The 128,121-nt window shown below is 43.6% G+C and overlaps 4 protein-coding genes and 2 non-coding genes across 8 annotated transcripts; 2 read left to right on the plus strand and 4 right to left on the minus strand.

The window, feature by feature from the left end:
* Positions 1-32,605: 32,605 nt before the first annotated feature.
* Positions 32,606-82,895, plus strand: LOC143820172 (transmembrane channel-like protein 2). Its single transcript, XM_077302638.1, has 20 exons — positions 32,606-32,830; positions 33,814-33,902; positions 35,398-35,729; positions 39,370-39,519; positions 41,327-41,417; positions 43,333-43,414; positions 45,540-45,646; positions 49,705-49,803; positions 55,774-55,919; positions 57,311-57,458; positions 59,579-59,767; positions 60,665-60,844; positions 64,436-64,588; positions 67,348-67,476; positions 69,050-69,117; positions 72,154-72,393; positions 75,885-76,010; positions 76,306-76,384; positions 77,876-77,996; positions 79,647-82,895. Exons 1-20 carry the CDS (start codon positions 32,785-32,787, stop codon positions 79,832-79,834), a joined length of 2,763 nt encoding a protein of 920 aa, XP_077158753.1. The 5' UTR covers positions 32,606-32,784; the 3' UTR covers positions 79,835-82,895.
* Positions 82,896-83,059: 164 nt separating this feature from the next.
* On the minus strand, positions 83,060-89,723 carry RPSA (ribosomal protein SA). 2 transcript variants are annotated; one of them, XM_077304586.1, is made up of 8 exons: positions 89,572-89,723; positions 88,326-88,493; positions 86,169-86,287; positions 85,684-85,929; positions 85,032-85,160; positions 83,821-83,989; positions 83,432-83,473; positions 83,060-83,228 (listed from the first exon to the last, which is right to left on the minus strand). In XM_077304586.1, the coding sequence occupies exons 2-8, from the start codon at positions 88,456-88,458 to the stop codon at positions 83,137-83,139; spliced, it is 930 nt and encodes a 309-aa protein (XP_077160701.1). In that variant the 5' UTR covers positions 88,459-88,493; positions 89,572-89,723; the 3' UTR covers positions 83,060-83,136. The 2 variants fall into 2 exon arrangements, with proteins under 2 accessions (XP_077160701.1, XP_077160700.1); XM_077304585.1 differs by having other exon boundaries at positions 83,060-83,231.
* LOC143821190 (small nucleolar RNA SNORA62/SNORA6 family) lies at positions 85,409-85,568 on the minus strand. The gene has a single exon (XR_013225728.1). It is a non-coding gene; the product is annotated as a small nucleolar RNA SNORA62/SNORA6 family (small nucleolar RNA).
* LOC143821189 (small nucleolar RNA SNORA62/SNORA6 family) lies at positions 86,949-87,105 on the minus strand. Its single transcript, XR_013225727.1, has one exon. It is a non-coding gene; the product is annotated as a small nucleolar RNA SNORA62/SNORA6 family (small nucleolar RNA).
* Positions 89,724-91,993: 2,270 nt separating the features above from the next.
* Positions 91,994-101,552, minus strand: SLC25A38 (solute carrier family 25 member 38). 2 transcript variants are annotated; one of them, XM_077303293.1, is made up of 8 exons: positions 101,401-101,510; positions 100,242-100,387; positions 99,055-99,176; positions 98,796-98,880; positions 98,125-98,304; positions 97,843-98,011; positions 95,709-95,875; positions 91,994-94,473 (listed from the first exon to the last, which is right to left on the minus strand). In XM_077303293.1, the coding sequence occupies exons 3-8, from the start codon at positions 99,174-99,176 to the stop codon at positions 94,351-94,353; spliced, it is 846 nt and encodes a 281-aa protein (XP_077159408.1). In that variant the 5' UTR covers positions 100,242-100,387; positions 101,401-101,510; the 3' UTR covers positions 91,994-94,350. The 2 variants fall into 2 exon arrangements, with proteins under 2 accessions (XP_077159408.1, XP_077159407.1); XM_077303292.1 differs by lacking the exon at positions 100,242-100,387 and having other exon boundaries at positions 101,401-101,552.
* Positions 101,553-104,630: 3,078 nt separating this feature from the next.
* On the plus strand, positions 104,631-121,670 carry LOC143820774 (CX3C chemokine receptor 1-like). The gene is made up of 4 exons (XM_077304002.1): positions 104,631-104,747; positions 110,837-111,034; positions 116,819-116,932; positions 119,712-121,670. The coding sequence occupies exon 4, from the start codon at positions 119,720-119,722 to the stop codon at positions 120,773-120,775; it is 1,056 nt and encodes a 351-aa protein (XP_077160117.1). The 5' UTR covers positions 104,631-104,747; positions 110,837-111,034; positions 116,819-116,932; positions 119,712-119,719; the 3' UTR covers positions 120,776-121,670.
* Positions 121,671-128,121: the final 6,451 nt, after the last annotated feature.

A 128,121-nucleotide genomic window follows, 5' to 3' on the forward strand; every position in this document is an offset into this window, starting at 1 on the left:
AGTAGGCATAACTAAGAGATTCGTGACAGCATTGACGAGCAAGGCAAAACTGGATCTATCATTGCTGAGTAAATGGATTCCATGATAGGAAATTCTATGAATTTCAAGCAGACGAAGCGAGACTGGAAGACAAGCCCTGAGAATCACGCTTCATCCATCAAAACCTCAATTACATCGAGACATGCAACACGGGCTGGTTTTTTATGTACTGGCTGGAGTTTGCTGCGTGTCAGTTTTATGCCTTATGTGTCAAAGGGTTTGTTTGTTTGTTTTCCAGTAGGCTTGTCAGGTTTTATCACCGCTGGATGGAGCAAATATATATTTCCAAGGCTGTCGTACAGGAAGATATGTGCAACTGTAGCCCGTGGTAATGCCACAGACAGTTTTCCTTATAAAAACAGAAGGGATGAAATCTCCACGTGAGTGAAGAATGCCTTTTCTACTTACGTAAAAGAGGTTTGGAAATCGATCAATTGATTAGATTTATAGGAACGGCCTCTTGGTTCAGCAGTCTCAGGGCGGTGTACAACTGTGAAGAAGAAGAAGAAGAAGAAGAAGAAGAAGAAGAAGAAGAAGAAGAAGAAGAAGAAGAAGAAGAAGAAGAAGAAGAAGAAGAAGAAGAAGAAGAAGAGCTGGTTCTTATATGCCGCTTCTCTCTACCCGAAGGAGGCTCAAAGCAGTTTACAGTTGCCTTCCCTTTCCTCTCCCCACAACAGACACCCTGTGGGGTGGGTGAGGCTGAGAGAGCCCTGATATTCCTGCTCGGTCAGAACAACTTCATCAGTGCTGTGGCGAGTCCAAGGTCACCCAGCTGGCTGCATGTGGGGGAGTGCAGAATCAAAGCTGGCTCGCCAGATTAGAAGTCCGCACTCCTAACCACTACACCAAACTGACTCTTTAAAACCAGTGGTCCAATAAAACAATGAAAATAAATTTCTTAAATCTACCACAGAACACAGTCAGTATCTTTTCCATTCCCAAATTTGATTGAAACATTCATCTGTCTGGAGGGTTACAAGGGAGGGGAAGGGGCTCTTTGGTGTTCCTTATAGCCTTGGCCTCTACCAAATGCCCAGTGGAAGAGCTCCAGGCCCTGTGGAACTCAGTGAACTCTGACAGGGTTCGTGTCTCCTCTGGGTACTTGTTCCGCCAGGTAGGGGCCAGGACCAACAAGGATTAATGATTTTTCTAATGAGTTTGATCGCATGAATGCTGCAAAAGGCCTACACAAAGCAACCTAACCCACAAATTCACAACAGAAAACCCAAACTGCTGAGAAACTAGAAACAAATTTTAAAAACAACAAAACAGAGAGCATTTGTTCAGCCCAAGGAAAAACTGCTGCAGTGGCTGGAAAGAACAGAAGCAAATAAGATTTTGTATAGTGGATTTAATTCTATAGGAAGAACCTTTACCATACATGGTCATTACAAAAGTCCAGGATGTGACTTGGATGAGTGTTTTGATAAAACATGGCTAAAGGGTATCTTTCAGCCTGTGTAAATCAGCCAACTGTCCCATGCCTCACACACTAAAACCACAACAAAATGTGAGCCCGGTTGCACCTTTAAGACCAACGAAGATTTATTCAAGGTGTGAGCTGTCGTGGGCAGGCACACTTTCTCAGACATTAAAACCACAGCAGCCCAGCCGTATTTCTTACAGAAGCCATCTGTCCTCAGTGGCCTTATGAGTTTTTACAAGCAAAGCAGTTATTGGCTTCACTGAGTCAGAGTTAATGATCGGGACTGTTAAGCTCTTGGGAAGGCGATGGTGGAATGTTGTCTCTGGAAGCCTGTCAGACTTTTGGAAAGGAAGTTTCACCAATGCTGCACTTCTGTGAGTCAGAAGAGCTTGTCTTTAAAACTGTGCCAGAATGACAGGACCAAGCCCCTTGGCTGCCCTTTTCTGGCTGGGTTTGTAACACATCAGTCCCACCTGGTGTCTGTGACAGGCCGCTCTCTGAGTGACGGCTCTAGCCATTTGCCAAGTCTTGCTGAAGTCTTGCATCCATTCTAGCCTCTCAAGTAGGGAGCAGTCTGCTTTTTGCCTTGCCTCCCCCCCCCCCTTTTGTTTGTATAGATCCTTGTGTCTCTTTCATTATAACATCGGGTCTAGGGTTTTTTTTGGGGGGGGGCAGAATTTTTACTTTGCCTGCTTATTTTTACATTGTACCTTATTGGTTCAGGATTGGAATCCATGTGGCTTCAGGGTTCAAGTAAGTTTTGAGTGAAGTAGACTAAGGGATTGATTTTTTAATCCTCCAAAGTAGATGATTTTGGGTGCAGTTATCAGCAACCAAGCTGGAAAGATCTGGTCAGCCATGGAATTAAAAAAAAAAATTCTGTCTGCATTTCCCTACTTTTACAGGGACTGACAATAAAAACATTCTTTACTATTCACTGAAAACTTTGCAATTGCCATTCTTCATTGTTGTGGCCTGTTAGTTACCTTATCCACAAAGTAGAAGTGGCTTCCTTTGCAGTCTCCTCATCCCTTTCTGTTGGTCTGCCAATTTAAGGATGCCAGTCCCCATGTGGACTTTTCCCCTCTGGCCATAGCGGACTCGGACAAGTTAGGGAATTGGCCATATTCATTGCTCCTCTCCCCCGAGCGTGAATTCCCTTGCAGTTTCTGTGCCTGGGCACGGACAGAACCTGCACGTCTACTCACACCTTAAACCACGTCCTGTCTATCTCTCCCTCAGTCCTCCGCAAGTCTGCCTGTTAACACAGGTAGTGATGTCACTTCCAGTGACATGTCATTTCGAGGGACATGGCATAGAGGGCGTGGCCAGCTGACATCACTTCTGGGGTTCCACAAAGCCTGACAAATTATTTCAGGGGGTCCTTCACAGTCAAAAAGGTTGCAAAAGGCCATTTTAAGCTGCTAGAAGATTTTTATTGATACTTTTTAGTATTTTTTTAAATTATTGTTTTTATTTCGTAAGCTACCTTCGGCGGGTTCCCCCAGAAGAGGCATAACTTTATTCTAAAACTTTCCAATATAAATTCTTAATGAGGCCATGAATTTATATTTCTAAATCAATTTATACATTTGAAAATATTCCAGAAAATTCAGCTCACCCAAGCTGTTGGAACCAGCCGATTGTCAGGGACAAAATAAAGAGACAACTGGATCTGGGTATGTAAAGAGATGAACCAAGGCTCAATTGGCGGTCATTGTCTGGTTTCTCCATCACTGTGCTTGTAGGGCAAATGCGCATTTTTCCAAAACAAGGAGGTCTGCCAGTGCAGTTCAAAGTAGTGTCATACTCTTCTAAGTTCCTTGACATCAATGGATGTTGAAGAATGAACTCTACTTAGGATTGCACTGTAAGCCTTTTCGAACAAGCAAAGATGCACATTCTGAGTCTTGTGCTGGTTGCTATGGTAACTACCCTTTCAACTTCAATAGTGGAATCAATAATTGCCTAAAACCTGCTAAAGAGCTGTCTTAGGTTTGGGGATTTAATCTGCTTGAGCAACATGGCTTCATTTCAGATGTTCATAAGAGAAATAATGTACTATATAGGAGATCAGCAATACATTACTTGACAGCTTGTGCACATGAGTAACTTTCCCCTGTTTTAGAATGCAATCCAGTGGGGAGGATGGGCAATTGCACATTATATTTTGAAAATCAAACCCTTTAGTAAAAGGTGGAGATCTTTAGTCTGTGTTATACATTACTGAGATGTTGAGGAAATGACTAAAAACAACAGGGTATTTCTCTCTGGTTTTTCCCAAGGGCTTTCAAGATTACTACCTGTTTGATGCTTCAAAGTATCTATTTAGTTGGGCGAAAGTGCAATCTTTGTCACGGGAGCCTGTGTAAATGTCCAAATGCATGTGATTTTAATAGCTCCTTTCAGCTGCTCTTCAGCTCAGTTTTCAAGTGTGCAGGCCTGTAGCATCTGTTGCAATTCTATGGCTATTTCCCTGGAGTAAACTCCACTGCATAACATGGACTACTGAACAGACCTGCTTAGAATTGTTTCCTAAATGTCCGAGCATAGCAACAACACTCTTGCACATGCTTAAGTTCCAATGGGATTTAAGTGGAGGTACTTGTTGATTTAAGGTGATAGGTTTATAGGTTGCCTCCGTGTATGTTAACATAGCCAAGCAGAACAACATTTCATCTAAATTAACTGAACATTCTCACTATTTCCACATTGACAGGGCAATTCTAAGCAGAGTTATGCCCTTATAAATCCACTGGAGTCAGTGGTTTTGGCCTGGAATAACTCTGCACAGGATTGTATTGCTAACCCTGCATTCCAAATCTCAGCCAGTGCAAGCCAGACTACAAATAAAGTATGCATGTATGTGTATGTGTGTGTGTATGTAGTAAACCAGTCTGAGCCCTATGGGAGAAATATAATTGAAATAATAATAATAACATAATAGAAATATTATAATAATACACAATACTGTGTCCTCTAGGAACCATGCTTAAAATTGCCATGGCAGCTTGATTCTGCTGGGGACCACAGTATTTTTTTGGGGGGGGGGGTAATGAAGGACTTTTCTCATTCCCATGTGTCTCCCAAAATGACCTAAGGGGATCAGGCCTCATCTACCATGTAGCCCAATAATGCTGGTCCCCAACAGTAATTTTAATAGTAAAAAATAAAAGCTTTAAAAGAGTGCCGCATCCCTCTGGTGGACTTTGGGATACAGCATCATATAGTTTGTTCCACAGGACGTTTTTGAAAGGTCAGGGTTGTAAATATAAAACTCTACCAGCATATCTTCATCTGCTGGATTCCCATTTATCTAGGAAGGCCTTTCTACTTGTGAGAGTTAAATAACTCCTTTACTTCAAGTGTGCCTTGAGGAAGATTTCACCAAATATCTGCACCTGAAAGATACTGTCTACATGGACACACTATTACATGTTGTTTTGGAGTGCCCAGTTTTCTCTGCCCAGCGAGCTGCAATTCAGTTCTACTTATCAGGTCTAAATTCCAAAAATAGTTCCAAGCCCCTTATGCACTGGGAACTTCACTGCCCCAGCTCCCATGCAGGAGCACAAATTGGGGGCAGATGAGGCGCACCAGGCCAAATGCTCCCCGGGTGGGTGCAGGAAGAGGAGGGGCAACCTGCCACGACTAAAACTCCAGCATGTAGGCCAGCATGAAGCCTCCAGTGCATAAACAGTCATTATAAAGCCAATGCTATCAGAGAAGGTTCCTATTAAACTTGCTAAGGTTGCTCATACTCCTGGGAATATGCTCCAAATAAATAATCAGTTTGTTAATGTGGAAGCATAGCTTTGTATAATCTGTCCTTGGTATTTGTGCTCTGTAGACTGTGATTTACTATATCAATAAAAGTTTCTGAGTCTAGTGAGGTAAATTGAGTTCCATAGTGGGGAAGCAACAGCCAATGAGAACATCTCTGACCCCTCCCATGTTGCCTGAATCTGATGCTCAGAGACGGGCTCCTCCCTTGACACTCCCCATTTAAATGGGATTTATGTTTCTGAGAGAATTGTAACTTATATCCAGAGCTGTGAAATGTACCCATAAGAGAATGCAGTCATATTCATTCCTGTTCTTTTCTGGGTAAAATTCAAGGTTCTGTTCTGGGTATCATTAGAGGTACTCAGTTTATTTATTTGATTTATTTCCTGCCACTTCCGAAGCCGGCTTGTGGAGGGTTACAAGTCTCATAAAACCCCCACTAAAACCCCCACTAAAAGACATAAAACCCCAACATGGCGGAAAAATCTCCTCCTCCCCCCCCCAACCAGAGGAGTGAGGAGCGAGTTACAGGAATCTATTCTGGAGGTGACCGTCACATGGATCACTGTGGCCAAGTGTTCGGGGGACAGGTAGGGCACTAGTAGCCGAGCCTGGCAAAGGTGGAAAAATGCCTGGCTAGCTACTCTCTTGACCTGTGCCGCCATGCTTAGTGAGGCTAGAGTACTTAGATTCAGGTGGTTTTTGAATTCTGCTGGACTTTCTGACAAATCATGCTTGGCAGTCATATGTACTTTCTAATTTTCACAAAGAAAATAAGAAACCAAGAACTAAAAACCGAACGGTGATTTTTCAAAAAGGGACCTTGAGCTTTGTGATGGGTTAATAAACTTATGCTTGGGTTTAAAACAATATGTTTTTAAAAGGGGCTTTTTTGGCAAAAGACATCGTGATGACGACAGACTTCAGCCTCCTGAAACACTTGCCCCATCAGCTAATTTGAGCTGAATGGCAACATTTTGGAAGCCTTACATCTGAGAACCCAAGGGTGCTTCTTAATCACTCTTCTGCTCTCAAGCTGTGCAAATGACATGCAAAACAAACAACATCTGACCGCAGACTTTAATTTAGTTTTAACATTCTGTAGGTCGTGTAATTTTACACTGACTGGTAGTTTATGAAAATATATTCCCGTCAAATATCAAATGATTCTAGGCTTTTTGCACAGCTGTGCTGTCATAATTAGATTTATAACCCTTATTTATTAGTTGTCAAATGGAAAGTGACTCTGCATAGTTTTCATGTATAGTATACTCTGTATAGTTTTCATTACTATACATCTCCTTATGAACCCCATAATGGTTCTCAGGCTTAGCAATGTAACTTCTTTACATTACCCAATGATCCAGAAATAGTCCAAACCGCAGAATGTTCTTACAGGTACAGGATATGGGGACAGTCACAGAGAGCTCTCAATTTACCCATCCATAGGACAACATGAGAACATAAGAAGAGCCCTTGAAGGATCAGACCAGTGGCCCATCTAGTCCAGCATCCTTTCTCACACAGTGGCCAACCAGTTCCTCTGGAGGGCTAACAAGAGGATATAGAGGCCAAGAACGTCCTCTAATGTTGCCTCTTGGCACTAGGATGCAGAAGATGCCTCTGAATGTGGAGATTCCCTTCGGCCACTATGACTATTAGTCACTAATAGACCTATCTTCCATGAATCTATAATCCCCTTCTGAAGCTGCCTATTCTTGTGGCCATCACTACATCGTGATTAAAATTTCACATTTTAATCATTCTGTGATCCACCACCCATAGACAACTGCAGACCTCTGTGACTTAGTAGCAGTCTGTGTTGTTGTCCCTGTGCCCCCCCCCCGCAAAGGATCTGATCAGAATTGAGAAATGCCATTGCTTGAGAAAACTGCTCTGACCAAGCAGTGATATCAGGGCTCTCTCAGCCTCACTCACCTGTTGCTAAGCCCGAGAACCATTATGGGGTTCATAAAGAGATTTATAGTAATGAAAATTAGCTTTTTTGCTCAAGTTCCTCCTCCTCCTCCTCCTCCGATTCTATGATCTACATGAGCTGGGTGTATTGCTCTGTTAAAGTGTATGCTCTGTTAAAGCGAACATCAGGTCAGAAGAAGCATTGTCTGTGGGGTTTGATCTGTAATGGCTCCTCCACACATGTAAGTCATCAAGTGATGATCACGAATGTGCAAATTCACACCAGGACTCCATGGATAACAATTCTGAAGCAATACATGAATGGTGGTGGCTAAGGAAGTTAGTTGATCCAATCAGCCAGTGCTTCACAGCTGCACAAAATACGTTAAGTGATCTTGATTAAACTGTAGGGAAAAAAAATCATTTGGAGCAGAAAGAGCTCATGGTCCTCTACCATTCTTCTCCCTTCCCTCTTCTTTTAATTGGTCTTGCTCATTGGCTTGTAACCTCCTCCCTTGCCAATTTATTTATTCAGCTGCAGTTTCATAGAGACTTTATCTCTCCACTTCCAGATTGTTTATGTATTTTAAAACATTTATGGGCTATTCGACCATTGCTGCCACATTATGCCAGAAATCCAGCTTGATCCTCTTATAATAGCGATATTTTAGTTAAATTCTTGTTAAGGGATAAAGACCCAAACATCTCCCATATGGTAGCAGAATTCCTCTTCATCTCTACCGGAATAAGAGTAGCAAGAATGTCTGAAGGACATATTATTTGATTTGGATGTCTGTTTGTGTCCCTAAGAGTTAATGGTGTGAACAAGTTGATTTCTCATTCCTGTAACTAATACTCTAGTTCCTCCTATATATATCAGAGTATTATCAACTAGTAAATATTCTTTTTATGGCAAATAATATATCTATTTTCAATTCTTATCTGTTTTAATATTGTGTTAATATTCTAATACTTTTTGTAAGTAATATTGTATCCTATCATAATTATTAATTGTTATTATTAATGTTATGGCTTTTAGTTTTTGTATAAGCATTATCTACATGGGTCACAATGACTGAATAAATCAACTACAATCACGTTTATGGCCTGCCTACTGACCAGTATTTCATGGGATCGGATACAGCATATTTACAATACAATATAAAAAAACACGCACAGTTTAAAGTAAACCCAAGCACTGTTGATCGCAATCATCAGTCATTGTTTTATTGGGTTTTAGTTGCATATTATTTTGATGCCAGAGGCTATTAATACAAGCATTTATGTACATCAGAGGAAAATATAATATGCCCAGAACATGCATGGCCTCGCCCAGTAAAATCAAAAGGAGGGTTTGTCTAGTTCACTAAAGAATACCACAGCCACATCACAGCAGCCAAGCTACAGTTGAGATAAAACTTTATCTCCAGCAAGAGGACTTCGATGTGCAGAGGAAAAGGGAGATGGTACAGGCCACACAGAAAAGAAATGTTGTGATGTGTGTATATGCTGATAAGTGGTATCAACAGTCTTGTGACTGTGGCAGTATCAAAGATGCAACTGAACAAATGACAAGAAGGTTTTTTTTTATATACTCAAATGTTATCCATAAAGCCAATGTGACTGGATCTTTCATAGTGAGTTTATCTTTCCTAGTCAAAGATAATTTAACATAGCGTTGATAGACAAAGCAAGTGGTATTGATAGACAAAGCAAGTGGAAACAGGAAGGTAGACTTGTATTTTTAGGGCTTAGAACTTCAAAGGCTTATATTGTATTTTGCATCATTATATACACTGTTTTCCCCCTTCAGGGATCGCTGCCTTGTTGTGGCAAGGGGGCTTGCGTAGTTCAGTGAAGCTATGAGCTATACCGTGCAGGGCCACCCAAGACGGACAGGTCATAGCTGAGAGCTCTGACAAAAGGTGATCCACTGGAGAAGGAAATGGCAAACCACTCCAGTATCTTTGCCATGAAAACTCTATGGACAGTTCCAATAGGCATAACGATATGACGCTGGAAGATGAGCCCCTCAGGTCGGAAGGTGTCCAATATGCTACTGGGGATGAGCAGACGGCTAGTACGAGTAGCGCCAGAATGAATGAAGCGGCTGGGCCAAAGCCGAAAGGACGCTCAGTTGTGGAAGTAACTGGTGGCGAAAACACAGTCCGATGCTGTAAAGATTTTTATTCCATAGGAACCTGGAACGTCAGATCAATGAATCAAGGCAAGCTGGACGTGGTTAAACAAGAAATGAGAAGACTGAACATCGACATTTTAGGAATCAGTGAACTAAAATGGACAGGAATGGGTGAATTTAATTCAGATGACCATCAGGTATACTACTGTGGACAAGAATCTCACAGAAGAAATGGAGTAGCCTTCATAATCAATAAGAGAGTAGGAAAAGCAGTCTTGGGATACAATCCCCAAAATGACAGAATGATCTCAGTTCGAATCCAAGGCAAACCATTCAACATCACAGTGATCCAGGTCTACGCCCCAACCACTGCTGCTGAAGAGGATGAAGTTGATCAGTTCTATGAAGCCCTACAACACCTTCTAGAAGCAACGCCCAAAAATGATGTGCTTATCATCATGGGGGATTGGAATGCTAAAGTAGGAAGCCAAAAGATAACCGGGATAACAGGCAAGTTTGGCCTTGGAGTACAAAATGAAGCAGGACACAGGCTGGTAGAATTTTGTCAAGAGAATACAATGGTCATAGCAAACACTCTTTTCCAGCAACCCAAGAGACGACTCTACACATGGACATCACCAGACGGTCAACACAGAAATCAGATTGACTATGTGCTCTGCAGCCAAAGATGGAAAAGTTCTATCCAGTCAATAAAAACAAGACCAGGAGCTGATTGTGGTTCAGATCATGAGCTTCTTGTTGCAAAATTTAGGCTTAAATTGAAGAAAGTAGGGAAAAGCACTAGGCCACTCAGGTATGAACTAAATCATATCCCCGACGAATACACAGTGGAGGTGACAAATAGATTTAAGGAATTAGATCTGATAGACAGAGTGCCTGAAGAACTATGGACGGAGGTTCGCAACATTGTACAAGAGGTAGCAACTAAAACCATCCCAAAGAAAAAGAAATGCAAGAAATCAAAATGGCTGTCTGAGGAAGCTTTACAAATAGCTAAGGAGAGAAGGGAAGTGAAAGGCAAGGGAGAAAGAGAAAGATACACCCAATTGAATGCAGAATTCCAGAGAAAAGCTAGAAGAGATAAGAATGCCTTCTTAAATGAACAGTGCAAACAAATAGAAGAAAACAATAGAATGGGGAGGACCAGAGATCTTTTCAAGAAAATTGGAGATATGAAGAGAACGTTTCATGCAAAGATGGCTATGATAAGGGACCAAAATGGTAGGGACCTCACAGAAGCAGAAGAGATTAAACAAAGGTGGCAAAATTATACAGAAGAACTATACAAGAGCGAGCTTAACATCCCTGATGACCACAATGGGGTAGTTACTGACATGGAGCCAGACATCCTGGAATGTGAAGTCAAATGTGCCTTAGGAAGTCTGAGCAACAATAAAGCTAGTGGTAGTGACAGCATTCCAGTTGAACTATTCAAAATCTTAAAGGACGATGCAGTAAAAGTGCTACACTCAATATGCCAGCAAATTTGGAAAACTCAACAATGGCCACAGGATTGGAAAAGGTCAGTTTACATTCCAATCCCAAAGAAGGGCAATGCCAAAGAATGTTCAAACTACCGCACCATTGCACTAATTTCTCATGCTAGCAAAGTTATGCTCAAAATCCTACAAGCTAGGCTCCAGCAATATGTGGACCGAGAACTTCCAGAAGTACAGGCAGGATTTCGAAGAGGCAGAGGAACTAGAGATCAAATTGCCAACATACGCTGGATCATGGAGAAAGCTAGGGAGTACCAGAAGAACGTCTACTTCTGCTTCATTGACTATGCTAAAGCCTTTGATTGTGTGGAGCACAACAAATTGTGGCAAGTTCTTAAAGAGATGGGAATACCAGAGCATCTTATTTGTCTCTTGAGAAATTTATATGCAGGTCAAGAAGCAACAGTGAGAACTGAACATGGAATCACTGACTGGTTCAAAATTGAGAAAGGAGTTCGGCAAGGCTGTATACTGTCGCCTTGCCTATTTAACTTGTATGCAGAGCACATCATGAGAAATGCGGGATTAGAGGAGTCACAAATTGGGATCAAGATTGCAGGGAGAAATATCAACAACCTCAGATATGCAGATGATACCACTCTAATGGCAGAAAGTGAAGAGGAACTAAAGAGCCTGTTGATGCGGGTGAAGGAGGAGAGTGCCAAAGTTGGCTTGAAACTCAACATCAAGAAAACAAAGATCATGGCATCCGGCCCTCTCAATTCCTGGCAAATAGAAGGGGAAGAAATGGAGATAGTGACAGATTTTATTTTCCTGGGCTCCAAGATCACTGCAGATGGGGACTGCAGCAAAGAAATTAAAAGACGCTTGCTCCTGGGGAGGAAAGCTATGGCAAATCTAGACAGCATCCTAAAAAGCAGAGACATCACCCTGCCAACAAAAGTGCGTTTAGTCAAGGCTATGGTCTTCCCAGTTGCAATGTATGGCTGCGAAAGTTGGACCATAAGGAAGGCCGAGCGTCAAAGAATTGAGGCTTTTGAACTCTGGTGCTGGAGAAGACTCTTGCGAGTCCCTTGGACTGCAAGGCGAACAAACCGGTCAGTCCTAGAGGAGATCAGCCCTGACTGCTCTTTAGAAGGCCAGATCCTGAAGATGAAACTCAAATACTTTGGCCACCTCATGAGAAGGAAGGACTCCCTGGAGAAGAGCCTAATGCTGGGAGCGATTGAGGGCAAAAGAAGAAGGGGACGACAGAGAATGAGGTGGCTGGATGGAGTCACTGAAGCAGTAGGTGCAAACTTAAATGGACTCCGGGGAATGGTAGAGGACAGGAAGGCCTGGAGGATCATTGTCCATGGGGTCGCGATGGGTCGGACACGACTTCGCACATAACAACAACAAATACACTGTTTTATAGTCTGGAAATTATAGCAGAGTAACAGAAAGTAGTGGCATTTTTGCAAAAATGGAAATGTTGATGTTTATTTGCATACCTACAAGACACAGATACCTTTCTTGGGTGGGGAACTCTCACCAAGAGAAATTATGATCAATGCCATTATAATGCTCTCATTGAAAGCAGGATGAGACACAGGCCTAAGAAATAACTTTAACTGACCTTCTTCTGATCCTTCCAAATTTCAATTTAGTTTGTTATGTTGTTAATCAGGAAAATAATCTTATTTAACTTCCTGGTTAATCAAGAGAAACAGGTGAGGTTCTGAGGCTACATTTTCAGCACTGTGGAGAGCTCCCTGGGTACGTATCAACATGCTGAGGAGGTTTACACCTCAACTTGGCTTGCAGGTTTGGGAGCCGGCCCAGACTTCACATTCCGAGTCTGGTGTTCTGTCCACATCATGTCTTGTAGCAAATAGACCACAGCAGCAGGATGTATTTAGGCAGGCCTGTGTATATGCAAGTAATGGTTTACTTTAAAGAGTCAGCCTTGTTGGAATATGCAAGACCTGCAGTGTGCATGACTGAACATAATATGAGGAATTTCCTACAGGAGGCATCAGAGGAGATGTGTATTTAGCACAGTGAGATTAGGAACTTCTTAATATTTTTTTTCAAATAATCTCTTCCCGAGTCCTGATTGGCTCTTTTGGAGACTCTCTGCTCCTTTGAGAACACTTTCCCCTGCCTGCCTCCCAAACAGACTGAATTCCTTCAGAACAACAGCTGGTTTCTCTTCACAACAAAGATATGTCGCTCTTTGAGCTTTCTGGTGCTTTGCTCCTCTTTGGAAGTTTTAACTCTGCTTAGTGGGTAAGGTGCAGGAGCCCAGCACCCAATCAATGTGCTTTGTTGCATGACTCCATGCTACACAGTACAGATTGCAATATTTTAAATTAAAAAAAAAACATTTTTAAAGTATTTTAAAATACTTAGGATTATTTTTTTTTTCATATGAAGCTTACTCTGTCTGGGACCAGAAGATCATGCCATTGCACTGGAGATTTCGCAGTTCCTTATTTCCTCCCTTTAAAACCTGCTCCTGAAGACAGGGATCATCCGGAGCAATGCTCAACACAGCACAATGAGATGCAAGAAAAAAAGAGAGAGAGAGAGAAATTGGCAGCTCCTCTCCCATAGGTGGGAGAGTTTGTTTCTGAGCTTTGGATCCTGGTCCCCTCATGCAAAAATTTGACTTAAGACAATAACTGGAAGCGATGTTGGTAAAAGAAATTACCTTCTTACAACTTAAGGTAAACCATTCCTGGCTGCTCCTCTAAGTAAAGATGAACTGAGTGCTGATTTTTCAGAGACAACCCATTTCACTATAATCAGAATAGATGCACAATTAATGTAATCCCTTAGAACAGGGGTAGACAAACTGCGGCCCTCCAGATGTCCATGGACTACAATTCCCAGGAGCCCCTGCCAGCAAATGCTGGCAGGGGCTCCTGGGAATTGTAGTCCATGGACATCTGGAGGGCCGCAATTTGACTACCCCTGCCTTAGAAAGACCTTCATAAAGTCAAGCATGCAAGGCAAAATAAATAAATAAAAGGGGCCGGTTTATCTTCTCAAATCAGGACACAGCCTTCCCTTGGCTAGTGTCATGGAAACAAAGCTGCACAAGACTGGCATCTATTTGCTAGAACATTGTCATAAATTTGATACAGGAGCTTTTGTGTGGCTAATATAAATACGCTTGTCTGAGAATATGATGGCTGTATTGTTTACAGCGGAATAGCTGTAGAGGAGAGCTTTATTTTTAACTTTGCCAATGGATAAAAGCCAGATGCAATAAAAAAAAAAGCAAAGCTTCTGGAAGCACATACCAAGGCTATATCCGCTATGGAAAATCATTTATTTGGGGCACCCAGTAGGTTTGTACTCCATTCCCTTAGAGCAGGGGTGGTCAACCTGTGGTCCTCCAGATGTCCATGGACTACAATTCCCATGAGTCCCTGCCAGCATTTGCTGGCAGGAGCTCATGGGAATTGTAATCCATGCACATCTGGAGGACCACAGGTTGACCACCCCTGCCTCAGAGGGTGAACCAGATATACTTGTATTTTTTAAAGCTGTTTCACTATACTCAACTTTGATGCGTGAAGGGATGAGCTCCAGGTTGTTACAAGGCAATAAAATGCGGAGGGAGGTGAAAAGTAATCTGACCTCTATTGTGTAATATCATGAGCATTGTTACATGTTAGCCTTTCCCAAACAGTAACTAGAAACTTCCATCTTTAAAAAAAAGCCACCTCTAAGAATTCATTTGCTTGCAAAGTTATCCCCCCATTTCAATAAAGTCAGAGAGCCAGTAACAAAGCAATCATAACATTTAAAAAACACACACTCTTAATAATAATAATAATAATGCACTCAATCATCTGTATCATTTTCTCACAGCTAGTTTATGGCATTGGGAAGTCAATATTGCCACTCCCACCTGTTAACTGGTTAGGGAGAAATTGGCACACCCTTTTATGCCTTCCTGTACTTGGAGATCTTCTCCTGTCTCCCATATACTATTGTATCTCTCCTTCACTTTCTGTGCTGTCATCTTTTCTCTCCCTTCCCTCTTGTTTCCACACCTGTCCTTTCCACACTCTCAGTGCTCCAAATCTTTGTTGTTTATGGCAGCCACAGAGCTTACCCACTCCATTCTTTCCACACTCCAACTCTCAGTTCTACCGGTTTGTGCTTGCCAGAATTGTCCCTCTTTCTTTCTGGAGTTGGTTGGATCCATCCCACTAGGGATGGCACTTTCCACCAGCAGAAGGAGCATTCACCTGACTTCAGAGGAGCATCTTGCATCCCAGGAAGGCTCCTTCCGCCAAAGGAAAACACCTCCGCTACTGGAACTGATTCTCAGCACTCAACACGCACCCTCCAATCTTGCACTCCTGGCTACAAACTGCAGCACATCCTTGCTTGCCCTCTGACTTTGAATTGTCCAAAAATCAATCTCTTTGAAGTGTGGTTACTTTGGTCCAAGATGCATGCTCAATAGAGGGTAAACAATGGAAAATTGGGAAAGCTAAAAACAAACAAAGCTGCTAAGAAGTTTAAAAGCTGCAACTGTGACTGGTTATAGGGGAGTACATGCCACCATCATAAACTGGATGTGCTACCATCTAACAGCCATGACTCGGCAGTGTGGATGCATGCAAAGACTTCCCATTCCCATATGGGTTGCTTCCACATGGGGGTGACTTGCTCTCGTGGACCCTTTAATGCAATTGCCTTCACTGCAGCATGGAAGTGCCTTGCAGGGATTTTCCTTTTGCTTTCTCGTCAAATCCAATTACTATTACAGTAGGGTTCAAACACTATAGAGATATATCTGGAACAGGTGACATGGGGAGGGTCCATGGGGAAATGGTGCCCAAGGTGGTTCTAGATCAGGGGTAGTCAAACTGTGGCCCTCCAGATGTCCATGGACTACAATTCCCATGAGCCCCTACCAGTGATTGTATGAAAGCAGGTATTGGGGGAATTTGCAGTAGAACCAGGGAGAGGACAGAAGATGGAGAAAAGCATGACCACAGGTTGCTGACACCCAAAGTTTAAAAGCTGCTTTTGGGGGGCAAGAACCAAGCAATATCTCTGCATGGCAGCAGCCATGCTCTTGATGTTATATACTCTGATCGTGAAAAGCAGGAAGTGATCACTGTTTGTGACCTTCAGCCATGCGGTGAAAGATGCTCAGCATGGAAGACTAAATCAGCTCATACCATGACAATGCTAGGTAGGAATTCGGCTTCTAACTGAAGGTTATTACTGATGAGACTCATTCTACTCTCTGATCATTCAACATTTAAATTTCCTTAGTAGTATAGAGCTCCAGATGATCAAAGCTGCAATGCAGATATAGAAGAGCTGGTTCTTATATGCCGCATTTCTCTACCCAAAGGAATCTCATTTTGAAGTTAAGTCCTGTTGACCTCAAAGAGTCTTATGTCCAAGAAAATCTATGTAGCATTTTCAGTCTTGAAAAATGAAACTTTCATTGGATCAAAACTGTGAGAGTATTTGGTTGAACGGACCCAGTCTTTCAAGCTTATCTGTGTACTTTGACATTGGGGTGCTCACATCAAGGCATGCTTGGCTATATTTGCACCAATTAATTTCTGTCTCGGCTCTCAGACATCTCTATCTCACAAGAGATACATACCCCCTGCCCTGACTCCTGAGGATAATGGCAGGACACAGAGGCATCCAAAACATTCCTCTTTCACATCCAGAAAAATGAATGAGATGGATTGAAATTGAAAAAGAAAAGCCTACACAAAACAAATCCAGAATCACCTGTCACTTTATTTTTAATTCCATGCACACTTCTAACAAACAAAGAGTTTAGCACTGTGTTAATAAACTGTTTGTTTGTTAGAAGTGTGCATGAAACTAAGAAACAGGCCCAATGAAATGGCAGTCTTCTCAGGTTATTAATAAGTTTATATCAATTACTATTGAAGCTCCACATGGGAAACGTATCGATCCAATTGGACGATGCCTCTAGCACTCTGTGCGAAAGAGTGCCAGCTCATAACAGAGAGACAAGCCATCTCTATTTAAATCAGCGGAAGACTTTATTTACCATTTGACTTCGGTGGGACGTGGATCACTCATCGGAATGGCTCTGAATGGGAAATGATTACATGGAACGATTCCTAGTATTTGCTAAACTTCAGTTCCCAGCACAGCTGCTGCTTCTCCTCTTCAGAGGATGGTGGGGACTCTAAATTACTTCCTTCCCTTTCATCACAATCAGGCTGTTGTCCCCATGCATGGTAAATACAGAACAGGCATCTGGGCCGCCTCTTAGTGGAAAGGGATTGTGTTCGTAGACTGCAGCTGCCATATTAGGATCAAATGGTAGAAAACGCAGAGTAAGTCCTATTTCAGGAGATGCAGGGATTTGTGCGCTTTCAAGTCCCACCAAAGGTCTGAGGAAACAGTGTCTTAAGCCACTATTGCAGGGGTAGTCAAACTGCGGCCCTCCAGATGCCCATGGACTACAATTCCCAGGAGCCCCTGCCAGAGAATGCTGGCAGGGGCTCCTGGGAATTGTAGTCCATGGACATCTGGAGGGCCGCAGTTTGACTACCCCTGTACTACTGTCAGACATTAATAAAGACCTAATGAAAACTATTGCTAAATTTGCTTGGGTAGCTATCAAAATAAGGCAGAGCTGGACCAATCCTATTCTCTAATACTTTTACACTGGATCCATATTCAATTGTTCTTATTTCTTAGTTTTTATCCAGTCATGATTTATTTTATATCTGTAATCTTATGTTTTCTACTGGTTGGTCTATGGCCGTAAATAAAATTGATTGATTGACTGACAAGTCCCACCCAAAGCTGCATCAAGCAGTATGGCTATTTCCCACATTTCGGAATCCCTCTGAAATGTGGAGGGAGCCAGGTAGTGACTCAAAGATGCTTGGCAGACAAAATGTGGTAGAATATGCTGCACCATGTTAAAACAACTCCATTTCTATCTGCAAACAGAGGGTCCCAGTTTAGCAAGGGAGAAAAGGATGACCCCCATTATTTTTGTTTGTTTGTTTTTTGCTGCATTGGATTTTAACATGGCAAAGCTTTAAAAATGCACACCACCAGGGTTCTTTACTGGCACTCTAAACTTTAAAGTGTGGCAGTTCAGCATTCCATAGCATTTGGGGAAAAGCAAATGCATCACTCCATTGGTATCTGAACAGTCTTCCATCTCATTTGGACTTCTTATGTATCATATGGCATGTGCGCAATGTAGCCAGGAGACCTGAAGACTGGCTGGCTGCCAGGCAAGAGATGTTTGGAGGTGGGTTGCCATTGCCTGTTCCCACCTCATGACCCTGATATTTCAGGGAAATCGTCCTTGCAGGTGCTAGCCAGGGCTGACCCTGCTTGGCTTTTGAGATCTGAGATAATCAGGCTTTGCTGTGCCACTATTTTGTCAATACATTCATTAAGTCCATCAACTTTTTCATTTTCCTAGTGGGAAAACAGGGCAACAAAAATTACTTGCCCAGTGCTACCTAGAGAGGAAGTGGCTGAGTAGATTCCCACCATCTCTGGCTAAATTCTCTGCAACAAATCCAGATTAAAGGGAAATTACAATGACTCCCAACAAATTTTATGGTAATAAATAATTCTTGTCCAGAGGGGGTGCAAACATTCCCTGCTGCTATTTTTGGCATGCTCTCAGGTACTTGGTGGAAAGGAATGCTTACAGGCATTCAGAGCAAGAGCAACCCAGGCTGTGGTCTCTGGCCAACAACACAGTCTATGAAGTGTCAAAGATGCTCTGAGCTCACGGAGGCAAATCACCAGCCGCTTGGCTTTCTGCACTTCATTATTTGTAGGCAGGCAAGGTGCTGCCTCATTTTGTAACTGAAACACTCCAAAGGCACATCCTAGCACTGCTTGGCAGAGTACCAAATGTGATTGCTTTGTATGGTGATTGACTTGAATCTGATTGCTAACATGTCATTTTGGGTTTTGTCTGCAACAAGAAAGCATTCCCTCCCTCCCCCTCCCCCGCCACCCCAGTTCGCATCTCAGTATTTCATCTTTTAATTCAGTGTAACCCAATTTCCAGAAGCTCTGGATGGGTACAAAGAAGATGTGATTAGATTGCTAGCAACGGGATTAGTTTTTATTAATGTACTGGAGTCGGAGGCATAACGACAGTGGGGCACGTGTTCTGTGTGCCTCTCCAAACACCAAAACCATGAATAATGTTATCACCCAAAGCTAAGCAGCCCCTGGTCTTTCTTTTCTTTTCTTTTCTTTTCTTTTCTTTTCTTTTCTTTTCTTTTCTTTTCTTTTCATTGCACAGCACACAATGGTGGACAGCAAGGTCCTTCCTTGTTCAGGGATTCAGCTGGTGACTGGCAGCTCCCGATTGTTGGACTTTATATCATATCCCATTGATGGGAGTCAGAGTTAAGGACAGGTTTTGCGGCCTTAGATATGGGGATGGGGGGGGAGGAACAGCTTGCAGTCTGGAACTGGCTGGAAAAGGTCGCTGAGGAAGTTCTGGGCTTGCACAAGCAGCCTGCCAGGATAATGAAACACTGAACTGAGGGAGCTTCAGGATTATACAGCCCTCAAGCAGACGATTTCTGGCTGGCTTCCCATCCGCTTAACCTGGATGCTTGTAAACAGACTGCTGGAAAAGGCAGCATAGCTCTATCCCCAGCAGAAAACAAGATATGCTATTATGTCACAGTGCTTGCTATTAGATCATGCACCTCCTGATAGGGCATCTTATTGGACTATATTTATTTATTGATTGAAAACATTTTTATGCCGCCTTTCCACCCAATTAGGGTCCACAAGGTGGCGAGTGTTCCAACATTTATAAAATTAAAAAATACTATTAACATTTCGGATAAAAATATGTAAAGGATACTGGAAGAAGGGCCGACCACAACATTATCGAGGGTATGACAGATGAAACAAAAGGAAGGAGACCAATGAATTTTCCTAGGAAGGGATTTCCAAAGTTTTGGTTCCATGACCAACAAGGGCTTTGCTAGGGTCACTAGCTGTCTAGCCTCAGATGGCAGGGGTGACCAAAGCAGGGCCCCCAAAGATGACTGGAGTAAGCAGGGAGGTTCATATGAGAGAAGGTATGTTGGTCCCAGACCATACAGGACTTTAAAGAACAATACTGGAGCCTTGAGTTGAACCCAGAAGCAAACTGGAAGCCAGAGTAGATTGAATAAAAGTGGAGTGACATAGTTCCTACAGTCCATTCCAATCAACACTCTAGCTGCAGCGTTCTATATCCACTGTAGTTTTTGGACAATCTTCAAGGACAGCCAGACACAAATAATCCAATCTAGAAGTTAGCACAGAAGCAATATCTTTTCCACTCAGTGAGGCCACCACAGGCTCACAAAAAAGCTGCCGAAAGGCTACCTGTATATCCAATAGGCCCAGGTCCAGGTAGAGTGCAACTCTATCCAAAACAAGGGATAATCAATTTCCTGGGTCAGACCTTCCCCCTATCAGTAGCACCTCCAACTTATCAGGACTAAGATTCATCTGGTTAAATCTCATCCATTCCAAAACTGTCTTCAAGCACCATAATTTTCACAGTTTCCCTGGGATCTGCTGGTAGCACACAATAGAGCTGAGTGTCATTCACATATAGGTGGGCAACTCAGCACACTCTCCAGATGCACTGTCTTAGCTGCTCCATATAGATGTAGAAACACATGGGGGACAAGAAGGAACCTTGGGGGACACTGTGGGCCAAAGGACAAAGGGTAGACCCCCAGCACCATACTCTGAAATGTACCCTCAAGATAGGAGTGGAACCACTGCAAAATAGTGCCTACCTGTCCCAGTTCTGAAAGGTGATCCAGAAGGAGACCATGACTGTTAGTATCAAAAACTGCTGGGAAGTACAAAATTTTTTAACAGGGCCACACTCCTCCATCCCTCTCTCTACACCAAGGTGACCAACACTGTTTCAGTCCCATAACCAGGCATAATTAAACAATACAATTGATTCAGGAATCCCATTTTCAATTCCCCACCACCACCAGATTACTTTCCTCCTGCCCAGAACAAAGCATGTAACTACCACCATATGTAGGCCAATTATTACCTGAGATAGTCCTTCATGTGACAACATTCCATCCAGATTTCTCATCATCGTTTGTCAATGAACTCATGACTTTCACTTCCTGATTTCTGGTGAAGGTTTCTTTACTCATCAACCCTAAGTAAAGGAGTACAAGAAGCTTGACCACAATTCCAGATGCCACTTCACATGATTATGGACTGCTTTAGTACAAAGATTCCTGGTTAGTGATTTCTCTAAAGCTTGGCTGTAACACAGAATTCTTCCACTGGATAGCCATCTGGATTATGCCAAAAACCTAACATTAAGCTTTAGGTGAATCCTGAAGATGTTCTGTAGACACCATAAATTCTTTTTTTTAGACTAGTGTACCAATTACACTGATACTGTATTTTGTAAACATTTTGTGCTGTGTTTCATTCATTGCGGTATATCCTAATCATGTTTTATTGTAAATGGCTCCAAGTTTTTATGAAAATCGGTAGGACAAGAAGTCATGCAAATCACCATGCAAATAATCCAATGTCACACACACACACAAAAAGAACTTTCTACTCTGACCCCCCTGATCCCCCTCCCTTTCAGAACACATGTTGATTTTGATGCCCTGTTTCATGGTAATGGATCTCTAGAGTGGAAGAAGAATCTTAAATAATCACACACCCTTCCAATTCTACTGAAGTCAATGGGTTTAAAAGGGTGTGACTCTGCTTAGAATTGCACTATAAAGTGCATTCGTTTCCAGGTGACAGCCAAAAATTAATAACAGTATGCATATCACCACTGTGCTGAAGGCAATGAGAAAGATTTTCGTATTCAGTGACACTAATGTATATTCATATCCAGCTATTTCTCCCTTTCTGATGATCAAATGCAAAAAAAGAAAGAAAGAAATGTATCCTACCACTTTGAAAGCCTGAATCCCTCTATCCCTTTGCTAATTTCTTCTGTAATGCGGGGGGGGGGGGGGATGGATTTGCTGAGTAGCTTCTTGTCCACATAAGGCTCCCCTAAATCTGTGTTTTGGATTTTGAAATGCTTAAACAGAAGATGATAATACAGGGGCATTATTAACAGTACCAATCTATTCAGGTTTTTTAAAAGATGGAAGGAAAGATAACGAGTGGATTTGAAGATAATTCGGCTTCTGTCTAAGGAGAGACAGAAGAGGGTTTTTATAACCCAGGCACATCAACACCATCCCACAGGCTGTGGAAAACTCATACCTTTCATATCACAACATCTCCCAAAGCGATTTTGGTTCAAAATGAAAGGCCTTCTCAAAAAGCAGAAGTAGGCTTTACCTCGTAGAAAGTGTTTTCTCATTCTGCCACTTGATGTTTTTTTGATTCACTGATAAAAATAAAGCAATATAAAGCTCAATTAATGTGGTTTTCCAGTCAATAACACAGCCTTTTTTTTTTTTGCTGCTCAAACACTGTTCTTTTAAGATATGATGTTGCAAACTTATGCTGCTGATGGCTTTTGGTAGGGTGTGTGTGTGTGTTTATTTGTGTATATATGTATGTACGTACGTAGGTATGTATGTTTGTTTGTTTGTTTAGGTTGTTACGCACTGCTCTTGGCCAAAGGTCAGCTCATGGCAGCTTACAATTTAAACATCAGAAAAACATAGTTTACAAAAGTGGTCCCCAACCTTTTTATCACCGGGGACCAATGACAATTTTACTGAGGCCCCGGGGGGGGGCAGTCTTTTGCCGAGGGATGTCACCACCGCCTGAGCCCCTGCTCCACTTGCTTTCCCACTGGCGCCCCTGACTTCCTGCTGCCCACTGGGGGGCGCTGCCAGCAGCAGCTGTGCAGTGCCACGCTGAGGGGGAGCCCCAGCCATGGTGACCACTGGAGAGCACCAAAGGTGAGCTGGCGGCAGAGTGGCAGGGCAGCCCCTGAGGCAGCAGCCAGGGGGGAGGACGAGGAGGAACCGTGACCCGGTCCCGGCTGATCCCCAGACCGGGGGTTGGAGACCACTGGTTTACAATACTATAAAATGATAAAAGCCCATAATTAAAACAGAAAACAATATAAACCAGCAGCTGAGATTCATCCCTAACCATTCTCTTCCCCAACAGACAACTCTGACTTCATGAATGTCCTCATCTCCAGACCCCTTTTTTCGAATGGATTGGAAATGCAAGATGTCTAAGATGTCAAGACATCAAGGGCAGGGGAACCCAAAGATCTTCCTGCCCTAGCCTGTACATATATACCTTTGTGTGTGTATTATATTTATTTATTTGTTAGTTTGATTTATTACCCACCACTATCAAACAAGTTGTCTTGCGGCAGGTTACAACATAAAATAGATCCCCACAAGATAGAACATTAAAACCACAACATAATTTCATGGCAAGAATAAGTTAATATATAAGAAATCCAACATCATCCCTCTTCCCTCTCCCCCCCAGCACCTCGGGGAGGGGGGACTCCCAGGATGCTGATTAACACATTATAGTTGTTCCTAAGTATATTTTCAGATGTAGATGTAGAGGGGCCCCTAGATCTTCTGTGCCCTGGCCTCAACCAAAGACCTGTTGGAAGAGCTCCATCTTGCAGGCCCTTCAGAACCATGAAAGCTCATGCAGAGCCCTCAGATCTACTGGGAACACATTCCACCAGGCAGGGGCCAGAGCCTAAAAGGCCCTGGTCCTGGTTGAGGCCAGGTGAACTTCCCGGAGCCAGGAACCACCAACAAATTTCTGCCCGTAGAGTGCAAGGCCCTGTGGGGGGCATAAGGCAATAAGCAGTCCCTCAGATATGTGGGTCTCAAACCACGAAGGGCTTTAAAGGTTAATACAAGAACCCTAAACCTGAGCCGGGTTATATACATACATATATGTATGCCATGAAAACTCTAGAGGGCGTCACCCCAAGGGTCAGACATGACTCGGTGCTTGCACAGGGGATACACCTTTACCTTTACCTTTACCTTTACCTTTACCTTTATATATATATATATATATATATATATATATATATATATATATATATATATATATATATATATATATATATATATATATATATATATATATATATATATATATATATATATATATATATATATATATATATATATATACACATACATACACACACACACACACACACACACACACACTTGTGTGTACATGTGTCTATATACCCCATTCATTTTGAATATGTAATATGTAAATAAATTAAATAATATGTACTTTTATAGAAGAGATTAGCAATAAAAGCACTCTTTCATGCTGATATTTTAATATATGAACTCCATATTTCATAAAAGCAACACAGTACAAGAAAGAAAGTAGAATAAAAGCAATTTAGAGGAAAATACCCCGTATTGAGTCTGCCATGAAAACGCTAGAGTGCGTCACCCCAAGGGTCAGACATGACCCGGTGCTTGCACGGGGGATACCTTTACCTTTTTTATCTCCCATTTGTAAGTGCTCTGAATTACCTTCCTTGGTGGAACTCTGAGAAAACGTCGAAGTGTCTGGAAAACAGTTAATAAAATCAGAGTTTAGTTTGCTTACCAAGACTCACCCCATTTGCATGTTAATAGAATACCTATGTAGATCGTGTACCTCCCAATTCATGTGTATGATAATCAACTTGTATTTACAACAGGTGCACCCTGCATAGCTACATATCTGTCTCTAGGTGACTCATTAAAACTAAGTAAGAATTTGCCCGGGAAAGAGAACATCCTACTTCTTATTAATATATATGATTGATGGTTCCACACTATGATTCTTGGACAAATGTCAAAAAAATGTGTTCCATGCACAGCATGAAATCTCACTAATCACTATATCATGGCCAAGAGCACAGAACAAAAAATCCTTTAACTCCCAAACAATCTGTACGAGATATCACAAAAGAAAACATTGATGAGATTCTGATTCAATAGACTCTTCTTTTCAAAATTTCAGTGATGATTAAACATTACAATGGAGGTCAGAATAGATTAATGTTTGATGCCCGAGCACACAGAAAAATAGGAGTACAGCATTCTGCACGAATCCCCCCTTCCTGCTGTAGACCCTCCTTGTACCACTCCTGGGGGTTTCCTTCCCTGAAGGGCAGCATATCACAAAGATCAGCGAAATACAGTGAGGAGGGGGAGGCAGGAAAGTGCCATTCTTCAGGTAGAAAATTTAGCCTGGATCCAGCCGGAGATCACGGACACGACACTTGAAGATAGGCACTACACATATCAACTGAATTTCCCATGAAATTCTATCTGCCTGAGTCTGCAGTAGCTCCAAGATTCCCTGCCCTGCTAAATCCAAGATTTCCTGCCCTTGACATTTCTATTTATATCAAGAAGAAAAGTATGACAGCTGGCCTAATGCTTTCCCTCAAGCACTTCAGCTGGGAGAATAATCAAGCAGTTTCTTCCATAACAAAGTAACACGCTGGGGCAGAGAAGGCACCAAACACGACAAGCCAAGCAGCCTGTGTGGCACTGGCAGTGCCCTGGGGACCAGTCAGCATTGACCCAGTTGGCAGCAACAATGGCAGTTCACCCGCTGCCTCTTCCTGCAGCACCAGCTCCAGCAGGGGAGGAAGCAGAGGGTGAAGCCAAGAACTTCATGAGCACTGCCAGCTGGGTGGGGTCTGTGCTGAACAGGTCCTGCAATTCTGCTGGGGGACCAGTCCTCTCAGAGCTCTTTCAGCCCTACCCACCTCACAGGGTGTCCGTTGTGGGGAGAGGAAGGGAAGGCAATTGTAAGCCACTTTGAGACTCCTTCGGGTAGAGAAAAGTGACATATAAGAACCAACTCTTCTTCTTCAGTAATATCAGGGCTCTCTCAGCCTCACCCACCTCACAGGGTGTCTGTTGTGGGGAGAGGAAGGGAAGGCGATTGTAAGCCACTTTGAGACTCCTTCGGGTAGAGAAAAGTAACATATAAGAACAGACTCTTCTTCAGTAATATCAGGGCTCTCTCAGCCTCACCCACCTCATGGGGGTGTCTGTTGTGGGGAGAGGAAAGGGAAGGCGATTGTAAGCCACTTTGAGACTCCTTTGGGTAGTAGAAAGTGAGGTATAAGAACAAACTTTTCTTCCTCTTGTTCCTGGCCATCAGCAGCCCTCTAGAGCAGTCCACTGTGTCTCAGGACCCCCATGGAGCTCTTCTGAACAACATCCCCCACATGGCAATGAACTGTTTTTCAGGAAAGTGGGCAAGGCCAGTGGGATACAGACAGTGGGGTTCATGGTTAGCAGGGGATCCCTGTATAGCACAGAGAGAAATTCTAACCACCCAGTCTCTTGCAGTGCTCCAGTTCAGCCTGAAGGGGATTTTTCAAGAGGGAAACATTTCTGTTTTAACACCCACCTTGATGAAGGGTCCTGGAGAATGTGAAGGCTTGCACACACCTTTGAAGAAGAAGAGTTGGGTTTTACACTCTGCTTTTCTCTATCAGAAAGAGTCTCAAAGTGGCCTACAATTGCCTTCCCTTCCTCTCCCCACAACAGACACCTTGTGAGGTAGATGAGGCAGAGAGAGGGATGTGCACTTCAGCCACCGAAGTGGCCGTTCCAACCTTAAGCAGCCAGCACCACGATGCAGAGGCAGGGGCAGTGCCGGTGCTGGCACGGCAATCAGTGTATGCATGCAGGCACTGGCACCGCCCCCCCCCCCGCCGCCACAGCGCTGGCTGCTTTGGGCTGGAACATCTGCTTCAGCAGCCAAAGAGCACAACCCTCGCCCTGACAGGACTGCTCTGTGAGAACAGCACCATCAGGGCTGTGATGAGCCCAAGGTGGAGGAGCAGGGAATCAAACCTGGATCTCCAGATTAGAGGCTGCTGCTCTTAACCTCTCTACCAAGCTGCATTGTAAGTCTGACTTGCTCCAGATAGTCAAAGGCTGACAAAGAGGTAGTCTTGTGATGTAAAAGGCTGTCATCATAAATATATTAATTAACACAAATATCTTGCAGTGTATGAGCTTGGTGGGGTGGCACACGGGCAATGCCCAGCAGTCATGTGGGTCTTCCGTCATGTGGCAGTTTGAGAATGTGGCTCTCCACAAGCCCTGAAGTGGGTGCCCCTGCTCTAGGGCAACAGCCCACGGATAACAGCCACTCCTGATAACATATCCTGAACTTCACACTCTCTAGCACCATGCATCGTTATCCTCCTCCTGAATTTTTGGATCTAGCATTAGTTCTTCATGTTATTCAATCTACGTCATCTTAACAAATGCACCCTCCTAGCTGATCATTGGTTACCTTCCAGCCTCATAAGTTTTTTATCGAAAGCAACACTATGCATACACCAGGAGTTCTTATCTGAGGGACCAGGAGTGCTTTTTACGGGAGGATTGGAATCTCGTTAACATTGACAAATTTCTTCTAGACTTTGTTCTTGAAGGAACCGCCTGAAGGAGCAATTCCCTTCTCCTGTCCCTTTTGGGAGATTTGGAAACCATCATTTTCACAGCTACACAATCGAATTTTGGAAACATTGTATACACCAGACTCAGTCGGTTGGTCAGTCAGTCAGTCAGTCAGTAACCTTTTATTGGCATAAAATATGTATAAGACATATTAAAATAGGGTTTAAAATTTCAACAAACTAATAAAATAGGCCATGGGGTTACATAACCAAACCAATCTTAAAATGATTAAATAAACTATAAAAGATAAAATACAAGGTAGGCTCGGAGACTCGGAGTGATCCTTTCCGGGTTGCTCAACTCACCATGAAAATTCCCAGTGGGCTGCACTGCCCTGAATGACCACTAGTGGCTAGAAGCAAGCTTAGCTGAGCAGGCTGCAGGGACCACTCAATTCACCTCACACAGAGAGCAGTTTTAAGGTCCCAATCCATCCTGGACTACACAACATTATTGTAAGCCTGGTTATTGAAACAGAAAACCCACAGGAACAAAGGGCCAAGAACATCTACTGCTACATTTTTTTCCATCTTGTATCTAAGTATTAAGAAAATAAAATCAGACAATCATAGAGTTGGAAGGTTACCATGGGGGGCAACCCCTCTGCTCAATGCAGGATCAGTCTAAAGCAGGGGTAGTCAAACTGCGGCCCTCCAGATGTCCACGGACTACAATTCCCATGAGCCCCTGCCAGTGTTTGCTGGCAGGGGCTCATGGGAATTGTAGTCCGTGGACATCTGGAGGGCCGCAGTTTGACTACCCCTGGTCTAAAGCATCCTTGATAAGTATCTGTTCAGCTGCTGTTTGAAGATTGTATCTCTATAGTACCCAGGACTATGAACACAACAGAGAGAAACAGCTTTTCTTTGCCAGAAGAAAGGATGAAGGCGGATGGTCAGTCTCATAGTATTCTTGGCAAGCAGGATGTTCTGCTATGTGTCTTAACTCTCACAAGGGGGTGCTCTTATTTCGTTAGCATACTGTACTCTTCCCTAATCATTGCACACTTCGTTCTATTTATACTTACTGCGTGACACCATATTGGGCCACTGATTTAGATCATACTAATCAAAATGAAACACGGTATATATCGTAGACCTTTGGTCCATTTTGCCCAGGCCTGGCAGTCAATCCCCAAAGTCTTTCCCAAACCTGAGGTTTGAAATGCTTTAAGTCAAAATGCCAGTGGTTGACAGTGCAATCCTATGCAGAGTTATTCCCTCTAAGTCCATTGAAATAAAAAAGTTTAGACTTGAAGTCACTCTGCCAAGGACCACACCATAGATCTGAAGAAGAAAAAGAGTTGGTTCTTATATGCTGCTTTTCTCTACCAGGAAGAGTCTCAAAGTGGCTTGCAATCGCCTTCCCTTTTCTCTCCCCCCACCAGACCTCCTGTGAGGAAAGTGAGGCTGATAGAGAGCTCTGATATTACTGCTTGGTCAGAACAGATTTATCAGTGCTATGGCAAGCCCAAGGTCACCCAGTTGGCTGCATGTGGAGGAGGAGCATGGAATCAAACCTGGCTCACCAGATTAGAAGTCGGCATTCCTAATCACTACACCAAGCTGGTTTAGACTGAAGTCACTCTGCAAAGGTCTGTACTGTAGATCTGAAACTTTCTATGTGCCAAGCACATGCTTTCCCTCTGAACTACAGCTCCGTATATTGGTCTTGGAATCTTGTCTTATGGCAGGTTCTCAACCCGGAAGTGTTTTACTGATTGGGTGGGCGTTAATTTTTAATATATTCTTAATTTTTAAAAAAAGCATTATTGGGTGATATGACCCCTATGACCACATGGGTTTAGTTTTGTTCCATGACAAGACTGCACAGGACCTTCAAAGCTACTCTCAACTAACCATAAAGCAACCAATGAATCCCAATATCAAATGCAGCAATTACACAAGACCTGAGGCCAGAAGTGATTTGGCAGCACACATGCACAGAAGTAGGCATGTGCACCCTTGAAAAAATTTGGATTGTTTTGGGTTCAGAGGGACTCAATTTAGACCATTTAAAACCTGTCCAAAAGAGCTGTTTGGGAAATCCTTTCGGGACCATCAAGAAGCCCCAGGTTTTCTCAAAACCCTGGCTCGGAAAACCTGATCCACAACCAGGAAAGAACACAAATATAAAATAAAAGAACACCTTAACAGGCTTATCAAAAGGACTTGGTATTGGCATAAGTGTGCAGGAATCAAATCTTGGTTCTCGACAACTGCTAAGCAAGGACTACAAGGAGGAACTGAACGTTGAGTAAACGTAACCCAAGTATTAATTAGTTAAAGCTGTTCATTAACCAAAAACAAAGAAAGAAAGGCAACTCTCATCTGGTTAAATATTAAGGTGTCTGCTGCATGTGTTTCTAGGATTCGGTTACAGTTTCTGTAATCATACCGGTTGAGAAAAGAAGGTACAAAACTGGTCCAAAGGGCAACACACCAATTTATCGCGTGTCCAGCCATTTCTTTAAAAGCAATCTCAAGACAAGTTGCAAAGTGGTCTTCACCAAAACGAGGAGACTGGCTGTTTCCCAACCACTTCCTAAGCCAATCGAAACATCGCAACAAGACTCCAAGTCCTTCCTTCTCCCCAGGCTAGCCTGGCATTTACATAAGTAATTGTTTAGGTTCACAGTCGCCCATTATTAATTTATACCTTGCACAGAGCAAGCTCAGGAGGCAAAAAGCAATCTGTTAAGTTCCCGGCCCATAACTCTGAGGAAGGATGCAGGCACGCAAGACATTTTATCCTCCTAGGAAAACCTATCCCATATGTTCAGCAGAAAACAAAACAGCAGCCTGGGAATTAAAAGGCTCGACGCTTAACAAAGTAGGAGAGTGAATGATGAGTCCCATATCCAGGCCCTGAATCTGTAGAGCCAATGCTTGCTGCGAGATTTGCATGTGACCCAGAGTCTGATCTCAGAATTAATTTCTAGTGCTCTGCTTGGGATGGTCATTCCCCTAAGCATGCACAGAGTCCCTCCAGTTCCTCATTGTGTAATGATAGCCTGGTTGGACTTCAGGACAGAAACTAAAGCCTCCAAACCAACTGAATTCAGGCACTCACACTTTAATAATCCTCTGATGCTTTTCCGGTATCTTACACAGCCTTTGCACTACCAAGTTTAATGCACATACCTGCAGATTCTACCTACTACTTCATCCATTTATGGGAGCCCTTCTACGAACAGGATCTACCCTGCTAAGAAGATACTGATTAGTTGATATCTCAGATCAAGCTAAAAACCAAAAGGTTTATACTCATGCTGGTATTTCTCTGTTCATTCCCACAGTCCATCTCAAACCTATCTCTAACTGGGGTAGCAAAGTCAGTAAAGATGGACATCAGCACACCCTCCTTAAAAACTACACATGCCATTTCTTTGTGAAGCAAAATGCAGCAGAAAACCAACTTAATTCGTTACTCTGTGCCCATACTTTTTGAAAACTCCAAGCATAGCCTTGGGAGAACTTGGTAGGTTGGATTCAACCAGCTTTCTAACCAGCAAGAGGGACAGGGATGGGAGGGGTCGATAGAGTTCGGAGAGGAAGCCCAGAGCTCCATTACAATAGGGTGATGTCACTTCCAGTCCTTCACCAGAAGTGACTTTCTGCCATCAATACAATTCCAAGTTTTATGCCCATTTCCTGCACTCACACCCCCACCAAGCAGGGGTGGGCAGAGAAGATAGAGCTGTAGAGGTCTCTTACTATATTAGAAGATCTGATGTCCCTGCCTTTGATCATCCAAAAAGGCTATGATGAGAATCATAAGGCATGTATATACAAAAACTAGGTAGGATGAGCGTGAGATGTAGTAAGGAGGGGATTTGGGTGAGAAAAAAAGACTGAGAAAAAAAGCTGGCTCAATTCAACCCAGTATATTGCGTGAAGGGCTCTTAGGGAGAAACAGGAGGGAAAATGCTTTCTTTCAACTGTTTATTGAATTTTCATTGAGCAACATTTAACCTTCGACGTAGTTAAGATATTATTGACCAGCTGAATAGCCCCTGGTAGATAGTGCCCCCTTCTCCCTCCCTTTGCTTTCTCTTCTCTCTTGACCAACCAGAGCAGATTCTATTAAGCATTTGACATTTCCATCTATCTGGCTCTGGTCAGGATTCCCCTGGGACAAAAGCACACTTCAATAACATGAAACCACTTGTTGTGGGCTGCAGATACAGGATGTGTGACTGCTTTGCAGACTAAACCTGAACTTCATGGGCTGCCAAGCCTTCATTAGTGATCCTGCATCTACCCAAGTAGAAATGCAGACCTGAAAGACACCAAAGCTGAGTCTAACAGATAGGAAACATAAATCTTTTACAGCAAAAAGAAAAGAAAAGAAAAAAGGGGACTGAGAAAAAATTTCCCAAATGATTAGCACTTGCTCAGGATCCCTGGCCCCAAAGAAGGAAAACTGGCCTCAACCAGGGTCCAGGTCTTTTCGGCCCTGGCCCTGGCCTGGTGAAATGCTCTCCCTAATGAGATCCTGGCCCTCCAAGACCTTCAGCCGTTCTGCCAGGCCTGGAGTTCAGTCCAGGAAATTAACACCAAGGAAATGCTAGCCCCTCTCCTCGAGAAATCCCATCCATAAAACCTCAAGTCGCCCAACAGAAATTTAACACCCCTCTCTATAAGGTTTTTAGTAATATATTTTTCTCCTGTGGAACAGCAAGGTCCATATTATTAAGCAGGTTGCCAGATTTTGCGCTCATGTGCTTAGCATGCGGGAAAGATCACTCAAGCTCAATTAAAAGTGTTTTGGAGGAATTTTATTATGCAATTTTAGTGCACCTATTAATCATGCAGTTTTAAATATTTTAAATTTTTGGATCGGTTCCCAGTGTTTTTTACTATCTGTTTTATCTGGCTATAGTGCTGTATTAAATACATTTTATTTGATAGTAGTAGATTTGTTTTTGTAAATTAAATTCTTTTGTATATTTTTAATTGTTCCCTGCCCTGAGTCAGCTGCGAAGGGCAGGCTACAAAAATAAAGTTGCTGTTGTTATTATTATTCCCAGTTGGTTATATTATATTATGACGTGAAGCAGAGAGTGCGGCAATGTTGCCTGCCCTAGCTATATGTCCAAGCAGCCGTTAAGCAAGTGGCTGGATCTGTATTGGAAGGGACTTGCGTCTCCCTTGGTAGCTTATACTACCAAGCAATCTCCAACAGGCTTTCCTTCATGTTTAAATAATGGCATGCAACGCGATGCCACAGGTGCTTCCCGCACTGAAAAAAGATCAGAGTGAAAAGTGGCTGGATTGGATTAGTATTGTGAATCTCCTCTTAGCACCAAGCCCATCCAGCTGAAGGCTCTATGCAACACAAGACTAGTTGCTGCAGGTTTGTTGGTGGCTTGCTCTGTACATGCCAGAGGGTAGCCGAGGAAGAACACAAGAAAAGATGTGTGGACTGCACACAATTGGCAGACAATGTCCTGTCATTGCTGGATAAAGTCCTTGAGCAAGTGTACGGACTGCAAATAGAGAAGAGGAGAAAATAACCGTCATGAAGAAGAAGAAGAAATGTGACTTGCAGGTCATCATGGAAAACGGTGCGTATAGATTTACTGGCCTCCTAGACTTTCTAACAAACTCCTCTCATTGGGCTTAGACTTACACTCTTTGATGGATCTCGAGGAGAAAAGTATATATAAGCTCATAGTAAGGAGACTGGAGGACATTGAATGTTCTTTATTGTCATTTACATCTCCATCTTGCTCTCCCCATGTATGGAATATTATCCCGTTATATAAAGTTATCCCCCCCCACACACACACACACCTTACTATTATTGAAGCTTACTCCGACAGGAAAGCTTTCATGCTTGCTCGGCTGAACTCTTTCACTTGTAACATTCTCTTAGGGAGGTTTAACCGTATTCATTTAGTGGAGAGATCATGTTTTCATGGTTGTATGGTCCCTGATCTTATTCCTCAAATTATTTTGTTTTGCCCCAAGTTCTCTTTATTCCGCTATGTGATATCTGACATTCTCTCCTCCTTTCAATTCCATTGTGATGAAAACGTAATAGCTAATAAATTACTTGATAGCAAGGATCCTGCTTGAATCTCCCGTACTGCAGCATTTTTAGGCAAGGTTTTTAGAATTAATTCCTTGTTTTTAACGAAACTGCGTAACTCTGCTTGATTTTTTATTTTATTACTTTGTATCTCCCTACTTGTATTGCTCATTATGCCAATAAAGGCTTCTGTATCTGTATAGATTTACCGGTATTTAGCTACTAGTTCTTATATGGTTGCATCTTGGGGGAAATAAAACGTCTCTGATACAGATACAATGTCCAAATGGTATGTACTCAGTACGATTTTGCACAGCAAACTTTGTCGGCTTGCACACTGCTCCCAATGTCAAAGCCATACATGATAGAGCTGTACCCACTTTTTAAAAAAGCATTTTGCTCTGCCTAGCTGAAGTTGTAAAAAGGAAGCTGCATTTTTTCCCCTCCAAGAGTAATCGGTTGCGTGTTAAAGTGACGACAATAAGTGTGATCACTCCATTGGTTTTTATCTTGCAGTTGGGATGGAGATTGATGGACAGGTGCAAAGTGACTCTGCCAGCGAAGGTAAAGGCAAGATTAACCATCCCTGTCTTTGGAAAGATGCTGTTAAAAGATGAATTTATTTGTCTTAAGAATGACATGCAGTGCATATAAATGGAGGCACGCTGCTAGCAATCCAAGCAGATAGCTTCTGTTGGGTAGCCTTCTCTATCTGAAGGAACAGAACAAAGTCGGAGTCCAAGTGGCACAAAAGCTTACATACAAAAGCTTAGGCCCGGAATGAAACTTTGTGGGTCTTCAAGGTGCCGTGGGACTCAAGCTTTGTCCAGCAATCTAAACAGGGGTTCAACAACCGGGTATTTTGTCTAAGAGAAAGTCTGACTTTCATATAGAGGCCAAGCTTTGCCCAGCTGATTTGTGAAATGCTTTGGTGTGAGATAAGGCAAATGTTATTGATGTGATCAACAATCAGAGGGGTTCAGACCACACATCTCTGCTTGGGATAAGGACTGTAAGAATCATGGGGAGGCGGGTATGACCCTAGCAGATCATCCGGTTCAGTTGCCAGACCTGAGAGTGTCCCGAAACCTAATGCAATCCCACTAGGTATTTGTTCAGCCTGGAACCAAAGAGGAGCCAAACAAGGTAGCTCGTTCCAATTAATTCCTCTGGCATTTAGGAACGATTTAACATCTATCCTCTGTGCTATTTGTGAACTGTGTTAAAGCCACACTTGTGGGTAACTATGGAAATAGAGCTGAACAGTGGGTGAAATCCAACCACACAGTTCCAAAGAACGAATGGCGGTTTCCATCCATTCTCCCATCAACTGCAGACTCCCACTTGGCCCAACTGCTGGGGGGTGGGGGTTCCTTGAGCCACAGTGGGGGGGGGGCTAAGCAGGAAACTCCCATGACACAAAGCCTGTGGACAGTTGCTTAGGCCCCACTTTGCAGGTCAACATTTCAGGAAATGATGTTAGAAAATACTAAATTCGTGTAATTTTACACATGAGCAACTCATTATCTCTTTTTATTTCATCTACTGTCTTGTACCTTAAATACCCAGCAAATGGTATATGGCTCTTCTGAAGGACCATCAAGGCTATTCCTGCGAGCTAGCATGGTGTTGTGGTTAGGAGCAGCACACTTTCAATCTGGAGAACTCAGTTTGATTCCCCACTCCTCCACATGTAGCCAACCGGGTAACCTTGGACCAATCACAGTTCACTCCAAACTCTCTCAGTCCCACTTACCTCACCAGGTGTCTGTTGTGGGGACAGGAAGGGAAGGAGATTGTAAAACATTTTGAGACTCTTTAAGACAGAGGAAAGTGGGTTATAAAAACCCACTTTTATAAAAACCCACTTTTCTTCTTCTTCTAGGCAAGAGTCAGGACAGATGCCCAGGTCTCATGGATATACTTTTGTATTACTCAGTTAAGATCTGAAGTGCTTGGTCTGATCTCCATTCCAATATTTGGACGTATTCACACAAATGTCCAGAAATCATCTATATTTGTCTGATGAAAGGCAGTTGTTTATTACAATGGTATAAATTGTTTTGTTTCGAACTAACATGGCTTCCCTTGAGGACAGAGGAGGAGGAGGAAGAAGAAAAGCCAGCCAGGAGGAGGAATAGAAAGGGAACGGCCAGGGAAAAGAAAAACCAAAAGAATGAAACTGATGCCGACAATGAAAGTGAAGAAGAGGATGAAGAGAGTACCAGGTGGACCAGGGCCAACAGAACGAACGCTCAGAGGTCAGATGACCCTGATGGAGGCAGTGGGGCGGAGGAAGGAGGCAGAGGCAGGAGAAGGGGAGGCAAGAGAGGCTCCAGCAAAGACCAAAAGGATGCTGAAAACCAGGACAAGCAATCAACCAAGAAGGCGAAGGGGGAGGATAAGAAAAAGAAGAAACACGCAGGAGAGAGGTAAGGGAGCTTTAACAAGCTCCAGGCACAATGTCTTGCCAAGGGCTCCAACATTTGGTACTTGGGTACCAATAATTATCACTGAAAGATGCTCTCCTTCCATCAGTCTGGAATGCCACACATGCTTTTTCAATGACCTCAACAAAACAATCAGATCCTTTCTTGGGCAGCACGTTGCTGACAGAAACGGTGATTTAAGTGCACCTGGCTGTGCCAAGAGGGGTGGTTCTATAAATCGAATACATCCAAAATCAAATCAAAAGCACATGCCCTTTGTGAGTGATAAAGAGAGTGTTCTTTTTACACAGCGGTGTCAATGCCTATCAGTCTGATTTTCACCCTTAACTGGTAAACAAGCAAATGTTATTAAGGGAGCTAGATTCTGAAAGGCCCCGTAACATTACCATGCATTCAATGAGTTGAGTATAGGACAGGAATGGTTAAGGATTGATGGGGCCTTTAGCAGCAGAGCCTGGTTAAGGATCTGCAGAGCCCTAGCACAGTACAACTGTGATGGGATCAGCCAGATTGGGGGCATAGGGGACCCTATAGTGGAAGAGGGTGTCGCTCCAAATGTCCTTAAAGAGGGGGGAATGGGGAGGAGAGAGACTCTGGACCCTGGAAGTGCAGGGCCTGTAGCATTTGCTCCTTGGATAGGCTGGCCCTGTTTCAGAGCAAACATTTTGCAGACAAGGGAAGGTGTTTTAAGTGTCCAGATGAACAAATGTAGTTTGCAAATGATTTGCAGACCTCAACACAGACAGTAGTTGTGATGATTTTTTAACACAAAAAACCCACAACCCACAGCTCTGCTACCTCTTTAAAGTCTCACAATCTAGATCTGAGCAATTTGTGAACAGTGAAAACAAATTGCAGAAAATATGAAAAACCAACCAAAAACCAACCAATTACTAATTCTCTTGTATTACTACTACTACTACTACTACTACTAAAAGTCCACAGGGCCCCAGTCTTCAGAGCCCTTGCAAGTTACCCAGAAATCTATTTCCTTGTTGAATCTTCCTCCTTTGTCTGTGTCTCTCCCCTGAAGGGTCTGCCCTGGAGCATTTCATAAGCAACCAATAATGATATTTCCTAACCCAGGGGCTCCCAGAATCCCTAGGAAACAATGTGAACGTTTGTTATGTTTTTGTTGAGGTTTTAATAGCTCTCAGTGGAAACTACTTGGAGAACAGTTCTGTAGGAAAGTGGCAGATAAATGTTCTAACAAAAATACATTTTAAAAATAAGTGTAACCTATTCTCACAGCGTATGGGAGCCCCCAGCATTGTCTGGAGGTACATCTCATGGACACCTAGTGGTGGTATTTGTTGCAGGAGTTACATTTTTAATGTGATTCGTAGATTTTTAACTGTAAGTGCTTTTATTGTGCCTTGTGGCCTTGTGCATCGTGGACAAGTGATCTATATAAATATTAAGGCAATAACACAATAACCTTTGCTAACTAGGCATAAGGCTGAGCCCTGTGTGTCCACCTGCACAATGGAGTTCGTATAGTAACTCCAGACAAGGCTTTTCCAGTGGTGGCTCTTCACCTCTGGTATGCCTGCCCACCTTGAGCATGCATGGGGTTTACCTTACTCTCCTAAAGGGGCCAGGTTTATAAGGAGTTCCATCTTTTAAAGCTGTTTTTATGGTCTGCTCCTAGCCTGAATGCTGTTTTTAAAAAATATATATCAATTTTTTGGCTGCTGAATGTTGTTTTTATTCATTTACTTTTATTCTTTTAATGCCTTATTTGTAGCTTGTGGCTGCCTCAAGGCCTCCGGTGTTGGTGGTGTAGTGGTTAAGAGTGGTGGCCTCTAATCTGGTGAACCGGGTTTGATTCCCCACTCCTCCACATGCAGCCAGGTTGGGTGATCTTGGGCCAGTCACAGTCCTCTCAGGGCTGTTCTCTCACCTCTCTCTCGGCCCCATCTACCTCACTGTTGTGGGGAGAGGTTTTGAAGGCCAGTTTTTGTTTTGAAGGTGTTTGAAGGCCACTTTGGAACTCCTTATGTCTATAAAACAGCTCTTCTTCTTCTAAACAAACAGATCTGGTCAGTTCCTAGGTAAGAGACCTCCTGGGATGTCCACAGATCCTGCCATGAGAGTCCAATGATAGAAGAACTGTGGGAAGCAAACAAACACTTACAGGAGTATCTGGCTTCAGGAAGCACTTAGGGAATTGCTGTATAAGGTTACATGGTAACCAGCACTTTGGGTAGCATTACACATTAAGTTTTCCTACAGACAGAGAGTCCCTAGAGATGCATGCTTACAGACGGCAAAGGGCAGCCTATCCCCCAAATGACCATCTCTCTCATGTTCCCACTTCTCCTCCCCTAACTGCAGCATTCCCATTGCATCCTGGTATCATGGCATCGAGCATTTCCCTGTCTGTGGTTCATAACGCTGACAGACAGGATCACAAAAGCACACAGCACAATGACACCAATGCACAAAGTAAATTGAACTCAAAAAGGTACACACAACTCTAAATTTTCAGGTCTGCAAGGCAAGGATAGGCTAGGAGGGGAAAACAGCCCTGGAAAATGGTGCCTACCCCTCACCATTTAATGCCTTTTGTCCCATTTCTATCATCATTTTTTTGCGTGTTTCCTATTTTTCCAGTTGACAGAATTCCTTATGTTTAGATCTTTGGCATAGTTGATGAGATAGGCTTGAATCCTATACTCTTGTTCTATGCATGCTTCTCTCTGGCACCGCAGAGGTGGCCCACCACTGAGGAATACATTCTTTGTGCCTAGGCATTTTGAGAATCCTTGAAGTTGAAAACATTGGTCTGGTGCAAGCAAACATGCATGGCACTGGGGAAGTGCCTTCTGCAGCAGAGTACCACTTCCACTCCACCCAGAGAGAAGCACAGGCAAAGCAACGATGTAGGATTCAAACCTCCATATTTTTACAGGAAGATTTGTGTGTGTGTGTGTGTGTGCGTGTGTGCAGCTCCCTTAAGGGGCAGGGTGTGTTACCAAAGGAGAATCTCCTCACAGTTCATTAGCAGCTGCAGAATCATGGTCAATTAGCTAATGGTCAAGAAGCTAATTTTCTCTGGCCCTCAAGGCCTGAACACAACAGGTGTACTATGGAAAGTAGCAGGCTAAGCAAACAAACAAACAAAGAAAGAAACAAATTAAATAGGATGCCTGATAGTTACTTAATTTACATATTACCTATTCATCTGTGGACAGCTGAACAGCTACCTTTGCCAGTTTTATACTGATATTGATAAATACTCCAAAAGCTGTCTTTGCAATGGAAAGCCTCTGCATGCAATAGCTGCGTACATGAATGCTGTTGAGATAGGTGAAAGACGTTCAAGCTATGGTTGTGCATGGCGGCGTCCAAATTGGCCGTTCCAGGCCGATGCAGCCAGTGCCGTGCCACGGGGATGGGAGGGGAGGTGTGGTTGCAGGCGCGTAACGTGGTGCACACACACATGTGCACCGCATTACGCGCCCGCGCCTCTCCTTTCCCCCCCGGTGCAGCGCTGGCTGCGTCGGCCTGGAATGGGCGATTCGGATGCCACCATGCACAACCCTAGTTCAAGCTCCTATTATGACTTGTCACCCCAGCCCATCCTCAAACAGTTATTTCCCGTTTTTGTTCTCAATAGTTCCTCCTCTGCATCCAGCTCCTCAGACGACGACTCTCTGAATGACGAAGAGCTGTCCAAACTAAAAGAACAGGTAGAGGAAAAGAAGAAGCTGATCTCTGTAATGAGGAACAAACCCTGGCGGATGGCAAAGAAATTAAAAGTGCTCAGGTGAGGTTTTGGGTTTTCGCAACTGACACATCACAGAGAGGGGGAGAGACGGGGTGTGTGTTTAGCAACCAGCACAGCATTACACCATTTCACAAGAATTCATGCTTATTTATTTTAGAGCTTCTATACCAGCCCCTCACAACAGAGTTGTCTCAGGGTGGTGCACTTTGGTTTAAAAACTAAAAAACCAAGAGTACATTGATTTATAAACCAAAATACATCAATCGTCAGTAGAACCACACAGTTAAAACAAGTAATATAGAACAGTCTAGAGCAGTGGTTCTTAATCTTGAGGTCAGGACCCCTTTGGGGGTCGAACGACCCTTTCACAGGGGTTGCAGCAGGACAAGCAACTTGGCGGGGGGGGGCACCGCCACTTTTGTCACTCCTCCTGCAAGTGGAAAAGAGCGAGATCAGCATGGTGGGACAAGAAGCAGAACTGAACTGAGAAACCCCAGGAAAAAAACAATTTATATACAGTCATGAACAATGGATCTTCACAACATTGGTCAGTTTCAGTTTAATTTCTGTGAAGGAACCCTTGCATAATTTTATGGTTGGGGGTCCCCTCAACATGAGGAATTGTATTAAAGAGTCGCGGCATTAGGAAGGTTGAGAACCACTGGTCTAGAGCACTAGCTCCAGGGGAAGGGAGAGGGGACAGAAGGTAAGGGAGGCCCAGATCAGATGTTCCAACTGTATTTCCACTGGCCTCAACCGCAGGCTTGGTGGAAGAGCTCAGACTTGCAGGCCCTCTGAAACTCTACAAGTTCCATCAGGGCCCCAGGATCTCATTCCACTAAGCAACTATTGCCAGTTTCAGGCTACTGGTCTCGGGAGAGCAACCATTTGAATTTGGATGCATGGTTTGGCCATCAGAATTTTGAACGGAGATGTCTGTGATCATTTATGGTTACTGGAGTGAAGATCATGAACAAAATTCTCTTCAGCCCAATCCAGGCTCACTTTATTGCTTTAACGAAAGAGAAGTCTAAAAGCCTGGCTTTCACAAACCTTGTTGAACTAAATGCTCTGCTCTTCTTTGATTATTCATGCTTTTGTTGTGGGCATGAGTATTCATCAGGGCTCTTTCCCAAGATTCTTCATACTTGCAAGTGTTAGTTGTGAGTAGTTAAAAGGGGAACATATTTTATTGGGTGCCAATTTAGAATAGTGCTACAAGTAGTGCTACTCATCTGTGAGAGTAATAAAATATTCCCCTCCCTCTTGAGTCAGGGCCCCCCAATGTGAGCCATGGCATTCACCAACTCTTTCCTGGCACCCGCAAAGTATTTTAAGAAAGTAGGAACCAGATTAGGACTTTAAAAATTGTCCTTTTGTGTGTCTGTGTGTAGCTTTGGCTCTCACAGTAGCCACCTTAGTTGCACCAATCACCCTGTGTCCTAATTCCAAAGGTACTAAAACAGGTTGGAGACCCTTGCTCTAACACTACAATTTCAAGATTAGAATCCTTGCTTGGATCCTCAGTGGATAAAACTGGACTTGTTTCTGGGTAAACATAACCTCTGTCTGATGGAGGACGCAATAAGGAGATTGTTGAAGCCATTCCATAGCAATACCCTTGGAGGAGAAATCTCACATATGAACTTATCCATGTAATGTTGATGATGTGACTGCAAATTACTCTATGATGAAGCTAAGACCATGAAATTGAGTTTAGCATTGCTCAGAAGTCTCTTGGGATTGTAAGGCTCCTATTTCATTTCTGAAACACATTCATGAATGCTCAATCTCCTACATCAATGTTTTCTTCAAAAGTATAACCACCTTTTAATTTTCAAATTAGGGAGGCCCAAGCTTTTGTCGAGAAGTTTGAAGGCGCCTTGGGAAAGGGGAAAGGGCGAAAACTCTATGCATATAAAATGATGATGGCAAAGGTAAGCCCCACAAGAGTTCCTGATCAAAGGGAGGAAGGTCTGTGCTTCTGAGATTTGTTTATACAGGAAGTTAAAAGCCTTTATCTCTTCAGTTAAGCTTGCAAATGCTGGGATCCAAGAGGACAAATATGCTTAGTATTATGGAAACCACATTTTAGACTGAAGTTAAGTGTAGAGTTCCCAGCCTCCAGGTGGAGCCTGGCATTCTCCTAGAATTACAACCGATCTCTGCACCATAGAAACCACCACAGCAAATGGCAGTTCAGGTGGGTAGACTATGTGACATCACACCCCTGCTGAGCTCTCTCCAAACCCCAAACTCCCTCGTCCGCCCCAATGCTGCTCCCAAATCTTCAGCACTTTCCCAAGCTGGAGTTGGCAGAACTAGTTCAGGTTCAATCTGAAATGTGAATCTGGGTCAACTGTACCTACAGATGTTTTGTTCTGCATGTTCATTAGAACCATGCATGTCTGCTTAGAAGGAGCTCCCATCTTATTGTCCAGTTTTCCATTGTGTGCACACGTGCATGTTTTTTTGAACATCACTTCCTTGGGGGTGTTGTAAAGAACCAATTTAGGGGTCTTACTTATCACTAGTAACATCAAAGCCATTGCTTAATTGACAGCTCTCAGCAATATTCCACACTGTTGTGGATGCATTAGTTGGGGATGAAGCCATGGGAGAACTGCATTTGCCCATAAATACTGCCTTGCCATCCAGTGCTGGGGAAATGCAATATTTCTCCAAAGACCATGCTGCCATGAGGAAACATGCATGCATCCCTGCTATAATTCTTGCACTTTGAGAACAAATGGCGAAAGGCCTCTAGGACTACTTCCTAAGCAAAACTTAGTGTGCCAAGTTCAACAATGTCCCGTCTCCTCTGCTGAGAACATATGGAATGTAGATGCTCAGAGCATCTGATGGGAAGATCTCACCTGAGCCAGGATCTCACTGAGCATCAGTACTTTCCTGGACTCAGCCCCCTCCTGCACCAGCACTGTTAGTGGTCCAACCAAATGAGACAGTCCATTTCAGTGATTAGATCTCCCATGTGTTTTGAGCTTTACTGGGTGGCAGTTGTGGGAGGACACTGAACAGGATGGGAGAACTGGGTGAGGAGGATATCCATTTCTCCCAAACATCCTTCTCCAGACATAAATTGGTCCTTTCCAAGCCATTGCTTGCTACCAATGGGGAAATGCATGGCTTTCTCATGGGACCAAACACCTCTGCCTGCATAATCCCACTCTCAGGGCTTCTTTCTGTTCATCAGAGCTTCAAGTCTAGAGGTCTGGTTGCAGATCCCCAGCATCTTAACCAGTCTAGCCTTATTGCTGGCCTGAAATCATCTACAGGAAATAGTTCAAGTCTTCAAAATGGGCTGTTTATCTCATGTTTCATAGGTAGGCAATATCCAGTTAGAAAACCAATCCCAAATTTGAGCATAGCAACCTTAGAAAGGCCAGCCCCTGGGCTTTAAAAGTTCAACTTCTTCAGACATGCATAAAATGTGAATTGCCTAGAGAGCTATGAAGCTCATTCAGCAGGATTGGCACTTGAAATAAGAATCTGATTTAGAACATAGATAAGTGTGTATGTGTGTGGGGTGGGGGAAGGCCACTATTCTTCAGCAGTTAGGGGTTTTCAGTGTGCAGCAGGTTTCCTTTATCAGATTTCGGTCTCTCTTGAGTCATCTTGTTTCTTTTGGATATCACTGTTATGAAGGAGAATCCAGGGGAAGTCCCCACATCCCCTCTCTCATAACTCAAGAGCTCTGCATGTCAGTCTCAGCCCTTTGGGTCCAGGCTCATCTTCAGGTTTCAGGCTACCAGTGAAACAGTTGAAGGGTTCCAGGAGCCTTGGCCATCCTGAGAGGGGGAAAAAATTACCTACTCCTGTTTTTCTTTCCAGAAATGGGTCAAATTTAAGAGAGATTTTGAAAATTTTAAGACACAGTGCATACCTTGGGAAATGAAGATAAAAGAGGTGGAAAGTAAGTGAGTGCCTCTGTCTTTTGTTACAGAAATAGCTTAAAAAAGTAGATTTGAATCGGTTTTAAACATTCAACAGAACAAGGGTGCTCTCAGAACAGCTCACGCTTGCCAGCATAGTCTAGTGGTTAAGACCAGATGCTTTTAACCTGAAGAACTGGGTTTGATTCCGCACTCCTCCTCCACATGCAGCCAGCTGGGTGACCTTAGCCAGTCATAGTTATCTAAGAGCTCTTTCAGCCCCATCTATCTCAGAGGGTGTTTGTTGTGGGGAGAGGAAGGGGAGATTGTAAGCTGCTTTGAGACTCCTTCAGGTAGTGAAAAGGTGGGGTATAAAAACACAACTCTTCTTCTACACAAGCCTCCCTCTGACATCCTATTTGTTCTTTTAGAAATCTTCATTTGGCAGTCTTAAGCCTCTTATATTCCATGCGTGGAAGAGCAATGTTACTATATCCCATTTATTTATTTAGATACAATTACCCACTATTCTCACCAGTGAAGACCCAAACCCAGTTACAGCATCTTTATTCTAACAACAACCCTACTAGGTAGGTTAGGTTGAGAGTCAGTGACTGCCCATCATCACCCAACAAGCTTACATGGCAGAACAAGGATTAAACCTTGGCCTCCCAGTTCCTGAGGTGTATTTGAACAACTATTTGTTGTTGTTGTTGTTGTTGTTGTTGTTATTCCATGGTGAATTTTGCAGACACTTGCTCCAATCTAAAGGCTGATTGCATGGCATGTACATAGAAATCTTCTGTACAAAAAATTTCCTCCATCTAGGGATAGGCATGAACTGAAGGAAACCATCTGTCACAAATTTTGCCCCATTCATGTATCATGATCGGCATTTTCTGGCCGGTCTACCATCACAAAATTCCATGAACTCAGCTGTTTCAGGCTGTCTTGTGCAGTACTTTTAAACTTTAAAGACAGCCTGAAAAGCAGCTGAGTGGTGAGGAATCCTGCCCTTCTACTCTATTATTGCAATTCTCATGAGAAACAGAAAGAGACTGCAGAAGACAGCCCAGAACAATGTTTTTTCCAGCTTTCAACAAACCAACATTTAAAGGGACTATGGTCCCTTTCAGCAGGGCCATGAACCAGCCTCCTGGTTTGGTTCCTGGTTTGTTTTGTGATTCGGCCATGAACCGCAAACCAAACTGCATTTTCTCAGTTCATGCCCATCCCTACTCCCATCACCATTCGGTTGAGATCAACTCTATTGCCATAGTCAGTTGTAAAACTCCTTCAACACAAAAGGGATGTTGTTTTCCCCCGGATCTCCACATGCACGTCAGAATAATTGCCACTATTTCAGTCCGTCCCACTGCACAACAGAAAGCCCATAGATCAAAAACTTTACCTGCACAGGGTTATTTTCAGAGGGTGAAGAATGCCCAATATGTCCAATCTCCATAGTTCAGATATACTAGAGGATTCAGCTCCTGCTGATATGTTACGTCAGCTTCACCATGAGGCTTGTGAGGTGGCAGATATGTGTGGCATGCGCATTCTTTTCTAGTTTCCTCGAGAAATTATAACAGGATAGCTATACAAGGGCAATGTCTGGTCAACTAGAGTGGTGTAGTTCTTAAACTACAAAGAGGTAAATCTCTACTAGGCCAATTCCTTTGTCTCAGCCTAATTTGCTTTTTTGTGAGAATAAAATGTGGGGTGATCCCCACCCTGATCTCCTTGGAAGGAAGGTGAGCTAAGAATATGCTACAATGTTAGTGCTACTTTAGATGATAACACTGACCTAAATCTAGGAGACCCACCCACAATATGCATACCCATCTCAGAAGTCCTTCCCTACTCCTAGGACAACTGTCAGAGAAAGACCAACTAGGCTTATGGGCTGAGGAGAAAGGACAGGTCAACGTAGAAAGAAGCCAACAAAGCTTTCAGCAGGGAAAAGGGTAAAGCTGGCACTGATGATGCTATAAACCTGAGCTGAAGACAAGTTGCTCTTATTTAAATATGAAAGGGCAACGCAAAGGAATGTCTCCAAACAGAAGTCTGGGCAAGATTTGTGAGCAGAAAGTTAAGTAGCGCTATACTCTGTCAAGTAAAGTCTGGATTCAGCACCTTTCTAATGACGTCCTTTCTTTGTTTAAGGTCACTTTGGTTCTTCAGTGGCTTCCTATTTCATATTTCTGCGGTGGATGTACGGTGTAAACCTGGTCCTGTTTGGCTTAATATTTGGACTAGTTATAATTCCAGAAGTATGTATGGAAGCAATGGTCCTAGCTGCTTATCAGTCTGAATGCAGGGAGTATTCCGTCGCATGCGTTTGTATCATTATGCAATGTCACCCACATGAATAAAGCAGCATACAATACATTAGTGCAGGGGTAGTCAAACTGCGGCCCTCAAGATGTCCATGGACTACAATTCCCAGGAGCCCCTGCATTAGTGTGTTGAGGAAGAGGCTAACCTACAGCCTTTCCCCTGTAACAGGTGTTCCCTCCACAGCAAACCTCAGTGCTGCTTTTCAACCATGAGGATGGAAGTCAAAGAATGGCTCTTCCTTAATAATGAATAATCCTGGGGTGGCTGGGATGGAAACTCACTCTCCTTTTCATTATCCCAAGTCTTGAGCCTGGTGGTACAGCCAGGGGATGGCCTAGGGATGACTTCCTAATAGATCCCCAAAAAAGCTTGGGCAGGGAGGAATGCTGGTTCCCAGGTTTAGTGGTCAATTCCGCCAACAAACAACTTCCAGTTGGTCTGGCTGGCTGGGACATTCAAACATGCCATCCTTTTCTGTGACCTGAATGCTACCAATTCCAGGAAAGGGCTGCCATGTGATTTTGCAGCCTACAGAGTTGTGCTGCAATATTGCTACTGGTCCTGAGGGAAGATTTCTGTGCTCTGCAGCTCCCACTCCCATCCCTGTGAGAGCAGTATTCGTTTGTACAGATGCCTGTTTAATTAATGCGGATTGCAGCATTCAGCTTTTCTTGGTATCGATCGGAAGCAGCTACTGTAGAATTAACTGCCCCCCTGCACCCCAGGGGTCACACAGTCTTTCGCAGAGGCTTGGATGGCCCCTGACATCACTAGATGTCATTGGAGCCCACTTCCCCTGTTGCTGTACAGGCCCAGTCCCTTTCTCCACAGTGGAAGTGGTAAATGGTTGGTTGATTGGTTGACTGGCTCCCACATATTGCTTCCATGCCCACTTCTCTGTAGGGGCATGTCATCACTTCTGGGGTTCCTCAAAGCCTGAAAAATATTTCAGGGGTTGAAAAAGGCTCTGGAGGGGTTGAAAAAAGGCTCTGATCTGGACTAATACTGTCCCCTCTAATTCTCCGCATTGTAAGTAAAGTCCCAGCTTAGTTATCAGCCATTTTTTAAAATAAGGAATTAGCTTGAGAGCCAGTTTGGTGTAGTGGTTAGGAGTGCGGACTTCTAATCTGGCATGCCGGGTTCGATTCTGCACTCCCCCACATGCAGCCAGCTGGGTGACCTTGGGCTTGCCACAGCACTGATAAAGCTGTTCTGACCGAGCAGTGATATCAGGGCTCTCTCAGCCTCACCCACCTCACAGGGTGTCTGTTGTGGGGAGAGGAATGGGAAGGCGACTGTAAGCCGCTTTGAGCCTCCTTCGGGTAGGGAAAAGCGGCATATAAGAACCAACTCTTCTTCTTCTTCTTCTGAATGCAAATCATGGCTCTAGTGTCATCTACATGGGTCATTACTGACACATCCTTTACCACTGAGCACTTTAAGTTAAAACTTGTTTGAAAGATTCCAGGGAGCACACCATCTGCCTCAACAAGAACAAAAAAAAAACCCAAAACAAAACCTAGACATGTGCAGTTCTTAAAAGCTAGCAAATATTTGAATGCAGAAAGTTGATTTGTAGCTTCCCTTTCTACCACATTGAGTTTAATAGTTAACACACTAAGCAGGCCAAATATTGAATGACTACCATTAAACAGGCAAATCTGTATTTAATAGTACTGTAAAATATTTACAGCACTTTTGAATGGTGCTGTATGCCACCCATAACCAACTTACAAATCAGCTATTTCTCTCAAGTATGCACAGATGCGTGGATAACAAAAATGTTCTCTGGCCATTGATGGTAATAATGAAGAGCAGGATTACCAATTCACTCTTATACCCCAAAAGGGCACTTCCCGAATGATGATGGTGATGATGATGATCATCATCAATATTATATTAGATTTATATCCTGCCATTCATGGCAAGGTGTCTCATGGCGGGTTACATGATAAAAACCCCACATAAAAGACACAATATCCCCATTAAAATATCCCCATTAAATCCCAGCAGCAAATCTATCTCCTATCCCCAAAGCCAATAGGTGCATCTTGGTGTGCCAAGGGGACTACATATGCCAACAACCACCGGCAGCGATGATGGCAATATCGCCCAGGAGGCCCATCTTATCTTCCATGCCCTGGCCTCAATTGTAGATCTGGCGGAAGAACTCTATCTTGCAAGCCCTGCAGAAAGTTCCCTCAGGGCCTTCAGCTCTTCCAGGAGCTCATCCCACCAGGTTGGGGCCAGGACCAGGGGCTCATTCCACCAGGATCATGTTGGTGATCATTCAGTGACTATGCATTTGAAACAGCTCAAATATCACAGGTAGAGTTTTCATATCATATGACATCACCAGTTGCAGTATATTGCTCTAAATACAATGGAGATTCATGTACATGCCCACAAGAGCTGAGAGAGTAATGTACTTGGGTGTACATGTCAGCCCTTAACCCATTTAATATATTGTCCAAATCTTATATGCAAAAATAGGCACCAGGCATCCAGTATAACAGAAGTGCATCATGTATTATTGAGTCCTTCTTGAAAGCTCATCCATTGTAAACTATGGCTTGGATCCTAACCAGTTTTCAATTCGTGCAAGTGGGACAAAAAGCTGTTTTCGACCCCTTGGAAGGCCAGAATGCATGGAGCCCATAGGGACAAAAAGCCATGTAGGACCAGAGAGGAAGTGAGGAGGGGAATTAGCCAAAATGATCCTTCCTGCTTCTTGTTCTGCCATCAGAAAAGCTGGCAGGATCCAGCCCATTATTTCTTCATAACCTACTATGGACTCACCAAAATTGCACAGTGTTATCCAGTTACTCACAACCTTTTTTTCTTGTGCTTTCATGTGGCTATTGTCTATTGATCCCACCCTTGTGAAGCCTTGCACACACAGGAGAATAATTATTTCACACACTCTGATACTGCAAGAAACACAAAGCCATGAACAAATGTCCCTGAGCCAAGTCCAATTTTTGTACTGGGATGAGTGCGGCAGAGAGATATAAACCTAATCCTTTTACTGCGTTCAAGGGGGATATAATCCACCCTGTTCACAACAGCAAGAATTCTGCCATCTGCCCCAGACAAATAGAATTCACATTGCTGCAGTGTCAAATGTCCTCCTTAGCCCTCTCCTCCCCACAAATAATGGCTAGCATTAAAAATTGTACTTAAATGTATGGGTGATTAGGATTTTATTGTGCATTCTCTATCTGCTAATATTTCTCTCCAGGAAGACTGCCGACACAAAACCTGCAAGATAACGTTCACTATAACAACAACATAAAATAAGAGCCTGGTATAAAGGGAAAGAAACATAATGCAAACTTCTCAAAGAATATAGCAAATAATGCACTTTCAATGCACTTCAGAAGTCAATTTTCCTGTTTCACACAGGAAAATCCAGCTGCAAATGTTCAATGAAAGTGCATTACCTAATGTGTGCAGAATGGTCTCAATACCCATTTTGTATACGTTGGATAATGCACTTTCAATGTGCTTTTGCAGCTGGATTTTCCTGTGTGAAACTGGAAAATCGATTTCTAAAGTGCATTATGCAATACGTGCACAGAATGGGCAATGTAATCTTAAAGGGGGCTCCATTGCAATCAAAATGGACTTAGAAGGGCATAACTCTGTTTAAGATGACACTGCAGTGCAAGAGAGGTGGAGCTAACCATCTTTCCACCCACATGAGTGATTTTCCATTGGGGCTGGAGGTTTCCTGAGACTGGAGGAAAGCTTCCAATTCTGTTCCATCAGGTAGTAGGATCTACCCCTACTACCTGCAGTTCGTTATTTTTAGTAGTGTGATTCAGCCTACTCACAGAAATCAGATCATGCATTGTTTGAAACAGGCACCCCAGCAAGAGGATCATGCTCTGTCATCGATCCTGGAGGGGGGGGGGTATGGGTTGAAAATCAATGGAAAAGTATTTGCAATACTTTGCACATCGTAACATTTGGATTCACTTTGTGCTAGATCTTAATGGGAACACCCTATGGAAGCATTCCTAGAAAAACAGTCCCCAGGGCTGAGCAGCCAACTGCCATGGATTTCTCTGTTCTCTGGGATTTTGAGGTAGGTGCCTTCAGATTTATGCTAAGTCTTCTCAAGAGAGTAAATCCAACACTTGGGGAAAACCTTTAGCACAATGCCTTTTGTGATTTAGGGTGGGGGAGGTTAACCAATGTATCCCCAGTTGAGTCTTAGTCGACACCCGTCTTGCCATACGACGCAAAGTTACTCTCTAGTGTTATTCCCTGTGGTTCACAGGCCTTTGGGACATGAAGAGTTCTTTCTAGTCTATATTTCTGCCCTCCTGGCCCGATTCAGGACCCAAGCCAAGGGTCGAGAAAACCTTTAGATGCTTGGTAGGTGTTGGAGATGAATGCTGCGAATACCATGGACAGCAAAAGTTACCAACAAGATAGTTTTAGAGAGGAGCAAACCAACTATGTCATTAGAAGGCAAGATATTACAGCTAAAGCTCACTTACTTTGGACACATCATGCGATCAAACTTGCTAGAAAAATCATTAATGCTCGGCATGGTCAGCGACAAAAGGAAACGTGGTCGCCAAAGGATCCGCTGGCTGAACACGATCAAAGCCGATACAGGGATGACCATGAACCAACTGAAAGAAGCGGTCATTGACAGAGATGAATGGAGAAAACTTTCCTATAGAATCCCTGAGGGTCAGACACGACTGAACGGATAACATCATCATCATCATCAGTATCTCAATCAATTAATGTTTTCATTAGGCCTCTTGAGACAAGTGTTAATTCTTTTGTTAAAAGGAAAAGAAGCTTTCTGTTTTAGAGGTTTACTCATTTGGTATAACCAGAGCATGACATCAACAGACAAGAGTGAAACATCCTCAAGGCATGACATTATAACAGAAAAACTTTAAAGTATTGTAGAAGGAAAACTGGAAGTTATATGGTGATAGCAAATAGAAAACTTTCAAAAATACAGGGATGATCCTAAGCTTTTCCCCACAGAAGTCTCACCTGAGCCCTTGGTGGGACAAGATTCCTCAAAACATACTTTCACTTCAGTATTCCTTTATTCAAGCCATTGTTCAAAATGGAGCCAGGTACCTATTAAGGAGAAAAAAGGAGTTAGGGAGGAGCACAGGACTTACCCTAAAACTTATAGCGAACTTCAAAAACTCCTTAAGAACCATTCTGAGGGAATCTAAAGGGAGGATTGGCTGGAAGGTAAACGAGCAAAGGGATTTCTTGCCTATATAAAGAGGGCCAAATTCTTTGGTGGTTTGAACAAATGTCACTTATGTTAAAGTTCCAATCCATATGATTAAGCCTAACAATAATCAACAATTTCAAAAGCTATTGATGGGTTGTCCAGTGGCACTTTAAAGACTACAGATTTTATTCTAGCATTATTTATTTATCATATGGTAGGTAGGATTGTGTGCGGCGGCGGCCGATTCGGATGCCACCATGCACTACCTTAATAGTTGTACGGTTGCCTAGGTGCCAGGTAAGGAACATTCAGAGGTGGTTTACCATCTCCTGACTTTACATCCTGACCTCTAGTGTTCCCTGGAGGAACTACACCCAAATTCTTGGAGATCTCCCATCCAAATACTCGCAGAATCAGTCCTGCTTAGCTTCCAAGATCTTATAGTATCAACCTTGCCTGGGTTATCCAGGTCACAACATATTAGCATAAGTCTTTGAGAGTCAGAGCTCACTTCACCTGATGGATTAGACATCCCTCCCTGTTGTATTTTGCTGCTAAAGACTAACGCAGCTCCCCACCAGGAAGCACAGTTTTTAAGGTGCCACCAAAGTATTCAGACATTTCTATTCAGTCAATTAGCAGCTTATTTTCACAAGGAAAGAACTTAAAGCCAGATTGTGAGGTGCTAGACAAAGACAATTTCATATTCAAATGCCATGAACTGACTTCTGACAAAGAGGAGGTGAGAAGCTTGAATAAACCAGAGCGAGCTAACTTTAACAAAGGCCAAAACTTCAGGGAATAAAGGAGGGGTGCCCACTGAAACCATTGGAGCCCTATTTGTGTGAAAAGTCAGCATGTATAGGTTTTAAATAAAATAAGTATCAGAAAGTTTCAGGTTTAGAATTGAAACAGAAATAAATAGAATCAAAAAGGGCTTCATATTCTAACATCATAAAACTGGCCAATGAAGCCATCAAGGCCTGACTTTGAGGCAGAAATTACAGGGGCCTGATTCAGAAGTCCGGGGTTGCCAACCTTCAGGTGGAACCTGGAGTTTGCCTGGAATTATAACTGACTAGAACTTAAGCCCCTTGTACTCAAAATACAGCGGGCGCTAGGGGCCCTCTCCAAGCCGCCGCCCCCAGCCCTGGCCCCGCCCCCACCTCCCTCCCTGCTGCAAAGCCCTCTTCCCCGGTCCCCTCCCGTCCCAGGCTCCCTGCTTCGGCACGGGGAAAGGAGCTGGGCCGCTGTGTCTCCGACATGGCAGCCCAGCTCCTTTCCTCGCTCCGAATCTTCACGCGGTCGGCACGCTGACGTCTGGGATGAGGCAAGGGGCCAATCGGGAGGCACGTGCTGTGTGGCTTCCAATTGGCCCTTTGGCCCCAGAATGACACTCGGAGGGGCCAATCGGGACCCGCAAAGCAGCTCCTGATTGGCCCCTTCAAGTTTTTATCCCGGACTGCCCCTTTCTCCACACACTTACCTCTTACTTTTTTATTTTTACTGCTCCCGTGGGAGTGGTTTACAGATCAGCACATCCCCTGGAGGAAGAAAATGGCAGTTTGGGGAGGATGAACCCAACAGCATCACAGCACTATTGAGCTCCCTCCTTACCTCAAGCTCTACCCCCAAATTTCCAGGAATTTCTCACCCCTGAATATACAACCCTACCCACCCCCTGCCTTAAAGCTTCCAAGATCTGATGATATCAGGCTTGCCTTGGCTATTCAGGTCAGGTTTTATTGTCAGCACCGAGCCCAGCAGATCCTGCTTTAGAAAATTCACAGAGGAGAGACAGGATGAAAGCAAACATTTCCCCCCAATGAGTTACATAGCAGATGATAGCAATATCCAAAAATTGGTTTCATTTGGGTTCAGGATACCATTTCTGACACAGTATTCTGGAGACTATAATTTTGCTCTTTCTTGTAACAGGAAAGAAAAAGAGAGAGACATATATGTAAGTGCCATGCATGACCCCCAAGCTGAAAATTATTTCCCTAACAAACTACAAGATAGAGCTCTTTTGTGTTTGGCTTTCCGCAGTGCCTTCTGCCTCTGGCTCTCCCAGCCATACACAACAGCTCCTGACCTAGAAGAATCTCAAGGGCTGCATCTCTTGCTGCCCTTGTTTGCCACTGTTCTTACAGCTTCAGTCAAGGGAGCAGTTTTGTTATGGCAGGCAAGGGCCAAGGTCCTTTTGTACTTGTGGCATTTTCCAGCAAGAGAAGGAGAGCTCACACTGCCTGCTGGAGATGCTGAAGGGGCATACATGGAGTACGGATTTGAATGGGGAGACTGGAAGATAATTACAGTCACTTCCTATATTACTTTTAAGGGTGGCACACTCAGGCCTTAAGGTGAAGATAATTTGAGAAGGAAAACTCGTGGGGGAGATGTCGTTTTTGCATCTCCTCCAAGAATTCTGCCCAACTGGGTAAATTATTGAAAACAGCAATTTGCACCCCCGATCAAGGAGTTTCTTATCTTCATTCATCTTGAGAGAGAGAGAGAGAGAGAGAGAGAGAGAGAGAGAGAGAGAGAGAGAGAGAGAGAGAGAGAGAGAGATAGTGCGTTGGTTGCTTTCATGTGAAGTTCTTGCTTAGGGATGCCAGCCTCCAGTTGGGACCTGGGGATCCTCTGGAATTATCATTCCTCTCCAGACTAAAGAGATCAGTTCCCCTGGAGAAAAAAGGCTGCTTTGCAAGGGGGACTCCATAGTATCACATTCCACCGAGGTCCCTCCCTGCCCCAGATCCCACCCACTCCAGGCTCCACCCTCAAAGTCTCCAGGTTTTTCCCAACCTAGAGCTGGCAGCACTAACTCCAACCCTCCCCTTCCCCACACACACACACATTGGCAGCAGGCTTAATTTGGTCTTCCACACCCTATTGTTTGGCAGTTGCCCGGTTCTCTGTTTCTCCCAGCTCTACTGAGCTGAGGGCTTCCTCCACATATCTTTGGTAGGATCACAGAGACTCTACCCCAAGGGAGCTTGGGGAAATGTGTATCACCACTCTGCCCTGTCCACATACGCCTGTCTGCCATTTTCCTTCCCCTACCACTGGTGGGAGTTTTGCAATAATTACGTTTTGCAATAAGTTGTAGGTGTCCCCCCTGCCACCCCTATAAACTCTTCCCTATAAAATTTCCAGACTCAAGCTGAGAAGGGGTCTCAAAGCCAACATTTTAAAAACATCCTAGTACAAGGCAAAGGCTAACTTTCCTATCAGAAGAATAAAAAACAACATGTTCTGAAGAAGAGTTGGTTCTTATATGCCACCCTTCTCTGCCTGAAGGAGTCTCAAAGCTTACATTCGCCTTCCCTTTCCTCTCCCCACAACAGACACCCTGTGAGGTGGTTGAGGCTGAGAGAGCCCTGATATTCCTGCTTGGTCAGAGCAGCTTCATCAGTGCTGTGGCGAGCCCAAGGTCACCCAGCTGGCTGCATGTGGGGGAGCAGGGAATGAAACCCGGTTTGCCAGATTAGAAGTCCATGTTTCTAACCACTACACCAAGCTGTCTCTTTAGATCACAAATAGACCCCCCCCCCTCCAGGGAGGAGAAACAGCTGGAGAATTTAACAGACACACATTAAATACCTGGGAACAAAGAAGCAAACACTTTGCAACTCACTGCTTAAGTACCTTGAAAAGAAGCCCTATCCTTGGGCTTCAGCCTCCAGGGGCTTGATTGAGGCCCAGTCCTGCAAGAACTGCCTGCAAAAGAGCTGTGATCAGGCTAACCAGTAAGAGCACAAGGCATAAAAAAAGCCTAGCCTTCTGTCACTGTCACTGTCATTCCTTCTTACAAAGTGAATAAAATGCATCCTATTGAGCAGCAAACATGTTAAATCCATTGCATGTTGAGCATTAAAGTTCCCAAAGACCTGAAGGTCATTTTATAGGGTCTCTTAAACAAGCCTCTGGGATCTTCCTAAAGTCACCAGGGCAGCCAGATCTCTGGCTAAAGAAGAAGAGCTCGTGTTTTGAGGAATTTCAGAGTGGCCTACAATCACCTTCCTCTCCTCTCCCCACAACAGATACCCTGTGAGGTAGGTGAGGATGAGAGAACTTTGAGAGAATTGTGACTGGCCCAAAGTTACCCAGCTGGCTGCATGTGGAGGAGGAGTGGGGAATCAAACCTGGTTCTCCAGGTGAGAGGGTGCTGCCCTTAACCACTACACCAGGCTGGCTCTCCTGTAGCTCCTGCCCTAGTCTCCTGCTGTTGTTCCATGGAATACTGGGAGCAACATGATGAAAAAAGTGAGGTAGCAGCACCGCCAGGCTACATACCCAGAAGTGGCATCTTTAGCGATGCTCTAGGAGCTCCCCATATCTTTATGCTTTTTACCACAAAGATTTTGGAAATTCCAAGAAAGTCATCCTGATGCTGTGACATCACTTCAGGGTGTGTAACCGGAAGTGACGTCACAGCATTTTGTAGTGTGCCAATCACCCTGCTCTGCCGTCCAAAGCTGACAATTCTATTGGTGCTCACAGATACTAGAATTTAAATATCGTGTTATGGATTTGCAAAGTCTGGAAGTTGGAAAAGCCGTCGAGTGGAAGAGAAGTATTTTGTCTGGGAGATGGGAGACAGGAAGTACCACCTGTCTTTGTAAAACTGCAGGAAGCCTTTCTTTGACTCCTGGGGACATAGATTTGGGTCGGCATTAGGTATCTGTGATGGTTCTCCTGTGTTATAATTTATCATGATCTAAGGTTTTTAATATTTTTGTGACCTTTGGTATGTTTCCAAAGAAGGCTTAACATTTAGAAAAATGAAACCGATGAACTTTAATGAAGCTTGGCTATCCTTCCCTGTCTTTCTAGGGCTATATTAAGTATTCTGCTGTTTTCTATGGCTACTACAATAACCAGAGGACAATTGGCTGGCTAAAGTACCGGTTGCCGATGTCTTATTTCATGGTTGGCGTCGTGGGCGTGTATGGCTACAGCTTAATGGTTGTTATAAGATCGTAAGTTTGGCTGCTTCTTCAACATAGCTTTCTTGGTCTTGGATTACAGTTGAGGCTGCTTTGTGCATTGGTCCCCTTTCTATAGTATTATGGCTTTTTTCGTGCATTGGTCCCTTTTCAAGTATTATGGCTTTTTTCGTGCATTGGTTCCTTTTAAAGTATTAAGACATTTTTGTGCATTGGTCCCTTTTCAAGTATTATGGCTTTTTTCATGCATTGGTCCCTTTTCAAGTAGTATGACTGAAAAATAAAAAAGCTATTATAACTTTAAATGGAATTTCCAATGTACTAAAATTGTTGTAGCAAGTAGCAAGGGAAACCCTTTTAGGCAGGTAATCGGTAAGGCACAATGTAACCTGTACTCTCCTGAGTATGGATCCTGCTTTGACAATCATAATGCCTTAATATATTTGCTAGTTTTGCTGGGTTGAACTGCACCGGACAGGGGAGATCTGTAGGGTTAGATTCAACCAGCTTTTATATTGGTTAGAAAGGAAGGGGGGGGATTCACCAAAGAAGGCTCATAGGATTTCTATGTATAAAGCCATGAACACTGTAGTAAGGAGAACCGGGTGAGAGATTGAAAATCTGGCCATGCTCTACTCATATTCAGCATCTCCTGCTGTGTTCTTTTAAACAGGGGGTGGAGTGATTCTGAGTCGGGAAAAGGTACACAATGCAAGAGGGTTGGTCTCCCCTCCCCATACTCCAAATGCAAATCTCCCTCCACAGAGCAGCTTTTGGCTTTTTTCCCAAAGAGAGGGATAAAGATCACCTATGTCATGTGAGGCTGGGCCCAAATATGATGTTTTTGCTGCCAGGCTCCCTCGTTAGAGCACTTCAGGGACAAGATGGGGGATGCCAGCCTGGGTGAATATTCCCACTGATGTCTCCTAAGCTGGCCCTTGCTAACCCTGCGTCATTGAAACCACACTGAAATATCATGCTGTTCTCAACTGGCATGCTAGAACGATGCACGTGGCCCTTAAAGTATGAAGCAACATGCAGACAAACATGAGGCCAGTCCCGATCTGAGGTCAACTTCCATTCCTTTAGCCAAGGGCTACATTTTTTTATTGCTGTGGGACACACCCAGTGCTGCATCGATCATCCAGGCATACACAGGTGTGTACATAGATCTTTGAATAAGGTTTCCCAGATGCATACGCAGGGGTAAAAGTGTGAGAATCTTCATCTGCTAGTTGCACACTTCACGCATTTACTGCTGGAAACCTTGCCAGTGCTCCCTTTAGCAACCCTGTTCTATTAACACCCAAGCAGCCAGGCCCTGTTTTATTGAGAATCTTTGACCAGAATTCTGCAGACAGAAGAGAGTCATCTAGTGGCTGGATAACTTGCAGCAAGCAACCATGTGAACTTGTTATCTGCAGGATGGCCCGGAATGCCCATGAAAACACAGGAGATGGGGACGATGAGAACTTCATTTTCAGCTGGAAAATGTTCACTAGTTGGGACTACCTTATAGGAAATCCGGAGACAGCAGACAACAAGTTTGCATCCATCACCACTAGCTTCAAGGTAATCGCCCCGGCTGGCCCCGAAGTCCCGTCCCAATTAACTTTCTTCTCTCTGCAGCAAGATCCTGGCCTCCAGTGCTGTTGCTGCAATGCACCTTTGGCAGAGTTTCAAAGGGGGAAGGAAGGATATACATTTTAGGTAGCTGGGCAATCATGCTGATACTTACTTGTGATTTTATCAGAAGGCTGATGGCATTTTCTTAATATCCCAGGCACGGTGGCATCATCAATCTCTTCTGCCTGGCTTCCTAATTGTGCCAGGATCAAGGAAGAAAAGTTTAATATTGTTGCACGTTGAAACCCCACACTGCACATAAAAGTCTTCCTATTTTAAAAAGATCTAGAGTATGATTATTGAACGAAACAGGTCATATCATACAAGGGTAGCGGGGTTGATTCTCGTCAAATGCCACAATCGGTTTTATCCTGGGAAATGCAAATTACTCGCATATCTTGCTTTTTCTTGTCTATGCTTTTACCCGCCCTGAACGTTCAGGAAGAAGGGGCTATAAAATAAAGTTTAAAAACCCAAAACAGAATAGATGCTTTCTCTACCTGTAAATTTGTAGGATAATGAAGTGCCTTGTACAGTTTTAAATATAATCAGAAACAGAAAATTTAATCAGCAGAAATAATTGAAATCAGCATAGTTTAACCATCCAATAGAACCAAAACACATTGATTATTTTTTTCGAAATGTCACTTTTTGTTCGTTTTTAAGTTTCAGTCAATATTTGTTTTTGTTTTTCCACACTACATCATTTTGAGGTACCATTTACCTGCCTGTTACTGTGGTTGTGGGTTGCAAAATTCATACAGCACGGATTTGTCGAAGTACAATATGTGAAGGATGACAAAGGACTGACCCACATGGGGAAAAAAGGGATAGTCCTGCAAAGTCAGCCTGTCCACTCCAACATTAGTAAAGGCAATTCAAATCTGTAAGGTAGAGACTATCAAATCTTGGGCTTTGAGCTCAGTGGCTGGAATGCTTCTGTGGCTTGACATATTTACAGTCAGCCAGCAATTCAGTCCACTGGCAGGTCATTCTACCCATATCTCCGGAAGGAAATGCTACAAGCTGTCCCGTGTCATCAGGGGCCATAAGGATCTATAGTTCACTGGAAAGGTTGAAGCCTTCAGCTTCATCCACCGTCACAGGTTGCCTGCAGCTTTATCTGGAGGAGAGCAGAACTAGACTGGGTCATCAATTACTAGGGAGCATAAAACAGCTGTCTATACATCTCCGCATACCCCTAGCATGTAGTATCTTTGTGACAGCATTTAGTCATTCTAAGCCTCTACAGAAGAGTATAAAACATATTTAATATCTAGCATCCAAGAGCTGACCCCTACACAGGCAGATAAATCTTCAGAATGGGGCCAGCCATGGTTACAATTTAGAGTTCTGGGCATCCAAAGGAAGCCAGAAATTTGCAGGAAAACCCAGTTGGTATACACATATACACACACACCCTCAAATTTGAGGAGCAAAAGCCAAAAGAAATTGTCAGTGACGTCTGCATTTGTAAAGAAGTAACCCACTAAAAAATTCCTAGGTATTTGCATGGCAGCCCAAAATGGCATCTGCTGAAGAAGCAGAATCACAAAGAGGCTAGAAAAGCCACAGCTATCAGCAAGAGTTGTGAATGGAGAAAATCGGATTTTTCCTCCCCTTAGTCTTTGCAGGTGCCCTTTTTGTGAGTCTTGCTGATGCAGTAAGACTCACCATTCTCCAAGATATAAACATGGCCACAGCCAGATCTCACCTTCTTGGTGTTTCCTGCCACCTCACAGCTTATGCTTACAAATCTCAGAACTACTGACTCCTCAGTAAGTTTCTATCATCTTGAAATCCTTATAACGAGGCTAAATTAAGATGCATTTCTCCGTCTGTAGACAATGATGCTAATCCACTTCATAAACAATGGCATGTAAAAAACAAGACAACAGCAATTACAGATGAGACAATGCTAAAAAGGTGGTGAACTCATAACCCATGACCTTCCTTATATACAAGTCATTTTAAAGCTTGGCTCATTAAGCGGCACGCAGAATGGTTTCTGAATTCCTCCTGCCACGGTGCATCCTTTGTTCTCATTGCTCCTTGCATTGTTTCAGGAATCCATTGTAGATGAGCAGGAAAGCAACAAAGATGAGAACATCCACCTGAGAAGATTCCTGAGAGTTCTGGCCAACGTGCTTATTACGTGCTGCTTGTGTGGAAGTGGCTATCTCATTTATTTTGTCGTTAAACGGTCCCAGACCTTTTCTAAAATGCAAAACGTTGGCTGGTATGAAAGAAACGAGGTAAGAAGAATGTTTTTTTCATTTATAACGTTGACATTTAGAGCGGTAAGAATTGCCTGCCTCGTCTGGCATTTGGTTTTTAATTCCTCTGAGGTCTCACAAGCAGAGGAGGAAGGGGGTAGCCATCCCCCCCCTTGATTTCTCTCCAGCCTCAAGTATGGAGAGGGACCCCTGTTTGTGAATGTGGATGCTGCTACCCTGATAAACAAGCTTTCTTATGAATTTGCTAACTCCTCAATAAAAAGGTATGAAGGTAGAAATAATCATGTGTCACACTCCTGGGCTTGAGCCCTCAGAACTGATTTTGTCATTCAAGTAGCACCCACAAAGAGGCACGAAGGGGTAGAGGGAATCATTAAAAGGGTAGAAGGGAAAGGCTATTTAAAAGCTGTGAGGGAGCGGTTGGTTTCCTGCTCACAAGAGGCTTCCCATCAAAATGCAAGAGCATCTTGTAAGAAAAGATAAAACTGTCAAGGCGGGGCAGAGGAAAAAAATAATTCCCTTTCATTTGGTGTAGAACCAGCTGGGTGTAGTGGTTAAGAGTGGTAGCTTCTAATCTGGAGAGCTGGGTTTGATTCTCCACTCCACCACATGCAGCCGGATGGGCAACCTTGAGCTAATCCTTTTAGAGCTCTCTCTCTCTCACCCCCACCTACCTCACAGCGTGTTGTGGGGAGAGGGAGGGGAGGCGATTGTAAGACACTTTAAGACTCATTTGGGTAGTGAAAAGCAGGATATAAAAACCAACTCTTCTTCTTCTCCTCCTCCTCATGTATATACACATATGTTTAGCCTTTATATCATTGGGGTTATCGCATCTAGTGCAGTCTTAAGATCTAGCAAATATGCTCTTACAAACATTATTGTGACCAATATTCTCTCGCCCTGTTTTGGCAGGTTGAAATTGTCATGTCCCTGCTAGGGATGTTTTGCCCCCCTCTGTTTGAAACCATTGCAGCCTTGGAGGACTATCATCCTCGCATTGGGCTGAAGTGGCAACTGGGACGTATCTTTGCCCTCTTCCTTGGGAACCTCTATACTTTCCTGTTGGCTTTAATGGACGACGTCAAGGAAAAGGTAAGGCGGCATGAAGCAAGAAGGGTGGACATTAATCCTGCTAAGTTATACGGTTGTTAGATAGCGATTTAGAAGATAAGCACCGCAATCCTAAACAGAGTTATGCCCTCCTGTGCCTATCACCATTTGGGATTGCACTGCAGAAGCCTCACTACTCCTAGGACAAACCACCTCCTACATCTCAAATCTTGTCTTTTGCTTCCTCCTGCTGAGCTGGGAACAGATGGGTTCAAATGAATAGCCGTGTTGGTCTGAAGTAGCACAATAAAATCAGAGTCCAGCAGCACCTTTAAGACCAATAAAGATTCATTTAAGGCGTGAGCTTTCGAGTGCAAGCACTCTTCCTCACGCCTTGAATAAATCTTTGTTGGTCTTAAAGGTGCTGCTGGACTCTGATTTTATTGGGAACAGATGTTGTTTGCTAAACCTGTAACATTTAACTGGGGACGGATTCCAGCTCTTCCAATGGATGCTTCCCCCCAGGATCTAAACTGGGTGGGTGGGGGAGTAAAATCACTGCTGCCCCGCTTTTACAGCACTATCAAAGACTTTGTGATGTCGGCCACATTCATCTCCATCTTTGCTCTATGACAATGCCTAGCAACCGACACGTCTCACATTGAGAAAAAGGTACAAAGACTGCCATAACGGACCTGAAAGCAATCTGTAAAGAATGAATGAGGGCATTTGGATATATTATGTGAGAAATAAACAGGACAGCTACTTCATATTGATTCCAAGTATTTGGCGGCTATTTAGGTAGCTGCAGAGGTATTCGATAACACCCCACTGTCCAGAGAGGGATGGTTTAAAGCAGTTGGAATACTCACTTGTCTCAGTCATTTAAGCCTGCAATCACAACCTCACGTTTATTATTCAGTGGGGTCATTTGTACGTCATGTTGTCCGTGTAAACAAATATCCTCCTGCAACACTGCCCCATCCTCCCAACCCGGCACTGCTTTCATCAGGATGTAGCAGAAGTACTTACGGTTCGGATTGATTCACAGTAAAGACGGACTTTCCTGTTATGATGGAAGAATTCCATAGTATGATAGTAAAGCTGCTTCTAGAGGCATGTTTGCTACATTCACAATCTAAACCAACCTTTCTTCTTTGGTGCTCTGAAAAGAATCCCCCCCCCCCCATGTTTGCAGCAGAAGCCAACAGTGAGAAGTACAGATTGGCTGGTGCCTGTGTTGACATCCCAAAACTTTCCCAGTTCTTAGAGCAGTTGGCATTTTGGGGAGGGGGGTTGTCTTCTTAAATCAACAAGGCAACAGATTGATGGACAGTTGCGTAATAATTATACATCCCATCTGATGGAAACTGAATCGTGGAGCGGCTTAACATCATGCATTCTCCATTTAACAGTTCCTTTAACTGTTACGTTTTAATCTGCTTTAGAAATATATTGTACTCCGCCCAGAGTCAGACTACTGAGATAGGCAGTTTATAAATCAAATAACTAAATACAATAAAATAAATATGACAGCTTTTAAAATGTAATAAAGTTGACCCAAGGAGATGGATAATGAGATGGGCTAAGAAGTGTTGGAGCTGCACTAGCAATACTGTGCAGAGCCTTATATATGGTTGAAAATAAATATTAATGGTGCTAAATTTCCTACTCCACCCTCATGACATACGTGGCCAGGAGTGGAACCAGGACAGCTGGAGCAAGCTGGGAGCTGCAGTGGAAGGAAAGATCTGGACACAGAATCACCATTAGCATTTATATAGGGTATTCACAGCGTCCAAAGCAATTTGCATGTAGTGATCATTGAATGCACATTTTCTACTGGAAAAGAAAGCAGCGCCCCAGGACCATTTCAGGTTGGGAAAACAGCACAGGGGAAGGAGGGAGGCTGAATTCCCTTTTCCATGCATGCCATGGTCCCAGTCAGAACCAGATACTGGGGAAGCATAAAGATCCTGGCGTACATGTGTTACATAGTCCTTGCAGTGTCCGTGTTGATTTTGTATCGTGAGCTAGCACTAATGTCTGTGGGAAGGGGGAGGAAGTGAGCAGAGAAAAAGAGCTATGAAACTGGCATCCCAGCAATCCAGTCCTCCAAGCCAAACGTCATATTTATTTATTTATTAAATTTATATACCGCCCTCCCCGGAGGCTCAGGGCGGTTTACATGGAACATATGAACAATACATGAAACAATCTTGCAGTGGAATTTTATTTTAAAATGCACACCTTTTACTCCGACATCAAATATTTAAAATACAATATCAACTATCAAGTCAAGATTCTAAGGCCCAACTTTAAAAAAATATCTTAAAAACCAATTTACTAAATGAATAAGATCCAGCTGAAGATGACTGCGTGTTAAATCCAAGGAAATACCTCTCCCAAAGGATGTGACACACCAACAAGCTAACTAAAGTACAGAACAAAGAACTATAGACGATCAAAATTTCACAAAATCAGTCAATTCCCCGAACCCCAACTGAGATTCAGAGTTTTGTGAGACTTTGCTCCTATTACAAAACATTAACGGGTGGATTTTTAACATAGCAGGGCCATTTAATCAATTATGGGAGGAAAGAGAATGTTCTCAGTGGTTTCTAAAACACATAAGCTCATTTGTGGTACCTAAACATAATGTTCCACCCTTCTTCACTTCCACAATCAGCCACACCAACTAAAATCATGACCTCAACATCCCCCCAGAGGAGAACCCACAAATGAGCTTTTTTATTAATGGTCAACTCAACCCCTTTGGGTCTCCTTCCTCAGTAAGGTAAAAGGTAAAGGTATCCCCTGTGCAACCACTGATTCATGTCTGACCTTTGGGGTGACGCCCTCTAGCGTTTTCATGGCAGACTCAATATGGGGTGGTTTGCCAGTGCCTTCCTTCCTCAGTATGTCCTACCAAATCCCCATTTTTTTACATTTTTAAAAACATTCTATTTGATGCACAATAAATCAACATTGGTATTCAAAAGAAAATGGAGTTGAATATTAGATTATATTGAACAGTAGAAATTGAGATGAAAATAAGTAATCAATCTTTCGACTGTATATGCTCACACTGGGAAAATCTTTGGAAAAAAATGCCATTTTGTGGTTTGTAATATCAAGGTATTGCCAAACAACATGATATGTATTGTCAGCTTGGTGTAGTAGTTAGGAGTGCAGACTTCTAATCTGGCAAGCCGGGTTTGATTCCCCGCTCGCCGACATGCAGCCAGCTGGATGACCTTGGGCTCACCACAGCACTGATAGAGCTCTTCTGACCGAGCTGTAATATCAGGGCTCTCTCAGCCTCACCCACTTCACAGGGTGTCTGTTGTGGGTAAGGAAAGGCGAATGTAAGCTGCTTTGAGACTCCTTCGGGTAGAGAAAAATGTCATATAAGAACCAATTCCTCCTCCTCCTCCTCCTCCTCCTCCTCCTCTTCTGCCAGCTTTATGCTTACCTTTGTTCTTCAAATAGCAGTTCTGTAATATATCATATGTAGTATCTCTCTTTTTTTCGTATTGATATTCTGTGTCTGCCTGCAAAGGCATCTGGCATACATTTGAGGAAAATAACAGCAACAACAAAATTACCATGCCAATGCCTCTTTTGTTCTAGCTAAAGGAAGAAGGGGTGATCAGGAATGCAACACAGTGGACCATTTTAACCTACCATAACTCCTCCACAGGCAACTCAAGTGCTCTTACTCCACTCCAGATGGACCCAGCCGATATGCCTCGAGGACCTTGCTGGGAAACAAGTGTGGGGATAGTAAGTGCTTATGGGAGAGCAGGATCTCTTCCTTCTTTTTGCAGTGGTATCCTGGGCGGTAAGGTGGTCAGAGATGCTCTCAGTCATATGAAGATTTTGTTTTCCTTTGACCTGCATTGCATGGCCTCCTTACTTGGATCTCATAGATCATGGTATATTTCCTTCAAGTTGTTGATGGGGAAAAGGCCCAAAGACATAATTAAATACAAATCAAGCATTCTCCCATCCATCTCTTGTTGCTCTTATATATTATTCCAGGAGAGAAATTCAATGGAAGTGAAACTCTGGCAAACACTGTCATTTAGCTAGCCAGATCACAAATCCAGTGGGAAGCTTATTCAGGGCTATCACTTTTTAAAGAACATAATCATCTCAGCAATTGCCTGGAAGTTTTTCAAAATTTATTTACCAGGCAAAAACTTGGATCCACCAAATGGTGCACTAGGGTCCTTGTGGAAGTGTAAACAAAACTTTCTGCGGGTCCCCTGTACTCAGCTAAACATAGCAAAGTTGTTGCTGGGAAAGTGTTTGCCAGTAATTACTGACGTGGACAGTTTTATTTCTCCAATGGTTTTGTGAACTGCAGCTGAATTCAAAAGGATTGGCTGTTTTGGCAAAGAATTATCATATGGCATCACATGGCTTAATTTGTATTGGCCATAATTTGCTTGTGCCTTATATCTCCACAATTATTATTATTATTATTATTATTATTATTATTTATAATTTTATTATTTATTATTATATAAAGCATTTACAGAAAGGTAAAAGAGAAAAAAAGCGACCATCTGATAAGTACTTATTATTACATAGTCTATACATCGTCTATACAAGTATACCATATATAGTATAGTCTGATATTATCTCAAGAAATTTGTAGTCAGTTCCAATAGCATATTAGTCCTAACCTAACAGTTACTGCTGTCTTTCTTAAGAAAGTCCAGGTAATCACTCCACTGTTCATCATATTCTTCCGGTGGTTTCTTCTTAACCATGTTAGTGATGGTTGTTAATTTAGTCTGAGGAAGAGTGCATGCTCGAAAGCTCAAGCCTTGAATAAATCTTTGTTGGTCTTAAAGGTGCTATTGGACTCTATTTTTGTTGTGCTACCAACACAGCTACCCATTTGAATCTATAGGAGAATTAAGGGAGCAACAGATGTAGAAGCAGGGAACATGAAGCAAATTAAGTAATGCAGCCAGCACCCCTAAAATCTGCTGCAGTGGAACCTTAGATATGGCTGTCAAGGAGAAGTCAGGAATAGCAGGAGTTACAATGCACAATATGAAACTGAACCACAGGAGACATCTAGTGGTCACAACAAAAAGGAAAGGTGGATAATATGGATCCTTTTCCTGTCCGACTGGAAAACAAACTAGAGATAAAGGAACTTTGAAGACAAATAAAAGGGCAGTTGAAGAAGGGAAAAAGCCATAAAGGTTATGGGTGGAGCTAGAACCTTGCCAGATCAGACCAATAGTCCATCTGGTCAAGCCTCCTGTCTCTCACAGTGGCCAACCAGTTCCTCCTGGCTCTGGGATTCAGAGGCTTAGTGCCTCAGAATGTGGAGGTTCCCCTAAGTCACCACAGCTAGTAGCCATTGAGAGATATCCTCCATGGACCTATCTAATCCCCTTTTAAAGCTTATTCCTGAAACCATCAGAATATCTTCTGGCAGCAAATTCCACATTTTAGTCATTCTCTGTGTAAATAGGGTTTCCTTTTGTACACCCTGAATTCTAGTATTTGTGAGGGAGAGAGATTTTTTTGTAAATACTCCCCACCTAATGCATAATTTGATAAATCTGCAATATGTCCCTGTTTTCTACACTGAAAAATCAGTCCCTTCAGCCTTTTATTATTATTATTATTTTACATTTATATTTATAGACCGCCACTCCCAGCACAGCCGGCTCCTGGTGGTTTGCATAAAAAGATAAAAACAACACAAAACCCCCAGTACAATCAACAGAGGGGGTGCTCCACCCCCCTGAATATCTTGGTTGCCCTCCTCTGCACATTTTCCAGCTCTGCAGTCCTTTCAGAGATACAGTGACCAGAACTGTCTACAGTATATTCCAGATGAGGCCGCACCATAGATACAGGAGCATTACGATATTGGCTGTTTTATTCTCAGTCCCTTTCCTAATAATCCCGAACATAGAGTTTGCCTTTTTTTTTTTGCTGCTACAGCACTTTCATTGAGCTCTCCACTATGATCCCAAGATCTTTGTCCCCCACCGTCTCAGCAAATTCAGACCCCATTGCTTCTCCAACTGGTTTCTTGTTCCAGATGGATTTCATAGAATCATAGAAACATAGAGTTGGAAGGGACCTCATGAGTCATCTAGTCCAACCCCCTGCACTATGCAGGACACTCACATCTCAATCGCTCATCCACTGTAACCCGCTAACCCCTTGAGCCTTCACAGAATCAGCCTCTCTGTCAGATGGCTATCCAGGCTCTGTTTAAAAATTTCCAAAGATGGAGAACCCACCACCTCCCGAGGAAGCCTGTTCCACTGAGAAACCACTCTGTCAGGAACTTCTTCTTCTTAGATTTCAGCAACCGTTTGTTTGTCTTGATGCTTTTAGCAACCCACTCCTCAAAATACTCTGTTTCAGCGGTACAGCTGTGATCCCTAAACATTTATTTTGGTGTTTATCATATCATAAAATAAACCTACTGAGAGAACACACTCTCAGAATACATAGCATCAGTAACTCCAGTTAATATTTCTCCACTGTTTCCATTGCAGGAATTTGTGAGGCTCACGGTGTCCGATATACTTGTGACATATGTAACTATACTAGTGGGAGATTTCGTCCGCGCTTGCTTTGTCAGATTTGTAAATTATTGCTGGTGCTGGGACCTAGAGGCTGGATTTGTAAGTAAATAATTTCAGTGTGAGTAACTGCATTTTTCTTTTAACAAATGCTTGGAGCCACATTGTAATTCTTTTGGGGAAATTTTTATCTCTTTTTTCTACTGAAATATATCCATGCAATGTTTTTTTTCCCTTAAAAAAGGTTATCCTGACTACAAAAGGAGAAAGTAGTTTGGGGTTATAGTGATATGTGCTGAAAACCAGTGGGGGTAAAACAGAAACTGGCCAGACAGGAATGGATTTTAGGGGGGTATGAATTTTAGGAGTGGAAAAAGTGGACAATTTTGTATCCTTGGGATCCAGAATTGACAAAGATGGACGGTGTGTTAGAGAATGGAAAAGAAGGCTAATCCTACGAAGGCAGACTTTTACAAGCTTGGGTAAGGTTTTGAGGGACAAAGATATTTCACTGGCAACAAAGATCAGATACCTCCACAGGTACTTTATAAACTAGACAATAGTTTTGCTTGTTGTAACGTATGGATGTGAAAGCTGGACCCCAAGGGAGTGTGAGAGAGAGAAGATAGATGCCTTTGAATTTCTGAAAACACCATGGACTGCAAGAAGAACAAATCGATCCATTCTGGACCAAATGAAACTCAACTGCTCTCTGAAGACCATGATCTGTAAACAAAAACGCTCACACTTTGGTCACAGAATGTGTGCAAATGATGGATTAGCAAAAACGATTATGCTTGGTAAGAAGTGGTAGAGAGCAAAAGAAGATGGGTGGATAGACTCAAAGACATAAGTGGATTGGTCCAACAAAAAAACAGAGTTGGATGGTGGTCTTTTGTTCAGAAAGTCACCAGGAGCTGGAAATGACTTGACAGAACCTCCCAATAACAATGGATTTTGAGCACTAGGGATCATTTGCCTCACTTTCAACATGCAGTCATTGGTCATGTAGCCATGATGTATCTGTCCCTACACCTCGCATGTCCTATAACAAAGGGCCACTGTTTCTGAGCATATTGGTCATCAGATTTAAGACTATATCCCAGTGGGAGGATAGTTCAAGTCTGATAAAATGGCATTCCTCAAATTACTCAAGAAGGAAAGAGTATCATGAAGCAATCGTTTACACCATACGTGTTCCACTTCTAGAACTAGTTCCCTCAATAATCTGCCCAGTGGAACAGGCTCCCTCAGTGGAGGTGGTGGATTCTTTGGAAGTTTTTAAAGCAGAGGGTAGATATCATTTGACAGAAATGCTAATTCTGTGAATTTGGCCAGATTGTAAGTGGGTGGAAAGAAGGGATTGTGCCGGTGCTTGGCTCTTGCGGCCATTTCTGCATTCTGCAGGGTGTTGGACTAGATGATGCTAGAGGTCCCTTCCAACTCTATGAGTCTGATTCTATGAAATACGATTGAGCGTCATACTTTTGTCTTCATCTATCACTATAATCTCAACACAACCTCATTCAAAGGACCCAAAATGCAGTGAGTGAACAGAAAACAGTTTGCTGTGTAATGTGAGTTGAGGATTGTATTCAAGTCTCCCCTGAATTCTTTGCACTCATCTCCAAGAGGTGACATTCAGTTTTCAGCCATGCTTTCTTTTCCCCCGTAGCCTTCTTATGCAGAGTTTGACATTAGTGGTAACGTGCTGGGTTTGGTCTTCAATCAAGGAATGATTTGGTAAGATACATTTTTGTTGAACAGCTACATACACACACACACACACCAAACAGGAAATAGAGTCCAAGGCCCTGATGTTACCTCAACACAAGAAATAAGTTCTCTATCGATGTTTGTCAACAATTTTATATACTTCTACCATGTCCCCCATTAGTTATCTTTTCCCCTCCCTCTCTCTGTTGTTTCTACCAACTAAGGAGGAACATTCCAAAACTGAAAAAATAACTTATTAAATTGGTGCTAAAAGGAACAAAGAGGGGTGAAGAAGAGTGTTCATTTGAATAGTCATTTCTCTAAGACCTCAAGGGTCCTCCACAGGTACTTTATAAACCTCCATGATGGAAATGTAGCTCTGTAGTGGCTGGCAAACTGTCATTCAAGAAACTTCATTTGCCATTGTTGCTTTTATCCCTGAGGAACTCCTGAACATAGTTTGCAGACTACAGAATTAAAGAACACGACCTGCGTAGCTTCTGGGTTGAAATCCAGCTCTTTCCCACTAATGACAGACCGCTGGCTGGGAGCCTTCTGCTGGTGCAAAGAATTTTGGTCTTGAACAAAAGGCATGTTCCGGCAGTAGAAGGAAAGAATGGGAATACATCAAAGAACCAAGACTGCTCTACTATGGCCGAAGCAGAACAGAATTAGAATTACTGGCCTAAATATTCCCATTCTTTTCTTTTAAGGAAAGCAATCTGTGGAGGAGGAATTCATAGCCATATAAAGTCCTACTGGGTGAATAATACAGCTTCAACTAATGAGCAGAGAAGCTTGCAGTGCCATGTATACACTGTATAAAAAATCCAAAATCAGCATGCAAAATCAGGTAAATCAGGCTGCCTTCAGGTCTTTCATTCCCATGAATTATTTTTGGAAAATACAATAGGGGTCGAGAGGACACAAAGGGAGCAGAATATGAAAAGAGATGGGCAAAGCTTATAAGGGGAGAGAGAGCGCCTATGCAGAGGGGTCCAGTTTTATTATGAGAAATTTCCTCTTCCTTCCATGAACTATGCCTTCAAAAAGGTACAGGGTGGAGCAGAATACACCTGCTAGTTGGACGCTGCCAGGAAGAACCTCTGCAGAGCTCCAAGCAGTGAGAGTAGATTAGGGGAACGGGGTGGAAGAGAGTGATTCAAGAGAGCCAGCATGGTGTAGTGGTTACGCATTGTGGATATAATAATAATAATGGTAATTAATTTCTATACAGCTCAGGGTGGTTCACAAAAATAAAATATCAGTAAAATCAGTTACAGTAATAAAATTACTGTAAAATACAATGAAATACCATTTAAACCCCCATCCCCTCTGCCAATTATTCCAGACTGCAGATGACATCAAAACAGGAGAGCCAAGAAAAATGAGGTGGAGGTGGGTCAGTATAACTTCAGACTGCCCCTGGCCTCAGCCTGGAGGAAGAGTGCCATCTTGCAGGCCCTATGAAACTTTGAAAGCTGTCAGGGCCCAGATCTCAACAGGCAACTCATTCCATCCGGTTGGAGAGAGGGAAGAAAGTTCAAGATCAAGCGCATGCCCTTGAGGCTAGGAGTCACCAGCAAATTGGTTTGCTAAAAGTAGTGCCCTCCAGGGGACATTTTGGGAGAGGTGGTTCCTCAAAAATGCAAGGGCCCAGACTGCATAGGGCTCTAAAGGCCAATACCAGAACCTTAAACTTGATTTGGAACTCCACTGGCAGCCAGATATGAGCCCTCAATAGGGTCCTCACCCGTGCCCTGCATGGAGACCTGGGGTTTGATTCCTCACTCCTCTACATGCAGCCAGCTGGGTGACCTTGGGCCAGTCACAGTTCTCTCAGGACTGTTCTTACAGAGAGCTCTGTTAGACCTCTCTCAGTCCCATCTATCTCACAGGGTGTCTGTTGTGGGAAGAGAAAGGTGTTTGTAAGCCACTTTGGAGCTCCTTCAGGTAGTGAAATGCAAGGTATAAAAAAGAGAGCTCTTCTTCCAAGTGCTTCAGTGGTGGACATAGAAATTTTAGCCTTTGGGGGCTACTAGAATCAGAAGAGGGGACGCACCTACATAAAGTGTACTATTCTTTTGTTTGTGTGTCTACAATGTATATATTAATTTTGCTATAGCAGTGGCTCTCAACCTGGGAGTCGGGACCCCTTTGGAGGTCGAACGACCCTTTCACAGGGCTCGCGGCAGGGCAGGCAGCTTGGCTGGGGGGGGGGGTGCCATCTACACAACAGTCGTGTGGGGTAGATCAAGATAGAACGTTTGTCTGTCTGGAGCAGCGGAAAAGAGTGAGATCGGCATGGTGGGACAAGAAGTCTGAACTGAGAAACCCTGGGGGAAAAACAATTTATATACAATCCTGAACAATGGATCTTCACGCCATTGGTCAGTTTCGGTTTAATTTCTGTGAAAGAACGCTTGCATAATTTTATGGTTGGGGGTCACCACAACATGAGGAACTGTATTAAAGGGTCGCGGAATTAGGAAGGCTGAGAACCACTGTGCTATAGGCAGGATCTTATGTGTTAAAAAAATTACAGACACTTACTGTAAGCAGTATCACCTTCAACTAGGCAACTCTCCAGGTTGTGTTTCTAGAGTCTAGCGCTGATATTGATCTGTTACTCTAACTGTTAGCCCTTCATGGCTCCCGCCATGCTCTGAGTATCCTGGTTGAGTAAGACAAATGTATCAGATGACTAATTTCCCACAAGCCTGATTAAGCAAGACTGAAACTACGGAATACCGATTACTACCAAGCATCAAACATGCTCCCATTTCCCTCATGCACCCAACATTCTGTGCCGAATCCTGCTGGATCTGGCAAACCTGAAACCCTTTATGTTAACAATAAAAAGGTTATCAATATCAATATCAAACATTATCAATAGTGCCATACGCACGTTCTGTCATATCACACCTTCCCAGTGGAAAACCTGATAGTCCATCCTTAATATTTCCCAAGATCTGTTGCTTTTGACGCATACTCTGTGAGTCTTTATACAAATGTGTTCTATTTCTTTGTCTTCCCCCCTTCCTCTTTTTGATATGGTTACAGGATGGGCTCCTTTTATGCACCGGGACTTGTTGGCATCAATGTGCTCCGTTTACTCACATCCATGTATTTCCAGAGCTGGGCTGTGATGAGCAGCAACGTCCCTCATGAGCGAGTGTTCAAGGCCTCCAAGTCAAACAATTTCTACATGGGACTCCTGCTACTGATCTTATTCCTAAGCTTGTTGCCGGTGGCCTACACCATTATGTCCCTGCCTCCTTCTTTTGACTGCGGACCATTCAGGTAGCAGAAGGGGGGGGGGGAGGTGAGGAGAAAGGTATGCCATTATTTTTAGAAAAGGTAATAAGTGTGTACCTTGCCTCCTACTTAATGTGGCAGTGCACGACATACCGCAGCCTGCTGCCTCTCTAAAAGCCCAAGCCGATGCATGCTTGCTCAGAAGCTAGCCTTGCAGCTTATCCTGAGTAAGAAACAGAACTATAGCTATAACTCTCCCCATTTTGGTGCTCATTGTAGCATATGAGGGAGCTGTCAAAATTCCGCAGGGCCTACAAAACGAAGCTCGTCCACCAGGTCTTGGGTTGATGCCAGGGCTAGGAACGGGGACCCTCCTCAGGCTACAATTTAACATCATGCAAACCTCATACCCTGAGGCAGCTGGCTGCTTGTGGGGGGGGGGGTGATTATGCCGCCTAACTTATGTTGTTTTATATGGGGTTGATGATGGGGTTTTATTTGGGGGTTTTATATGTATGTGTAACCCGCCAGGAAACTTTGGAGAGTCGCGGGCTATAAATCTAATTAATTAATTAAAGCTCATCAACAACAAGACAATGTGTGCAGGACATATATTCAGAACACCTGGCCATGGTGGTCTGTGTGATGGTCACCTCCCAAATTGACTTCTGTAACTCACTCTAGGTGGGCCTACCCTTGTCCTTGACCCAGAAATTGCAGATGGTGCAAAATGCAGCTGCTAAGGTCCTCACTGGAGCATCTTGGAGGACCCACATCCAGCCTGTGCTGAGGCAGCTGCATTGGTTGCCAGTTGCCAACCAGATCAGATTAAGGCCCTTTGTGGTCTGAGACCCACATACCTGATGGACTGCCTGTCGCCTTATGCCCCCCGCAGGGCCTTGCGCTCTGCTGGTTCTGGTGCCTGGCCCTCAGGAGGTTTGCCTGGCCTCAGCCAGAGCCTTTTTGGTCTTGACCCTGACTTGGTGGAATGAGCTCCCATAAGAGCTGAGAACCGTGAGGAAGCTTTTGCAGTTCCACAGGGACTGTAAGACAGAGCAATTTTACCAGGTCTATGGTTGAGGCGAGGGCATGAAAGATCAGAGGGGCCCCTCCAGGTTAGACCTCTATTGCACCAGGATTGGATTGACGGCACTCCCTGGAAACCCCTGAGACACTGGGAACGGATCGGTGGAAAATAGGCGCTAGAGGTTGGGGTTTTATTTTTTCACCGGCAAGTTCTGTTTTTTAAGTACAGGAATTGAGAATGGTTTTAATTTTTATCAGATTCCAGTAGCACCTTTAAGACCAACAAAGATTTATTCAAGGCGTGAGCTTTCGAGTGCAAGCACCCTTTGTCAGACTATGATCTTCTTACATGACAGGGAATATATAGCAAAAATCAGTTTATATATTCCCTATATATTCCCTGTCATGTAAGAAGATCATAGTCTGACGAAGGGTGCTTGCACTTGAAAGCTCACGCCTTGAATAAATCTTTGTTGGTCTTAAAGGTGCTACTGGAATCTGATTTTATTGTTCTACTTCAGACCAACACGGCTACTCATTTTAATGTTTATATGAGGTTTTATCTCTTTTTATGTAACCCACCACAAGTCAGCTCACTGATAGCAGCGGGGAATAAATCTAACATATAAATAAATGATAAATAGCCATGAGCTACAAACACTTTGAAGAGGGTTTAAGTGAAGATAGCTCTCATTAGGGAAGAGCTTGAGAACCTATTTTCCTTTTCAGCTCAGCTCTTTCAAAAGCCTTGATGCGCACCTGTAAAACTCAGTGATATACAGGTACTACTTTCGCCCTGGACATTTCTCCGTATGTTTGGTATGCCAGTAAGAAAACTGAATTTGCATCTCAAAGCCCACATCTGTTTTGCCTGTTTTCACCTGTATAATGAATTCACTGAGCATCCTCAAGAAGCCAGAAGAGGAACATACACTTAACCTGGAAAATGGAAACTGAAAAGCACCCAAGTGAAACAACTGCAGAATGTCAGACCATCTACGAGAAGGCCAAGTCCTGATTTCTGGAGCAACCTTTTAGTTGCTTCCAATCCAGTAGTTACAGCCATCACGACTTTAGAAGGAAGAGGGATAATAAATACTGACTTGTTCAGAGTACGGGCCTCCATCACTGTATTAACAAGCATTTCTTACCGTCGGTCTGAATCACCCTTGCACAAATTGTTCTGCGGCCTGGATTATCATGTCAATGAGCCGTAATTTGATTTTAGAAACTGTTTCTGGCTGCCCTGCTGACTCTGACTCGGTGGGGTGCCGGTTCAGAACGAGCCGTTCCTTTCGCTTTATCATCTGGGATCTTTCTTCAGTTCATAAGCATTGTCAGGAACAATCTCCTCGTATGATTTTGAGAAAAGAGAAACGGCCTACCTGTTTACATGCAGTTGTTTTTCCCTTTAAAAATGCCTCCCAGAAGGCAGCTGCTGGATTTCGGGAGACTATGGGCTACCTTGGAAGGTCTGAGTGGCTTATTAGTGGCCATAAGCAACCACACCCTAGACTCCCAGGCCACATGCCTAGTGCTGGTCTCCCTCTCTCTACAACATGGGCACTCCCTGGAATTATAGCTCATCTCCAGATGAGAGAGAGCCGCTCGCCTGGAGAAATGGCTGGTTAGGAGGGTGGACTCCATAGCATTATACTCCCGAGGTCCCTCCCTGCCCCCAACCCCGCCCACTCCTGGCTCCACTCCCAAAATCTCCAGGTATTTCCCAACCCAGAGTTGGCAAGCCCTATGTGACACACATGTTCCACTTCATGCCTGGCTATGGTAATCTGTGCCAATTGGAGCATCTATGTTGCCTTTAAGCGCGGACCCATGTACAGTTATAGGGTTGGGTGCTTTGGTGGCCGTTCACAACTGAAGCAGCCAGCCCTGTGGTGTGGGGGGGAGGGGCGGCACAGCTACCGGCAGTGCCTGTGCCGCCCCTCCCCCCCACGCCACGGCGCTGGCTGCTTCGGGCGCGAACGGCCACTTCAGCGGCCAAAGCGCCCAACCAACAGTTCAGTGCCGAGGTAAAGGTAAAGGTATCCCCTGTGCAAGCACCGAGTCATGTCTGACCCTTGGGGTGACGCCCTCTAGCGTTTTCATGGCAGACTCAATACGGGGTGGTTTGCCAGTGCCTTACCCAGTCATGACCGTTTACCCCCCAGCAAGCTGGGTACTCATTTTACCGACCTCGGAAGGATGGAAGGCTGAGTCAACCTTGAGCCGGCTGCTGGGATTGAACTCCCAGCCTCATGGGCAAAGCTTTCAGACGGCTGCCTTACCACTCTGCGCCACAAGAGGCTCTTAACAACTAGCTAAAAAGCTCCAAAAATAAAAGGTCTCCTGTTTATTAGAATCTTGTGGCTTCAGGTTCTCTAAAGGAAGTACACAGGTGAATACTGCTGAAAAGCATCTTTCTGAATCTGAGGTATGCCAAGTAACATTCTGCAAGACAATCTATAAAACAATGACGGATCAGTGACTCATTCTCTCTTTTTTTTTTTTAGTGGAAAAAAGAAAATGTATGATGTCATCCAAGAGACCATCCAATATGATTTCCCACCTTTTGTAGCCAAAATCTTTGGCTACGTGGCAAACCCAGGGCTGATTATACCTGCAATTCTGCTTATGATGTAAGTGGTGCCAATAAAACAAAGCCGGGGTGTTAAATAATGTGGAGAGTTGAGCAAGATTTTGGTGCAGCTTCAAACTGACTGGGATTTATGGCTAATCCTGAGCATGCTATGTGTCACTTTTATGTAAAAGGTTCTTCATAAATTGTCATAAATCTTCCAAAATTATACCCTTGCCACACAAGACTTTTAAATCAGGCAACACACTTAAAATGCCTAAATATTACCCATAAGTATTAACCTCATTGAAAAGCATTCGAGATTTTTTTTTAAACGTGCTTTTTTATTTTTGCAGTCTTGCCATATATTACCTGAATGCAGTGGCTGAAGCATATCAACAAGCAAACGCAGAGCTGAAGAGGAAAATGCAGATGGTATGTTTGTGTTGCATCATATTGACTTTCAAATGAAAAAGCCAGGGTTTTGCATTTTTTACTTCAAGTGTTTCCTGTTAAGTGGAAAGCACAAGTAGTAATTCAGGTAATAATTGCAAATGCTTGCTGTATTTATTTTGAATATTCCCACGCCGTCTTTTCAGAGACCTGCTCGAAGCAGTTTAAGAAATTTTAATATCACCAGCTCTTATATAACAACATTAACCTTTGCCACCAAAACGGTTTGTGAGGTTCTAAACACCTGAACTGTTAGCACTGTAACTATGTCTAGAATTACAGCTGGTGCATAAAAGGTAAACAGAAGTACAGTATCCCAAACACAAGTGTGTGTATTTGATCTCACATTGGAGTGGATTGGGGCAGGGGCTTGGATTTTCTTGAACTGATTTAAACAAATATTCAGGTGGGTCACCATGTTGGCCTAATGTAGCAGAACAAAGTTGGAGTTCAGTGGCACCTTTAAGGCCAACTAAGTTTTATTCAAGGTGTAAGTTTTTGTGTGCATGGCACACTTGGTCAGACAATGAAATGGGAGTTACAAGATCACATATATAGAAGAGTTGGTTCTTATATGCCACCTTTTTCTATCTGACGGAGTCTCAAAGCAGCATATAATCGCCTTCCCTGTCCTCTCCCCACAACAGACACCCTGTGAGGGAGGTGAGGATGAGAGAGCCCTGATATTACTGCTGGGTCAGAAGAAGAGTTGGTTCTTATATGCCACTTTTCTCTATCTGAAGGAGTATCAAAGCAGCTTACATTCGCCTCCCCTTTCCTCTCCCCACAACAGACACCCTGAGAGGGAGGTAAGGCTGAGAGAGCCCTGAGATTACTGAAGAAGAAGAAGATTTGGTTCTTATATGCTGCTTTTCTCTACCCGAAGGAGTCTCAAAGAGGCTTACAATCCCCTTTCCCTTTCCTCTCCCCACAACAGACACCCTGTGAGGTAGATGAAGCTGAGAGAGCCCTGATATTACTGTCTGGCCAGAACAGCTTTATCAACGCCACGGTGAGCCCAAGGTCACCCAGCTGGCTGCACGTGGGGGAGTGCCGAATCAAACCTGGCTCATCAGATTAGAAGTCCGCACTCCTAACCACTACACCAAGAGAGTGTAATGACTTGCTCATTCATTAAAATTCTTCTTCTTCCTCATATTATTATATGGCACTCTCAAAACCGGCTTGTGGTGGTCCATCATAAAACCCAGATAAAAACCCATTAAAAACAGGACATTCATCAATAATAATAATAATAATAATAATAATAAGATTAAACAGATGGAGTGGATTGGGGCTTGGATTTTCATGAACTGATTTATACAAATATTCAGGTGGGTAGCCGTGTAGGCCTGAAGTAGCAGAGCAAAGCCTAACCCAACCCTTTAACCAATATCTAATCATGTGGGCCTTTCTTTCAAAAGAAAAGAGCTATGTACTTTTGAACAAATCGTATCTATTTTACCGCTGCAGCAACGGGAAGAAGCAAAAAATAAGAAAAACAACAAAGCTTCCACCAATCCTGCCATACAAGATTTAGAAGACTTGTTCGTTCCATGCACGAAGACAACTGAGGAGTCCAAACCAGCTGAAGGTAAACAACTGGGCCAACTGAGTACTTTCAATAAGCCTGTAGTGCTATGCCAAAGGAATAAATCAGGATTATCCCACCCCCTAGGCAACCAATACAGGGTGATCTACCCCTTCAACAAGAAGCGGCAGAACCTACAGCTGTCCAAACCCAGTTCCCCAAAGCAAAAGAATAACGATGGGCAGACCAAAGTTCCTTGCTGCAGGAATTGATGTAAACACTTCTTACCCACAGGGAAAGTTGGGTCCCAAGGAGATATGAGCGGCAATAAGAGTCAGCATCCTCTGTCCACATGAGAACAGCTCTATCAGTGCTGTGGCGAGCCCAAGGTCACCCAACTAGCTGCATGTGGAGAAGGAGAGGGGAATCAAACCCAGCTCGTCAGATTAGAAGTCGGCCCTCTTAACTACTGCACACCGAGCGCATCATTAGCAAATGCCAGCCTCTTTTCAGGCAATGATGTCACCAACTGGTTATTATCCCACTGTGAAGTAAAAGGCCCTCTAGTGTTACTGAGGAGCTTTTCCCCAGAGGTACTCCCCCACCCAGCCCCACAATATTACAATAGCACTGGGTTCCAGTGGGGCTGTAGGAAGCCTTACCAGGATACATGTGTCCATTTTGTGGCTCTGTCATGTAGATCAGTGGTCCTCACCCCCTGGTCCGGGGACCGGTACCGGTCCATGGATCAGTTGGTACTGGGCCACGGCTCCTCCTCATCCTCCTCTCCAGCTGCTACCTCAGGGGCTGCCCTGCCACTCTGCCGCCGGCTCACCTTTGGTGCTCTCCAATGGCCACCATGGCTGGGACTCCCCCTCGGCATGGCACTGCGCAGCTGCTGCTGGCAGCGCCCCCCAGTGGGTGGCAGGAAGTCAGGGGCACCGGTGGGAAAGCAAGTAGAGCAGAAGTTCAGGTGGCAGCAACGTCACTTGGCAAAAGACTACCCCCCCCCCTCCCGGGCCTCAGTAAAATTGTCAAGCATTGACTGGTCCCCTGTGATAAAAAGGTTGGGGACCACTGATGTAGATAATTTGGTTCGAAGATAAGGTTGAGAACCGCTGTCCTAGAAGCAGCACAAAATGTAACGGAAATGAAAATAATCCCATACACACATTGCAGTTTTCAGAAAAGCCTTCACTTGTGCGTGCTTTCAGACCTTCCCTTTTGCTTACTGCATGGCAGATTCAGTCAGGTCCCTCCAGATGGCCACTTGTTGGACCTCTCTCAGTTCCGCAGGGCCTGCAAGACGGAGCTCTTCCGCCAGGCATTTGGTTGACGCCGAGTGTGACACTTAGTGGGGAAATTGGACCCCCCCCCCAGTTGCCATGCTCACGTACTAGACCGGCAGGAACTACCCCGAAGTGTGTCCATCCTCAGCTGCTCCAACATCTAATTCCATAGCATTAGAGGTCTGGGTTTATTAATTATTACTGCCATCTTGGGATTGTGCAATATTAAGATATTTTATTGGATTGCTGTTTTTATGAATTGTGATTTTATTGTTTTATTGTATACGTTGTAAACTGCCATGAGCCAGAATTTCTGGGAATGGCGGTATATAAATCAAGTGCATTCTTGACCATTTTTCCGGTACAGCTAATAAAATCTTGGGGGCAAAGTATGTTAATTGGTTTTCTCTACTCTCTCTTTAAGAAAGAAATCCATCGCCTAGCGGAAAGAACAATCCTGCCGCAGAAGCAAGCAATCCCAGAAGCAATCCACCTGATGCTGGGAAAGGAGCTCTGCCGGTTACCTCAACACATGCAACAGCAATTCAGCCGTCTCCACCAAGATCCGGGGAGCCTCAGACCAACCAACCAAAATCTGGACCCCATCCCTAGAGACCAGATGCTGAGGAAGTAAGAAAATTGAGTAATCAACCCAGGCAAAAGGATGTGGGGTACACTAACACGTATGCACTCAGTGCATTATATCCTGAGAGTTTCACATATCCCCCTCACATTTGAGAGAACGTACCTTGTGAGATCGTTTTCCCTATTCAGCATCTCCTTTTTTTCTTAGAGATATGAACTCTTGAATAAATCGAAAGACAGCTTTTTAGGTCCATGTTTCTGTAACAGAGTTAAAACCTATAGCCCAGTGGTCCTCTACCCCCGGTTCGGGGGCCGATATCAGTCCGTGGATCAGTCAGCTCCTTCTTGTCCTCCTCCCCGGCTGCTGCCTCGGAGTAGATATGGAAATTCATGATTCAAAGCTCACAGAGCATGCAAACACTGAACTACTTTTCACATGTCGCTAAGTTGTCTGATCACCATCAATCTGTGACATAGAAATAATTTAGCTTGAATATTAACTTATTGTAAGGATTAAGTTGATTCAATGGCCCATATCCTTTTTAGGATTTATTTTACTTTATAACCAATTTATCATTCCCTGGATGGATTATAGAATATTTCAGAACAGAAACTAAAGATATTATTTTCAGGCAAGATTTTAAAAGACGAACATTCAACTTTGTCATGTTTATGCAGTTGCAAAGTATTTATGTTTCAACACATGGCTTGTAGGCTACTACGGGAAAGTAAGAGATTCTAAATTATTATAATCCAGTATTTGTCACTAGAATCACACTGAACTACTTTAATCTTCAACAAGATATTAGAATAGAAACCTCTCCCACAGAACAAGATTTCCATTATGTGATTCTTTGGCTTAAATTTAGCATTTTCTGTCTGCAAGGACAAATTAAATCTAAATGACTGTGACACAATCTGGCATGCATCTCAGAAGTTATCCCATTCCAGCCACATATTTCAAAGAGATCAGGAAAGATAAATATTCTATTGATTCAGGTAGGTAGCCATGTTAGTCTAAAGCAGTAGAATGTTGGTTTCACTCCAGTGGCACCTTTAAGCCCAACAAAGTTTAATTCTGGGCATAATGTTTTGTGTGCATGCACACTACATCATGCACATGAACGCTTATACCCAGAATTAAACTTCCTTGATCATAAAAGGTGCCACTTTGTTCTGTTCTTATTGCAAGAAATGGGGAAAGCAGCATATTCAAATAGGACCTTTGACCTTGTATATTACTAGCTAGAAATCATCTGGAAGAACTGTTGAGCTAACCTTTGCCTCCTGGTGCTGTCCATGAAGATCTCTCAACTGATTTTCAGTACCTGTAGGGTTTATATGAAACTATGGCATGCACTGATCTCTCCCAAGGACTCCAAACCAGGGTTAGGGGGACCCTGGGGTTACATGACAGCTCCCCAGGGGTTATGTGGTCTTTCCCAGAAGTTTGGATGGCTGCTGACCATGTCACTGGAGCCCACTTCCCCTGTTGCTCTACAAGCCTAGTCTTTCTCCACAATGGAAACGGTAAATGATCAATCGATTGAGCAGTTGGCTGGCTCCCACATCTTCCTTTTGCACACGCTTCTCTGAAGGGGCATGTCCTCACTTCCAAGGTTATTCAAACCTTGAAAAATATTGTAGGGGTTCCTCCATGGTCATAAGGTTGGAAATACAAAATACAGGATGATCTTGATAGGCTCGAGAAGTGGGCTAAACTGAATAAAATGAAGTTCAATAGGGACAAATGTAAAGTTCTGCATTTAGGTAGGAAAAACCAAACACACCAATATAAGATGGAGACTTGTCTTGGCAGTAGCATGTGCGAAAAGGATCTAGGAGTCTTAGTAACCATACATTGACCATGAGTCAACAGTGTGACTCAGTGGGTAAAAAGGCAAATGGGATTTGGGGCTGTATCAAATAGAGTATTGTGTCCAGATCACGGGAGGTGATGGGATTGCTGTACTCTGCTCTCGTTCGGCCTCACTTGGGAGTCCTATGTTGAGTTTTGGTCACCCCAGTTGAAGAGGGATGTAGACAAATGGAGTGTGTCCAGAGGAGGGCAACAAAGATGGTGAGGGGTTTGGAGACCAAGACGTATGAGGAAAAGTTTGGGGAGCTTGGTCTGTTCAGCCTGGAGAGGAGACGACCGAGAGGGAATCTGATAACCGTCTTCAAGTATTTAAAAGGGTGCCATATAGAGGATGGAGCAGTTGTTCTCTTGTTCCGGACGGACGGACCAGAACCAATGGAATGAAATTAATTTAAAAGAAATTCCATCTAAACATCCGGAATAAGTTCCTGACAGAGCGGTTTCTCAGTGGAACAGGCTTCCTCAGGTGGTGGTGGGTTCTGCATCTTTGGAAATTTTAAAACAGAGGCTGATTCTGTGAAGGCTTAAGGGGGTGGCAAGGTACAGTAGATAAGCGATTGGGATGTGAGTGTCCTGCATAGTGCAAGGGTTGGACTAGATGACCCATGAGGGTCCTTCCAACTATTATTCTGATTCTAAAAAGGCTTATCTATCCAGTCCTAGTCTGGCATTTTCCCATATTGTTACTATGCTTAAGCCAGAGTTCCAACTGGCCAGTTCTGAGTAGGCATGAGCATGTATGGTTGTGAAAAGGCGACGGCAGTGGTGGTGACCTCAAACTGGAACCCTGGAAATACTTTTTTGAGTCTAAAGGTATAGGTATCTCCTGTGCAAGCACCGAGTCATGTCTGACCCTTGGGGTGACGCCCTCTAGCAGACTCAAATACAGGGTGGTTTTGCTATTTCCTTACCCAGTCATTACCGTTTACCCCCCAGCAAGCTGGGTACTCATTTTACTGACCTCAGAAGGGTGGAAGGCCAAGTCAACCTTGAGCCGGCTGCTGGGATCTAACTCCCAGCCTCATGGTCAGAGCTTCAGACAGCATGTCGGCTGCCTTACCACACTGCGCCACAAGGGGCTCTAAGCGCCATTAAACACAGCAGAGCAAGCATGCACAGCTCAGGTGCTGATGCTTGTCAAGTTCAGGAACTAAAACCTGTTTGCATAAAAAAGTTTGATCTGTTAAACACTATTTCATGACAATAAACCTGCTGGGCATTTATCCCATTTTACCCAACGTATCAGTCAATCTCTTTCTTGGCCTCTTTTTGGAGTCTCTCGCCAGTTACCTCTTCAAAATAAATATTAGGGGGTGGGAAGAAAGGGGAAACCTGAATTGCGCAATACCCCACTAAAGAACAAGCAAGCCATGTTTAACCATTAGAAAGAACTTTTATTTCTGTTGTTTTTTCCCCCCACTGTATTCAAGAACTCTTGCTGCTGAATGTATTATGACCACTCTGTGGTAGTGCCCACCCACTCAGTTGCCTGAGCAGTAGGAGCTGCAGACCAATCCTCAGTGGCTGGCTGTGCGCTCCAATCTTCTGAAAAAAGCAAACATAAAATGACCATAAAGAATTTTACACATAAGACAACACACACCCCAGCCCTGCTTCAGGTCAATACATATTATAAGAGGCGGGGCCAAGCCCGTTGCATTCAGGAATACAACGGGTGCTAGATTAGGGTGTGCGGAAAAACTCTGCAGACAGCCTCCCCCCTCCCCCCAGGACCTGGAACTCACCGGCAGGGGCAGGTCTCACGCGGGGATCTGCAGCCTCTGAGCCTTGGAGGGAAGTGGAAGGAGGAGGGGGTGGTCAGGGGTAAGGGTCGGAAGGCAATTGGCTGGCTCCTGGACAGACAGGCAAGCCAGTTGGAGGAGGAGGCACTCGGGGCAAGACAGCCGCCCTGAATGGGTGTTAAGTGCTGAGTGGCACTTAAGCCCTGAGATACACTCCTCCTCTAAGCCCTTACCAGAAATATATTATGTGGAACAGATTTATCACGGCAATCTGTCCACAATATGCCCTGTAATCACAACTCTTGGAAAGCAGCTCAAATAAAACAGTCATCTAAACTTTAGCCTTATCCATTTCACCCTATATACTCCAGTTCCATTTCTCAGGTACTTACCAGCTGGGAATGGCTGTATTGGCACAGAGGGCACCTGGACTCCCTCAGACCAATCAGCCACCTCAGGCTGTGGAGGAGCAGTGAACTCAGGTGCTGGAGCAGTCCATTCGCCTTGGAATTCCTCCTTTGTCACAGCTTTCTCAGCTGCGGCCTGCTCCTCCTTTTCAATCTGAAAGAGAATAGAACATGTATGTTGAAATTACAGATTCCATTCCTCCTCCGGCAAGGTGAGGGAACTGCACAGACTCTGCATTTGGGAAGCGACAGTAGTTGGGAGCATGTGCCTGTTCTAGGACATGCTGGGTGTGACTCTTTGGCCCTTTATGCACGAGTGGAAGGTCTGCATTCGGGGTGGAATGGCAGTGGCTAAAATCACCAATTATGCACGCTGCAAGTGGCAACAGAGTCAACGTATGCCGCCGAAAAAGCGAGATGCGGAAGAAAGTGGAGTTTCCCAGGACCAGGGCGCAACCAGAAGCGGCTTCGGAGTAGCCGCGTGCATAATCGGATACTCTGGGTTTTGCCACCGTTGCCTTCTGTCCCGTGCGTAAGCGGTTTGCTTCGCTTCTTCCTCCTCTGCGTTCTCCATGCTGCCGTTTCAGCGGCCGTGCATAATAGGCCTTTGTGGCAACCATTTCAGGATTATTCAGACACCACTTTTCTAGCAGTGTTAGCACTCCATGCCTTTAATCTAATAGTTCAACAAAAATAATTAATAACTATTAATCTAATAGTTCAACCAACCTCCCCACCTTCCAAGAAATTAAAATTAAACTGGGATGCAATCAGCACAAACTGCTCTTTCTTCCCTCTGCACTAGGAGTCAAAATAACCAACTTCCCATCCTTCAGATGATTTTGCTGCTGTGACAGCTGCTGCCCCTTAGGTACATCATCTCCATTTTCAGTTGTGCTACTTGGAGCATGCCTTCAAACAAGAGCTGGTTTCTGATACCCTACTTTTCACTACCCAAAGGAGTCCCAAAGCAGCTTACAATCACTTTTCCATTCCGCTCCCTGCAAGAGACAGCTTGGGAAGTGGGGGAGCTGAGATATTCCGTCAACTTATAAACACCGATTTCAATACAGTAATGCCACCCAACTCCGACATAAGCAAGCTATGTTTTAATTTGCAGTCACGTTTCCTGCAGTGCTCTGCAACCTTGTTATCCTGAGAACGCAACCATTCTCCATCAATCTGATGGCTTTTACCTCTTCAGGGTCCCGGTAGAAATAGAGATCAGGCATGACCTCCCACGGGTGTTCACGGGAAATCGTGCCACGCATGCGCAGAACCTCTCGGGCCAACATCCACCACATCAGACCAACTGAGTGAGCCCCCTGAAAGACACATTAGCCCAGAGCTTTCAGGGCCAAGCACTAATTTGAAAAGAGAACGGTGGAAGGATGACAGTAGAAAAGCACAAGTTTTGACAGAGGATGAGCTCTATGGAGCAATATTACAGCACAAGAGAACTATGAAGCACAACATTTTCATTAAGTATCATGTTTAACAGCAGAGGTTTATGTATACCAACATACAACTGGCATTCCTGATTCAATCTTATCAATCTCTTTGTTTCTCAGATAGCTGTGGCAAGAATCACTATCAAACCCCATTCACTGGGCCACAAATGCCCTCATGGTGTTAGCGAAAAGCCCTGCCAGCATTGATGTAGCACACTTCCTACACTCAGCAGATCACAGGTCAGGAGCTGACCTCAACTCTGAGTTCTAACAGTGTGCAAAAAAACCCCAAACAAGGCAATAATTCAGCTGTCCCTTGCTGAACAGATGATCTGAAATCACATCTTGAAGCCATTCAACGAGAACCGTGGGCAAAGTGTTCCCGAACATGACCTACCTTGTTGTTGCAGGGGATAGCAATGTCCACATAGCGCAGGGGAGAATCCGTGTTACACAAGGCAATGGTGGGGATGTTTACGTAGGACGCCTCGGTCAATGGCTGATGATCGGCCCTCGGATCAGTGACCACCAAAAGGCGCGGCTCGCGGAAGGCAGCCTGGATCTGATTGGTGAAAGTACCAGGAGTGAAGCGGCCAGCTATAGGCGTGGCACCAGTTGCAGCTGCAAACTTCAGGACAGCACGCTACAAAAGTAAAGGGGGGAAAAGTTGAGATAAAGCTCTGCTGAAAAGAGACTAAACCTTGTTTTACATTTTTATCCAGGACCTTGAATCAGTACATCAATTTCTGGGCGTCAACATATTCGGTTCCTTCCTTAAGTCCAATTTACGTTCTTTCACAAAAACTACAGCAAAAACCAGTGGGCATTTTTCCTGACAAGTTAAGCTCTGGCTGGGCATCATCCAAGCAACTGTGCCCATACCTGCCCGGTATTCCTGGAGGAGATAACGCTCACGTCAGCAGGGTTCTCAATCGCAACAATGGCACGGGCAGCCAAAAGGAGTTTTTCCCAGGTCCTCTTCAGATTGATGATATAAATGCCTACGCACAAGATCGTAAGATTCTCAGTTACAGATATGATATTGGCTTTATCAGGCAAGCGGCCACAAGCAGTATCAGATGGAAATAACCCTGTATCATTGACTTTTGCATGTAATTACTAACAGGAAAAAAAATGCTACTAACAATGTGATCTTATTATCCACATCGGAATTAAGACTGCGAAGAAAGATACTACTTATGAGATATAAACTTCCCTAAATATTTCAAGATAGTAAAGTTAAGGATGCATCACTGAAATTCAAAAGCCACCGGAGGGTTACTGTTTACCACCCTACCTGCCTCTCAAACACAGTTGTTAAAATTGCACATAGGGGTGAATAAAGATAAATGGATCCAAAAAACTAGGAGGGATAAGAGAGCACACACAAAAATGTCACTTCCTTGCACACCTCTCTACTTCTGTAACATGAAAAACCAGGACAGAAGAATGTGTGAATGGAAGGAGTCTATTTAACTTAGTTGATCTGCTTCTCTATTTCCAATGATACCAGTGAATGCCATGGCACTCACATAAAACCACCATGCACGAGGGGCTCGTTCCTATTTCCCATTCACATGACCAATCAGTTCAAAAAGGAGGGGGGGGGTCTACACTTTCACAATGTCCAAGCACAAACAGTGACCATTTTTATTACAGCAGGCATGTGGCAGTGAGTACTATCAAACTCCAGTCATAGAGAAGAACTCTCCTGGCGTTAGCGAAAATCCTGCCAGCGTTTTGCTATAGCACACTTCCGACACTCAGGAGTTCATTGGCCAGAAACTGGCCTCAGTTCTGAGCTTTAACAGTGTGCAAACAACACAAGAATACACCAATCCATGAACAGCCCATCAGCTCTCACCCCAACATTCAGTGCTACATGTTTCATGTGTATCAGCAAAAAGTGTCAGAATGTTAGAAAAATTCTCCCAGAAGGAAATACTGAAGGCTGTCCTGAAAACCGGAAAAAATGTAAACAAAACATGAATTCTAGATATCACTGTAACCTTACGCTATTTTTGGATTGGCTTGATTGTGTTCAATGCCTTGCACCCTAACCTCCTTCCCCACTTTCAGAAAACACTTTAATCTGTGGAAGAGGGAATCACAGGTAACTGTCTCTCCCACTGTATGCCTCCACTTCATACTCCCCACTCTGTTTCCAGGGGCCCAACTAACCCTATGTGGGGTTATCAGGAGGCACAGCAGGCTGTAGTGCAAGAGGGAAAAGCTCCCTCAACACAGACAGGAGTCACCACTACATAGCTAAGCCTGCTTACTTGCTACTGATTACAAGAACAATGTGCTTTATTTTCCCATTTAAATTACTCTGGCTTCATCTTCAATCAAATCATGCACAGATTATTAATGAGTTTGAGATTCTTTTAATTTAATTGTTTATCACTTCACTGAAGACTTCCTAATTCAAAACTTACAAAAGCTAGCATTGTCGACTGGGTTATCACTTGGCTTTTATACCCTGCTTACTTCTACCTTAAGGCTTACAATCCCCTTCCCTAACACTTGCCACAATAGGCACCTTGTGAGGTGGGTGGGGCTGAGTTCTGAGAGAACTGCAACTGGCCCAAGATCACCCAACAGACTGCACGTTTTAACAAAGAATTAGGCTTTGTTAAAACTGGAGCCGTTTCATCAGGCGTATGGTCGTGGCCCAAAATAAAACAAACACCAAGAAGTGTTGGCCTCATTGCTGGGAGACAGTAAATATCAGCTCCTTAACACCCCCCCCCCTTCCCCGAGCTGATATATTTTAAATGGGGGCAAGTAGTCTGCACTGGTCTAACGGAAATTATTGCTTATATATTGTTTTCATGCTGTTGTTTACCTGCCCTGAGCTGTACTGGAAGGGAGGGCTAGAAAAATAAAGATATATAAAACTGTAAGCAAAAAATAGATCAAACCAGTTTACAAACATGACAGGAAAACCCTCCACAATGCTGGGGTCAGATGCCACTAACATTGTTACAACTGAACACAATTAAAAAGCTCTCCCCTATCTTGTTTCACTACACTTACCATCACTCTTCCTTTTATAGATGTACTGTTCCATCTGGAAGTCTAGGTTGGTGCCTCCCAAGTGGGTTCCTGCAGCAAGGAATTTGAGGACATCTTCCTCTTTCATCTGCAGGACATCAAGGCCTCCGGACATTGTGAAAGCTTCCTTTAAAAGCAACGACAGGAAACCTAGAAGAGAGTGATTTAAGTTAGTAGAATTTGCCTATCACCCACTGTGTAGCCTGCTCATTATTAATTAAATGTAGGCATAAACTGCCATCTATAAAGGCAGCTACTGTCATTGCCAAACCAAACATAAAATTGTGAAGTACTGTGTAGAACTGCAAACACTGAAAACTTCAAAAGCATAGCAAACAGCTCCAATATTGAGCATGTCATGTATCATCAATGCATTTAATGTCTTGTTCTACACAGGAGTAAGCAAAAGCTGAGCTCCTACAAACAGCCTCTCTAATCAGAGTAAATTCCAAAACTACATAAATCATTATCTGGTGTCTTTATCTGATATCTTTAATTAGGTTGCATTTCCTGGCTTTACCTACTTGTTTTTATATAGTTCACAACTCATTGTTGCAAGCCACTTTGCATGCATTTTATACAGAGAGGCAGGACATTAGCAAAACACATGGCAAAAGGAGAGCATTGTAGCACCGTGAAGGCTGCCCTTTGAAAGCTACTGTATTTTAGGTACATTAACTGGGAAGTCTCATCTTATCTACAAACTGTCTTGTATTACCATCCAGCAGTGTATCTTAAGCAGAGGAACAATACAGGTTTAGGGAACTGAAAAAGTTGGAACGAAAAAAAACCCTAAACTGTAACTATGCATTTAGTGCAAATGTACAAAATAACATATATTCAAATGGATTGCCTGGGCTGCCTTCCCATAGCCACCACCCAGCAAAGTCGGAAAGGAAACAGCAAATTGATCCAAGAGAGATGCTTGCACACGTATCCTGCCGCAGGCTCTGCTCGGGTGAAGACGTCAGGCGAGCAGACTTGGATTTGCAATCCCCAGCAGGCTGCTGCACATTGAAACGTGCCTTATGGGTATTTCCAAGGAGTCCAAGGAGGAAGGCGGACTATTCAATAATCAACCAGATAAATAAAACACCCCGGCCGGGAGAGACTATTTTCCAGGCACGCTTTTAAACAGCGGGAAGCCCGAGCGCCCCTCCCCGTTTCCCCTGAAGCCCCCTCCCCACCGGGCCCTTCTCCCGCGCGGAGCCGCGTGCGCGCAACTCACGCGGAACAACGCCGTATGGAGGCCCTTCTGGAGTGGAAAGAGGCCGGCGGCTCTGGATGACGCCTATATATACCCAGCCCAGCCACCAATCACGGTCCGCGTCGCCCCAGCGGTGGTGACGTCATGCAACCGGATGAACTTTGTAGGCAAGGTGTTGTTCCGGTGTCTCACTTCCGCCCTGAGGCGGCGACGGGAGGTGCCGCTCTACCCCGCCCACTCTATTGTGAGCTCTCCAACTTGACTGCTGCAGACGGAAAGCGATAGGAGAAAAGGCTCGAGCGCCGTGGCAGCTCTTGAGCCCAACGAAGCCTTATTGTGGATAGAAGCTTTCGTGTGCATGCACATTTTTCCAGGGGGACTTTGAAGACCAGCAAAATTTTAAGCAAGGTGCAAGTGTCCGCGTGCACGAAAGCTTACGCCTTGCGTAAAACTTGGTCTTAGGTGGCCCTGAAGAAGCGTGCATGGACACGAAAGCTTGTAGATTCAGAAGACAACTTTGTTAGTCTTAAAGTGTCACTGGACTCTGTTCTGCTGCTTCAGACCAACGGGACTACCTGTTTCAATCTAACCTGATCAATAGTTGAAGCTTGAAATGGCACTAAATGGCTCTTACAATAAAAAGACAGCTTCAAGGTGATAACCAAACTTTTTATTATTTACTAAATATGCTGGAAGGCCTTTCCCCCCTATCATGACCTTTCAAATATAAGATTCTGAAACTAAAAGAGGAACCACATAGGCTTGTATGAACCTGCCTGATACTGAATCAAAGCACTGGTCAAAGTCACTGTTGTCCATTCATAAATGGATAACTGGAGATCCCAAGGAATGAACCTGGGACCAGCTGCATGTCGAGAAGATGTTCTACTGAGCCACTGCCCCTTCCCTAAGTAGGCATGTAGCAAAACAAAAAAAAAGACATGCACTGCACAAAGGGTTTCTGGCATCGCAGTCTTTGAAGAACAAGAATATTGGACTTTCCACTCACTTTACAGACTTACTAGTCCCATGCTTTACAAGATATTTCACCAATAGCAGGAAAAAAAATTAAACTCAGCTTGCTTGTGCGGCTGTTGGTAGGAGATAAAAATGTGGTGCCACCCAGCTCCTTTCTGATGCACATATTGTCAGACTCTATCCATGCAACCTTCTTATCCCACATAAGACAGGATTTCAGAGGCCATCTGAGCGGCAAATGCCACTCTGTTCCCAAGGACATATCTAATGTCTTACCCTATGGAAATAAATTAACGATGCAAGGACATGTTATTCTATAACACCTTCAGGATGCTACCTTTACTTCTTGCAGTTTCCCCTGAAAACCCATCTTAGCTTTGGTCTTCATACAGAACCAAGCACAAATATTTTAAATACGCTGAATACTGGATCCTACTTTCTTTACCTCCCTCTGTTGCTTGCTGTGTCAAATGATCATTATGAAGCTCCTTGAGACAAAGTCCTGTGTTCTCATATGTTTCTAGGAATCTTACATGTTACTTTTACTAAATATTTTGTTTTAAGGGCAGCTTGCCTTTTGTCAGTTTACAATTCGTCACTTTAATCTTAAAAAAAAAAAACACTGGTCAGTTGCTCTCCAGGTTGGTTGGCCCACTGTTTTAAGACAGAGGTTCTTAAACCCACCCATTTTTTTAAAAATCTGATTAATTTACAAATGTTTTGAAAACCAAATACTATCTTCGCCTCATTTACTTAATATTGGCAATCTTTAGACTTTAAACCTAAATAATATCACATTTTAGAGTTAGCATACTAGCTACCTGCCACAGAAAGGTTTTAAACCTACATTTCTCACAATGGCATCCCAGGTTGAAAATTATCTGCTAAAGGCAATTTGAGTTTATACACTGTCAAAGATGATATATTGAACAAAGGGCAAAGGGAAAGCTTGCTTCCCAAGCCTTTTGGATGCTCTCACAAATGAATAATTTTGCTGGGTCAAACCACTAGTCAAGCATCTTGTCTCATGCAGTAGCCAATTAGAGGCCTTCTCTGATGTTGGCTCCTAGCACTAGTATTCAGCTGTTTACTGCCTTGGATCATGGAGGTTCCCGTAGCTAGTAGCCACTGATGGACCTACCCTCCCATGAAAGTCTCTAGCTCCCCTTTTAAAGCCACCTATACTTGTGGCCATCACTGTAGAACTGTGGCAGTGAATTCCACAATGCAGAGTGCCAAGAAAAGTGCTTTACAGTCCGCAGTACTTAGGATTCCAGTTTGCATTGCTGTTTAATTCAAAATGTGTTAGCCACATACTTGTTCACAATGGTAATGTTTCCCCAAGAGCAGATTCTGGGGAAAGACATGCACAAGTAACATATTTTGGATGGGGCATGCAACTAACCAATCAGTGCAATCCAATAAGTGACAGAAATACATCAACATGACAGGCAGACTATATTACTAAGGGCAAGTATATTTATTCAGCTCTGACACAGGAAAATAAAAGTCACATTCAACAGGATAAAGTTATGCTCTTTTGTTCGTACTACCTGCAGGCTGTAAGTGCAATTTAATGATCTCAAGCTAAAAAGAATTATAGTTCTGGCTATCAAAATAGTATTAATACTGGAAGTCAACACCTTTAAGACATGAGCAGGGAAATTAAATTAGGCTGGATAATTTTATAATAAATAAATATAAATCTACCTTAAATGGGGTCATGATTATAGTGAAGAATCACCCACAAGTGGAAGCCTTCAGTTCTAATTGCCAGGGGTAGTCAAACTGCGACCCTCCAGATGTCCATGGACTACAATTCCCATGAACCCCTGCCAGCGCTGGCAGGGGCTCATGGGAATTGTAGTCCATGGACATCTGGAGGGCCGCAGTTTGACTACCCCTGCCCCATTTGCCTCTTTGCAAAGCTGACCTTGCTTTTGGTGTAGTGATTATAATAAAATTTGAAACAACTAAGATTCTATAGCACTGCAGTTTTGTTTTTAAAAACAACCCAAATATATACAGAAAGAACATACCTTAAAGGTTTGATTTGCACACATACATTAGCCAAGACCAGGGCAACCTTTATAAAATAAGCTTCAGTGACTTACAAGGCTGTCCAAGTTCAGATGAAACACCCCTTTCAAACAAAAACATATTACCTTAAACTGCTGTTTTAAAATAGTATTACTAACTCTGTATTCTGTTGAAGTCAATCAAGATGTTGTTTTTTTTTCAGATGTAGAAGAACTACCAATCAAGAGAAAATGGGACCAGACTCGCAGGGAAATAAAATCTCAGGGAAATGTTTGCAACCTTTTGAAAAATCAATGTATTTTGTAAAGAATTAAACACATCCACTTCATAAAACTAAACAGCCAAAGACAACTTGTTCAAAGTGCTCACAGGTAAAATGGAGTTCCTTACAAGTCCAAAGAGAAATGGGTGTTTTCTAACTAGGATTCAAAACTTTACGTGACAATGAAGCTTTTTAAGATATAGAGTTTAGTGGAGATTGCTATACAAGGCTGCAGCTTTCAATGCAAACATTCCAGAGAGAGCTTTTGCCTTCACTTAACTTTCAGAACTAGAGTTTTCAGAAAACAGGGTGGATGGAAAAAGCTAACTGCAACATGGAAGCAGAGACTCCAAGACTAGTTCTCGAGCTGGAGTGTATAGGAACAGTCAGGCAGTACACCACTAATGAAAAACCAAAAAACTAGCCAAGAGTGCAGAGCAGCAGAGTTCAGGAAAATGTGGCTTCATTTGGTGACATTACAGTGCTTTTGCTTAAAGAGATTAGTGCTAGCCTGTGACTCTTAAAACCCTTTCCTTGAATAGCTCTCCTTTCCTCCCCCATGCTTCATGCACACAGGGAAGAGGCCAAAGTAATCTGCAAATTTTGGACCCGTTAACGAGGACATTTGATCAAAGGGTGCTCCCAGAAACAAAAATGAAACTCCAAAGTTACATTGTTCAGCCGACTAACCTGATGATCCTTAACAGGGTTACACTTTTCTTAATCAATTCCGAGCAATGGGTTTAGATGTGCGGAACTCTGTTTAGAATTACATTGTAAGGCCATTCCTTAAGGCAGGGGTAGTCAACCTGTGGTCCTCCAGATGTCCATGGACTACAATTCCCATGAGCCCCTGCCAGCATTTGCTGGCAGAGGCTCATGGAAATTGTAGTCCATGGACATCTGGAGGACCACAGGTTGACTACCCCTGCCTTAAGGGACAGTAAAGGGTGTGGTTTCCCACAGCTGCCTTGTGTTCACTCAGTCCATAACCCTCAACAGAGCAGGAATACACACCTGACAAGAGAGATGAATTCACTGTAAACCTTGCAATCTCCCCCCACACCCCTTTACATGCATTTGCCAAAATGTGGCCTGCATTTGTCACATGCTGATTAAAGGAGAGAAGAGGCATCACGCAATCTAGGAGACAGGACCTGCAACCAAGGACAGTAATGACCTCCTGGGCCTAGAATTCCTAGCTGTCAACATCTCCCTCCCAAGAGCCTTCAGCATGTTCTTTTCGCAAGGTCCTCAGCTGAAGAGAACTTTCCTGAAGCAGAGTCTAACTCACGCACACCATCAGAGTATTACATACTTCTCACACCCCAAGTATGACACTGTCTTCCTGGAATGCTTTCACCATCATGACCCAAGCAGTGTTTCCCTCCACTCCCATCTCTATGAGGGAAGCATTCATGGCCCGATAACTCAGCAGCGCTTCCCCAGAAATCGTTCGCCGCTCCCATCTTGCCAGCAGTTTGCGGCGACCAGGATGGAAGGACTGAAGTCCAAGTCATTCATGATTTCAAGCCCATTTTTGACATCATCTGTTCATACACAGTCCAGGCCATGGCTGCCATCAGGGTGCGCCGCAAGGCTCTTGGGACGGCGCCACGGAAGAAGCCAGCCAGCCCGTAATCCTGTAAGGAGAAGGAAGGAAGAAGTGCTATGGTTACACCCAAACATCAATACTTTTGAACAGCTGGAGGACACCTTAGGGCTGCAGTGAAGGTCTGCCCATTCTGACATGAAAGCAGCACTGGTGTAAACAGAGGCTGCACTGAAACTTGGGAGACCCAAGTCCAAATTCCCATTTGGCTTTGAAGCTGACTGGGAGGCCATGGGCTGGTCACTCTTAATACAATGTACAGGATTGTTGTGGGGATAAAACAGAAAGGAAGGCCTATTCTAAGCAGCTTGGACATACAGCAGAATAGAAATATATAACTATACCAGCCTTTCTCAACTTGTTTGCCACTGAGAACCCCCTGAAACAGCCTTCAGTAGGGGTGAGCCCTTAGGCCACTTCAGCGCTCACCAAAGCGTGAGGCATCTAGCACTGCAGACAGCAGGGCCGCGGTGCTGGTGGTAGCGCACAGCTGGTGCCTGCATGCAGGCACAGAACTCTGCACCTGCATGCGGCCGCCAGCCCCCAGAAGTGGCATGAACTAGACACTGGCTCACAAACATATAGAAATTCTTTTCTCAAGGACTGTCACAGGGTCTCCCTCGACACCCCATCCGCTAAGTAAGACTTATTTCTGGGAATGAGGACGAGCCAGTCAGAGTATCTGAGTTTCTGAGAAAGAAGAAATGGTATCCCAAAGGAATACTCTGCAAACCTTTGGAAAGAGCTTCCTATCTTTAGTGTCTAAAGGACAGAGATATGGTTTACAGGCCATGTGATCTTGGAACCTGCTGATTCCAGAGCAGTGTCCCTACTTCTGCTTCATGGTTTTGCAATCTCCAGATACTTAACACAGTAAGTGGCAGCAACTATGTCTATCAGGATCCTGCAATTTAGCTGGCTCATGAACTCTAACAGTTGGTCAACCTATGTCCTGCTGTGGCACATTCTCTTCAGAAGGAGCTGCCCAAGGAACTGATATACATGCACACAAAGTAAAAAGCAGAATTCGACAGCAGAATGTCATATACCGGATTGGAACCAAGCTTGATCCTAATCCAAAAGGTAACATTCTGCTCTGGACTCAATTATGAATTTTGGAATAAGGGGAGAGATCTACAGCATTGGGGAATGGGCACAACGTAAGCAATGGAGAAAGTGGTTAAGGTTTCAAGGAAAGAACCATCCCACCCAGGCCCAGTCTCCAATGAAAAACCCCAGCATGCAATCCAGACAAGTCTGCCTTACCCTGAAAATTAAGGAAATTACTTCTCGTGTCCGATGGTGTTTTTCAGATGACAGCTGCATGTGGGTTTTGATGACATCAGCAGGCTGGGTGGCCAGCGATGCCAAAATTCCAGCCAAGGTTCCACAGCCAAAGTTCCCCAGAGGCGTGAGTGCAGGATCCAACTGGTCTGGGAGACATTAGGCAAATGGGGGAGGGGAGGGGGAGAGTCCCATCATCATGAGAAGGAATCTTAAAGCACCAACAGTTTACCTAAAACTTCGACAAAGGAAATGATGCTTCTCTGAACATTTGCTTAGACAAGACCAGCATAAAAGGAGGTTCAGATTCCTTCCATCAGCTTGCCCATTTCTCAGCCTCTTCTTACATCCCTATCTTCCTATCCTATACTTACAAAGGAAAAAAAGAAAACATGATAAGGCTTCCTCACCTTCCGTAAGACAGTTTCAAGTATCCCAAAGCTTTTTTCCCCTTTCTCTCTAACCCATCATGCCCATCACATCCTGTTCTTCCAGCCTTTTGCTATTTTCTTACCCATCTCAAAATTAAGCACACCTTCCTTGAAATGCAATATTCTAAGTCGGCGTTTCAGAGGAGTTCTAACTCACAACGAGAAAACGCTGTGTTTTGATATAGCATCTATTGCAGCACATCAGTTTGATAAGACGTTCTAACAGGCTGCCAAAGGCCCTCGAATTTATTATGGCATCATCTGACTCGAGATATATGCTCCATTTGTAGATCCCTGGAGCTCTCAGTGCCAAGTACAAAACTGGCTAAAAAGATTATTCATTTGGAGTTTGTCTGCTCAGGCTGTAGCCTTTTACAAAGAGAGAAAATCAATGAGACTTATTTCTAAGTAAATACACTTAAGAACCGACTGTCAGTTTCCAAAACTATATCCTAGGCAATAGGAAAGCTAGGAGACTGAAAGAGAAATAATTCAGTGTAAATAACACTTTTAAGTTTTTAAAAGGTTTTAAGTTTAGAATAAAAAGTCAAAGACACGTAAACAAAATATCAAATTTCAGCTAGCAAATAGCCACACGTAGAAATTTCTGTTATAGAAGCTGAAAAGGGAACAGATTTTTTAAAGTATGAAAAATGCATCCCACCACAAATAAAATAATAAAGTAAATAAAACAAAATAAGGTGTATGCTTGCTGAAAGTTTGAACATACATTTGGGCCTTTTCATCATGCTGTTCTGAGGAAGGCTCCAGTTCCTTCCTAAGCCCTGCATCATAAGTTACAAGGACAGATATTCAATAGGAGTATCATCCTGTTGCACAGGAGCTACAGATAAGCTTAATAATGATGATGCTAGCCAGTCAGCTGTGTCCGACTTTTGGCAAACCTATAGCTCAACTGTCACCATGTTTTTTGATCTTGCGCCACTTCTTTTAGTTGAATAATGCTCTGGCCAGTGTCCATTTTGATCGCATCTAACAACATCAGCCTGGTTTCCTTTTACCACTGATCAATCTTAACATAACTGCTTTCTCCAGCGAGTAAGATCACATGATACGGTCAAAGTAAGTGAACGAGAATTTGTGATTTTGCCTTCCAGTGATGTATCAGGCCTTATGCATTTCAGTATTTCCTTGTTTGTAACTCTGGCTGCCCATGGAATCTGAAGAAGCCTTCTCCAGCACCAGAGTTCAAACACATCAACTCTCCTCCTGTCCGATTTCTTCAAGCCTGTCCCAGATAAATGGGGAGTGTTAAGGAGGGCCTGCAAGACGGAGGTCTTCCGCCAGGAAGATCTGGATCCCCCTCCTGGACTATTCTACGGGCAGTTGAGATTGTTTTCCATGCCACCCCCGGAGTTGGTTTTTAGGGGGGTATTTTAGTTGTGTTATGTCAATGTATATGTCTTGGATGTTGGGTTCAGTCAGGATATTGTTGTATTTTTAGGGGTATTTTATTGGGATTTTAATTGAATGTAACCCACCATGAGCCTTGCAGGAGTGGTGGGCTACAAGTCAAATAATAATAATAATAATAATAATAATAATAATAATAATAATAATAATAATAATAATAATAATAATAATAATATAATTAAAAAGACCTGGCAGCCTACCTTGTAAAGATTTTGCTAAGAAAACCCTATGGAACAGCTCCCAAAACTTACCATAAGGGATGATCTTCTTGGTCTGCAAGTAGAACATCAAATAGATGCCAGAGAAGGGTGCATCTCGCAGGAGCGTTGCTGTCAGGCCACTGAACAGGCCACGAACCCCTTCTGACCGGTAGATGTTTCTCAGGGCTCCCCGCACACTCACATAGCCGTACCTTCCACTCTGCAAGCCAAGACTGAGAGTCAGTCTACGGCGCAGACATAAGAGACTTAAGCTTTATGAAATAATTCATAATTCAGTGCAACGGAGATCACCCAACTGGTTCAAAATATTACCTCATATCTTGTTTTCACCACTGTGACAGGCAACATGCAAAAGACAGCAACGCTCCGTGAGGTGGCCCCCAGCAGAATGGACTCCAAAGCTGCAGGGGAACGATCCGGCACAAACTGTTGCTTTATCATATACAAGGTGCTAAAGTAAATCCCCACTCCTGGAATGCATCTTGCAAATGACTGTGGAAATATTACCAATAAGAGAAAATATGAAAGAGAGCGAATGCTGTGGAAAACACTGAAATTTTAAAAAAAGTTTCAGATTGTATAGTTGCTGAACAGGTGCCGGAGGGGGGAGAGCTATAAAACAGAGAAACTTTCTGCTACAGTTCTAAACATCATTTGCAGTGGGAAAATTAAAACTGGGAGAAGAACACCTACCAGTAGTAGGTGCACCTCAAGTGCTTCCCACTACACTTTGGCCAAGCTCTTTTTCCTTGTACTGTTGTACATGCTTATCAGTGACAACCATTTACTTTAGCTGGCAGGCACTAACCGCACAATCCTAAACCGAGTTGCACCCTTCTCAGTCCACCAATCCTAAGAACGTACAAGAGTGTAACCGAGTTTCAGATTACACTGTCAGAATATTAGTTACTTCTGTTTTCACAGCACAGACCAAATGTGTTTACTCTAATGAGTCTGACATAAGGAAAACACAAAAGACTTACGGGGGAAACTCCTTTCCACAACCCCAGTAAGCTTTCTGTGCGAACAACCTTAAAGAGCAGTGTGACCATCCCAACATGACCTGACCTGTAAGACAAAATAATAAGGTTAAAGAGCCATTTTCTGGATTGCAGAATACTTTTTAAAGGACATTCATATGTCCTGCTTCCACAAATTTCTCTCTCCCTCCCCTCACTACAAACCAGCCTCTTCATACCACAAGCCAAGAGGCTTCAATGGAAACTTCAGTCAAGCACCTACCCATTGACAGATGGCTGCAGAGTCTGTAAGCGGGTTTTAAGCAGGTCGAGAGGCTGAAATAGCAAGGTGGAGCAGGTCCCGCTGATGGAACCACAAACAAAGGCTTTCAGCACCGGGTGCATCTTGAAATGAAAAACACAGAGATGTTGAGAAAATCCCAGGCCAACCCACCATAGCTGTCTAACCACACCCTCTCTTCTTCACAAGCATCCCATCGATGTGGAGCATACACCACTCAGGATCAGTGTCTACTACCTTTACATCACAGTCGAATGAAACAATACTCATAGAATCATAGAGTTGTAAGGGACCTCCTGGCCCATCTAGTCCAACCCCCCTGCACTATGCAGGACACTCACAACCCTCTCTGCTCATCCACTGTCACCTGCCACCCCCTTGAGCTTTCACAGAATCAGCCTCTCCATCAGGTGGCTATCCAGCCTCTGTTTAAAAATTTCCAAACATGGAGAACCCACCACCTCCTGAGGAAGCCTGTTCCACTGAGAAACTGCTCTAACTGTCAGGAACTTTTTCCGGATGTTTAGCTCAAACAAGAGCTGATTCTTATGCTCTGCCGTGCCCCAATCAAATAGAGGCCATGCATTTTAGTTTTTCCTTGTTTGCAACTCTTGCCGCCCATGGAATCTGCAGAAGCCTTCTCCAGCACCAGAATCCAGTGCATTGGGGGTTATATTAAGTTGCAAATCACTTGACGCGGCACTAGCTGATATCACCGATATTCCCCTGCACCCATCCCCAGTGACTTATCAGAGCATTCTCAGACAAAACATCACAAAACACAAACACATATTTATACCCTCCATATACACCTGCATGTTTTCACCCTCATCTTTTGCACACTAAAGCCTCGATAACCGAGACAGCTTTACTTTTATAACTCGTAACTGTAAACCAAGAGCCTCTTGTTGTGCAGAGTGGTAAGGCAGCCGTCTGAAAGCTTTGCCCATGAGGCTGGGAGTTCGATCCCAGCAGCCAGCTCAAGGTTGACTCAGCCTTCCATCCTTCCGAGGTCGGTAAAATGAGTACCCAGCTTGCTGGGGGGTAAACGGTAATGACTGGGGAAGGCACTGGCAAACCACCCCGTATTGAGTCTGCCATGAAAACGCTAGAGGGCATCACCCCAAGGGTCAGACATGACTCGGTGCTTGCACAGGGGATACCTTTACCTTTTATGAGCCTCTTGTGGCGCAGAGTGGTAAGGCAGTCGTCTGAAAGCTTTGCCCATGAGGCTGCGAGTTCAATCCCAGCAGCCGGCTCAAGGTAGACTCAGCCTTCCATCCTTCTGAGGTCGGTAAAATGAGTACCCAGCTTGCTGGGGGGTAAATGGTAATGAATGGGGAAGGCACTGGCAAACCACCCCGTATTGAGTCTGCCATGAAAACGCTAGAGGGCATCATCCCAAGGGTCAGACATGACTCGGTGCTTGCACAGGGGATACCTTTACCTTTTTAACTGTAAACCGGAAAGCAACAAGCATTCGCAGGACTTTAAACTGGTAGATGAATGCTGCCCAAAGTGAACACTCTACTTAAATAGTCTCTATTTAAACAAATGCATTTGAATTTCCTAGTCAACTCAACAATACCATATATATAATACATAAATAACAAGTTTAGACAACTTTACAAACCAGTCAATAATTAAGCCACTTCAAGGCCTCAATCCGAGATACTGGAGCAGGGGTAGTCAACAGCGGCCCTCCAGATGTCCATGTTTGCTGGCAGGGGCTCATGGGAATTGTAGTCCATGGACATCTGGAGTGCGGCAGTTTGACTACCCCCGTACTGGAGCAATATCTTCCCCCCCCCCCCCCACTGTTGTTCCCATTAGGGGCCTCTAAGTCATGATCTTGGGTTATGCCATTTCCCAGGTCGATTCAAATGGGTAGCCGTGTTGGACTGAAGTAGCACAATAAAACCAGAGTCCAGGAGCACCTTTAAGACCAACGCACTCGAAAGCTCACGCCTTGGCTAACTCTTTGCCGGTCTTGCAGGTGCCCCCGGACTCGAATTTTCTTGCGCTGCTTTTGCATCTGCAAACCCGACGCCTGCAGCCCCGCTCCGCCTGCTTGCCAACTTTTTGCCGCCTCCTCCTGCGCAGCCGACCAGGCCTCCGCCCCGGAGGAAGCCCGTTGCGCCGGGTCCCACCGGGATCTAGCATGCCCTAGCTGGCCAGTGGCTCTCCAGCGCCCTCCCGGGAACAGAAGCCGGCCGGCTTTAAGCGCGCCCGCCCACCCCCGCGCCCGCCTCTTGAGGGGCTTGCTCGTGAGTAACCGCGCGTCCCCCCCCCGTCCTGCCCGGGCAACAGACCCGGCCGCCCACTGACCCGTGCGGCTTCGTGTCCCCTCCGCGGCGCCCCCGGGACCTTGGCCGTGGTGCCCACCCAGCTGCGCAGCTCCGACGGGGATCGCATCGCTCGCCGCCCTTCGGCCTGGGCACGGCGGGCGTGACGTCGGAGGCTCGCCTCCGCGCCGCGGCCAATCAGGAAGAGGGAGATCCGCCCGAGCGCCCTCTGTTGCGCCCCTGGCAGAAGTGCAGGAGAATTGGAGGGGGGGGGGATAGCCGGGATTAAGCCTGTAGGTTTTTTGCCAAAAAGAGGGAAAGGCTGATTTTACGAATTTAGACAGATTGTGAATGGGTGAGTGGGAAGGCATGTGTCACTTTTGGCCCTTCCTTGTATATCCAGGGAATTGCTAATTGCCACTGCGGGATAGTAGATGAATTTCCTCCAGGCCAGGCTGAATTCTGGAGATTTTTTTTTTTGGGGGGGGGGATCACTGGGGCATGGAATGGGTGTCACTGTGGCTGGGCAGGTAGTTGTGAGCCCTTGTATTCTGCAGCGGGTTGGACTAGATGACCCTGGAGGTCACTTTCAATTCTCGTGATTCTATGAAGGAAGTAGCCCAACTTGTATGCACAAGCTAGGAACCTAAAAGATTGAGCAGCGGCAGAATACATTAAATATTGTTAAAATACAAATGTTTATTTCAGTTCGTGGGCACATATAAAATTTTAAAACAATGACATTATTCATGCGCTATTGCACAAATCCAAAGCATATTGACACCTGGGTGAATGGGGAAAAAAGGGGAAAGAAACCAAACACATTCTAATCCCTCAGGGTCTTCTTCAGTGGTCTAATATGTGATGTAATAATGGGGACTATAAGGTGGTCTCATGGAGCCCTCCAATTAAAATATTTGTTCTTCAAAGTGTCCCCCTTATTGAAGTCTTCTCTCAGCCTGAGTGTCTCACAGAATGTAGTTCACTGCTGGACTACTGAAGCAGAACCCAGGAGAGGTTTTGGTTTTCCCCCCTGGTTTTTTGTCATTCACCTATGTGTCAATATGCTTTGGATTTGTGCAATAGCACATGACTAATATTGATGTTTTAAAATTTTATATATTCACATGAATTGAAATACACGTTTTTCCTAAAAGACACAAATCCGATCTACTGCTCTCCCTGCCTCCGAAAAGTGGGGAGCCAGTTTCCACAACTTTCCTAAATCTAAATGATCTAAGTCAAAATGAATTTGGATTTCTCATTTCTCTACACAGTTAATGTCCAGTTCGCTTCTGAGAGGCTTCACAGTTGATGGAGAAGGCTGGAAATATGGGACAATTTTGTATCCTTGGGATCCAGAATCGACCAAGATGGACAGTGTGCTAGAGAAGGGAAGAGAAGGCTAATCCTAGGAAACCAGGCTTTTAGAATTTTGGCCAAGATTTTGAGGGACAAAGATATTTCCCTGGAGACAAAGATCAGAATTGCCAAAACAATGGTTTTGCTTGTGGTTATGTATGGATGTGAAAGCTGGACCCTAAGGGAGTGCGAGAGAGAGAAGATAGATGCCTTTGAATTTCTGAAAACACCATGGACTGCAAGAACAACAAATCAATCCATGCTGGACCAAATGAAACTCAACTGCTCTCTCAAGGCAATGATCTGTAAACAAAAACTCATACTTTGGCCACAGAATGTGTGCAAATTATGGATTAGCAAAAATTATGCTTGGTAAGAAGAAGAGGTAGACATCAAAAGAAGACGGATGGATAGACTCAAAGACATAAGTGGATTGGCCCTACAAAAATGTAAAGAGATGACTGCAGATAGGGTTGGTTGGCAGCCTTTGTTCAGAAAGTCACCAGGAGTTGGAAACAACTTGAGAGAACCTAACAATAAAAAATGTCCCCAGGGAAATTAGTGGAGCTCTTTGCACGCTCTCCACCTGTGACTGAATGGATTGAAAACTTAGATATTAGTAGTTAGGGGCATTGCCCAATATGGCCCATTATGCACGGCCGCCGAAACGGCGATTTCGGGTCACATGGAAAACGCGGAGGGGGAAGACGCGACGCATACCGGTTATACACGGGGCGGGGCGCGACGGCGGCAAAACCCAGAGTAACCGATTATGCACGCGCTGATCCGGGCGCCGCTTCTGGTTGCGCCCCGCTCACCCGGAAGCTGCGCTTTATTCCGTGTTTCACTGACGCGGCTTTTTCGGCGGCATGCACCGAAGCTGCAGCCGGTTGCAGCCGGCTCTGTGCGTTATCGGTGATTTTAGTCGCCGCCATTCCACCCCGAATGTGCGCTAAAACCCCCGTGCATAATGGGTCTATGATGTACCTACTTGGCTATCTATTTTAAATTAGTATATGTGCCATTCGATAAATAACAATTTCTTCACCTACTGGAAACCAGATGGCAAAAAGTGGAGCCTCGTGAAGGACATAATTACTTGTGTAACTATTTGTGTAGAAAGGTGGCACATAAATGTTTTAAACAAACCAAATAACTTTAACCATTAGTAACCTGCCTTTGTACTAATGTTGAAATTTAAGATCTATCTTTGAGAAAGATTCCATCTCCATAACATATAGTTTGGAAACTATAGGACCTTTACTGCAGGGGAGGCATTGTGCCACACTGCCTGGTTATTGCCTTGGGGCAAGATGCCCCGCCTCTTCCTGGCTCCACACGGGGGAGCATTTGGCCCACTGCACTCCATCCGCCCTGGATGTGTGCTCCCACACAGCAGCCTGGGACAGGGAGGCTCCACCATGCTGCAGGGTGGCATGGGACTTTCAAAAATTTATTTTTAAGAATGTGGTAGTGTGTAATAATGCAGTGCTTCATTCTTTAAAACAATGGCCCAGGCAGCTCCACCGCCCTGTGCAGAACAGCAGAGAGGCTTGGGGCATTTCTTTTTTTTTCCTTCCAGGACAGGTAGGGAGGAGCAGAGCTCAGGTTTGACATAGACCATGATGAGGCAAAGAAGGGGATGTGGCTTTGTCCGCATCCCCTTGCTACAGGCCAACTGAGGGCCTGAGTCATGCCAGGTCCGGGACCACCTAGGACCAGCACCCATGTCATGTGGCAGCAGGAATTTGGTCCGATCTGCAAGAAGAAGTGAGTTGGGCCAAATCCCACATGTAACAGTCTGAGAGAGAGGGACTGTTGCAGTCTCCAGACATTAATTACAGTTGTTTTCTCTCTTTGTAGCTAGATGGCAGTGCAACGTGATACTTTGATATTTTCCTTCAACAGTGAAAATGTAATGGGACCTAGCATTGCTAGAAGCAAACAGAACAGTAGCATACGCTAGCAAAGAAGGGGCAAAGTAATGAAGAAGAGAATGGAACAAGAACTATATCAAGAGCTCTTTGGGTGAGTTCAACAAGAAGCGCACACGGATTTTCTCTGGTAGAAAAACTGGAAATATTTGGGGAATGTTGGGGGAGATCTATGAAATGTCTCGTTTTGAAATAAGGTTTGTGTTTGTTTGTTTCTGGGTTTTGTTTTTCACTCAGAACGTATAGTTCAGGATCCAGACCTAAAGGAGGTGAGAAGAGCCTTGACCAGGGACAGGGCCTTTTCAGCTTTGGCCCTGGCTTGGTGGAACACTCTGCCAAGAAAGATCAGAGCCCTGAGAGACCTTAACCAGGGCTTGTGAGACAGAGCTCTTCCACCAGACCTACAATCGTGGCCTCGCAGATGGACCCTTAATAAATGCACACTAAGAGATTTATGCTCTAAAGATTTCATCACCTCCCAACCTAAACCTGAACTAGTTGGAGGCTACAGAAAAAAAATGTTTTAATGGTACTTGTATATGATTTTATAATTTTATTGATGATTATTATTGATCTGTGTTGTTACCCACCCTGACTGTTTAGGAAGGGCAGGCTAGAAAAATAAATATTGGTTGATTTAGCATGAAGACAATAAGCCTCAGAGAACAGGCCATCACACAGGTGCCAGTGTAACACAGATATATACTCACGTTTTTCTTAAACTATTCACTAGGATAAAACAATTGGCTCTGAATAGTTTAGGTTTGCCACACTTAGACCGTTTATGCACTGGGAACTTCACTGCCTCAGCTCCTGTGCAGGAGGACAAATCGGGGGCAGATGAGATGCACTGGGCCAGATGCTCCCCCGTGTGGGTGCAGGAAGAGGTCTTAGTGAGACAGTACCACCCTCGGCTGCTACTCTTATATGGGAATAAAATAACTGTCCAAACCTAAAGAAACTCGCTCAAAAATTAAATCTATACGTTCCAAAAGAAAATAATTAGAAGACTTTTTTTTCTTCCAAAATATTTGCCAAAACTTCCCTAGCTTGTATATGTGAAAGGCTAGTATACAGTGATTCAATAGCCATAGTTGCAAGGATAAAATCTGAGGGGATGTATTGACCTTCAATCTTACTAATAAAATGCCTAGTATTACGAATGTACACTCTGGTTTTCTGCACTACTGGTTGTAAAAAACTATATACCTAAATAAATCATCATCATAATAGAGTTTCAAGACGGAAGAGTGTAGCTGCCACAATTGGTCTACCCAGGTCTCTGAGGCTTATGCAACTTTGGCAATATCTAAAATAAGGTGACCAGATTGTCCCACTTTTGGAGGGACATCTGGGGACACCTGGCAAATTGTACTTATGTTGAAATGAAAATATATATATTACAATATTATTTTTGTGTTCTATGAAAATTTTTGTTGCTCCATATAGACGAAATTTTTAATCAGGAACCCCCCGATCAATGATGTCCCACTTTACCAATGTTAAAATCTAGTCACCTTAATCTAAAATATAGATACTTGAGATGATTAATTAATTTAAAATGTAGTAGTTCTTTCCGCAATTAAATTTAAAGAAGAAGCTTCATATGTAACACTCTTAATGATATTAAGTATATGGTCAGTAGGATCATTGGGCTGCTTCTTATAAGCAGCATGGCCATTTAGTTGTCTTAATGGGCCTCCACAGGGCCTGCATAACGGAGCTCTTCTGCCAGGTCTATGGGTGAGGCTGGGGTCGGTGCGGGCTTAACATCATTGACCTCCTTCTCCTCCGCCCCCCTTTTAGTAATGGGGGTAGGAAAGGGATTTTTGCTCCGCCATATTGTCATGGTTTTACGTCTTTTAATGGATGTTTTAATGGGGTTTTAAGACACTGTAACCCGCCACGAGCCATTTGGGAATGACGGGAAATAAATTGAAATAATAATAATAATAATTAATAATAATAATAAATATTTCATTTACATAATCAGATTTGTTCAAAATTGCCACACGTCAATCTTTATCTACTTTCTTAATAACAAATGCCTTATCAGAGTCCAGATCCTTCAATAATCCTTAATATTCTGCAGAGAAATTAGAGCCTGAAGGCCAGCACCACTTTCATCTATCTATCTATCTATCTATCTATCTATCTATCTATCTATCTATCTATCTATCTATCTATCTATCTATCTATCTATCTATCTATCTATCTATCTATCTATCTATCTATCTATCTATCTATGTGTTTGTTTGTTTGTTTGTTTGTTTGTTTGTTTGTTTGTTTGTTTGTTTGTTTGTTTGTTTATATTTCTATACTGCCCATTTTTTTGCAGCTCTGGGCGGTTTACACTGAACATTATATAACTTACATGGAACATTATATATAATACTCATAATAAACATTTTTTAAAAAAGAATGAGAGTGCATGATGTGCATACAAACAAGTTGTGAAACTTATCAAATGCCAAAAAAGACCTAAAACATGATGCTCCCTTCTAGTTGCCAACTCTATCTTGAGAAAATCTGGAAATCTGAGGTGCAAGTTCAATCGGGACGTGGTAGGGTTGGCAGGCAATCTACATACATAGCTGTTGTGGTTAGGATAGCTTGACCACATACTAAAATTTACCCCACAGTGTGCATGAAGAACTGCATATGAAAAATAAAACACCAGGCTGCTCAGATACCATCTCTCGCTTCCGTATATCAGACCACATGTTAAAAATGCTGAGAGATGTTTTTTCTTGCAACACTGTACCTGAAGGTGTGAGATATTTTGCGTTCTGGATGGCAACAAATATTTCCTTGCAGCAATGAGGAACTGAATCTGAAAACGCAATTTCAAACATTTAAATATAGGCATGGCATACCCCTGAGAGAAGTTGAAATGGATTTAAAAATCCATTCTTCTAGTTCATGGTACAGAATGTTTTGTTGGACTGCAGATTACTACAGTGCCATAAAAGGACATAACCAAGACCTCCTTTCTTCAGACAGTGAGCGGGAGGTCCGGTTTATTTAAATTCTTTCTTTTCAGAGAAGCAAAGACTTTCTTACAAAGCTTCCCAAAACAAAATAAAACAAAATTGTTAGATGCTTATTGGGCAATATGAACATAGATGGTCATGTCGATCTGCCCTCCCTTCCAAAATGGCCAATGATGGGCCTGGAGGGGGTGGGAAGGGGAGGGGTCTTGGGTGGACATGTCCACAGCTCTGCTTCCCAACCATATTCTGCACTCTTGTGCCTCTTCTGAGGTTTCTCAATGGTAAAAAAGTTGAGAAAGGCTGGGTTAGGGTATTGGGTAGGGCTGGCTGTGTTGATCACATTGAAGGCAGGACACTTGATAGTCAGTATGGTGGATGGTACACCAGACAGAACATATCCCTGGAATCCAACACAATAACCAAAATCAGATAGTGTCTGCACTGGGAACCTGAACAAGCAAAATGATTCACAGATCAACACAGCCAGCCCTACCCAATATCCTAACCCAGCCTATCTCAACTTTTTAAACCATTCTTCAAGTTTCAAGAAAACCCAGTTCCCTAACTAATGTAGGGATGAATGTGGGAGTGGTAGTCCTCAAACCTGAAACCTCTTCTCACACGTCCACCCAAGACCACCCCCACCCCCCAGCACCTATGGCTTCAATCCTATGAACACTTCTGGGAGTATGCTCCACTGGAAGAAATGGGACTTACTTCTGAGTAGACATGCTTAGGTCTTGAACCCTCTGTTAGGTATCTGAAAATGTGACAATTCAGAGCAATTTAATTGATTACTTATACTGTTATTAAGAGAGAGATGATTAAGCAAATGAAACATTTATGCAGGTTGAAAGTCATAGTAATTTGATTCTCATGAAAAATAATTTATTATTATTTATTAATTATTTAGTGTAATACCACCCCTCCCCATATTCATTCAGGTCAATTTAATTGATTACTTATACCGTAATTAAGAGACAGGTGATTAAGCAAGAAAAATATTTTTGTGGCCTGAAAGTCATACTAATAGATTCCCAGGAAAAATACAACATTGTTATTATTATCATCATCATCATCCTCATAATAATTGAATTTCCATATCACCCCTCTCCAACTTCCACCCATTTGGGAAATGCTTCCAGGATTGTCAAGAAACCCCAGGGTTTCATAAAACCCTGGTTGAGAAACCCTGCCCTAACCCCTTGTTTGGGCTTGATGAAGGATTGCATCTCCATTTGGTATCAATTAACATAATACGGGATTACAAGGATCATCCAGGCAAGTTTCAGTCTACTATGCCTGATTTATTTAATCCTCCCCTAGCAAATCACGAAGCAGTGTGATCTTATTCTACACAGGCCCAGCAGAGAACAACTTCAAAATGAAAGGAGGGAAAACAAGAGTCACTGCACTCACAACTCCTGGAGCTGGTGGGAGAAAAAGCAGATTTCATTATATCTCCCTTCTTTGTTCTCCACAGTTTCCATCACCATACTGCTGAACCCTTCTGCCCCTGGGTTTTTGGATAACATATATCTGCATCACTAAAAGTTTGCTAATCTGCAGAGCTACCCAGCAATGAAAGAAACCAGTACCTAGTCATCTGCCTCACACAAACTCATTCCCATAAACACACCAAAACCCACAAATGGTAAATCAGTGGTCACCTGCTAATCTTGCTAGATGAAAGCACTGGTGGCATTGAAGTAAGAAGTAAGAAGCTTGACTCTGGGACCTTGGATCTAGCGAAACCTGGCCAATTTGAAGGGTTCTATTGGGGTGGGCCTTACTTTTCCTTTTGCAGATGACAGCAGAGAGCAGGATTTTCTATTAAACTCGCTGAACAAAATTGGCAATTACAGATGTAGATTAAAGTGCAACCACCAATGTGTTGGCCATAATATTCTCTCCCAAGCACAATGGTTAAATGTCTGATAGGTGAAGAAATCTAGTCATCTAAGAGCTAAAAGAGTATAGCTAATTTTTTTCTCCATCTAGAGCCTAGTCTTACTGCACTGATTTCTTCAATTTGTAAAGAGGAATGGTGGCAAATGAGGAAAATGTGACATCAGTGCAGGTTATGCTAAAATATGATGTAAAACACTTCTTGTGCAATTTGGGAGTAATTCTGTTACCCAAATTGCAGAACTGTTGAAGCAATTAAAGTGAAATTTTAGTGAATCCAGAGAAATGTCTTGAAGGGAGAACTGGAAGGGAGTATTTTAACAAAAATAAAAATTTTCTGCTGACTTTCCCACTCATCTTTCTAAGCTAGACTTCAAATTTGTATGCCCAAAATCATGTTAGGTGTAATGTCTATAATGACCCAAGAAACAATGTTCAGATTGGTTCCCAAACATAAGTTTATTACAAGCTGGATAAAAGAAAGCAGCAGTGAAGTGTAGGAAGTAAAGACAAGGAACTAATAAGTAACCAGAAAGCAAGATTACTTAAGTATATTCCAGTTGTAATTGGAGAATGATCTTAAAGAAGCGTACATTCCAGTAGGAGGAAAAAGATGTACTCAACTAAGAGTTATAATCGCAGTTGCTGGAAAGGTCAAAGTATAAATGCATCATTCTACCATATGTGCTGGACCTGCCAGAAAGCGAGGGAATATTGAATTAAGATTCATGTTGAGATGCAAAACATATTCAAAGTTAAATTTGTGTTGGATCCAAAATGTATGTTATTAAATATGGTACCACAATATTAAAGCGTATAATGAGCTTGTTAAATATATGGTAATAGCTGCTAGGATTCTTTATGCATCAAAGTGGAAACAAAATCACTACCATATATGGATTGGAAAAAAAAACTGATGGTATATGGAACAATGGCAAAAATTACATATTTGATGCACAACAAATCAACATCATCGTTCAGAAGAAAATGGATACTATATATTGAAAAGAAGAAAATGAGATGAAAAGACTCTCTAGGCTGTGCATGCTAACTAAGGGGAAAATGCAGTATGAAGTCTAACGTTACGAAGATGTAAAAGAACAAGATATGTATTGCTAAATGTAAGCTCTATGTATAGCCTTTTTCTAAAAGTTTGTAGTATTAAAAAAAACCTTGATGTGCTCCAGTCACATCTATATGCAAGGATGTTTCCTACAGCACTCTGCAGAGGGCTTGAGAGATGCTCATTTCATAATCCCACTTCGCCTTCATATGCATGTAGGGTAGAACAACATCACCAAGTAATGCTGGCCAGTCTCTGCAAGCTCTTCTGAGAGGAAGCAAATCATTTCACTTACTGATGCTGAAATGGTTGCAACAGCCACAGGAACTATCATGCCTATCATCTGAAGCAGAAGAGGATAACTATTTGTGACCAATTTGAACTTAATCTTATTCAAGACCAAGTAGGATCATTAAGGTAAGACTAAATACCTGCTTATTTCCAGGTCGACATTGCAAAAAAAAAAAAAAAGGCACAAAAGGTTTCCAGTTTTTCATTCACTGCTACTTTCTCCTATTACCTTGGTCCTACCCAACAGTTATGACAGTAAATGTGAAAAATGTCAAAATATATTGTGGAGGAGGTTATCTCCATCACATAATAGAATGGATTCAAGTGGGTAGCCATGTTGGTCTGAAGTAGCACAACAATAATAACGTCCAATAACACCTTTAAGACCAAAAAAGATTTATTCAAGGCATGAAGTTTCAAGTTGATGCACTCTTCCTCAGACTATATGAATTAAAAATATCTTTTAATTATTTCTTTCCACAACTGTGAAAGTGTCTGCCATTAATTACTAATGTGGACAGTTTTATTTCTCCAATGTTTTTGTGAACTACAACTGAACTCAAAAGGACTGATTAGCTGTTTTAGCAAAGAATTATCATATGGCATCATATGGCTGAATTTGGATATTATGACACAGTTTACTAATTTGCCACAATTTGCTTTTGCCTTATATCTCTGCACTTATGATGGTTGATTAGTCTGAGGAAGAGTGCATGCACTCAAAAGCTCATGCCTTGAATAAATCTTTGTTGGTCTTAAAAGTGCTATTGGAGAGAATAGAATGGTTTGCCACAGAAATTTCAGTGGTACAACTATTAAAATAGTTAGGCAGAGTTAAAGCACCAATTCGGGAATATATGATTGTTCAGCATTATTCTTGGAAAACAGTGGAGCAGAGCTCCTTCCCAGAGTTTGACTCGACAGGCAAATAGAGTTAGGTATTTTAACCCTTCAATAATTCAGTCTGACTATTGATCTTTATTGAATAACAAATCATTAATAAACTAGCCAACTTGCATTGAAATTAAACTAAGCATACACCCAAGAGGAAAAACAGTTGGGATGGTGTGATAGGGGAGTATAATGGGACAAAGAAAGCTATAGCTATCTACTGTGGTGTGCAGAAATTCTGGCAGAAGCAGCTAGCACTTCTGGAAGAAAGGTAAAGAACCTACAAGATCCAAGAACACACACACACTGAAGAATCCCAGTCAGCATACACACATAGGGGTTTTGGCATGTGCCTAAGATTGGGTTCTTGCTCCGTAGCAATGTGGAAGTTTCCTTTAAAACATTTTTTCAGCATTTAGGGGGGATGTTTGAGTCCCCAAAACCATTGCTGAGAAGGGATTGGTGGCTTACATTGATTGACAACCAGAGAAGAGGGGGGGGGGAACTTGCGGGTTGTCCACGCTTATGGCTTCTCTGCTGCCTCATCAGGAAGGGGAAAACCGCAACGAGACAGTGGGATAATGCAGCAGGAGTCTCCCACCAGGAAGCGGCCGAATGCTTCTTGGGATCCGGAATTCCCCAGCATTACAGCTCATCTCCAGGTTAAAGAGATCAGTTCCCCTGGAGAAATTGGCTGCTTTGGAGATCCTTCCGCACTCCAAATCCTGCACATTCCTGGCTCCTTGAAAGTAGCCAGGTATTTCCCAATCCACAGCTGGCAACCCTACCCCCCCCCACACACACACACAGTTTTGGCACTTTAAAAGGTATGAGGGGGGGACAAGATTGCACCACAAGCCTAACCCTTGTGGCAATTTTTAAATAACAAATTCCCCCTGTAAAGTGGCATTGGTGGCCACAGGTTGGTCCCTGGCTGCCATCCCATTGAATTTCGCTCTGAGAAGAGGAGTAGAAGGCTGTCATCTTTTTTTCCTGACAATAACACTGTGCCTTTCGTTGATACGTGAGAAGCAAATTGAGCAGTCCCAGTAGTGGCACCAAATTTGCTTCCTTAAAAAGACCAAACTAGATACTGGGGGGCCGGGATGGGACACATCCCCATGTTTTTATATTCTGGCTCACATCTAAAGTGAGCAGGTTGTTTGTTTTCACTAAATTAAATTTATGAGGAAGGGAAGGGAAGCGAAACTCTTAGTCTTCCGTGACTTCCCTGTAGCCTGTCTCTGCAAATAATTTTTCACATACTTTGTTTCCAATAGCAGAAGTCAACCCAGCCAGGAAAAAAAACGCTGGCTGAAAGGGAACATAGCAAGAAAATGGGGGTCACTGGCAAGGTTTAGCTCCCCTCGACCGTGGGCTCTGTTTTTGTGGAATAAACACTCATCAGCACCCCGCATAGTTTGTCATGAGTGTTTGCGCATGTGTTGAGATACGGATAGATCTAAGACAGTTCCGTTTTAGAACATGGGAGGCAGAGTCTGGAGTACGACTGGCATTACAACTGATTCCAAAACTATGTCAGTAAGTTTCGACGGCTTTGTAGAGTGAACTACATGGCATCACATCCCTGCTGAGGTCGTTCCCCTCCCCAGACACCGTCCTCCTCAGGCACTGCCCCAAATATTCAGCCATTTCCCAACCCAGAGTTGGAAAGCCGTTCTGCACCTGTTAGGTGATAGATTTGCAATGCACTTTAGAAGTAGACTTTCCTGTTCCATGCTTGGGGGGGGGCATAATCTTCAGACCAGGGGTAGTCAAACTGCGGCCCTCCAGATGTCCATGGACTACAATTCCCAGGAGCCCCCTGCCAGCGTTCGCTGGCAGGGGCTCCTGGGAATTGTAGCCCATGGACATCTGGAGGGCCGCAGTTTGACTACCCCTGCTTTATTTATTTATTTATCATACTTTTAGGCTATGCCATTTAATTGTCTTTTGATTCCCTCTCTTTGGGCTTGAGAACTTCACTGGTTTATTTTAGGGGTAGTTTTATTGGGGGGTTTTATCTATGTTGTAACCCACCACGAGCCATTTTGGGAGTGGCAGGCTAGAAATCGAATTAATAATAATAATAATAATAATAATAATAATAATAACAACAACAACAACAACAACAACAACAACAACAACAACAACAACTGGCATGGTTCTAACTAAGACTCGATCTTCAGCACAATCACTCATTCAATAAACGACCTTGAGTAAGTAATCATATCTTAGGCTCAGCACCCTGTGGAGGAACGTGGAGAAAAGGAACGTTATGGGGAAGCAACTCTGCCTTGAGCCGAAAGAAAGATGGTTCCGTGTAGTTCTGTGTGCTTTCGCAATTTCAGGTGTTGTAGGCGTTTTCATGCTCAACCAACCTCACAGTTATCCGCTTCTCCTCCCATGAGCCTGAGAAAGGACTCTGCAGCAGCAGATGGGGGGAAAGACCACCAACTTCACCTTGCAGGGGATTCAGCATAGGCTGAAGGCTGCCAGAAAGACAGGGGAAAAGATCAAGATAAAAGTTCTAGGAGCATCTCTGTCTTCACACAACCCTCCAAAACCTCAAATGCCCCACAGGGTCAGCACATGCAAGTCTTGTTTTTGGGTAGCATCGCTGCTCTTGCCACATGAAAAGCCTGAGCGGAAAGCCACATCCTGTCCCTGTTGTGCAGAAATCGTACAGGCTTTGGCCGCAGGGAGAGGCTGTCACAAATAAAAGGTGGAGAAATAACATAGTGTTAAATGCCCCAGAGCATCCAATGGCTGGCTTTCAAGCTTGGTGTGAAACCAGCCCTAGAGTGAAACAAAAAAAATATATCAGAACAAGACTGTTGCAGTTTCCATACTTTATAGAGGAGTTACGAAGGAACGTGCTTGAAATTCCACAAACAGGTCATGTTTTCTTTGAAACTCCTAGGGGATGAGGCTTCAGCCTTATCGTATACAAAATGCCTATTTGCCACAGGCAACAACCACTGTGCATTTAATGCCCTCTTCCTCCCACCCTGCTCTGCAATATCTACAGCCACTTACCCAAGTCTTGATTATTAAAATTTGTTATTTGGGTGAGAGGCCGTGGCTCAGTGGTAGAGCATCTGCTTGGCATGCAGGAGGTCCCAGGTTCAATCCCTGTCATCTCCAGAAAGGATCAGATTGTAGATCAGGGGTGGTCGAACTGCGGCCCTCCAGATGTCAATGGACTACAATTCCCATGAGCCCCTGCCAGCAAATGTCTGGAACCCTGGAGGGCTGCTGCCTATTTGAGTACACAGTACTGATGGACTAATGGTCTGGTTCATTATAAAACTGCTTCATGTGTTCATTTAAAACATGTATATCCCACTTTATCTTCTTAGACTCCAGGGCCCATTCTGCACACATAGGATAATGCACTTTCAGTGTGCTTTTGCAGCTGGGTTTTCCTGTGCAGAACAGGAAAATCTACTTCTAAAGTGTATTGAAAGTGTATTATCTATTGTATGCAGAATAGGTCCAGGTGGCTAAGAACCCATTACAGCCCTGCTCAAAGGCTGGGACAAGGGACAGTGTGTGTGTGTGTGGGGGGGGGGGAATAGGGTTGTCAGTCAGGTTGCCAGGTCCATTGGCACTGCCGGCAGGGGATGGAGGGCTCTTTTGAGGAGCTTTCTGATGTGCTGACATCAACCAGAAGTCACTTTGGCGCATCAGAGCTGTGATAAAATTTGCTTAAAACCATAAAGTTTTGCCCAAAAACCAGAACATTGCCACCAACAAGGCCCCTGGCATGCCATCGTCACTTCTGGGCATTCTGCTTGGTTGGGGTAAACTTTGGGAAAGTGTGAGGAGGTGAGGTGTGTCCAGAAAGTGGGGAACCCCTGCCCGGATCAGTGGACCTGGGACCCTAGTTGTCAGTCCCCAGGCAGTAGCTGGAAATCTGGAATGACATCTGCTATCCAGGCTACAGGGAACAATTCCCTGCTTGTATCAAAAAGGCTTCACTCCACAAGTCCAGATCTCAAGTTCCAGAGCAAAAAGTCCTCTGGAATCAGTGCAGACAGCTGAGAGGTGTTACCATAAAAATATCCTGACCCATCCATCACAGCCTCACAGTCTGCTCACCAAGTCATGAGAAAGGAGCTGATTTTTTTTCATTGGTTTGTGACCATGTAAATTGTTTCCATGGAGAAAATAACCACTCTGAACTTTATGGCATTCTATGGAAAGATTTATTTAAAAGTTTATTTTCTCTTTTATGGCCATGATTTGTAGATGCCATTTAACTCCTTTAATCTGGTGATAGAATAACTAGAAGTAAAATTGTGATTGCGTCGTGCTTTTGTGAACTGTATGAAAGGGGTAATTTATTGAGAATGGACTTCTGGCCTTTTTGTTTTTGTACTTTAAAAAATTTAAAAAGTGTATTTTCTATCCTTAATAAGGGGGGCATTCTTCTGGCCATTCTTCCACAACTACTGTAACAACCATCAATTAATCAGGGAAGGGGGCCTTCCAATCAAGATCTTCAGTACAAACAACAGTATCACAAGAAGAAAGCATGGTAAACCTAAGTGAGTTGTTGGTTCATCCTGTTGGAATAGGTGATGTCTGGTGTACAAAGAAGAAGAAAAGATGACCCTGCAGGGGGCGGCAAGAAGACTATTAGGACAGTGAGATTAGCACCTTCTCTCCTGTTAAGTGTCATTCCTGGCCTGTCTCCAGATGGCTACACTTTAGGGGCAATTTCCTGCTACTTCTCTCTTTCTCTGCTAGACATGCAGTTAGCAACTATCTCTGTCCACTATAAAGTATGGTAATTCCTGAATAAACACTTATCTACTTTTTAATCAGGTTGTACACCTCCCTGTGTTATTTACTCTGCCAATGCACCCGAATGAGGCAACAGCAGAAGAGAGATTAATCAGAATTCTGTTCCCTGATGACACATTGAGGGAAAGCATAATATAGATTCCCAGATAAGATCAGCCACATTATAAGAGAATTTCTAGCAAGTTTTTTATTCTATCCTCTGTCTAGGGCTGATATGCTGCCTTCAAATTAAATGTCCTGAGCTAGAAAGGACTGGTCCAGACACTGATGTAAAACAACTGGAAAAACAAATTCAGGGTCTTCGTCAAAAATTATTTCAAGGTAAGGATAAGTAATCTTTATTGGTGGATATTTTTTCTGGGGAAATTATTTATATACATTAAAACAAGACAGCAAGGTCCCCAATGTGTGGGAAAGGAATATCATGCCCTTGATTAAAGGCAATAAATCCTTGACAAATTTGGCTTAAGTCTGTTACAAAAGTGGATCAAAAGGTTGCAAAATAATATCAAGACCTCTTCTTAACAAACTGGAAGAATGGGCTGGCTCTAACCGTATCATCCCAGGCTGGTTTGGAGTGGAGAGAGGTAGATGTGGGTTAAGGATTCGCATGGCCTATAGCACCAGAGCCAGTTTAAGGATTTGTGGGGCCCTAGCACAGCGCAGCTGGTGCTGGACTAGTAACTGCAGACCCTCCACCCCCTTTTTGGGATGGTTGGAACTTTCACTTTGCTGAAAATATTTCTCAAACCTTGCTGAGACACGCAAGCACAGTGCTCCGCTATATAAGGGGACCTTCACACTTTCGTGCATGCTCAGTTCCTAACAAAGCACACATATCACCCTTTTCCTGTTACTGTGGCTCGCAAGCTGTGGAAGTGTGAAGGTCCCCTAACAATCACAGTCCCATTCTACACATGCAATTATAATGTACTTTTGCCCCTGGGTATTCCTATGCAGAACAGGAAAATCTGCTTCAAAGATGCATTGAAAGTGCATTATCCGACATGTGCGGAATGGGCCAATGTAAAGGCCCCATAAGCATACATCACCATCAAGGCTGTGACAATATAAAAGGCAGCTTCATGTGCTCAGTATTTTGTACACAATTACACAATAGGAAAATATGCCAAAGCTTTTTGGGGATCCCCCCCCCCTGCAACCTTTGTAGATTGAGCACTGCCTTTCCATATTATTTCAACAGGAAACAGGCTTTCAATAGGATAGTGCATTATGAATTTTGAATTAACAGATGTTTGGAGTACTTGGGAGATAGCAACTGCGTGTTTCTGTGGCACTGAAAAAGTTTCCGTGTCAGCTGAAGTAAAGTTTTGTACAGACTGGAAGGGAAACTTTGATTTCCTCCCTTCATAGGATGTGTGCTGGGAAAATGCTTCTATAATTAACCCTTGGGGCCCAAGTGTGGGTGCTATGCTGAACTGACTGAAAATACCACAGATATTAGAGGAAGTGAATTGTAAATGTTGTCTTAGAATTGGATGCTAAAAGAAGGGTGAAGAGAAGCAAGCTATGTTCCTGGCATACACTCAACTGGGGGAGCAGGTCTACAGTTTATAGAAATAAGCGGGGGCAATTTGGTGTAGCAGGACCAGCTGGGTGTAGTAGTTAAGAATGGTGGTCTCTAATCTAGAAAGCCAGGTTTGATTTCCTGCTCCTCCTCTAAATGCAGCCAGCTGGGTGACCTTGGGCCAGTCACAGTCCTGCTGAAGTTCTTCTCACAGAGCAGTTCTGCCAGAACTCTCTCAGTCCCACCTACCTCATGTGGTTTCTGTTGCGAAGACACGAAAGTAAGGCCATTGAAGGCCACGTTGAGACTGCATGTTTATACATTTAGTTCTAGAGTTCACTTTTCTAAAAAAGAATTTGAAATGTTGGAGGCTGGAAAAGAATTGCAATGAGAAGAAATATTGAAAGGGGCTAAAATCTGGGGTACAATCCAGCCACGGTTAATTCTAAACCCCCCTGAAATGGAATTGAGAATTGAGACACAGAATCTGTGTCCTTAGGTTCTATTTACTACTTTTGCTTGTTCAGACCCAAAAACCCATTAGCAACTGGGTTAAGAAAATAGCTCTATCCCATTGCGACTCATTCTGTGGCTCACAGAGAACCATGTTCACAATCACTATGTTCACAAACTGGCAAGAGGCATACACCTCAGGGAGGCCCACTATATGACCACTCCTGTGGCAGGTGTTTCAAGGCAGGAAACGATTGTCAACCACAAGAACCACTGGGCAGGGGCTTTACTCGCTTTCCTGAAACATGGACCTGTTCTCACTCCGTGGGTGGCATATCAAAAATCCACATGAGCCTCCAGAGCTACTGAGTCTCTCTGATCTATTCAGTTTATGTAAAAGTGTTCAGAGGAAGGTAATTATGCTGTTCAATAGCTTTGTAACAGAGACCCTTACTACGTGGGAGGCATTGTGCTGCCCTGCTGCCTGGTTTCCATCTCGGGGCACGTCGCCCTGATTCTTCCCAGCACCACATGGGGGAGCATTTGGTCCACTTCCTCCCGTCCACCCCAGATTTGTACTCCCACATGAGACAGCTGGGGCAGCGAGGTTCCATCGTGCTACAGGGTGGCATGGGCCTTTTGTTTTTTATCTGAAAGGACATGTGATTGTGTAATGACACAATGCCATGTTCTTACAAATAAAAAGAAATGCCCCAAGTGGCTCTGCTGGGCTGCCTGGAGCATTTCTTTTTCATAGAATCATAGAATGAGGTATTTATTTTTAAGAATGCGGTATTGCAGGCGGGGGTGGGAAGACTCTGGGCCAGGATGGCCTGCTTTTCCCCTTCCAGATGGTGAGGGCCGACATACACCCCCACGAGGCCTGCAGCAAAAAAAGTAATGCCACATTCCTTTACTGCAGGCCAACTGAAGGCCCAAGTCATGTCAGGCCTAGGGCTGGCGCTGATTGGGAATTCGGCCCAATCCTTGATGAGCAGTAAACTGGGCTGAATTCCTGGTGCAGAAATGGTCATAGTACTCCAAGTTTTGCATTCTAAAGACTATTTCTCCTGATCTGAGTCTAACCACGTTTCCTTTCCTTTCCTTGTTTCAAACAAGCATTCATTATGGATGAGGAGATGACCACAGAGTTTGCCTATGATGAATCCGCTGTTCCGTGTGACCAAACGGACATCTACAGTTTTGGGAAAGTCTACGTACCAATACTTTATAGCCTGGTCTTTATTATTGGACTGGCGGGAAATCTCCTGGTGTTTTTTACCATTGTGAAAAGTGGGCACCAAAAGAGCATTACAGACATATTTCTCTTGAATTTAGCCATCTCTGACCTTCTCTTTGTGATTTCTCTTCCATTTTGGGGTTATTACACTGTACATGGATGGACCCTTGGGAACCTTTCCTGCTCAATAGTCTCCTCTTTCTATTATATTGGTTTCTTTGGAGGCATGTTTTTTATCACCATCATAAGCATCGATAGGTACCTGGCGATTGTCCATGCAACCATTTTCCTGAAAGGCAGGAAAGCCAGGTATGGATTTCTCACTAGTCTGATCATATGGGTGTTGGCAATTCTGTGCGCAGCTCCGCACTTCGTATTCATACAAAAGTTGGAACACACATGCACTACTCAGTATCCTAAAAATCTTGAGGAGAGCTGGCCAATTTTCTGCAATCTGGAAATAAACATTGCAGGGTTTCTTCTCCCAATGGGCATCATGAGCATCTGCTATCTCCAGATCATCAAGACCTTGTTCACCTGCAAAAACCGCCGGAAAATAAGAGCCATAAGGCTGATCTTACAGGTGGTGCTTGTGTTTTTTCTGTTCTGGACTCCATACCAGGTATCAATTTTTCTGCAAACATTACAAATCTTCAACGTCTTTGAGGGCTGCAACACCTCGAGACTTTTAAACTATACTATGCATGCAACAGAAACCCTGGCTTTCAGTCATTGTTGTCTTAATCCCATCATCTATGCTTTCGCTGGTGAAAAATTTAGGAAGTACCTCCACCACCTGGTCCTCAAAATCCTCTCATTCATTTGTTTTTGTGGGCCTTGTAGCCATTACCATGGCAGGGCACCTTCTTCCCTTACAGAGAATGCCCCAACCAGCAACCAGACCCAGAACACGAGTGAGCAAGAGGCCTCGGCCTTCCTCTGACAAGTGCTGGCAAATATTTGATGTTTTGAGCGCTAAACTATTATTTGGCACACGCATGCCAAATCTGCTGCATTTCTGGGACTCTTTCTGCAGCCACAGGAAATGCCACAGTCACCTTCCTAAAGTCCCGCGGAATACCAAGCCTTTTACACAAAAACTGGGCTCTTAAGGAAAAGACCCAAATGCAATCCTTGTTTGCTATACCATTTGAGACTCGTCAGAAACAGCGGTTTTCCCCCCTTTCCTTGGAAGGCAATTCATGGTTATCCAATGAGGAAGCTCGGAATTTGAGTCAGAAATGCATTTGGCTTATTTGTATAGATTGCTGCGTTACTTGTTTGTACAGAGCTGTACACTTATTACTAACAATAGCTAATAAAAGCAACCTTGGCTAAAGCAATGCAAGTACTTGTACCCCAGTTTTATTCTCTTTGTGAAGTGGAGAGATGGTAGATATTGTGCTACAATCTCTAACTGTACAAAGAGCTTGCAACAGCACAAATGTAGGGAGGGGGTAAAAACAAGAGTTACTAAAGCCCAAAGCTGTAGTAACTCCCTGCCCGCCAACTCCTAATTCTATAAAAGTGTTCATTTTAGGAAATGAACACCTTGCTTAACTACTTAATGAATATACGAAACAGCCAGCAGCAGTACAATCAAAATTATACTGCTGGAAATAATCAGAAAATACTGAACTATAGAGCAAATAATAAATCAGCAGCTGTAGACAGGCTGGAAGCAGGTGCCACTCCCTTTCTCTTCCCCTTTCCTTACTCTTTGAGTCAGAACTAGGAATTTTGCCAGAAACAGGCAATCCCCAAGCATACTTACCAGACAGTGGCAGCATGGTACAGATTTTTCTCAGGACGATTCCGCACAAAGGGCAATGTCGCTAAGTCTGAGTGCTATTGAAAAGCACTGCAGGAAAAAGCAGCAGGTCACGGTAACGTACACAGCCATTTCTATAGAAAAAAAGGCTCTCCCACTAGAGCTGTTCTCCTAATGCACAAGTTTCCGATTTCGCCGAAATCGCAACAGAGGAGGCGATATTTGGCAATCACACTGAGATCCCCATGACCTCCCTCTTTCTTTCCTAGGAATGCCAGTCCACAGGTGGAACCAGGGCCCCCCAGTTTTACAGCTCACTTCCAGGCAGCAGAGATCAGTTCCCCTGGAGAAAATGGCTGTTTGGAGGATGAACTGGCCTGTACTGCCCTCTGAGGTTGCAGAGAGCTTTCTTTCTGCAGCCTCTCTTGTGTTCTGGAGCTTCTGCCTTTAAGGGAAGCCTTGCAACCTGGGAACGAAGAAGCCTTAGAACTGATGCCTTGGCCAATCAGGGCTTTTCTACAGTGTTGGAGGCTTGGCTCCAACAGACAGCTGCATGCTTACTGATGGCCATTTTTCAAATATAGAGGGTTATATCCACTCCAGGGAAATTTTAAATCGCCCCAAATCAAAATGGAAATCGCATTCAGTGTAGATGACAGGGATTGAATTGACCTGGGAATGGAATAAAAGCTCTGTGCAGATTCAGCCCAGGAGCATCTTAAAGTCTAACTGAATTGGTGGCAGAGTGGGACCCGTGATGTTTTCACATACATCTTACAGGACAATCCAATTCTTGCGACTTTTATTTAGAACTCTGATCACTTCAACTCAGTAATTAACTAACAAAGCATATGCTTGCAGTACTATACTTGAAACAAAAGGCTAACGTTAGAGGGAGGAAACACTCCCCAAACTTATTTATCAATAATTATCTTGACTATTCTTTGTTTTGGGGGTCTTTGGGGGTTTTGTGCCCAATTAGTACATCACCTTCCTCTGTCTAGCCAAAATGGAGCAGTATAAGGTTCACTTTATTCTGAAGCCTTGCTTCAGTTTTCTTTAGGTTTTAATTAATTGCTGCATTCTTTACAAAGGGTGAAAATGGCCAATCTAGGTTAAAATTAAGACGCATATTTTGACACTGCTGTCATGCATGCAATATCCAGGGCCATCTGCTTATGGCTATTTACAAACATAACTATTAGCGCTAAGATTTCGGAGACCTATCCAGCCTATTCTTGTAGAATGCACTCAGCAAAAAATGTTTTCATCAACTGTCTGATCTTTCCACCCACTTCTTTGTCTCCAGTCGACTAATGTTGCCAGAAAATAAAGCCAGTTAAGCATTGATGGCTCAGCAAATTTTTGATTTGCGGTTCCTTGCTTCCCCAAACAATGAACAGGAAGTTCCAGGAGCAGCTACTATGAGTAGAAAGTACAGGAAGCATTTAGATATATAGAAGCTAATAAGCATGGAGTTGCAAACTTAAATGGACTCCGGGGAATGGTAGAGGACAGGAAGGCCTGGAGGATCATTGTCCACGGGGTTGCAATGGCTCGGACACGACTTTGCACCTAACAGCAACAAAGCATGGAGCAGCAGGCGCCATGAAATCCTTTAAAAGCAGCATCGCTTCCTTCCCAACTCATCCCACCCCCCATGCAGATATCATGTAGCTCTGGAGGGTTTTCCAGGCTGCTTCTTGAAAGACACTGATGAACCTCAAACTATGGTGTCCTGTACTAAGCTCCTATTCTGAAAATGGTTCGCCATCCCCTATTCTCAGAGCTACCTTTTGTGACTTCTGGGAATACCTTTTGGGGCTGTGTTACTGTTGTTGTCTTAAATATTCTCCCACCACTATTACAAATGATTATGATTCAGTCATTTCCGACCCTCGGCGATTCTATAGGAAAGTTCCTGCCACACATCTCTGTTAATGACCGCTACTTTTAGTTGGTTCATGGTCATCCCTTTGATCGTGTCGAGCCAGCGGATCCTTTGGTGACCACGTTTCCTTTTGCGACTGACAGTACTCAAAAGGACCTGGTCACAGAGGTTTCCTCCACAGCCCACCAAGGTAAAACCAAATTTCCCAAATAGACCTAAAAGTAATTGTGCATAGACCTCAGTTTGGCCATATAGTACATTGGGGAGAAGGGTTAGAAAAACCTAAACACCGTATAAGCAACTTCTTTAAGTGAGCCACTCAGAACTGGAGAAACTACATTGTGAGGTGTGAGCAACCATCTTGAGGGTTGTTTAGGCAACTTGCAACCAACGTTGTAGAGGATTTCCCGCTGCAGTTATTGTCTGCACAGTGGAGGGAGAGAAGGGACAGACTAAAAATAAAAAGGATGGCGACAGGAGGTAAAACTGGAGAAGAGATAAGCAGAAAATGTAAAAAGGACACCTGAAGACAGAGAAGGAGAAGAGTTAGGTCGCCAACGCCACTTTGGGAAATTCTTGAAGATTTTGGAGGCGAGGGCACAATGCCTCAGAGGCCACTGTCTAGAACAGCCATTGGGATACTGATCTCTCTTAAGGTTGCCAGCTCTGGACTGAGGAATATTTGGAGATTTTGGGGGTGGGTGGAATATGGGATAAGGAGGATCTTCAATGAGGTATTAAGACATAGAGTCCATCTTCCGAAACAACCATTTTCTCATTCTACATGTGTTGGATAATGCACTTTCAATATATTTTAGAAGTTGATTTTTCTGTTCCATGCCGAAAAATCCAGCTGCAAATGCACCTTGAAAGCAAACTATGTATTATGTGTGGAATGAGCCCAGGTAAACTGATCTCTATCACCTCGAATAAGGTTTGAAAGTCAACCAGCTTCAATAAACATTGTGCCTCAATGCTCCAAATTAGACTACTAAGCGTAAGAGGCCAAGATTCTTTTATTCGACAGCTGAGGAATAGGCTCCCTGCAGGAAAGCAATAGTCCCAAATGGCAGAGAACTCATAGGCTCTCTAAAACAAAGCATTTGTACTTCTGATTACAATATAATCACATGGTCACTTATAAGGTCATCTCCAGTTTGGCCCCCAAGGTCTCCTATACAGATCTCCTGGTCACTCCCCAGTGCTGTCATGCACAGTGCTGAGAATGTGGTGGGGGTACATAAAGGTAAAGGTATACCCTGTGCAAGCACTGGGTCATGTCTGACCCTTAGGGTGATGCCCTCTAGCATTTTCATGGCAGACTCAATACGGGGTGGTTTGCCAGTGCCTTCCCCAGTCATTACCATTTACCCCCCCCCCCCAGCAAGCTGGAAGCAAAAGTGGCACGTCTCGGTAACACACACAGCTGGTTCTATAAAAAAAAAGGCTCTCCCACTAGTGCTGCTCTCATAACGCACAAGTTTCCGGTCTCACAGAAATTGAAACAAAGGAGGCAATATTTTTCCGCGCTTCCTCCCTCCCCTGGCTGTCAATCAAACAAAGCAACCAATTAACTCTTGTGTTCATTTCTTTTTAAAAACTGTTTTTTAAAAACATGAAAACACCAGTAGCAACGCATATTCGTTCATTCAATGTATCAGAAAGACCTTTTTCACTTGCTTAGGAGCTGGCGCTTACACATTTACACACTCTGAAAGTAAAAAAAAAAATTCCCTCTAGTGCTATTTTGGCTGAAATTATGGGCAGTGTCGAACATGGGGCTGTATTGTTCTTGGAAACTTTACAGACAATTGCTTGTGGAGGGATTTCAGCCAAAGAAGCATCACTTATTTGTTGCTTTGGCCGGTTTAAGGAAAAAAATGGCAATTGCTATGCCTGAAGCTTGGGTGCGAGAGATTAGGGAGGGACATGCTTGCTACCGCTATATTGAGAACGCACTTGTCTTTTTTGGATGTGTTGCAGGTTGTTCTCAAGAGTCTACAATGAAGCGATTTTTGCGGGAGTATTGCAGGTGTGTTGCAGATTGTGTACAGTGTCGTGAATAACGAAGAATAAATAGCGTTACACAATGGTAACACTTCAGCAACATTAACACTGTGTGGAATGGCCCTCAGTTTTCATTAGTTGTAATTCAGTTGTTGTTGTTGTTGTTAGTTGCGAAGTCATGTCTGAGCCATTGCAACCCCATGAACAATAATCCTCCAGAAAATAATTTAAAACATATCCAAAATAGCTGTACATATGCTCCTTTTTCACATTTGTCTGGACAAATTTAACTACACATGGAAGAATCACAGACCGGTTATGCACTGGAAAATTTACTGCCTCAACTCCTGTGCAGGAGCACAAATTGGGGGTGGATGAGATGCACCGGGCCAAATGCTCCCCCATGTGGGTGCAGGAAGAGGTGGAGCAACCTGCCACAACTAAAGCTCCAGTCTGCAGCCCAGCATGAAACCTCCAGTGCATAAATGGTCACAGCTTTTAGAATTTGAGTATATTTACTGAATTACAGTCCACCCCCTTCAAGGATCACTGCCTCATCGTGGCGAAGGGGATTGCGTAGCTCAGTGAAGCCATGAGTTATGCCATGCAGGGCTACCCAAGATGGACAGTTCATAGCAGAGAGCTCTGACAAAAGGTGATCCACTGGAGAAGGAAATGGCAAACCACTCCAGTATATTTGCCATGAAAACTCTATGGACTGTAATTCAATAAAAATACTCAAGATTCTAAAAGTATTATGTCTCTTATCAAGGCTGTGATTCTTCCATGTGTACTTAATAATTTTGTCCAGAGAAATGTGAAAAAAGAGCAAACATACAGCAATTTTGGATACGTTTTAAGGGAGTGTGAAAAATAAAATTTTCACATGAGCCCTCACAGCTCTCCTAGTTCACTAATGATGAAAATAGATACTTTATTTACAGGATTTACCATCCTTTTCACAGATTTCAAAGTCATCAAACAAAACATTTATGCATTCTGCCATCTAGTGAGACATGATGGTAAAATAAAAATATTACTCATAGCGTCTTGTCTCTCTAGAGCTGAATTAGTTGAATTCACTTAAAAGCCACATTATAATTATTTTTGCAATCCACACTTGGGCAATATTTCAAAATGTGTCAGCCTTGAAGTGGGGTGTGTGTGTCTTGCACTAAGATTTTCTGAAGGAACAAATGAAAACTTATCTTTTAAAGATGGTTTTCAAATTTCTTGCTGCACAACACAGGTGATTAGGATCTGATAAATATTTATTCTGTGTTTTATATGATTAAAATAGGAACGTTTGCTTTTCTGCAGTGGTTTTGGAGAGGGAAAGGGAAAAAAGGAACAAATACTTCTTCAGACCTGAGCAAGTCAGTCAGCCACCTAGTATATGCCACACAAAACTGCATATTTGACATACATTCGATGTTGATTGATTTTATCCCATAGTCAGACCGCTGTGCCCTGAAGGCCCAGTTTCGGATACCACTCCTTCCCTGTTTGGGTGGTGGGCATATTTTAGCCTGTCTGTGGAGACTTATGGATCCAATTGGTTCCTTGGACACTCTACAGGACCAATGACTTGTTGGCGGCCTTGGTGGAGTACTGGCAGTTCCGCCTGTTGGCCACCATTGACGAGATCGTTCCCTGACACCCTTTCTGCTCTTGCCTTAAACTAGCCCTGTGACATACATTGGAGCTGTGGGAGAGGAAGAGAGATGGCAAGAGCGAGTGTGGAGAAAGACTCGCAACAAGGCAGCAAGAACATCTTATTGCATGCTTATGAAGGCATATGAGATGGCGGTGAAGGGATTTTTATGCCACCTCTATCGCATCCATGAGTTCTTGCCTGGAACAATTGTTAGGGTAGTTTTGACCCTTACTGTCCTCAAGGAGGGGTGCCAAAATATTAGTCAATTGGAACTTGGCTATGAGGCATTAACAAACTTTTCACAGATAAAGTCTTCTTGTTCTGCCGGGACCTTCTGGCCACGTTGGAAACAGAAAGGGAACTGGAGGTCCCTTGGCTGTCTTTGGGAAATATGTTTGATGCCTTCAGGTGGCACTTGGAAATCGAGGTGGACAAGTTGCTGGGGCAAGTGAAGGCAACCACTTACCCCCTGGATCCCTATCCGCTGTGGCTGCTCAAGATGAGTGACCAGTGGTTAGGAGGCCCTCTGAGGGAAATTGTCAACCTCTCCCTGTCTTCAGGGGGAGTTCCCAGAGGCACTATGGCAGTGATTCTCAACCTTCCTAATGCCGCGATCCTTTAATATAGCGATCCCCAACCTGTGGGCCATGGACCACATGTGGTCCTTCAACTAATTGGAGGTGGGCCCCGAAGGACGTCACCCCCCCATTTATTTCAGCATGAGTTTCCATGAGTTTGCAAATATAAAATAAACTGTTGATTATTTAGATGAATCTCCTGCGTTTATTGGAGCTCAGGGATTACCCACACACGGACGAGAACCAATGGTTTCTCTTCAGATCACATAAATCTTTCGCCTTTTACCAATGGGATGAAATTAATTCAAAAGAAATTCCGTCTAAACATCTGGAAGAAGTTCCTGACAGAGCGGTTTCTCAGTGGAACAGGCTTCCTTGGGAGGTG

Source organism: Paroedura picta, chromosome 11 (genome assembly GCF_049243985.1).
Source record: "Paroedura picta isolate Pp20150507F chromosome 11, Ppicta_v3.0, whole genome shotgun sequence".
Lineage (NCBI taxonomy): Eukaryota > Metazoa > Chordata > Lepidosauria > Squamata > Gekkonidae > Paroedura > Paroedura picta.

Coding starts and splice junctions, on each gene's coding strand:
- RPSA (XM_077304585.1), bottom strand. CDS start 88,458: ATGTCCGGAGGCCTTGATGTCCTGCAGATGAAAGAGGAAGATGTCCTC. Junction 85,161..85,683: donor CTATCCCCTGCAACAACAAG/GTAGGTCATGTT, acceptor TGTGTCTTTCAG/GGGGCTCACTCAGTTGGTCT. Junction 83,990..85,031: donor TCTACCGGGACCCTGAAGAG/GTAAAAGCCATC, acceptor ATTCTCTTTCAG/ATTGAAAAGGAGGAGCAGGC.
- LOC143820774 (XM_077304002.1), top strand. CDS start 119,720: ATGGATGAGGAGATGACCACAGAGTTTGCCTATGATGAATCCGCTGTT.
- SLC25A38 (XM_077303292.1), bottom strand. CDS start 101,487: ATGCGATCCCCGTCGGAGCTGCGCAGCTGGGTGGGCACCACGGCCAAG. Junction 99,177..101,400: donor GGGGACACGAAGCCGCACGG/GTCAGTGGGCGG, acceptor TTTCATTTCAAG/ATGCACCCGGTGCTGAAAGC. Junction 98,012..98,124: donor TGGTGAAAACAAGATATGAG/GTAATATTTTGA, acceptor CTTGGCTTGCAG/AGTGGAAGGTACGGCTATGT.
- LOC143820172 (XM_077302638.1), top strand. CDS start 32,785: ATGAAGAAGAAGAAGAAATGTGACTTGCAGGTCATCATGGAAAACG. Junction 39,520..41,326: donor AAGAAATTAAAAGTGCTCAG/GTGAGGTTTTGG, acceptor TTTTCAAATTAG/GGAGGCCCAAGCTTTTGTCG. Junction 43,415..45,539: donor GAAGATAAAAGAGGTGGAAA/GTAAGTGAGTGC, acceptor TCTTTGTTTAAG/GTCACTTTGGTTCTTCAGTG.